Below are 144179 nucleotides of genomic sequence, written 5' to 3'. Positions count from 1 at the left end.
GCCATGTTGTTTCATTTAGGTTTAAAGAGTTAGCTGCTATAGCGCCTGTTATGATTTCCTATAGTGTAAATGGTAGTTTTACACATAGGAATGTAAGCACAAAAACTGAAGAAAAGGAGATAGCTGAAAAATCTCTGCACACAATGCTTAGTTCTCAGAAGTAAATCATATGTGCCATGTTGTTTCATTTAGGTTTAAAGAGCTAGCTGCTATACCGCCGGTTATGCTTTCCTATAGTGTAAATGCTAGTTTTACAGGTATAAATGTTAGCACAAAAACTGAAGAAAAGGAGATAGCTGAAAAATCTCTGCACACAATGCTTAGTTCTCAGAAGTAAATCATACGTGCCATGTTGTTTCATTTAGGTTTTAAGAGTTAGCTGCTATACCGCCGGCTTTGCTTTCCTATAGTGTAAATGCTAGTTTTACAGATAGGAATCTTAGCACAAAAACTGAAAGAAAGGAGATAGCCGCAAAATCTCTGCACAGAATTCTTAGGTGTCAGAAGTAAATCATATGTGCCATGTTGTTTCATTTAGTTTTAAAGAGTTAGCTCCTATACCGCCGCTTATTCTTTCCTATAGTGTAAATGCTAGTTTTACAGATAGGAATGTTAGCTCAAAAAATGCAGAAAAGGAGATGGGTGAAAAATCTCTGGACACAATGCTTAGTTCTCAGAAGTAAATCATATGTGCCATGTTGTTTCATTTAGGTTTAAAGAGTTAGCTGCTATACCGCCGGTTATGCTTTCCTATAGTGTAAATGGTAGTTTTACAGATAGGAATGTATGCACAAAAACTGAAGAAAAGGAGATAGCTGAAAAATCTCTGCAAACAATGCTTAGTTCTCAGAAGTAAATCATATGTGCCATGTTGTTTCATTTAGGTTTAAAGAGCCAACTGCTATACCGCCGGTTATGCTTTCCTATAGTGTAAATGCTAGTTTTACAGATAAGAATATTAGCACAAAAACTGAAAGAAAGGAGATAGCCGCAAAATCTCTGCACAGAATTCTTAGGTCACAGAAGTAAATCATATGTGCCATGTTGTTTCATTTAGGTTTAAAGAGTTACCTGCTATACCGCCGGCTTTGCTTTCCTATAGTGTAAATGGTAGTTTTACAGATAGGAATGTTAGCACAAAAACTGAGGAAAAGGAGATAGCTGAAAAATCTCTGCACACAATGCTTAGTTCTCAGAAGTAAATCATATGTGCCATGTTGTTTCATTTAGGTTTAAAGAGTTAGCTGCTATAGCGCCTGTTATGATTTCCTATAGTGTAAATGGTAGTTTTACACATAGGAATGTAAGCACAAAAACTGAAGAAAAGGAGATAGCTGAAAAATCTCTGCACACAATGCTTAGTTCTCAGAAGTAAATCATATGTGCCATGTTGTTTCATTTAGGTTTAAAGAGCTAGCTGCTATACCGCCGGTTATGCTTTCCTATAGTGTAAATGCTAGTTTTACAGATAAGAATGTTAGCACAAAAACTGAAAGAAAGGAGATAGCCGCAAAATCTCTGCACAGAATTCTTAGTTCTCAGAAGTAAATCATATGTGCCATGTTGTTTCATTTAGGTTTAAAGAGCTAGCTGCTATACCGCCGGTTATGCTTTCCTATAGTGTAAATGCTAGTTTTACAGATAAGAATGTTAGCACAAAAACTGAAAGAAAGGAGATAGCCGCAAAATCTCTGCACAGAATTCTTAGGTCACAGAAGTAAATCATATGTGCCATGTTGTTTCATTTAGGTTTAAAGAGCTAGGTGCTATACCGCCGTTTATGCTTTCCTATAGTGTAAATGCTAGTTTTACAGATAAGAATGTTAGCACAAAAACTGAAAGAAAGGAGATAGCCGCAAAATCTCTGCACAGAATTCTTAGTTCTCAGAAGTAAATCATATGTGCCATGTTGTTTCATTTAGGTTTAAAGAGTTAGCTGCTATACCGCCCGTTATGCTTTCCTATAGTGTAAATGGTATTTTTACAGGTATAAATGTTCGCACAAAAACTGAAGAAAAGGAGATAGCTGAAAAATCTCTGCACACAATGCTTAGTTCTCAGAAGTAAATCATATGTGCCATGTTGTTTCATTTAGGTTTTAAGAGTTAGCTGCTATACCGCCGGCTTTGCTTTCCTATAGTGTAAATGCTAGTTTTACAGATAGGAATGTTAGCACAAAAACGGAAAGAAAGGAGATAGCCGCAAAATCTCTGCACAGAATTCTTAGGTGTCAGAAGTAAATCATATGTGCCATGTTGTTTCATTTAGTTGTAAAGAGTTAGCTGCTATACCGCCGCTTATGCTTTCCTATAGTGTAAATGCTAGTATTACAGATAGGAATGTTAGCTCAAAAAATGCAGAAAAGGAGATGGGTGAAAAATCTCTGGACACAATGCTTAGTTCTCAGAAGTAAATCATATGTGCCATGTTGTTTCATTTAGGTTTAAAGAGTTAGCTGCTATACCGCCGGTTATGCTTTGCTATAGTGTAAATAGTAGTTTTACAGATAGGAATATTAGCACAAAAACTGAAGAAAAGGAGATAGCTGAAAAATCTCTTTACACAATGCTTGGTTCTCAGAAGTAAATCATATGTGCCATGTTGTTTCATTTAGGTTTAAAGGGTTAGCTGCTATACCGCCGGTTATGCTTTCCTATAATGTAAAAGTTAGTTTTACAGATAGGAATGTTAGCACAAAAACTGAAGAAAAGGAGATAGCCGCAAAATCTCTGCAAAGAATTCTTAGGTCACAGAAGTAAATCATATGTGCCATGTTGTTTCATTTAGGTTTAAAGAGCTAGCTTCTATACCGCCGGTTATGCTTTCCCATAGTGTAAATGCTAGTTTTACAGATAAGAATGTTAGCACAAAAACTGAAAGAAAGGAGATAGCCGCAAAATCTCTGCACACAATGCTAAGGTCTCAGAAGTAAATCATATGCGCCATGTTGTTTCATTTAGGTTTAAAGAGATAGCTGCTATACCGCCGGCTTTGCTTTCCTATAGTGTAAATGCTAGTTTTACAGATAGGAATGTAAGCACAAAAACTGAAGGAAAGGATATAGCCACAAAATCTCTGCACACAATTCTTAGTTCTCAAAAGTAAATCATATGTGCTATGTAGTTTCATTTAGGTTTAAAGAGTTAGCTGCTATCCCCTTAGTTATGCTTTCGTATATAGTAAATACTAGTATAAAGATTTGAATGTTAGCACAAAATCTGAAGTAAAGGAGATAGCTGCAAAATCTCTGCACACAATGCTTAGTTCCCAGAAGTAAATCATATGTGCCATGTTGTTTCATTTAGGTTTAAAAAGTTAGCTGCTATACCGCCAGTTATGCTTTCCTATAGTGTAAAAGGTAGTTTTACGGATAGGAATGTGAGCACAAAAACTGAAGAAAAGGAGATAGCTGAAAAATCTCTGCACACAATGCTTAGTTCTCAGAAGTAAATCATATGTGCCATGTTGTTTCATTTAGGTTTAAAGGGTTAGCTGCTATACCGCCGGTTATGCTTTCCTATAATGTAAAAGGCAGTTTTACAGATAGGAATGTTAGCACAAAAACTGAAGAAAAGGAGATAGCTGAAAAATCTCTGCACAAAATGCTTAGTTCTCAGAAGTAAATCATATGTGCCATGTTGTTTCATTTAGGTTTAAAGAGCTAGCTGCTATACCGCCGGTTATGCTTTCCTATAGTGTAAATGCTAGTTTTACAGATAAGAATGTTAGCACAAAAACTGAAGAAAGGAGATAGCCGCAAAATCTCTGCACAGAATTCTTAGGTCACAGAAGTAAATCATATGTGCCATGTTGTTTCATTTAGGTTTAAAGAGCTAGCTGCTATACCGCCCGTTATGCTTTCCTATAGTGTAAATGCTAGTTTTACAGATAAGAATGTTAGCACAAAAACTGAAAGAAAGGAGATAGCCGCAAAATCTCTGCACAGAATTCCTAGGTCACAGAAGTAAATCATATGTGCCATGTTGTTTCATTTAGGTTTAAAGAGTTAGCTGCTATACCGCCCGTTATGCTTTCCTATAGTGTAAATGGTATTTATACAGGTATAAATGTTAGCACAAAAACTGAAGAAAAGGAGATAGCTGAAAAATCTCTGCACACAATGCTTAGTTCTCAGAAGTAAATCATATGTGCCATGTTGTTTCATTTACGTTTTAAGAGTTAGCTGCTATACCACAGGCTTTGCTTTCCTATAGTGTAAATGCTAGTTTTACAGATAGGAATGTTATCACAAAAACTGAAAGAAAGGAGATAGCCGCAAAATCTCTGCACAGAATTCTTAGGTGTCAGAAGTAAATCATATGTGCCTTGTTGTTTCATTTAGTTTTAAAGAGTTAGCTGCTATACCGCCGCTTATGCTTTCCTATAGTGTAAATGCTAGTTTTACAGATAGGAATGTTAGCTCAAAAAATGCAGAAAAGGAGATGGGTGAAAAGTCTCTGGACACAATGCTTAGTTCTCAGAAGTAAATCATATGTGCCATGTTGTCTCATTTAGGTTTAAAGAGTTAGCTGGTATACCGCCGGTTATGCTTTCCTATAGTGTAAATGGTAGTTTTACAGATAGGAATGTTAGCACAAAAACTGAAGAAAAGGAGATAGCTGAAAAATCTCTGCACAGAATTCTTAGGTCACAGAAGTAAATGATATGTGCCATGTTGTTTCATTTAGGTTTAAAGAGCTATCTGCTATACCGCCGGTTATCCTTTCCTATAATGTAAAAGGCAGTTTTACAGATAGGAATGTTAGCACAAAAACTGAAGAAATGGAGATAGCTGAAAAATCTCTGCACACAATGCTTAGTTCTCAGAAGTAAATCATATGTGCCATGTTGTTTCATTTAGGTTTAAAGGGTTGGCTGCTATACCGCCGGTTATGCTTTCCTATAATGTAAAAGGTAGTTGTACAGATAGGAATCTTAGCACAAAAACTGAAGAAAAGGAGATAGCTGAAAAATCTCTGCACAAAATGCTTAGTTCTCAGAAGTAAATCATATGTGCCATGTTGTTTCATTTAGGTTTAAAGAGCTAGCTGCTATACCGTCGGTTATGCTTTCCTATAGTGTAAATGCTAGTTTTACAGATAAGAATGTTCACACAAAAACTGAAGAAAAGGAGATAGCCGCAAAATCTCTGCACAGAATTCTTAGGCCACAGAAGTAAATCATATGTGCCATGTTGTTTCATTTAGGTTTGAAGAGCTAGCTGCTATACCGCCGGTTATGCTTTCCTATAGGGTAAATGCTAGTTTTACAGATAAGAATGTTAGCACAAAAACTGAAAGAAAGGAGATAGCCGCAAAATCTCTGCAAAGATTTCTTAGGTCACAGAAGTAAATCATATGTGCCATGTTGTTTCATTTAGGTTTAAAGAGTTAGCTGCTATACCGCCGCCTTTGCTTTCCTATAGTGTAAATGGTAGTTTTACAGATAGGAATGTTAGCACAAAAACTGAAGAAAAGGAGATAGCTGAAAAATCTCTGCACACAATGCTTAGTTCTCAGAAGTAAATCATATTTGCCATGTTGTTTCATTTAGTTTTAAAGAGTTAGCTGCTATATCGCCTGTTATGATTTCCTATAGTGTAAATGGTAGTTTTACAGATAGGAATGTGAGCACAAAAACTGAAGAAAAGGAGATAGCTGAAAAATGTCTGCACACAATGCTTAGTTCTCAGAAGTAAATCATATGTGCCATGTTGTTTCATTTAGGTTTAAAGAGTTAGCTGCTATAGCGCCTGTTATGATTTCCTATAGTGTAAATGGTAGTTTTACAGATAGGAATGTAAGCACAAAAACTGAAGAAAAGGAGATAGCCGCAAAATCTCTGCACAGAATTCTTAGTTCTCAGGAGTAAATCATATGTGCCATGTTGTTTCATTTAGGTTTAAAGAGTTAGCTGCTATACCACCGTTTATGCTTTCCTATAGTGTAAATGGTATTTTTACAGGTAGGAATGTTAGCACAAAAACTGAAGAAAAGGAGATAGCTGAAAAGCCTCTGCACACAATGCTTGGTTCTCAGAAGTAAATCATATGTGCCATCTTGTTTCATTTAGGTTTAAATAGTTAGCTGTTATACTGCCGGTTATGCTTTCCTATAGTGTAAATGCTAGTTTTACAGATAAGAACCTTAGCACAAAACCTGAAAGAAAGGAGATAGCCGCAAAATCTCTGCACACAATGCTTAGGTCTCAGAAGTAAATCATATGTGCCATGTTGTTTCATTTAGGTTTAAAGAGTTAGCTCCTATACCGCCGGTTTTGCTTTCCTATAGTGTAAATGCTAGTTTTACAGATTGGAATGTTAGCACAAAAACTGAAAGAAAGGAGATAGCCGCAAAATCTCTGCACACAGTGCTTGGTTCTCAGAAGTAAATCATATGTGCCATGTAGTTTCATTTAGGTTTAAAGAGTTAGCTGCTATCCCCTTAGTTATGCTTTCGTATGTAGTAAATACTAGTATAAAGATATGAATGTTAGCACAAAATCTGCAGTAAAGGAGATAGCTGCAAAATCTCTGTACACAATGCTTAGTTCTCAGAATTAAATCATATGTGCCATGTAGTTTCATTTACGTTTAAAGAGTTAGCTGCTATACTGCCGGTTATGCTTTCCTATAGTGTTAATGGTAGTTTTACAGATAGGAATGTTAGCACAAAAACTGAAGAAAAGGAGATAGGTGAAAAATCTCTGCACACAATGCTTAGTTCTCAGAAGTAAATCATATGTGCCATGTAGTTTCATTTAGATTTAAAGAGTTAGCTGTAATCCCCTTAGTTATGCTTTCGTATATAGTAAATACTAGTATAAAGATATGAATGTTAGCACAAAATCTGAAGTAAAGAGGATAGCTGCAAAATCTCTGCACAGAATGCTTAGTTCTCAGAAGTAAATCATATGTGCCATGTTGTTTCATTTAGTTTTAAAGAGTTAGCTGCTATACCGCCGCTTATGCTTTCCTATAGTGTAAATGCTAGTTTTACAGATAGGAATGTTAGCTCAAAAAATGCAGAAAAGGAGAAAGGTGAAAAATCTCTGGACACAATGCTTAGTTCTCAGAAGTAAATCATATGTGCCATGTTGTTTCATTTAGGTTTAAAGAGTTAGCTGCTATACCGCCGGTTATGCTTTCCTATAGTGTAAATGGTAGTTTTACAGATAGGAATGTTAGCACAAAAACTGAAGAAAAGGAGATAGCCGCAAAATCTCTGCACACAATGCTTGGTTCTCAGAAGTAAATCATATGTGCCATGTTGTTTCATTTAGGTTTAAAGAGCTAGCTGCTATACCGCCGGTTATGCTTTCCTATAGTGTAAGTGCTAGTTTTACAGATAAGAATGTTATCACAAAACCTGAAAGAAAGGAGATAGCCGCAAAATCTCTGCACAGAATTCTTAGGTCACAGAAGTAAATCATATGTGCCATGTAGTTTCATTTAGGTTTAAAGAGTTAGCTGCTATCCCCTTAGTTATGCTTTCGTATATAGTAAATACTAGTATAAATATTTGAATGTTAGCACAAAATCTGAAGTAAAGGAGATAGCTGCAAAATCTCTGCACACTATGCTTAGTTTCCAGAAGTAAATCATATGTGCCATGTTGTTTCATTTAGGTTTAAAGAGTTAGCTGCTATACCGCCGGTTATGCTTTCCTATTGTGTAAATGGTAGTTTTACAGATAGGAATGTTAGCACAAAAACTGAAGAAAAGGAGATAGCTGAAAAATCTCTGCACACAATGCTTGGTTTTCAGAAGTAAATCATATGTGCCATGTTGTTTCATTTAGGTTTAAAGAGGTAGCTGCTATACCGCCGGTTATGCTTTCCTATAGTGTAAGTGCTAGTTTTACAGATAAGAATGTTATCACAAAACCTGAAAGAAAGGAGATAGCCCCAAAATCTCTGCACAGAATTCTTAGGTCTCAGAAGTAAATCATATGTGCCATGTTGTTTCATTTAGTTTTAAAGAGTTAGCTGCTATACCGCCGGTTATGCTTTCCTCTTGTGTAAATGCTAGTTTTACAGATAAGAACGTTAGCACAAAACCTGAAAGAAAGGAGATAGCCGCAAAATCTCTGCACACAATGCTAAGGTCTCAGAAGTAAATCATATGCGCCATGTTGTTTCATTTAGGATTAAAGAGATAGCTGCTATACCGCCGGCTTTGCTTTCCTATAGTGTAAATGCTAGTTTTACAGATAGGAATGTTAGCACAAAAACTGAAGGAAAGGATATAGCCTCAAAATCTCTGCACACAATGCTTAGTTCTCAGAAGTAAATCATATGTGCCATATAGTTTCATTTAGGTTTAAAGAGTTAGCTGCTATCCCCTTAGTTATGCTTTCGTATATAGTAAATACTAGTATAAAGATTTGAATGCTAGCACAAAATCTGAAGTAAAGGCGATAGCTGCAAAATCTCTGCACACTATGCTTAGTTCCCAGAAGTAAATCATATGTGCCATGTTGTTTCATTTAGGTTTAAAGAGTTAGCTGCTATACCGGCAGTTATGCTTTCCTATAGTGTAATTGGTAGTTTTACGGATAGGAATGTGAGCACAAAAACTGAAGAAAAGGAGATAGCTGAAAAATGTCTGCACACAATGCTTAGTTCTCAGAAGTAAATCATATGTGCCATGTTGTTTCATTTAGGTTTAAAGAGTTAGCTGTTATAACGCCGGTTATGCTTTCCTATAGTGTAAATGGTAGTTGTACAGATAAGAACGTTAGCACAAAACCTGAAAGAAAGGAGATAGCCGCAAAATCTCTGCACACAATGCTTAGTTCTCAGAAGTAAATCATATGTGCCATGTTGTTTCATTTAGGTTTAAAGAGTTAGCTGCTCTGCCGCCGGCATTGCTTTCCTATAGTGTAAATGCTAGTTTTACAGATAGGAATGTTAGCACAAAAACTGAAGGAAAGGATATAGCCGCAAAATCTCTGCACACAATTCTTAGTTCTCAGAAGTAAATCATATGTGCCATGTAGTTTCATTTAGGTTTAAAGAGTTAGCTGCTATCCCCTTAGTTATGCTTTCGTATATAGTAAATACTAGTATAAAGATTTGAATGTTAGCACAAAATCTGAAGTAAAGGAGATAGCTGCAAAATCTCTGCACACAATGCTTAGTTCCAAGAAGTAAATCATATGTGCCATGTTGTTTCATTTACGTTTAAAGAGTTAGCTGCTATACCGCCGGCTATGCTTTCCTATAGTGTAAATGGTAGTTTTACAGATAGGAATGTTAGCACAAAAACTGAAGAAAAGGAGATAGCTGAAAAATCTCTGCACACAATGCTTAGTTCTCAGAAGTAAATCATATGTGCCATGTTGTTTCATTTAGGTTTAAAGAGTTAGCTGCTATAGCGCCTGTTATGATTTCCTATTGTGTAAATGGTAGTTTTATAGATAGGAATGTTAGCACAAAAACTGAAGAAAAGGAGATAGCTGAAAAATCTCTGCACACAATGCTTAGTTCTCAGAAGTAAATCATATGTGCCATGTTGTTTCATTTAGGTTTAAAGAGTTAGCTGCTATAGCGCCTGTTATGATTTCCTATAGTGTAAATGGTAGTTTTACAGATAGGAATGTAAGCACAAAAACTGAAGAAAAGGAGATAGCTGAAAAATCTCTGCACACAATGCTTAGTTCTCAGAAGTAAATCATATGTGCCATGTTGTTTCATTTAGGTTTAAAGATCTAGCAGCTATACCGCCGGTTATGCTTTCCTATAGTGTAAATGCTAGTTTTACAGGTAAGAATGTTAGCACAAAAACTGAAAGAAAGGAGATAGCCGCAAAATCTCTGTACAGAATTCTTGGTCACAGAAGTAAATCATATGTGCCATGTTGTTTCATTTAGGTTTAAAGAGTTAGCTGCTATACCGCCGGTTATGCTTTCCTATAGTGTAAATGTTATTTTTACAGGTATAAATGTTAGCACAAAAACTGAAGAAAAGGAGATAGCTGAAAAATCTCTACAAACAATGCTTAGTTCTCAGAAATAAATCATATGTACCATGTTGTTTCATTTAGGTTTTAAGAGTTAGCTGCTATACCGCCGGCTTTGCTTTCCTATAGTGTAAAAGTTAGTTTTACAGATAGGAATGTTAGCACAAAAACTGAAAGAAAGGAGATAGCCGCAAAATCTCTGCACAGAATGCTTAGGTGTCAGAAGTAAATCATATGTGCCATGTTGTTTCACTTAGTTTTAAAGAGTTAGCTGCTATACCGCCGCTTATGCGTTCCTATAGTGTAAATGCTAGTTTTAACAGATAGGAATGTTAGCTCAAAAAATGCAGAAAAGGAGATAGGTGAAAAATCTCTGGACACAATGCTTAGTTCTCAGAAGTAAATCATATGTGCCATGTTGTTTCATTTAGGTTTAAAGAGTTAGCTGCTATACCGCCGGTTATGCTTTCCTATAGTGTAAACGGTAGTTTTACAGATAGGAATGTTAGCACAAAAACTGAAGAAAAGGAGATAGCTGAAAAATCTCTCTACACAATGCATAGTTCTCAGAAGTAAATCATATGTGCCATGTTGTTTCATTTCGGTTTAAAGTGTTTGCTGCTATACCGCCGGTTATGCTTTCCTATAGTGTAAATGGTAGTTTTACAGATAAGAATGTAAGCCCAAAAACTGAAAGAAAGGCGATAGCCACAAAATCTCTCCACAGAATTCTTAGGTCTCAGAAGTAAATCATATGTGCCATGTTGTTTCATTTAGTTTTAAAGAGTTAGCTGCTATACCGCCGTTTATGCTTTACTACAGTGTAAATGGTAGTTTTACAAATAGGAATGTTAGCAGAAAAACTGAAGAAAGGAGATAGCTGAAAAATGTCTGCACACAATGCTTAGTTCTCAGAAGTAAATCATATGTGCCATGTTGTTTCATTTAGGTTTAAAGAGTTAGCTGCTATACCGCCGGCTATGCTTTCCTATAGTGTAAATGGTAGTTTTACACATAGGAATGTAAGCACAAAAACTGAAGAAAAGGAGATAGCTGAAAAATCTCTGCACACAATGCTTAGTTCTCAGAAGTCATTCATATGTGCCATGTTGTTTCATTTAGGTTTAAAGGGTTAGCTGCTATACCGCCGGTTATGCTTTCCTATAATGTAAAAGGTTGTTTTACAGATAGGAATGTTAGCACAAAAACTGAAGAAAAGGAGATAGCTGAAAAATCTCTGCACAAAATGCTTAGTTCTCAAAAGTAAATCATATGTGCCATGTTGTTTCATTTAGGTTTAAAGAGCTAGCTGCTATACCGCCGGTTATGCTTTCCTATAGTGTAAATGCTAGTTTTACAGATAAGAATGTTAGCACAAAAACTGAAAGAAAGGAGATAGCTGCAAAATCTCTGCACAGAATTCTTAGGTCACAGAAGTAAATCATATGTGCCATGTTGTTTCATTTAGGTTTAAAGAGGTAGCTGCTATACCGCCGGTTATGCTTTCCTATAGTGTAAGTGCTAGTTTTACAGATAAGAATGTTAGCACAAAAACTGAAAGAAAGGAGATAGCCCCAAAATCTCTGCACAGAATTCTTAGGTCACAGAGGTAAATCATATGTGCCATGTTGTTTCATTTATGTTTAAAGAGTTAGCTGCTATACAGCCTATTATGCTTTCCTATAGTTTAAATGGTAGTTTTACAGTTAGGAATGTTAGGAGAAAAGCTGAAGAAAAGGAGATAGCTGAAAAATCTCTGCAAACAAAGCTTAGATCTCAGAAGTAAATCATGTGTGCCGTGTTGTTTCATTTAGGTTTAAAGAGTTAGCTGTTATACTACCGGTTATGCTTTCCTATAGTGTAAATGCTAGTTTTACAGATAATAACCTTAGCACAAAACCTGAAAGAAAGGAGATAGCCGCAAAATCTCTGCACACAATGCTTAGGTCTCAGAAGTAAATCATGTGTGCCATGTTGTTTCATTTAGCTTTAAAGAGTTAGCTGCTATACCGCCGGTTATGCTTTCCGATAGTGTAAATGCTAGTTTTGTTGTGGAATTTAAGAGAAGTTCAATTATTTAAGTATAGAGAGGCCAGGACTCAGGAATGATTTTGAGAAGGAAAAAATGGTTTATTGACGGCCGGCCGGACTCGGGCGCTTTCTGTTTGAATCCCGAGCCCGGAACAAGATTTTCAAACGTCTTTTATACAGAGAAGAAAGGCCAAATGGTCCCTTTGTTTCAGTTCTCAATAGGCTTCAATTAGCATATATCTCTTTCACATCTTAGGTAAGCTTTTAGCAAGGACTCCAGACATTTTAGATAAGCCTTGGTTTTTGCATTTCCCCTAAATACTTAAAGTTTATAGCCCTTGCTTTGTTAAACATTTCCTGGGACTGGAGCCTGCTGGTCCCTAAGAGCAGGACTGCAGCCTCTTACCTTTTCACACCCACAAGTCAAACAACTTAGTTATCTCTGAAGAGACAAAGAGCCTTCCACCCATAGCCCACATCATTCCCCCCCTTTGTCAAAGTTTACTTGCTAAGCTTTGGCATAATTATTGTTGTAGCTATGAGGTGGATGACTGTTTGTTGTCTTGACTGATTATTTATCAGTCTTTAGTACAGCATCAAGGACCGTTTTTAGAAGTTTAGAACTTTTCATTCTGGACAGCAGAATCTTGGGCAGGGGCCTCCCGCAGTTATTCTGCTGCCACTGGCACTCACGTGGATTTCCAGTCAGGTTCCAGATCCATCTATTACTTTTATTTTACTCTTAAAGAGTTTACACCTTTAATTTAAAAGGGGTGCTGAAGGGAGACGATCTCTTTTCTGTAACTGCTTCCTGCTGGCCATGGGCTGTAGTCATTGCCTAATAAGGTGTAAAACTCTTTAATTTATTCTAACTGGAGGAAGATGGATCTGGCATTCTGTACGAAGTTGGATGAAGTTTTCATATGGTTAATAAGATGTTCACTCTGAAAGAAACAAACTTAATTAAAATTTTGGAATACCTGTTTTTAAAAGAGGACACATTGGATTACAGAGGTAGACAAGGTTAGGTGCCTATAAAGATGGCATTCCTTAAAAGCTGGTGGGAACACCATATATGTTCTTTTTTAAGTTATCCATCTTTAGAGAGAAATTGCAACAGACACTTAGCTTTGTCTGAAGACACATTCCAAGCTGTTCAATGATTGACACTCATTCGCTTTGTCAGATGCTCCTGGTGAACTGGCACTCCTTGGGCAACCGGCTTCACTCAGGATTAGAACACTAATTTGGAAATATTCTTAGTTTTCACCTGTGGGAGTGATCAGAACTACAGAATAAAGATTTTTACACCTTGGTTTTCATTGTACAATTTCTAGCAATTTTGACTTGTTCAATAGGTGACTCACCATCAGCAAGCAAGCCTCACTTTTGCTAACTGAGACTGGCTGAGACTGCCACCTTATTCTATAGACATGTTATTAACTGTTTAGAAAATGATTTTACCAGGAATTTAACATGTCTAATATACTTCTGCACTTGATCCAAAATAGAAAAGATAACATTACAATTATTAGGCATATATTTAGTACAGGATAAAAGTACAGCACTTAATATTAACTAATGTATTACTTAATGCATAAGGATTCAGAGTTGCCATTATTAGTTTTGAGTTTCAGGTTTGTAATACTTTACATGTTATCTCTCCATGAGAGCAGGCCATAATGCCAATTGTGTTTAAGTTTTACTTACAGTCTCCTGGTATCATGGCTCCACTTAGCATGTTCTTCAACGCAGTGAGCAAGTTGCAGCATCCTTCCAGTATTCCAGAGATTTTCCAGTATTCTACTAGCCTGGTGCATAGCGCTCTCTGGCACCATGGAACAGTGCCAGTCTGGAAGCGATATCCATTGTACACTTGGCTGTACCGAGTCATTATTGGCTGCAGGAGCTTGAAACTGCAATATAGTTTCCATCAACTTCAGGAGCAGAACCAGAGACTGATATAGCACATATTTTTAATTGAGGGGTCAGTGACCAGCCTAGCCAATAACTCACATGGAGAGGCCACCTGTAATGTATACAAGGCCTGGTTCGAATGCACAAGAGTTTGACAATGTTAAAGTTTATTCCTTGTTTTATATATATTTTAAACAACTTAACGCAATACATATATCAAATGACTATTTACTTACACAATTTTACTATGAAGATAACAGTAGGTACTTTACTTTAGTAATAGAGGAAAAATATTATTTTTCATTGTTAGAATGAAAACAGAATATTTCCAATAGAATCAAGACAACTTTTTATTACCATTTACTTAAATGTGTATTTTGCAGTGGCCTTCAGACAGGTTTATTATCATGAAGTTATTTCTGCTACCAATACCAATCTAAGTTTCTTTAGTTAACAATGACTTCTACAACTAGAACTATTTAAACATTTTCAGTTTGGAAGATGTTTTACAAACTCTTTATAATTGACTATAACCGCATTGACTAGACACCTCATGTTTAAATAAACTTACTAAATTACAATTACCAATGAAAGAAATTTACTCTTTATTTAAGAGAGCATATCTACAATCTTTTCCCTTTAGCCTAATTTCACCAATGTGAACTTACAATTTTCACTTACAATTTTCATTACTGTAAAGATTTTGTACATATGTTAATTTAGTTTATAAATTAACTATGGGAGATTACACTCAAGTTAAATAAAATTGAAACCATAATAATTTATGCAAGGAATGTTCTCTTTTTCCCTTACAGGAAGCTAAAAACTTCTTTTCTTTAAGTTATGAAAATTATTAATTTAAAAGCATAACTGACTACCAGGTTTTAAAACACATGCATACTGACTTCCAGGTTTCAAAACACATTACACAATTACTTAATTTTTTTAAAATCATAACCCAGGAAAGATCTCTCCATAGTTTTTATGGACTTTCCTTTACTTACTGAAATTTGTTAATAGAGCCACTAATTACCTTATTTTGTTGGAAAGAAATCTTCTGGAAGAAAATAAGGCTCACCAGATTGTGGAGAAGAAAATACTTTATTCTCAATCTTGCAAGAAGGGGCGCAGAGCCAGATATGGCTGGTGCCCCGAACAAAGAAAAATGACACAATTTATACCCCTAAGCCTAGCATGCAAGCTCTTCCTGTTTTTCCATAGATTGGATACTTCAGAAGTTACAGCTTATCTGAGATTTAACTTTCCCACGCAAAAGTTTGATTTAACTGCTTCTTCTATCACATTCCAACCATTTTAGTTTTTACCTGCCCCCCCCCCCTTTGGTTTTGGAGATAATAAAACTCCAGTGGTCATTTAACCTTATTCTATCAGGCAGCAATTTATTTAGTTTACACTTGAATTCATGAGAGAAAGGGTTACTAATACCAGAAGAGGAGACAGTGATGTCCCAGCTCTTCTCAATTATGAAATAACCACAGGCAAAGGCAAAGGGCGAGGTTAGGCCTGAAGCAACCATAAACAAAGGAAAGGTTAGTGTAGAATTTACACTTAAATAATAGTTTCAGGCTAAATTCACCCAGCTATAATCTCAGTTATTGTCTTTCCACTGTTTTACAATATAAATGCATTTATAAATGATTTTAACTCTTAGTTACAGTTTTTATTAATTTTTAAAACCTATTAATTTTATAACACCTTTAAATACCTTTCATTCAACTTATAACATATTAAATGAACTTAACCATTACTTTAATTTTTCCTTTAAAGTGAAAGAATAAATCTCTTGCAGTTAGTTTGAAATAAAAGGCTACTTTTCAGGATTTGATTTCTAGAACATAAAATGTTCTTTTAAAAGAACTCTTCTTCAAACATTGAGGATATGATGAGGTTAAAGCACAAGAAGCTATTGATAAAATATTTTCTTTGTATATTGATCTTACTCAATTTAATCATAAAAATTTCCCTTCCACAAACCTTCTACACTTTCAGTATTCATTCAGGTTCTGTCCCACACTCTACTCTTTCCAATAATCAATCATTTTATCTTAGGACAAAATCATCTTCTGTTGCCTTAACAATAAAAACACACTCCATATATCCCACATACTAAGTTACCAGGCAAACTTCTTGCAACATATAATTGCCATTAATACTAAACAAGTTTGTTAAAATAATGAACTTTTCTTCACTTTAAATACTTAGTAGCATGTAATACCAGAAACAGTTTTTTTGGAAGCAAGTTGGCAGGGGAGATTGGCTGCCGAATAAGTTTGTTATAAAATTGCCTTTTATTATTATTATTATCAATTCAGTTTTGTTAAATAATGACTTTCTGCAATTAGCCACTTAAATACCTTAAACAATGCTTTGTAAAACTTTTATATTTATACCCTTAACACAAATTTTACCTTCACAGAACATTCTCTTACTTAAGGTTACTACAATACCTTCTAAGAACCTGAGCAGAATGCAAACGTATTTTGGCTTTGACACCCTAAGGAGGGAACTTTACTGCATTTATTCTGATTCTGCTTTTCACCTCCTTCACTTCCCCCCCTTCCAGGCAGTCGGGTGCACAACAAACAGGAATGCGGCTTATGAATAGAAGGGTGGACTCACTGGAAAGGGGCAAGCCGCTCCCCCCTTTCCAGCTTTCAGCCAAAATGGGCAGACAGAACCTACTCAAATTTGGCAACTCTCCCAGGAACCCAGCCGCCCTGACTGGGACATTCCCAACAGACTTGGGTGCTTGGCGCGGACACAGATGGCCTCCAAGCCCCGGCAAAGGGCCAGACCAGAGACAAGACAGCAGAGCATGCACAAACATCTAGACTCCACAAACATCCAGACTCCTCAGCTTTTGCCCCAGAATCATTTCACCCCCCTTGCCAATGGCAAGGGAGGGCTCCAGCTCAGCTGTAATTCTACTTCATGTAAGGACACAACTCCAACACTAACATTGAGCTGACACAGACAGAAGCACAAAGGTCACTAATCTGACTCACAAGTTTATATATTTATTTTCACCACGGCTGCCCCCACAGCCATCACAAACCTCAGAACACTTAACATTTGGTATAAAGCAAATTCATTCACAAATTAGCACCATAACAAAAGATTTCAGCTAGACTTTTCCACTGTTTAAACTTTACACCCAGACCAAGCTCCACCAGAAAAGCCGATCCATTTTCCTGTAACCAAGTTTTGTTTTCCTTAATCTAGACCAATTTTCCAGGATATTAGGACTCGAACCTATAAATACCCTTCCTATTAAAATCGAGACTCCACTCCTTTAGTGGATATAAGACCAGTACCAGATTCTAACATGCAGTTAGACAAACCCAAAACACCAGGGCTTTTCCCCGGTTTTCCTCCTTTTCCCAAGCCTAGAGAGAACGGCTTCCCCCCAGCCTTCTGGGGCTACTAGGGTTCTCTCGGGAGGTGATCAGCCTCCCCTTCCTAGCAATTAAAGCTAGGGCCTTCCAGACTCTGCTCACCCGGGGGGAGTCTTACCTTCTTCCCTGTTCGGAGCTCTTTTTCGTTCCCAGAATCTTTCTCTTCAGACCTTCCATTGCCCCTTGATTTTGTCGGGAAGATTCTGGTGGAGCCCACATCTTTTCTGGATTAAATTTAATCCAGGGGCGCCCAGATTTGGGGTTCACCTGAGTCCTCCCAGCTTCCTCGGGGATTTGGAAGGGGCAGCAAAATGCTACCGTCTCTGGCCTTCATTTATTGTCCCTTCGTGGTCGCCATTAATGTTGTGGAATTTAAGAGAAGTTCAATTATTTAAGTATAGAGAGGCCAGGACTCAGGAATGATTTTGAGAAGGAAAAATGGTTTATTGACGGCCGGCCGGACTCGGGCGCTTTCTGTTTGAATCCCGAGCCCGGAACAAGATTTTCAAACGTCTTTTATACAGAGAGGAAAGGCCAAATGGTCCCTTTGTTTCAGTTCTCAATAGGCTTCAATTAGCATATATCTCTTTCACATCTTAGGTAAGCTTTTAGCAAGGACTCCAGACATTTAGATAAGCCTTGGTTTTTGCATTTCCCCTAAATACTTAAAGTTTATAGCCCTTGCTTTGTTAAACATTTCCTGGGACTGGAGCCTGCTGGTCCCTAAGAGCAGGACTGCAGCCTCTTACCTTTTCACACCCACAAGTCAAACAACTTAGTTATCTCTGAAGAGACAAAGAGCCTTCCACCCATAGCCCACATCAGTTTTACAGATAAGAATGTTAGCACAAACACTGAAAGAAAGGAGATAGCCGCAAGATCTCTGCACAGAATTCTTAGGTCACAGAAGTAAATCATATGTGCCATGTTGTTTCATTTAGGTTTAAAGAGTTAGCTGTTATACCGCCGGTTATGCTTTCCTATAGTGTAAATGGTATTTTTACAGGTATAAATGTTAGCACAAAAACTGAAGAAAAGGAGATAGCTGAAAAATCTCTGCACACAATGCTTAGTTCTCAGAAGTAAATCATATGTGCCATGTTGTTTCATTTAGGTTTTAAGAGTTAGCTGCTATACCGCCGTCTTTGCTTTCCTATAGTGTAAATGCTAGTTTTACAGATAGGAATGTTAGCACAAAAACTGAAAGAAAGGAGATAGCCACAAAATCTCTGCACAGAATTCTTAGGTGTCAGAAGTAAATCATATGTGCCATGTTGTTTCATTTAGTTTTAAAGAGTTAGCTGTTATACCGCCGCTTATGCTTTCCTATAGTGTAAATGCTAGTTTTACAGATAGGAATGTAAGCAAAAAACTGAAAGAAAGGAGATAGCTGAAAAATCTCTGCACACAATGCTTAGTTCTCAGAAGTAAATCATATGTGCCATGTTGTTTCATTTAGGTTTAAAGAGTTAGCAGCTATACCGCCGGTTATGCTTTCCTATAGTGTAAATGGTAGTTTTAGAGATAGGAATGTTAGCACAAAAACTGAAGAAAAGGAGATAGCTGCAATATCTCTGCACACAATGCTTAGATCTCAGAAGTAAATCATATGTGCCATGTTGTTTCATTTAGGTTTAAAGAGTTAGCTGCTATACTGCCGGTTATGCTTTCCAATAGTGTAAATGCTAGTTTTACAGATAAGAACCTTAGCACAAAACCTGAAAGAAAGGAGATAGCCGCAAAATCTCTGCACACAATGCTTAGGTCTCAGAACTAAATCATATGTGCCATGTTGTTTCATTTAGGTTTAAAGAGTTAGCTGTTATACCGCCGGCTTTGCTTTCCTATAGTGTAAATGCTAGTTTTACAGATAGGAATGTTAGCACAAAAACTGAAAGAAAAGAAATAGCCGCAATATCTCTGCACACAATGCTTAGTTCTCAGAAGTAAATCATATGTGCCTTGTTGTTTCTTTTAGGTTTAAAGAGTTAGCTGATATTGTGCGGTTATGCTTTCCTATGTTGTAAGTGCTAGTTTTACAGATAGGAATGTTAGCACAAAAACTGAAAGAAAGGAGATAGCCGCAAAATCTCTGCACACAATGCTTAGTTCTCTGAAGTAAATCATATGTGCCATGTTGTTTCTTTTAGGTTTAAAGAGTTAGCTGCTATCCCGCCGGTTATGCTTTCCTATAGTGTAAATGCTAGTTTTACAGATAGGAATGTTAGCACAAAAACTGAAAGAAAGGAGATAGCCGCAAAATCTCTGCACACAATGCTTAGTTCTCAGAAGTAAATCATATGTGCCTTGTTCTTTCATTTAGGTTTAAATAGTTAGCTGCTATACCGCCGGTTACGCTTTCCTATAGTGTAAATGCTAGTTTTACAGATAGGAATGTTAGCACAAAAACTGAAAGAAAGGAGATAGCCGCAAAATCTCTGCACACAATGCTTAGTTCTCAGAAGTAAATCATATGTGCCTTGTTCTTTCATTTAGGTTTAAAGTGTTAGCTGATATTGTGCCGGTTATGCTTTCCTATATTGTAAGTGCTAGTTTTACAGATAGGAATGTGAGCACAAACTGGAAGAAAGGAGATAGCCACAAAATCTCTGCACACAATGATAAGTTCTCTGAAGTAAATCATATGTGCCATGTTGTTTCATTTAGGTTTAAAGAGTTAGCTGCTATATCGCCGGTTATGCTTTCCTATAGTGTAAATGCTAGATTTACAGATAAGAATGTTAGCACAAAAACTGAAAGAAAGGAGATAGCTGCAAAATCTCTGCACACAGTGCTTAGTTCGCTGAAGTAAATCATATGTGCCATGTTGTTTCATTTAGGTTTAAAGGGTTAGGTGCTATACCCTTAGTTATTCTTTCATATATAGTAAATGCAAGTATAAAGATATGAATGTTAGCAGAAAATCTGAAGTAAAGGAGATAGCTGCAAAATCCCTGCACACAAGCTTAGTTCTCAGAAGTAAATCATATGTGCCATGTTATTTCATTTAGGTTTAAAGTGTTAGCTGCTATACCGCCGGTTATGCTTTCCTATAGTGTAAATGGTAGTTTTACAGATAGTAAAGTTAGCACAAAAACTGAAGTAAAGGAGATAGCTGCAAAACCTCTGCACACAATGCTTAGTTCTCAGAAGTAAATCATATGTGCCATGTTGTTTCCATTAGCTTTTAAAGAGTTAGCTGCTATAGTGCCAGTTATGCTTTCCTATATTGTAAGTGCTAGTTTTACAGATAGGAATGTTAGCACAAAAACTGAAAGAAAGTTGATAGCCGCAAAATCTCTGCACACAATGCTTAGTTCTCAGACATAAATCATATGTGCCATATTTTCTCCATTAGATTTAAAGAGTTAGCTGCTATAATGCCGGTTATGCTTTCTATAATGTAAATGCTAGTTTTACAGTTAGGAATGTTAGCACAAAAACTGAAAGAAAGGAGATAGCCGCAAAATCTCTGCACACAATGCTTAATTCTCTGAAGTAAATCATATGTGCCATGTTGTTTCATTTAGGTTTCAAGAGTTAGCTGCTATACCCTCAGTTATGCTTTCGTATATAGTAAATGCTAGTATAAAGATATGAATGTTAGCACAAAATCTGAAGTAAAGGAGATAGCTGCAAAATCTCTGCACACAATGCTTAGTTCTCGGAAATAAATCATATGTGCCATGTTGTTTCATTTAGGTTTAAAGAGTTAGCTGCTATACCGCCGGTTATGCTTTCCTATAGTGTAAATGCTACTTTTACAGATAGGAATGTTAGCTCAAAAACTGAAGAAAATGAGAGAGCTGCAAAATCTCAGCACACAATGCTTAGTTCTCAGGAGTAAATCGTATGTGCCATGTTGTTTCATTTAGGTTTCAAGAGTTAGCTGCTATACCCTCAGTTATGCATTCGTATATAGTAAATGCTAGTATAAAGATATGAATGTTAGGAGAAAAATTAAGTAAAGGAGATAGCTGAAAAATCTCTGCACACAATGCTTAGCTCTCAGTAGTAAATCGTATGTTCCATGTTGTATCATTTAGGTTTAAAGAGTTAGCTGCTATACCGCTGGTTATGCTTTCCTATAGTGTAAATGCTACCTTTACAGATAGGAATGTTAGCACAAAAACTGAAGGAAAGGAGATAGCTGCAAAATCTGTGCACACAATGCTTAGTTCTCAGAAGTAAATCATATGTGCCATGTTGTTTCATTTAGGTTTAAAGAGTTAGCTCTTATACCGCCGGTTATGCTTTCCTATAGTGTAAATGCTATTTTTAAAGATCGGAATGTTAGCAAGAAAACTGAAAGAAAGGTGATAGCTGCAAAATCTGTGCACACAATGCTTAGTTCTCAGAAGTAAATCATATGTGCCATGTTGTTTCATTTAGGTTTAAAAAGTTAGCTGCTATACCACCGTTTATGTTTTCCTATAGTGTAAATGCTACTTTTACAGATAGGAATGTTAGCACAAAAACTGAAAGAAAGGAGTTTGCTGCAAAATCTCAGGACACAATGCTTAGTTCCCAGAAGTAAATCATATGTGCCATGTTGTTTCATTTAGGTTTAAAGAGTTAGCTGCTATACCGCCTGTTACGCTTTCCTATAGTGTAAATACTTGCTTTACAGATAGGGAATGTTAGCACAAAAACAGAAAGAAAGGAGATAGCCGCAAAATCTCTGCACACAATGCTTATTTCTCAGAAGTAAATCATATGTGCCATGTTGTTTCATTTAGGTTTAAAGAGTTAGCTGCTATACCGCCGGTTATGCTTTCCTATAGTGTAAAAGGTAGTTTTACAGATAGGAATGTTAGCACAAAAACTGAAAGAAAGGAGATAGCCACAAAATCTCTGCACACAATACTTAGTTCTCAGAAGTAAATCATATGTGCCATGTTGTTTCATTTAGGTTTCAAGAGTTAGCTGCTATACCCTTAGTTATGCTTTCCTATAGTGTAAATGCTAGTTTAAAGATATGAATGTTAGCACAAAATCTGAAGTAAGGGAGATAGCTGCAAAATCTCTGCACACAATGCTTAGTTGTCAGAAGTAAATCATATGTGCCATGTTGTTTCATTTAGGTTTAAAGAGTTAGCTGCTATACCGCCGGTTATGCTTTCCGATAGTGTGAATGCTAATTTTACAGATAGGAATGTTAGCAGAAAAACTGAAAGACAGGAGACAGCCACAAAATCTCTGCACACAAAGCTTACTTCTCAGAAGTAAATCATACGTGACATGTTGTTTCATTTAGGTTTAAAGAGTTAGCTGCTATACCGCCGGTTATGCTTTCCTATATTGTAAATGCTAATTTTACAAATAGGAATGTTTGCACAAAAAATGAAAGAAAGCAGATAGCTGCAAAATCACTGCACACAATGCTTAGGTCTCCGAAGTAAATCATATGTGCCATGTTGTTTCATTAGGTTTCAAGAGTTAGCAGCTATACCCTCAGTTATGCTTTCGTATATAGTAAATGCTAGTATAAAGATATGAATGATAGCGCAAAATCTGAAGTAAAGGAGATAGCTGCAAAATCTCTGCACTCAAAGCTTAGTACAGAAGTGAATCATATGTGCCATGTTGTTTCATTTAGGTTTAAGGGTTAGCTGCTATACCGCCGGTCATGCTTTCCTATAGTGTAAATGGTAGTTTTACAGATAGGAATGTTAGCACAAAAACTGAAGTAAAGGAAATAGCTGGAAAATCTCTGCACACAATGCTTAGTTCTCAGAAGTAAATCATATGTGCCATGTTGTTTCATTGAGGTTTAAAGAGTTAGCTGCTATACCGCTGGTTATGCTTTCGTATAGTGTAAATGCTAGTTTTACAGATAGAAATGTTAGCACAAAACTGAAAGAAAGGAGATAGCTGCAAAATCTTTGCACACAGTGCTTAGTTCTCAGAAGTAAATCATATGTGCCATGTTGTTTCATTTAGGTTTAAAGAGTTAGCTGCTATACTGCCGGTTATGCTTTCCTGTATTGTAAATGCTAATTTTACAGATAGGAATGTTAGCACAAAAACTGAAAGAAAGGAGATAGCTGCAAAATCTCTGCACACAATGCTTAGTTCTCTGAAGTAAATCGTATGTGCCATGTTTTTTCATTAGGTTTAAAGTGTTAGCTGCTATACCGCCTGTTATGCTTTCCTATAGTGTAAATGCTAGTTTTATAGATAGGAATGTTATCACAAAAACTGAATGAAAGGAGATAGCTGCAAAATCTCTGCACACAATGCTTAGTTCTCCGAAGTAAATCATATGTGCTATGTTGTTTCATTTAGGTTTCAAGAGTTAGCTGCTATACCCTCAGTTATGCTTTCGTATATAGTAAATGCTTGTATAAAGCTATGAATGTTAGCACAAAATCTGAAGTAAAGGAGATAGCTGCAAAATCTTGCACACAAAACTTAGTTCTCAGAAGAAAATCATATGTGCCATGTTGTTTCATTTAGGTTTAAAGAGTTAGCTGCTATACTGCCGGTTATGCTTTCCTATACTGTAAATGGTAGTTTTACAAATAGGAATGTTAGCACAAAAACTGAAGTAAAGGAGATAGCTGCAATATCTCTGCACACAATGCTTAGTTCTCAGAACTAAATCATATGTGCCATGTTGTTTCATTTAGGTTTCTAGAGTTAGCTGCTATACCCTGTTATGCTTTCGTATATAGTAAATGCTTGTATAAACATATGAATGTTAGCACAAAATCTGAAGTAAAGGAGATAGCTGCAAATTCTCTGCACACAAAGCTTAGTTCTCAGAAGTAAATCATATGTGCCATGTTGTTTCATTTAGGTTTAAAGAGTTAGCTGCTATACTGCCGGTTATGCTTTCCTATACTGTAAATGGTAGTTTTACAGATAGGAATGTTAGCACAAAAACTGAAGGAAAACAGATAGCAGGAAAATCTCTGCACACCCTCCTTAGTTCACAGAAGTAATGCCCATGCGCCTTGGTCATTCAAGTAGGTTTAAAGTATAAGCTGCTTCATCCCCAGTTCATTCTGCAATATAGAAAAAGGGTTTGTTTTAGGGATAGGCAAAACTGGCACAAAAACTGAAGGAAAGCAGATAGCAGGAAAAATCTGCACACCCTGCTTAGTTCACAGAAGTAAAGCACATTTGCCATGCTCATTCAAGTATGTTTGAAGAGTAAGCTGCTACAGGCCCATGTCATGCTTGCATATAGAGAATGGGTTAGTTCCAGGGATAGGCCAAGCAGGCACTAAAAGTGAATGAAAGCACATAGCAAGAAAATCTCTGCACATCTTGCTTATTTCCCAGAAGTAAAGCACATGTGCCATGGTCATTCAAGTAGGTTTAAAGAGTAAGCTGCTACAGCTCCAGGTCATTCTGCAATATAGAGAATGGGTTAGTTTTAGTGATAGGAAAGCTGGCACAAAAACTGAAGCAAAGCAGATAGCAGCAAAATCTCTGCACACACTGCTTAGTACACAGAAGTAAAGCATATGTGCCATGCTCATTCAAGTAGGTTTAAAGAGTAAAGCTGCGACAGCCCCAGGTCATGCTTGCATAAGAATAAAGGCGAATTTTAGAGATAGGCCAAGGTAGCACAAAAACTGAAGGAAGCCAGATAGCAGCAAAATCTCTGCACACCCTGCTTAGTTCACAGAAGTAAAGCACACGTGCCATGCTCATTCAAGTAGGTTTAAAGAAACAGCTGATTCTGCCCCAGGTCTTGGGTGCAGTTAGGGTGCACTTTGTATTGTCTCCCTGGGTGAGGAATACTGACTTTGGGGTTCTTTTTATGCTAGGTTTAGATAAGGTAGTGTGGAAGAGATATGGATAAGGCTATACTTGGGGATAGAGATAGGGGTAGTTTTAGGAATAGGCAAAGCTGGCACTAAATGTGAATGAAAGTAGATAGCACAGAAATCTCTTCACACCTTGCTTAATTTGCAGAAGTAAGTCTCATGTTCCATGATTGTACAACCAGGATTAAAGAGCAAGCTAACATTGTCCCAGGACTTGGGTGAGGCATATCCTCTAGAAATGGTTTTATCTCTTGGTGAAAACAGGCTTCTGTTTTGGTATCAGGGTAAGTCGTGGAAACCCTTTGCAGTTTACCACATGTGTACCTTGTTTAGTTCCCAAAACTAATGCACTAGCGATTCGGTCCAAGCACTCAGAGGGAATAGTGAGATCGATGTGACTGTAGTTAAGAGCCCACAGGGTGCAGGCAAAAAATCCCATGTGGTATGAAAGGACAGCATTAAAACACATTACATTTCAATGGGAATGAGGATCCAGGAGAGTGACTGCTTTGTATAGAAAACACCTTGCTGTCAAGGAGTACTGCATGCCTATGGAAAGTTAAATTCTTACACCTCATTCTGGTATCTCAGCCATATATACAGACATTGTGACAGAGATGGAAAGCCCATAGACAGCAAAGAGTTGCATTTCCTTAATAGTTATTAAAAGTAAAACACAAGGAACTCAATCATAGAACTCAGTTTAAAGAGTGGGCTAAGATTGACTTCGTGGTTCGGGTTATGCTAAGTTTAGACATGGTACAGCGAAAGGATATGTTATAGATATAATTGAGGATAAAGACAGGGTTAGTTTTAGAGACAGGCATAGCTGGCAATAAAAGTGAATGAAAGAATATAACAGGGAAATCTCTTCCAATGTTGCTTAGTTCACAGATGTAAAGTATATGTTCCATGGTCATACAATGAAGATTAATTAGCAAGCTAATATTCCTGCAGGTCTTCGGTGAGGCTCAGGTTCTATATACAGTTTCCTCTCTGGGTTAAGGCTTGGCTTCTGCTTAGGTCTCTGTGTAAATGTTGGAAAACCCTTATCAGTTTACCAAATGTGTACCTTGCTTTGACCCTTGCATTTTGGTTATATCATTATTTTAGAAGTGTGAGTTCAATATGATTGTAGGTAAGAGCTTACACATAGCAGGCAAAAGTCCCATGTACTACCTAAAGGGCAATGTTAGCACACATTACATTTCAATGTGGATGAGGTTTCAGTATTGTGCCTGGTTCCTTTATAGAAAAATCGCATTGCTGTTAATGAGACCTGTTTACTGCATTCTTATTGAAAGCCAGTCAATTATTTACTTCTCATTCTGGTATCTCAGTCATATATACACAAATTGTGTAAGTGAGGAAAATCCCATTGATTGCAAAGAATTGAGTACTGCATATTTCTGAAATGGAAACACAAGTTACTCGATCATTGAACTAAGTTTAAAGAGTATGGTAAGTGTGATTTTGAGTTCATGTCATGTTAGTGTCAGGAATATGGATATGAATATGCTTAGGAGTATAGATTGGCTTAGTCATAGGGCTAGGCTTAGCTGGCAGTATAATTGAAAGAAAGCACATAGAAGGGAAATCTCTGCATATGCTTCTTAACTCACAGAAATAAAGTATATGTGCCACTGTCATAGAACTAAGATAAAAGAGTGAGCTAATATTGTCCCAGGATGTGTGTTAGGCTTAGGTCTAAATCTAGCTAGGTTTCTTTCTAGGTGCAGATTTAGCTTCTGTTTAAGTGCCAGTGTAAGTGATAGAAAACCTTTAGCAGTTAACCAAATGTGTACATCCCTTCATTCCCAAACCTAATACCCTAGCAATCCGGTCCTAGCACTAAGTTTGAAGTGTGAGTTCAGTTTGATTGTAGCTAAGAGCCTACATGTAGCAGGCAAAAAATCTCATGTACTATGAAAAGGCAATGTGAAAATACATTTCAATGTGGTAGAGTTTCCAGTATATTGTCAGTTTCCTGCAAAGAGAAAACACACTGCTGTCAATCAGACATGTTTCCTGCATTCCTATTGAAAATAAATTAATTACATGCAACTCATTGTGATATCTCAGTTATATAAATGCAAGTTGTATAAGTGAGGAAAAGCCCATGGATGGCAAAGTGAATACTGCATAGTTCTCAAAAGTAAAGCACAGGGTACTTGAGCATAGAACTAAGTTTAAAGAGTGTGCTAAGCTTGACTTTAGAGTTCCTGTTATGGTAGGCTTAGTTATGGGTTAGGGGCAGGGATATGCACATGGATATGCTTAGGGATAGAGATAGTTAGTTATAGGCTTAGCTGGTACTATAAGTGAATGAAAGCACATAGCAGGGTCTCTGCATATGCTGCTTAGCTCACAGAAATAAAGCACATGTGCCATTGTCATTGAACTAAGATTAAAGAGTGAGGTCTATAGACCCAATTCTTGGATGAAGCCTACAGTCCAGATCTTGTTTTCTCTTTAGTTCAAGAATAGACTTCTCTTTAGGTGTCAGTGTCAGTGAGAGGAAACCCTTAGCAGTTAACCCAATGTGTACCCTGCTTAGTTCCCAAAACTATGGCCCTTGCAATTCAGTCCTTGCGTAAGTTTGAAGAGTGACTTCAGTATGATTGTAGTTTTTTTTAATTTTTTTATTATTGATTCTGTAAAAATATTACATTAAAAAAATATATGAGGACCCATTCAACCCCACCACCCCCACCCCACCACTCTCCCCCCAGCAACACTCATTCCCATCATCATGACACATCCATTGCATTTGGTAAGTACATCTCTGGGCACCTCTGCACCTCATGGTCAATGGTCCACATCATGGCCCATACTCTCCCCCATTCCATCCAGTGGGCCCTGTGAGGATTTACAATGTCCAATGATCGCCCCTGAAGCACCATCCAGGGCAGCTCCAAGTCCCAAAGACGCCTCTACATCTCGTCTCTTCCTGCCATTCCCCATACCCACTAGCCACCATGTCCACTTTTCCCACTCCAATGCCACCTTTTCTCTGTGGACATTGGATTGGTTGTGTCCATTGCACCTCTATGTCAAGAGGAGGCTCAGATTCCACATGGATACTGGATGCAATCCTCCCGCTTTCAGTTGTAGGCACTCTAGGATCCATGGTGTGGTGGTTGTCCATCTTCAACTCCATCTTAGCTGAGTGAGATGAGTCCAATAAATCAGATTGTAGGTGCTGGAGTCTGTTGAGGCTCAGTGCCTGGCTATCACATTGTCAGTCCAGAGATTCAGATCCCCTAAATATATCTTAAACCCCAACACCAACTACAACTCCAGCACAGTAAAGAGCCTACACACAGCAGGCAAAAAACAAAAACAAAAACAAAAAACCCATGTACTTCAAAAAGGGTAATTTTTTTTCCTCAAGTTTTTAGGTTTTATTCAAGTGTATTTTTAAATTCTTAATTATTCTTTATATTTTCAATTATTAAATGTACAAAATAAAGTTTAAAAAAAATAAAGTTTTCAGGATTTGACCATGTTGTCACATGTCAACATTTCATTCCCTCTTAAGGTTGAGTAAAACCATTGTATGGGAATACCACATTTCACATATCCATTCACATGTTGATGGCCACTTGGGTTGAGTCCAAGTTTTGGCAATAATGAATAATACCACTATGAACACTGGTGTGCATAAATGTGTTCCTGTCCCTACTTTTCTTCTTCTGGGCATATGCCAGAAGTGAGAATGCTGATCCTATGGCAACTGTACAGTTATCTTCCTTAGGAACTGCAACACCATCCTCCACAGAGGCTGCTCCATTTCTACAATCCCACCAGCAGATATGATGGTTACCTTTCCATCACATCCTCTCCAGTACATGTAGTTTTCTGATTTATTTTCTGTTTTTTAAATCATTGTACTTTGTTTTGGTTTTCTGTTTTTTGATAGTACAACACTAATAGGTATAAGATGGTATCTCACTGTACTCTTGATTAGCATTTCCCTAATAGCTAATGATGTAGAGCATCTTTTCATGTGCTTTTTAGCCATTTGTATGTATCTCCTCTTTGGAAAACTGTCTATTCAAATCTCTTGCCCATTTTTAAAAGACAGGTTGCCTTTTAATTCTTTTTTGTTGTTGTTGTTGTTGACACACATTACTTTTGAATGTGGATGAGGTTCCAGTATCATGCCTGGTTACTTTAGAGAGAAGGCATATTGCTGTCAATGAGACATGTTTACTGCATTCCTATTGAAAGTCTGTTAATTACATCTCATTCTGGTATCTCAGTCATATATACACAAGTTGTGTAAGTGAGAAAAAGCCCATAGGTGGCAAAGAAGTGTGTGTACTGCATAGTTATGAAAAGTAAAGCACAAATTACTCAAGCATAGAACTAAGATTAAAGAATGAAGTAAGACTGATTTTTGAGATCCTGTTATGCTAAGGTCAGGGATATGGATATGGATATGCTTAGGGGTATAGATTGAATTAGTGGTAGGGACAGGCTTAGCTGGCACTATAATTGAAAGAAAGCACATAGCAGGGAATTCTCTGCATATGCTACTTAGTTCACAGAAGTAAGGCATATGTACCATCATCATAGAACTAAGATTAAAGAGTGAGCTAATATTGCCCCTGGATGTGGGTTAGGCTTAGTGTCTAGATCCTGTTTGGTTTCTTTCTAGGTGCAGATTAAGCTTCTGTTTAAGTGTCAGTGTAAGTAATAGAAAACCCTTAGTAGTTAACCAAATGTGTACCTAACTTAGTTCCTGAACCTAATGCCCAGTGATTTGCTCCTAGCACTAAGTTGGGAGAGTGAGTTCAATAGGATTGTCAATTGTGAACCAATGTATATGAGGTGCAGAGGTGCCCAAAGATGTACTTACCAAATCCAATGGATGTGTCATGATGATGGGAATGAGTGTTGTTGGGGGGGGGAGAGGGGGGGGTGGGGGGATGGGGTTGAATGGGACCTCACATATATATTTTTAATGTAATATTATTACAAAGTCAATAAAAAATAAAAAAATTTTAAAAAAATAGGATTGTCATTAAGAACCCACACAGAGCAGGCAAAAAACCCATGTATTATGAAAAGTACCATGTGAAAACACATTATATTTCAATGGGGATGATGTTCAAGTATTGTGCCAGATTGCTTCAAAGAGAAAATGCATTGCTGTCAATGAGACATGTTTCTTGCATTATTATTGAAGGTAAGTTAGTCACTTACAACTCATTCTGGTACCTCAGTCATGCATATATATATATACACAAGCTGTGTAAGTGTGGAAAAGCCCACACAAGGCAAAGAAGTCTGTGTGCTGAATTTTTCACAAAAGTAAAGCACAAGTTACTCAAGGATTGAACCAAGTTTAAAGAGTGAGCTAAGATTGACTATTGAGTTCATGTTATGATAGGCTTAGTTATGGGTTAGTGGCAGGGATATGGATGTGGATATGCTTAGGGATAGTGATAGGGTCAATTTTAGGGATAGGTTTAGCTGGCACTATAATTGAAAGAAAGCACATAGCAGGGAAATTTCTGCATACTCTCCTTTGTTCAAAGAAGGAAAGCCTATGTACCACTGTCATACAACTAAGATAAAAGATCCAGCTAATATTGTCCCAGGACTTGGGTTGGGCTTAGCTTCCAGATCCTGTTGGGTTTCTCTCTAGGTGAAAAATAGTCTTCTGTTTAGGTGTTAGTGGAAGTGATAGAAAACCCTTAACAGGGAAGTGGACTTGGCCCAGTGGATAGGGCATCTGTCTACTACATGGGAGGTCCACAGTTCAAACCCTGGACCTCCTTGACCCATGTGGAGCTGGCCCACATGCAGTGTTGATGTGTGCAAAAAGTGTCATGCCATGCAAGGGTGCCCCCACATAGGGGAGCCCCATGCACAAGTAGTGAACCCCATAAGGAGAGCTGCCCAGCATGAAAGTTCAGCCTGCCCAGGAATGGCACTGCACACACTGAGAGCTGATGCAGCAAGATGATGCAACAACAACAAAAAAAGAGACACAAGATTCCCATGCTGCTGACAACAACAGAAGTGGACAAAAGAATAACATGCAGCAAATGGACACAGAGAACAGACAACTGGGGTTGTGGGGGAAGGGGAGAGAAATAAATTAAAAAAAAAACCTTAGCACTTAACCAAATGTGTACGGTGCTTGGTTCCCGAAACTAATGCCTTTGTGATTCAGCCCTAGCATGAAATTTGAAGAGTGCATTCAGTAGGGTTGCAGTTAAGAGCCTACACATAGCAGGCAAAAAAACCCCATGTATTGTGGAAAGGACATTGTGAAAACACATTACATTTCAATGTGGACCAGGTTCAAGTACCATGCCAGATTGCTTCAAAGTGTAAACGCATTGCTGTCAATGAGACATGTTTAGTGCATTCCTATTGAAAGTAAGTTCATTGCTTACAACTCATTCTGGTATCTCAATCATATATACACAAGTTGCATAAGTGAGGAAAAGCCCTTAGACAGCAAAGAAATCTGTGTGCTGCATAGTTCTCAAAAGTAAAGCACAAGTTACTCAAGCTTAGAACTAAGATAAATGAGTGAGGTGAGATTGACTTTTGAGTTCGTGGTATGCTAGGCTTTGGTATGGGTTAGAGGCAGTGATATGGATATGGATATGTTTAGGGATAGAGATAGGGTTAGTTTTAGAGATAGGCTTAGCTGGCACTATAAGTTTAAGAAAGCAGATAGCAGGGAAATCTCTGCATATGCTGCTTAGTTCACAGAAGTAAGCATATGTACTGTTGTCATATAACTAAGATTAAAGAGCCAGCTAATATTGCCACAGGACTTGTGTTAGGATTAGGGGCCTGATCCTGTTAGGATTCTCTCTGATTAGATTTCTCTGCAGGTGAAGTATAGGTTTCTATTTAGGTGTCAGTGTAAGTGATAGAAAACCCTTGGCAGTTAACCAAAGGTGTACCTTGATTAGTCCCTGAAACTAATGCCCTAGTCATTCAGTCCTAGCACTAAGTTTGAAGAGTGAATTCAATATGATTACAGTCAAGAGCCTATACATAGCAGACAAAAAATAAACCCATGTATTATGAAAAGGACAATGTGAAAACACATTACATTTCAATGTAGATGAATTTCAAGTATTCTGCCAGATTGCTTCAAAGAGAAAACACATTGCTGTCGATGAGACATGTTTCCTCCATTCCTATTGAAAGTAAGTTAATTACTTATAACTCATTCTGGTATTTCAGTCATATATACACAAGTTGTGTAATTGAGGAAAAGCCCATAGACAGCAAAGTAGTGTGTGTACTGCATAGTTGTCAAAAGTAAAGCACAAGTTACTTGAGCATAGAACTAAGTTTAAAGAGATTGCTACGATTGGCTTTTGAGTTTGTGTTATGCTAGGCTTTTGTATGGGTTAGGGGCAGTGATATGGATATGGATATGTTTAGGGATAGAGATAGGGTTAGTTTTAGAGATAGGCTTAACTGGCAGTATAAGTGAAAGAAAGCACATAGCAGGGAAATCTCTCCACATGCTGCTTTACAGAAGTAAAGCCTATGTACTATTCTCAAATAACTAAGATTAAAGAGCCAGCTAATATTGCCCCAGGATTTGGTTTAGGCTTAGGGTCCAGATTCGGTTAGGTTTCTCTCTAGATGAAGACTGGACTTCGTTTTAGGTGTCAGTGTGAGAGAAAATCCTTAGGAGTTAACCAAATGTGTACCATGCTTAGTTCCCAAAAGTAATGCCCTTGTGATTCAGTCCTAGAACTAAGTTTTAAGACTGAGTTCAATAGAATTTTAGTTAAGATCCTACACCTAACAGGCAAAAAACCCTGTGTATTACAAAAAGACAATGTGAAAACACATTACATTCAATGTGGATGATGTTCAAGTGTCATTCCAGATTACTTCAAAGAGAAAATGCATTGCTGTCAATGAGACATGTTTCCTGCATTCCTATTGAAAATAAATTAATTACTTACAACTCATTCTGGTATCTCAGTCATATATACACAAGTTTTGTAAGTGAGTAAATGCACATAGGTGGCAAAGAAGTGTGAGTACTGCATGGTTCTCAAAAGTAAGTCGTAAGTAACTTGAGCATAGAACTAAGCTTAATGAGTGAGCTATCTTTGACTTTTATCATTGACTTTTGAGCTCGTGTTATGCTGTGCTTAACACAGCACATATCTGTGCTTAACACAGATAGGGATATGGATATGTATATGCTTAGGGATAGTTTTATGGAGAGGGTTAGCTGGCACTGTAAGTGAAAGAAAGCACATAGCAGGCAAATCTGTGCATCTCCTGTTCGGTTCACAGAAGTAAAGCATTTGTACATTGTCATAGAACTAAGCTTAAAGTGTGAGATAATATTGACCACAAGGATTGTGTTAGGCTTAGGGTTTTTGTTCTGGTCAGGTTTCTCTCTATGTGAAGAATAGGCTTCTGTTTAAGTTTTAGTGTAAGTGATAGAAAGCCCTTATCTGTTAATGAAATGTGTATGTATCTTAGTTCACAAAACTAATGCACATGCTAGTTTGTCCTAGCACTAAATTTAAAGTGTGAGCTTTTTATGAGTGTAGTTAATAAGCCTACACATAGCTGGCAGTAAAACCCTTGTATTACAAACAGGACAATTTTATAACTCATTACTTTTTAATGTGGATGTGATGCAAGCTTCATGCTTCATTCCTTCTATTGGAAAACCTATTTATGTCAATTAAACATGTTTCTTGCATTCCTATTGAAAGTAAGTTAATTTCTTACATCTCATTGTGGTAACTCAGTCTTATATGCACAAGTTGTGTGAGAAAAAGTACATAGAAGGTATAGAATTGTGTGTAGTACATAGTTATCAAAACAAAAGTACAAGTGACTCTAGTATAGAACTAAATTTATAGAGTGAGCTTATATTGATGTTTTGGTTAGTGCTTTATTAGGGTTAGATTTTAGGTTAGGGATAAGGATAGTGTTAGGGTTATAGTTAGGGTTAGTGTTAGGGTATGTTTACCATTCAGTATAAGTAAAAGAAAGCACATAGCAGGCAATGAAGTGTCTATGCTGCTTAATTCACAATAGTAAAGTATATGTACCTGTGTATAGAACTAAGTATAAGAGTGAGCGAATAAGACTATTGGGTTAATGTTATGTTAGGTTTAGACCTAGGCTTAGGGACAGCATTAGGGATAGGGTTAGAGCTAGGTTTAGTTTTAAGGATAGCCTTGGCTTTCACTGTAAGTGAAAGAAAGCACATACAAGGTAAATAAGTGTATATGTTGCTTACTCCACAGTAGTAAATCACATGTACCTTTGTCTTAGAACTAAGTACAAAGAGAGTTCTAATATTGACTACAAGGATTGGGTTAGGCTTAGGGTTAGAAATCCAGTTAGGTTTCTCTCTAAGTGAAGAATAGGCCTCAGTTTAGATTTTAGTGAAAATGACAGAAAGCCCTTAGCAGTTAATGCAATGTGTACATTGCTTCGTTTGCAAAACTAATGCCCATGCTACTTTGTCCTAGGTCTAAGTTTAAAGAGTGAGCTCATTATGAGTATAGTTAAGAGCCTACACATAGCAGGCAATAAAACCTGTGTATAATGAAAAGGACAATGTTAAAACACATTACTTTTGAATGTGGATGAGATGCAAGCATTGTGCCTCATTGCCTAAGAGATAACCCATTGCTGTCAATGAGACATGTTTCCTAAATCCATATTGAAGTAAGGAAATTTTGTACATCATTGTGGCAGCTCAGACATATATACACAAGTTGTGTAAGTGAGAAAAAGCACATAGATGGCAAAGAAGTGTATAGTTCTCAAAAGTAATGCACAATTGACTCGAGCATAGAACTAAGTTTAAATAGTGAGCTAATATTGACTTTTGGGTTAGTGTTATGTTAGGGTTAGACTTAAGGTTAGGGACAGGGTTAAGGATAGGGCTAGGGTTTGGGTTAGAGTTAGGGTTAGTAGTAAGGATATTCTTACCTTTCACTATGAGTCAAAGAAAGCACATAGAGAGCAACAAAGTGTATATGTTGCTTAGTTCACAATAGTAAAGCCTATGTAACTCTGTCATAGAACTAAGTTTAAACTAAGCTAATATAGACAGTTGGGTTAATGTTATGTTAGGGTTAGAAATAGGGTTAGGGAGGGTTAGGGATTGGTATAGGGTTAGGGTGAGAGCTAGGGTTAGTTTTGGGGATAGGCTTAGCTTTCACTGTATGTGAAGGAAAGCACGTAGCATGCAAATAACTGTATATACCTCCTTGCTAACAGTAGTAAAGCATATGTACCATTGTCATAGAACTAAGCTTAAAGAGTGACATTATATTGACCACATGGATTGGGTTAGGCTCAGGCTTGAGGTCTGGTTCATTTTCTCTCTATGTGAAGCATAGGCTTCTGTTTAGGTTTTCCTCTAAGTGATAGAAAGCCCTTAGCATTTTATCAAATTTCTACATTGCTTAGTTCATAAAACTCGTGCACATGCTATTCTGTCCTAGCACTAATTTGAAAGAGTGAGTTCATTATGAGTGTAGGTAAGAGTCTAAACATAGCAGGCAAATAAAACCCATGTATTATGAAAAGGATAACATTAAAACACATTACTTTTGAATCATGGACAAGATGCAAGCATGGTACTTCATTGATTCTAAGAGAAGACACTCTGCTGTAAATAAGGTATGTTTCCTGCATTCCTATGGAAAGTAAATTGATTACTTATGTCTCACTGTGGTAGTTCAGTCATATATACACAAGTTGTGTAAGTGAGGAAAAGCACATAGATAGCAAAGAAGTGTGCATCCTGCATACTTCTCAAAAGTAAAGCCCAAGTTACTCGAGCATAGAACTAAGTTTAAAGAGTGAGCTAATATTGACTTTTGGGTTAGTGTTATGTTAGGGTTAGACTTCAGGTTAGGGACAGTATTAAGGATGGGATAGGGTTTGGGTTAGAGTTAGGGTTAATTTTAAGGATAGGCTTAGCTTTCAGTAATTGAAAAAAATGCACAAAGCCAGCCATGAAGTGTATATGCTACTTAGTTCACAATAGTAAAGCATATGTATCTTTGTCATAGAACTAAGTTTAATGAGTGAGCTAATATTGTCCTTTCAATTAATGTTATGTTAAGGTTAGACTTAGGGTTAGGGATAGGGTCAGTATAGGGATAGAGTTAGGGTGAGAGTGAGGTTTAGTGTTAGGTATAGGCTTAGCTTTCACTAAGTGAGAAAACACAAAGCAGACAACGAAGTGTATATGCTGCTTAGTTCACAATAGTAAAGCATATGTACCTCTGTCATAGAACCATGTTTAAAGAGTGAGCTAATATAGACTTTTGGGTTAGTGTTTTGTTATGGTTAAACTTAGGGCTAGGGACAGGTTTAGGGATAGGGATAGGGTTAATGTTAGGTTTAGGGTTAGAGTTAGGGTTAGTGTTAGGGATCAGCTTAGATTTCACTGTAAATGAAAGGAAGCACATAGCAGTGAAATAAATATATATGCTGTTTAGTTCACAGTAGTAAAGCATAGAACTCTGTTTAAAGAGTGAACTAATATACACTTTTGGGTTAGTGTTATGTTAGAGTTAGACAGGGTGAGGGATAGTGTTAGGGATAAGAATAGCATTAGGGTGAGAGGGTTAGTGTTAGGGATAGGATTAACTTTCACTAAGTGAAAAAATGCACACAGCAGGCAATGAAGTATATATGCTGCTTGATTCACATAGTAAAGCCTATGTACCTTTGTAATAGAACTAAATTTAAAGAATGAGCTAATATTGACCACAGGTATTGGGTTAGGCTTAGGGTTAGAGTTCTATTTAGTTTTCACTGTAAGTGAAGAATAGGGTTCTGTTTAGGTGTTGGTGTAAGTGATAGCACTGAACAGTTAATCAAACGTGTGCCCTTCTTAGTTCACAAAATGAATCCACATGCTATTCTGTTCCAGCACTAAGTTTAAAGAGTGAGTTCATTATAAGTGTAGTTAAGAGCCTACACATAGCAGACAAAAAAACTGTGTATTGTAAAATGGACAATGTGAAAACACATTACTTTTGAATGTGGGTGAGATGCAAGCATTGTGCCTCATTGATTCTAAGAGATAATCCATTGCTGTCAGTGAGATATGTTTACTGCAACCATATGGAATAAGTTAACTTTTTACATGTCATTGTAGTAGCTCAGGCATATATACACATGTTGTGTAAGTGAATAAAAGCACATAGATGGCAAAGAAGTGTGTGTACTGCATAGTACACATGTTATTCAAGCACAGAACTAAGTTTAAAGAGTGAGCTAATATAGACTTTTGGTTAGTGCTTAGGATTTGGGACAGGGTTAGGGATAAAGATAGGCTTAAGGTGAGTGTCAGGGTTAGTGCTAGGGATAGGCTTAGCTTTCACTGTAAGTGAAAGAAAGCATATAGCAGGCAACAAAGTGTATATGCTGCTTAGTTCAGAATAGTAAAGCATATGTACCTTTGTCATAGAACTAAGCTTAAAGACTTAGCGAATATTGAACACAGGGATTAGGTTAGGCTTAGGGTTAGAGATCTGCTCAGGTTTCCCTCTAAGTGAAAAATAGTGTTCTGTTTAGGTTTTAGTGTAAGTGATAGAAAGCACTTAGCAGTTAGTCAATTGTGTACCTTGCTTAGTTCGAAAAACTAATGCACATGCTATTCTGTCCTAACTTAATAATTAGAAATAAAAAGAGAAAGAAAGGATGTAGACACTGAGGAAGAAATGGAAGAAATTGCTTTGTCACTGTACATACACAGCATGAAAGGCAAAATGTCAAAACAAACCTTTTTCATTTTTTGATACCCCAATTTATTTTTACTTTTTTTATTTTCCTAAATTAGTATGTATTCTATATCTAACCTTTAAACCCATCACTATATTCCATTTTACTATTAATGGAAACTGGAAATATATTAGGCTTCATTTTTAGGAAGTTTTGGACCACAGAGAGTTTCATCTATGGCAGGGGAGGAACACTGGTGTGGAGTGTTATTGATAGAGGGCACATGGTTGGGAGTGAGTTCTTCAGGGCATGTATACAGGGTACATAAGTGTTTGGATATTTTCATAGTGGTTAGAGTTAAAAATGTAAACTGAGGGAGTGCTGAGTTCCTAGTCAGGGGAGCTGTATCACATTCCCCAATTGAACAGGAACAATCCCCCAAGTGCAATGGCAAAGACCAATAAAGAATGATGGTCCAACAATGAGCCCTTGATACTGATGGCTATGCTTATGAGCCTGTGCACCTGAAATATGAACATGGCCTAGAGCTGCAGGGTGCCTAAGAGTTACCTCCCAAGAGCCTCCATGTTGCTTCAATTTGGCCACTAAGTCAAACTCGACATGTAAATGTATTACCTTCCTCCCAGCATGGGACATGACTCCTGAGAATGAGCCTCCCTGGCATTGAGGAACTACTACCAAGTATCAGCTGATGATGCAACTAGAAAAAGACCTTGAATAAAAGGATCAACTCAGACCAGCAGAATATCTCAGCCTACATGTAATATCAGGTGTTAAAAACTGCTTCTTGACCTTGAATAAAAGGGAGAGATGGAAAGGACAAATGAGTTTACATGGTTATGAGTCTCCAAAAAAGAGTTGGGAGGTCATCAGAGGGGTCATGCTTATGCACACCTCAGCAGGATCCCTGAGACAGACAAAGTAGATACAACCCCAGGTACTCGTTCTCCTGAGGACTTCAGAGACCCACAGGTTCTATGGTCATGACAGATGGCTCTGGAGTTCAGTGCCATGTCAGTTGGCCCTACTTTGGAGTTTGTGTTCCTAAATGTGATGGAGTTTGACTCAAATGTGACCTTTCTACACATGCCTCTTCTGTTACTTTACCAGACATGTGGTTGGCATTGGGGTTGGTGTATACTCAGGAAACCTGAATCTCTGAACTGTCCATGTGACAACCTGACCCTGAGCTTCAAAAGACTTGCAACTCCTACCCTCTGGTTTATTAGACTTACCCCAGCCAGCTAACAGGGAGGCAAAGAAGGTTAACCATGGCACCAGGGAGCCAAGAATGCCTACAATTGCAAGCAGGAGAATTGCACCCATCATCCATGTGGAATCTAAGTCCCTTTCTATATAAAGGTGGAGTGCACCTAACCATCTCACGGTCCACAGGATGGAGGCATAGAGTATGGATTAGAGTGCACTTACTGATATTCTACTATGGAAATATTGTGATTAGTAATGGAAGAAATTGTAGCATTGATAAGGAGAAAGAGGTCATGGTAGCTGCTGAGGGTAGAGAGAGAGAAGAAGAGATGTGATGTGGGGTCATTTTTGGGACTTGGAGTTGTCCTAAATGATATTGCAGGGACAGATGTTGGACATTATATATCCTGCCATATCCCACTGAAGATATTGTGGGAGAGTGTAAACTACAATGTAAACTCTTATACATGAGGTGCAGCAGTGCTTCAAAATGAATTCACCAAATGAAATGAATGTGCCACAATGATGAAAAATGTCGCTGATGTGGGAGGGGGTGTGGGGTATGGGGTATATGGGAACCTCTTCTTTTTTTTAATTTAACATTTCCATGATCTGTGTATCTTCAAAAAGTACAATTAAATATTTAAATTTAAAAACTCAAATAAAAATGAAAAATAAAAATAGCTACAACTCTGAAAGCAAGAGCAAAAAGCCACCGCTAGGTGGTGGTGTTGGATAGGAATTCTTCCATTCTGAAATTTCCTGGAGGAACATGGAATTGGCTTTTTAATGTAGGAAGAGGGACTGGGACTCTTCAAGAAAGGGGCTGTGTGGGGCTCTGTAGGGTGGCTGTCCTGAGCCTTATTTGTGAATGTTGTGAGACCCTCTCTTGTGCAGATAGGTTACATGGACACACCATTGCTGGTGATCCAGGCTCCCAGGGAACTGCATCATGTCCCTCTTTTTAAGTAAAACCTGGCCTGGTGAATTGTTTGCCTGATGGCATCTGTCTTGGCTACCTGTCAGTTCTGGAGAGGCATCTCTCCTTACTTTTGTGTGTAAATACAAGAGGGGCTCAGAGAGTTTCATGTTAAATAACAAGTACCTCCCATTCTCTGCCTTTTTTTTTTTTTTCTGTGATGTGATGGGACATTCAGATCCATTATTATTTATTTTTTTAATTTATTTTATTTATTTATCTTCCCTTCCCCCTGACCCCAGTTGTCTTTTCTCTGTGTCCATTTGATGCGTGTTCTTCTTTTTGTCTGCTTCTGTTGTCAGCGGCATGGGATCTGTGTTTCTTTTTGTTGCATCACCTTGCTGCATCAGCTCTCCATGTGTGTGGCACCATTCTTGGGCAGGCTGCACTTTCTTTCACTCTGGGCAGCTCTCGTTACATGGCCCACTCCTTGTGCGTGAGGCTCCCCCACGTGGGGGGCACCCCTGCGCGACACGGCACTCCTTGTGTGCATCAGCACTGCGCATGGGCCAGCTCCACATGGATAAAGGAGGCCCGGGGTTTGAACCACAGACCTCCCATGTGGTAGATGAATGCCCTATCCACTGGGCCAAGTCTGCTTCCCCAGACCCATTATTATTTGTACTAAACTGTCTGGCTTTTCTCCTGTGCCCATCCATTATTTTCACGGATTAATGACCTTCTGTATAATTTCCAGTTCTTGGTGACCAAAACCAAAGCTGCTGAAATATTTGGGGACAGGACTTTTTGTGGAAATAATTTATGTTCACTTGAATAAATATGTACAAGTGGGGTTACAGGACCATTTGTTAAGTGTATGATTTACAGGGTATGAGGCTTCCATTATCTTCAAACTAGTTGTATTGCTTCATTTTGCATTGTCCTGGGTAATAAATTTGAATTACTAAAAAAAAAAACAAAAAACTAAACACACGTTGCTCAGTCATAGGACTAATTGTAATCAATTATTCTTATTGATTGTAGTGAAAATCTACCCCATAGCAGGCAATTCAGCATGTATATTGTCAAGATTTCAAAGCTAAACACTTTAGATTCTTTCCAGTCACCAACTGAGTAGGCACAACCTCAGGTACTGGTATTACTGAGGGCTACAGAGACACACAAGTTCTACAGTCATGGCAGATGGTTCTGCAGTTCAGGGCCCTCCCAATGGCTCCTACTCTGGAATTTGTGCTCCTAGGGGATATGGAGACCTAGATGAGACCTTTCTGCACTAGTCTCTTCTGTCACTTTACTGAACCTGCTGTTTCCACTGGGGTTGGTGTACATCTAGGAGACTTTAATCTCTGGACTGGCCACATGCCATCTAGACCCTTAGTCTCAACAGATTTGCAACTCCTAATCTCTGGTTCATTGAACTTACCAAGGTCTGCTAATAGGGTGGCAAAATTTATCCACCACCACATCAGAGTCGAGAGTGTCTGCATCTTCCGGTAGATGAATCACATCCATCAGCCTTATGGGATCTAAGTTACCTCTTGATTTAGAGGTGGCGTGGACATCACAATCCCTGTGTCATCAGGATGGAGGAATAAAATACATATTAGCATGGACTTACTATTATTCTACTGCAGTACTATTGTGACTCTAGCAATCAAGAAATTGTATCAGTGATGTGGAGACAACAGTCACAGGATTTGCTCTGTGCAGGAGAGGGAAAAAAAGCTGTGATGTGGGGTCATTTTTGGGACTTGGAGGTGTCCTGAATGATATTGCAGAGACAGATGCAGGACATTATATATCCTGCCATAACCATCTGTGTTGTGTAGCAGAGTTCCAAAATATATTCACCCAATGCATTGAATATGCCACAATGATGAAAGATGTTGTTGATGTTGGAGGATTTGGGATGTTGGGTTTGGGGTTATAGAGCAGGCTCATACTATTTAATGTAACATTTTTTTGTGATCTACATATCTTTAAAAGTAAAGACAATGAATTTCACTACTGATGGCTCCTGGAGACACACAGATTCTATGGTCATGTCATATGGTTCTGGATTCAGGCCCTTCCAATGGGCCCTTTGGAATTTCTGTTCCTGTGTGTGATGGAGTTGGACTCAGATATGACCTTTCTACACATGCCTCTTCTGTCACTTTTACTGAATCTGAGGTTGGTGCTGGATTGCTGTATACTCAGGAGACATGAATCTCTACACTGGCCAAATGGTTCCTGGGTTCTGAGCCTCAGCAGAGTTTCAACTTCTAATCTGTGGTTTGTTGGACTTACCCAGGTCAGTTAACAGGGAAGTGAAGATTGTCAAACACCATACCCTGCAGTCAGGAATGCTTACAGTTGCAAGTAGGAGAATTGCATCCAAACACCATGTGGGATATAAGCCTACTCTCAATTTAGAGGTGATGGGGACATCAACATCCCAGGGTCCACAGAATGGAGGAATAAAATATGTATTAGAATGGACTCACTGGTATTCTACTATAGAACAATTGTGTCTAGCAATGTAAGATATTGTAGCATTGAGGTGGAGAAAGTGACCACTGTAGTGGCTGAGGGCATGTAGAGGGAAAAAAAATGATGTGATGTGGAGGAATTTTCATGACTTAGAGTTGTCCTAAATGCTATTGCAGGGACAGATGTTGGACTTTATATATCTTGCCATAAGCCATTGAAAGTATTGTGGGAGAGTGTAAAGTATAATGTAAATCATTATCCATGAAGTTTAACTGTGCTCAAAAATGTATTCACCAATCCAATGAATGTGCCACAATTATGAAAGAGGTTGTTGAGTGGGAAGAATAGGGGGTGGGGTATATGTGAACCTCTTGTATTTTTAATGTAACATTTTTTGTGATCTATGTATCTTCAAAAAATACAATAAAATTTTTAAATAAAAAAGCAAAAATAAAAAAATAAAAATAAACTACAGCTCTGAAAATGAGAACAAAAAGTCACCGCTAGGTGATGCTGTTGGATAAGAATTCTTCCATACTCAAATTCCTGGAGGAGCAGGGATTGGGCTTTTGATGTTGGAGTTGGGGCAGGGACCTTTCAGGTATGTGGCTTTGTAGGGCTCCTGTAGGGTGACTGCCTGGGCCTTACTTGTGGCTGTTGTGAGATCCTCTCTCCTGGTGATAGGTAACCTGAACAAAAAGCATTGCTGGTAGTAAGAGTCTTAGTTGAGCCAGGGTGCCAGGGAATTAAGAGGGCTTTCTGAGTAAAAAAATTCCAGGACTGTGTCAAAGGGACCTAGGGCTGGAGATGCATTCCAGATCTCTTTGGCATTGCTCATGTCCATTGCATCATCTTCATCTTCCTAAGTAAAACCTAGCCTTATGAATTCTTTGTCTGATGGCATACGCCTTGGCTACCTGTCAGCTCTGGAGAGGCCTCTCTCCCTACTTCTTTGTTTAAGTAGATTAGGGGCTCAAAGACTTTCATTTTAATAATCAATTACCTCCCTTTCTCTGTCTTTTTATTCTGTGATGACATAGGCCACTCAGACCCCATATTATATTTTTTAATACATCAGCCTTTTCTCTTTCCACTCATTTTTTTCAACTGTTAATGTCCTTTTTTATTTTTTTTTCCAGTTTTTGGTGTCAAAACCCAAAGCTGCTTAAACATTTGGGGCAAGATTATTTGTGGGAATAATTTCTGTTCACTTGAGTAAATATGTACAAGTGGGGTTACAGGACCATTTGTTAAGCATGGGATTTACAAGACATGAAACTGCCATTATCTTCTAAACTGGTTGTATTTTGTTGTCCTGCATTGTCATGAGTAATAAATTTGAATGACTAAAAGAAACAAAACTAAACTAAACACATGTTGCTCAGTCATAGGACTAACTGGAATCATTTAATTCCTATTGGCTATAGTAAAAAGCTACCCCATAGCGGGCAATTCAACATGTATATTGTTAAGATTTCAAAACTAAACACTTTAGATTCTTTCCAATCACCAGGTGAGGAGATACAAGTCCAGGTACTGGTGCTCCTGAGGGCTACAGAGACACACAGGTTCTATAGTCATGGCAGATGACTCTGGAGTTCAGGGACTTGCCAGTGGGCCCTACTCTGGAATTGGTCTCCTGAGTGTGATGAAGTTGGACTTAGATGTTACCTTTCTGCACATTCCTCTTCTGTCACTTTTACTAACCTGTGGTTGGTGCTGGGATTGCTGTATACCAAGGAGACTTTATTCTTTGGACTGGCCATGTGCCATCTGGGCCCTTAGACTCAGCAAATTTGCAATACTAAAATCTGGTTCATTGGACTTACTGAGTGCTGCTAACAGAGAGGTTAAGATATTCCACCACAACACCAGGGAGACGGGAATGTCTACAACTTCTGGTAGATGAATCACACCCATTAAACATTTGGGATCTAAGCCCCCTCTTGAGTTAGAGGTGGAGTGGACATCACAATCCCTGTGTCTTCAGGATGGAAGAATAAAATATATATTAGTGTGGACTTACTGTTATTCTACTATAGTATTATTGTGACTCTAGCAACCAAGAAATTGTATCATTGATGTGGAGACAGCAGTCACAGGATTTGCTGAGGGCAAGAGAGGGAAAAAGAGGTGTGATGTGGGGACATTTTTGGGACTTGGGGTTGTCCTGAATGATATTACAGAGACAGATGCAGGACCTTATATATTCTGCCATAACCCATGAATGCACTGGGGGTGAGTGTAAACTACAATGTAGACTATAATCTGTGTGGTGTAGCAGATCTCCAAAATATGTCCACCGAATGCACTGAATGTGCCACAATGTTGAAAGAGGTTGTTGATGTGGGATGAGTGGGCTCATGGAGTGTGGTGTATAAGGCATTCTTGTATTTTTTAGTGTATCACTTTTTGTGATCTATATATCTTTAAAATAAGAGACAATTAACTTGTTCTCCCAAGGGATATGGAGACACACAGGTTCTATGGTCATGGCCGATGGTTCTGGAGTTCAGTTTCTGTCAGTGGGTCCTACTTTGGAATTTGTGTCCCTGAGTGTAATGGAGTCAGACTCAGGTGTGACCTCTCTACACATGTGTCTTCTGTCACTTTTACTGAACCTGTGGTTGGTTCTGGGTTTACTATATACTCAGGAGACATGAATCTCTAGACTGAATCTCTAGACCAACTGGGCCCTGAGCCTCAGCAGAGGTGCAAGTACTACTCTCCAGTTCACTGGACTTACCCAGGTCAGCTAACAGGGAGGGGAAGATGGTCAACACCACACTAGGGACCCAAGAGTGTGTACAACTGCAAGCAGGAGAATCACATCAAAACACCATGTGGGATCTAAGCCCCCTTTCAATATAGAGTTGGATTGGACATCATTGTCCTAGGGTCCACAGCATGGAAGAATAAAATATGGATAGAATGGACATATTGGTATTCTACTATAGAAGTATTGTGTTTAGTAATGGAAGAAATTGTAGCATTGACATGGAGAAAGTGGCTATGGTAGTTGCTGAAGGTAAGTAGAGGGAAGAAGTGATGTGACATGGGAAATTTTCAGGACTTGGAGTTTCCTAAATGATCTTGCAGGGACAGATGTTGGACATATCATATCCTGCCATAACCCACTGAATGTACTGTGGGGGAATGCAAACTACAATGTAAACTATTATCCATGTGGTACAGCAGTGCTCCAAAAAGTGTCATCAATTGCAATGAATGTGCCACAATGATGAAAGAGGTTGTTGATGTGGCAGGAGAGGGCATGGAGTGTGGGGTATATGGGAGCCTCTTCCATTTTTTAATTTAACATTTTTTGTGATCTATGTATCTTCAAAAGTACAAAACTAAAGCACATGTTGCTCTTTCAGAGCACTAATTGTAAACCAGTTTGTTCATATTGATTGTAGTGAATAGCCATGCCATAGCAGGCAATTAGCATGCATATTGTCAGGATTTCAGAACTAAAACATATAGGGCAGTGGACTTGGCCCAGTGGTTAGGGCGTCTGTCTACCACATGGGAGGTCCACGGTTCAAACCCTGGGCCTCCTTGACCTGCATGGAGCTGGCCCATGTGCAGTCCTGGTGTGCACAAGGAATGCCTTGCCATGCAGGGGTGTCCCCACATAGGAGAGCCCCACATGCAAGGAGTGCACCCCATAAGGAGAGCCACCCAGTGCAAAAGAAAGTGCAGCTTGCCCAGGAATGGTGCCGCACACATGGAGAGCTGACACAACAAGATGACACAACAAAAAGAAACACAGATTCCTGTGCCACTGGACAAAGAAGATGCAGCAAACAGACACAGAGAACAGACAACCAGAGTGGGGGGGGGGAGGGGAGAGATAAAAAATAAACTAAAACATATAAGCTTTTGGCTGAGCACCAGCTGAAAAAATGGTGGTCCCATTGCTTGTAAGAGAAAGTCCATTGCAGTCAATTAATCATGTGTGCATCCTTTTTACCAGCTATAGGACTGGCTTAAGGTGGTTTCCTTTGTTCCTGCTTAACTTTGGACTGGGAGACTGAGGCAGTAGTCTGCTGGGTTACATTAATTAATATTTTCTTCCTCCCTGCTTTTCAGTATCTTTATGTGAAAACTAAACTGATCCCTGTCTCTTACACAGTGTCACTCAATGGGAATCCCAGGGTTTACTGGTGGATAAGCCTCCAGAAATGTTTTAAAGTCCCACTCCATTGACCTGGACAAGATATAGCTTAGGAGAGAGGCCCATGGAGGTCTTTCCTGGCACCAAACCCTGAGAGATTTGAAGCCAGGAAAGTGTTGGATTACTCTATGTTCTTGGCTATGAATTTAATAACTTGCAGTTTAGTTTATGTAGTAAAAAGAATTTATTGGAAAATGGGGGAAAGGAACAGAACTTGCTGAGAAATGGAAGAGAAGGATGGAAATATACACTGTGATTTATTACAGGCTCCTCTAGGCAGAGAGAGCTTTGGCTTTTGTGGTCACCCTTTAATCTATTAATTATTCTTTCCCTTGTTAATGGTAAGGGGAGGGTTCCAGCTGTTATTGGTTACCCCTCCAATGGGGTATCCAGTTTTCCTTAGGGAAATGGCATAAGCACTTAGCAGGCAGGAGGCTTTTGCTGGTGTGTCTCCTAATCAGTAGCTGTGACCGCTAGAATCTAGTTGTGTTAGTGACCTTTCTGAGAAAAAAAAAAAACGTGCAAAGAGCTGCAATTGTCTTAGGGGATTGTGAGTTCAGGAGGGGTGAGCATTAGCGCTCAGTAGCCATGGGGGCTACCGGCTACAAGGGCCTACAGGGAGTGACAACAAAATGCCACCATGCTGCTCTTCTACCCGAGTGGAGCTGCCATGACTTCCTTGCAATACCTGTCCTACCTCCTCAGGGCAGCGCTTCTGACTGAGCTCCACAGGGGAGAGGGAGGGAGGAAGAGGGAGGGCGTACATACATGTATGCACAGGTGTGGCAGCTGCAGGGGAAAAAGGGAGTTTGAAGGGAGGCATGCAACGGCGCGCTGAGGCCATGATGACTGCTGGAAGGCGGGGCCACAGGTCCTGCCGGGGAGCCGCCGCCCTGTTGCTCTTCCGCCCTGTCTGAGGAACGGGCTGAGGAGGAGGGTTGGAGCGGCCACGCGTTGGCTACGAATCCTGCCACTGTCCAGGCTGGGAATGGTTCCCTCCACACCAACACACACCTGGAGGGATAAATCCAGAGCAGGTGGTCCTACACCTCCTTCCACCACCTTGGACGTGGTGCCCCTTCTTCAACCTCTTCTCACTACTTTCCTTTCAGCTCTAGTCTGGCTGGGACTCAGGGCAAGGGCAGTTGGCGGAAGATAGGCAGAGCATGTATGGGCGGGGTCACAGCCCGCTGGAGGGCCTGGGGCTTGAGGCGGAGGTGCAGACCAATGAGGAGCTTGGGCATCCTGCAGGTTATGACTGGCTGGGAGCTTGTAACCACAGTGTCTATTGGTGGATTGAAGGCTGGGTGCCTGCTGAGCCAATGTGAGGGGGAGGTGGAGTGATCTTTAGAGCCCAGTGGCTGCAGGGGCTGCTGGGTCCTGGGACTGCCGCAAATGATGAGAAGGGAAGTGACAGACATGCTGCCTTTCTGCCCTGACTGGAAAAAGGCTGAGGAGGGACAGAACTGCTGCCGCTCCTGCTGCAGTACCTTCCGTGATGGACATCAGCCCAAGGTGGGTCACCAGGTCTCTCACTTCACAGAGGGCACCCTCCCTGTCTCCTCTTGTCCTTAGCACCAGGCTGCTCCCTGACTTCCCCTCCTCGGGGCTGGCTTCAGCATCAGGTCCCTCAGGCAAGGCCTGTCTGAGGGAGAGAGGAAGAGGTTTATGTGCTTGGGGGCAGTTTTCGGTAACGATGGGAATTCTAGGCAGGCGGGCTGTGGGGCTGCAGCTTCTGTCAGGAAGCCACCGCCATGTTGTCCTTCCTTCCTGGCTGAGGGAATGGGCTGATGAGGACCAACACAGCTGCTCTTGTTACACTGGCAATTCCCGCCTCCCCATGCATACTCCAACATCCCAGAGTCAGCTCCTCTGCTCTTTCTGACACCCATTTCCATACCTACAAATATACTCAGAATCCAGATGTGTCTAACTGGCTCCAAGCCTCAGCTTGTATTAGGTTATCATATCACTTGTGCAGATAGTGCATAGTGCAGAGTATTCAATTTTCCTCATTTTCCCCCCATTTTTTATTATGGAAGTTTTGAGCTTACAAAACAGTCATGCATAACGTGCAGAATTCCCATATATCACCCCTCAACCAAAATCTTACATTGTTGTGGAATATTTGTTACAGATTATGAAAAAATATAGTATTACCACCATGGTCCATTGCATATATTTGGTGTATTTTTTCCATATGCCCCCCTATTAGTAATACTAAGTATGAGTATTGTACATCTGTGATACTTCATGAGAGAACACTCTTCTATTTGCACTGTTAGCCACAGTCCATCTTCCACCACATGGCTCACTGTGTTATAGAGTCCCATGCTTTTTACATTCTATTCAAAGTGTATACTCAGTGGCTCTCACTTTCTTCACAGAGTTGTGCAGTCCTTGTCAACTAAACCTTTGAATGTTTTCGTTAGTCCTTTGTCAATTTTTTAAAAATTTAAATTTTATTCTGTTAACATATGTACTGCATAAAATTCAAATGAAGAAACACCAGTTTTTATTTACAAAACTCAAAGCATAATAATAATGAGTGCAAAGTTTTGTGACAAAGTTTTCATAAGGAGAAGAATGAATAACACCATTTTGCTTCACTGAGCTTATGGGTGAGTGTTCCCTATCTTCAAAATTGATTGCTAATCTATATCTGTGAATACTGATTGTGTGCATGAGAGCAATAAAAGTTCATGTGGCACTATCATTCTTTAACACATGTGAGCTTCAAATATTTCCATCAAATACCAGCTGATGAATAATACATTTTTAAAAAGCTGTGGGTATTAAAGGGCTTATATTTCCACTAGCTACACGAATTTTCTACATAAGCCTTTTCCTGCTCCACACACATTTTTACCACCATAACCCAGGTAAAGAGATTCCACTTCAAGTTATACCAAGTTAGCTTTTTATCCATAACTTTGAAAATACTCTTACCTGTATTTAAGTAAATCTATGCAGAGTATGCATAGAGGGTGATTTTCCATCACTTCCAACTCAGCAATGAGACCCTGAATCCTTGCTTTAAAACCACAGCTGAACAGTCTGGGCTCCACAGGAGCCAAGGGAAATAAGTTACAATCCTTTGCCTTGTCTTTTTTCTCTTCTGTTTTAACCATTTGTAAGTGTATAACTCCTTGTTGTGCTGTTATCACCTCCCTCAATTACCAAGCTTTTTCATCACACAAAATAGAAACTCCTTACTTCCCATCATCCACCCCCAAGCCCCTGGTAACTTGTAATCTACTTTTTCCTCAGTGAACTTCATTATTCTACACATCTCATATAAGAGCAATTCTCTAATATTTTTGAATCTTGATTATTTCACTTAACATAATGGTTTTTTAATGCAAATGAAGAATTATTCTGTAACATTTTTCTCTATCCATATCATTTTAAAAATCAGTTATACAGGTGTATAATAATACAGTATATTTGTATTTATATTTTGTAAAAACTGTCTTATATAGGCAATGTCACTCATATTTGTGTTTGACATGAAGTTTTACTATCATGTGCAGTCCCATGTTACAGTTTCTAGCTTTCCTTTTAGTGATATCCATGACCTTAGACATTCCCTTTCCACCACTGTCCTAACCATACAATAGCACTACTAGTTTCAAACACCATGATATCCTTTCCCCATCTCTATTCATTACCAAAGATTTACAAAAAACTGTTTACCAATTATGCACAGGTTAAACCTCAGCTTTCCATTCTCTAACCTCAGTCTTTTTTATGGTGACTTATATTATAATTATTAACTACATGACTTTACAAAATATATTTAATTCTTAATACAATTAGCATAATGTTTCATGATTCACTCATGTTTCAGTTCTCATTGTAACTACTTTTTTTACAGCTGCATATTTTTCTATTATATCTATATGCCATTTTGTTTATTCATCAGGTTATGGGCATTTGAGTTGCTTCCACCTTTGGCTTGTGCTAACAGTGATGCTAAAAACATTCCTGGACAAGATTAGCTTCTCACTGTATAAGCACACTTATGGAAATGATTATGGAATACATGACACAGTTACGGTAGAGAGTACAAAAAACAAAATGGATGTCTATATATGCCCATTTTATTGCATATTAAGAATATGAGTTTGTCAGTCAAATATTTGGTCTCTACAACAGACCAATGTTCTAAATGGTGTTATCTGCAACATTAAATGGAAAAAATCACATAAAACACAAGATGTTTTAAGATAAATGAACATTTTGTATTTTAATGAGTAATTAATGCTGTTGTCCTAAAATAAACTGTCATGATATTTCCAGCAATTTTGTATGGTAGATAACTTTCTGTTGTATGATTTTGTCATTGTGATGTCATTGTGATAACAAAATCTCTAATACATCTGCTCACACCAGTTTTAGCAAATCTTTCAAATATTTCACACAGCATTAAAAATTATGGGACTATTAATGTCCTTGTTGGAGGGAGTTTAGAGTTTGTTTAGCCTTGTAGGAGAAATCTTGGGTCACTTCCTGTAACAGTTTTCAACCTTAATAATATGCTTGTGATAACATTTCTGAAATGTTTTCAGACATAAGCTTTATTAAATTAATAAATAAGCCATATATCACTAACAAAAAAGTTAGAGGATATTTACAAAAATAGTACAAAACCCATACAGAGAATCCTACATAGCCCTATCCAACTTTGCCACATTTTCCACATCATTATGTATCATCTATCTATCTATCTATCTATCTATCTATCTATCTATCTATCTATCTATCATCTATCTACCTACCTAACTACCTACCTACCTATCTTCTATTTACCCATTATATCCATCCATCCATTTTATGGTCACTTAACTGAAGGGTATATATACCATGCTCCTTGAGCACTCAATACTTCAATGTACATTTCCTAGGAAGAAGGATATTCACTTATGCAACCACCTTAAATAATAGCTAAGTTCATAAATTTAGCACTGATATAAAGTTCACAGTTTATGTTCTATTTTTTCTTATGTACCAATAATGTTCCTTTGATTCTTTTTCCTCCCTTGCTAGATACCCCATCCAACATCCAAGATCATGTATTATATTTAATTGTCATTGTCTCTTTATTTGTACTTTTTATTCTTTTAACTGTGAGAATATATCATAAACTTTCCATCCCAACCACTCCCAAGCATGCAATTCAATGGGATTAATCACATTCACAATATTTCAATATCCTTACTCAATTCCATTAGTAATCCTCCCCAAACAGAATCCCTACACTCTTGGTGCCCTGTTTTCTCTTAGGAGGTTTTATGGTGAGAGATTAACTCAGAAGTGATGATGCCTGAATAGTGGAAATGGGAGAGGGAGGGAAATGTAAATAAATCTATAAATGTAAATGTAAATCGAGGTGGAGTCTCCAGGTCCAGATGCCTGGGCAGGAAGTGAGGAATTAGGCAGAGTCATGGATGACTTTAGTTTCTTGTCCTCCCTAAGATAGAGAGCAGAGAAAGAGGAGGCTGTGTTGGAGACAGAATAGAGGCAGAGAAGGAGTCCTGTTTTGCTATATATTTTTTCTTTAGATTAAAATGAAAGGAAAGATCTTACTGGAAAGCAGAAAATGGAAAGTACATACTAGCTAAAATTCTATTAATCCTTATATGACTTTTTAAATTGATATAAATTCAAACATTTAGTTTGTGATTAAATGTGGGGCTTAATGTAGATGGAAATATTATTTTGTTCTTGATTCTGGTTCTCCTCTTGTATCTCCAACTACACAAAGTTTCAGTCTTCTTCTTGAGCTCATCTCTTCCCTTTCCTGCTACCACCACACATTATTTTTTTGTTTTCATTAAGTATTTTGTTTTAGAACAGTTTTAAAATTACAGAAAGTTGTAAGGATAATCCATAGAATTCCCCTACTTTAATAGATATTTAACATCTTACATTTAAACAGTACTATCGTGAACAAATATTGCCATGCTATTTTGAACCAAATTCCATACTTTATTTGCATTCCCTTCATCTTAATAAACTTTTCCTATCTCAGAATTCCATCCAAGGTACATTACTTTTTTGTTTGTTTTATTAGAGAGCTTGTGAGCTTATAAAACAATATGCATAATGTACAGAATTCCCATATGTCACCTCTCAACTGGCACCTTATATTTGTTACAGATTATGAAAGGACACGATCAGACTATGAAAACTAACTATAGTCCATAGTGTACACTTGGTATATTTTTCCATGCAGTCTCTATTAATGCTATGTATTAGTATTGTGCATTTGTTCTGGTACATGAGAGAACACTCTCCTATTTGTACTGTTAACCACATGGTTCACTGTGTTATACAGTTCCATGTACAACACATTCTATCCAAAGTGTACACTCAGTGACTCTCACTTTCATCACAGAATTGTACAGTCATTCCCTCAATAAAGCTAACATTTTCTTTAGTCCCAAAGAAAAAAATACCATATTTTGATCCTTAGCATTGATATAGTACCTTCTTTGACATTGATCCAAGAGTATCATAAAATTGCTTTTAACTATAGTCCATAAGTTACTGTGACTGAAAGGGGTGTCTAGTCATGGAAATGTTGATTGAAACAAAGCTAAAGAGTAATCTAGGGCCTGAATAACATAGTGAACCCAGAGGTTAATGAGAATAGTGGTTAATAATACAAATATAAGAATGCTCTTCTATGAACTACCACAAATAATGTCACTATTACATGATGCTAAGAATAGAGTGATGCATGTGAAAAATATAATTAATGTAATTTCTTACAGTTTTTAAGTTGGGATGTTTGGCTTTTTGTTGAGATTTAGTAATACCTTAAATGTTCTGTATATCATACTCTTAACAAAAATACATTCCAAATATTTTCTTCCATTCTGTACATTTTATTTTCATTTTATTGATAATGTCCTTTGACTCTCAGAAGTTGTGTTTCATGGGTCCCCAGCAGATGCACAGATGCTCTTGCATGAGGTGGCACCCTGCAGGCACACCAGAGGCCTGTGTACCCCCAGCAGCCTTCCACTCAGGTTCAGAGCCTCAATGCACATGTGACTTTGGGCTGCAGGTGGGGGAGAGGTAGTGCCAAGTATCCATGCATGTCCCAGCAGCACACAGGCACAGGGGCTACCAGGGTGCCACCCACCACTCACCCTGCTCCTGATGCAGTCCTGCAAGGCCATGGTGGGGGCCCCATGCATGGCATGGGTGGTGAAGATGAGGCAGAGTCACTGGCCATCTGGGCCCACTGGGCAGAGAGGGCATGGCCATCTTGGAGGAGCAGGAGGAGGAGCCAGCCCCAGCAGGAGGAGCAGGAGGCCCTGGTGGGTGTGGGGGTGGCAGCAGAGGTGGCATGGCCATCTTGGAGGAGCAGGAGGTCCCAGCAGGGGGAAGCAGTGGTGGCAGCAGTGTGGTACAGCAAGATGTGTACCTTTGAGGGCTGTGGCAAGACCAGAGCCAGGTGGCCAAGCAGCACAAGCTGTGGATGTCAAGAAGCACCATGACAAGATGCACAAGGACAGGTACAAGGGGAAGAGCAACTAGGCCCTGGGCAGTGGCAGTGTGGTGGCATCAGGCTGGAGATGTGGCTGGGGCAGGGAGGGAATCTCAGGCTGGGTGACAGCACACCTGCCATTTGAGAGCACGGGGGCAGGACTGGGAGGACAGGTAGGCAGTGAGGGCTGTGTGATCACACAACAGCAGTAGAGACACTTCCCCTTGGTGGAGCTAAGGTTTGGAGAAGGCCATCACTCCCTACTTTCAGCGTTCTGTCCTCAGTATCCCATTCTCAATACTTATTACCTACATCCTATTACCCTACTCTCAATACCCCCCTTTTTTTTTTGAGTACTCCTAGAGGGAAAAAATGGAATGGCTGTGGATTGTTTGGGATTGTTTAAGTTAAACTGTGATGAAGGGAAGGCAGTGTCTGGAGCTGGGCTTCAGCCTGTGGATCCCTGCCCTTCCCTTGCTGCCTTTTGCTCTTGCACAGATGGTCAGTCTGCTCTTCAACTTCATCTGTGACATAGACACACCTGCTAAATGACGTTGCAGTGAAAGAAGTGAGATATACCATTCTGAATGCTTATCAGTGTTCAGTAGGTAGTAAAATTCATTAAGCCTTTAAAAAAAGAAGGTATAGTTGATCAAGTCCAGTTTAGCTATTTTTTTCATTTTCTGTTTGTGTGCATTGTTGTAAAATACAAAATCAGTGCTTACTTCAAGGTGCTAAAGTTAGTTATCTCTTTTATTTTAAGAGTTGTATGGTATTAGCTCTTATATTTAGATCTTTGATCTATTTTGAATTAATTTTTCCATATAATGATAAGGGGGTATTCACATTCATTCTTTTCATATGGATTTCTTGTAGTCCCAGTACCATATTTTGAAGAGATTATTTATTGTTTCCCCATTGAACAAACTTGGGCATTTGTCAAAAATTAACTGCCCATAGATGTGTGGATTTTAGGCTGGACTTTAAATTCTAGTCCATTGGTATATTTGTTCATATGCCAGTACCACACAGTGTTTATTCCTGTAGCTTCATAGCAAGCTTTGTAATCAGCGAGTCTGATTCCTTTAGATTTTTCCTTATTTCAAGTTTGTTTTGCTTATGCAATACCTCTTAGAGTGCCTATGAATTTGACAATCATCTTTAGCATTTTTGCAAATGCTACTGGAATTTTGATAGGGATTGCATTGAACTTGTAGATTCTTTTGACAATATTGATATATTAATAGTGTTGTCTTTCAATTCATGAACACTGGATGTATACCCAGTTTGTTTAGGTCTTTAATAATTTCTTTCAGCAATGCTTTGTATTTCAGTATCTCAAGATATTTCATTAGTCCCTTGAGATTTCTTCTTCAACTCTTTAGATGTTTAGTAATATACTGTTTGATCTCTACATGTTTGTAAATTTTCCAGTTTTCCCCTGCTACTGATTTTTTAGAAGATCCTTTGTATGATTCCAATATTTTAAATATTAGTTTCATTTTATACATGGTCTAATATATGGCATACCCTGGAAAAATTTCCATATGTATTGTACACATGTACTCTGATGTTATTGGTTGTATATATGGCAGATTACTTATCACCATTATATCTTTGTTGATTGGGCCTTTTATTAATGTAAAAATTTTTATACCTGAAGACTCTATTTCTGAAAATAATATAGCCTCTGGGGCTTCTTGTGATTACCATTCTCATGGAAATAATTTTTCTCCTTATTTTTCATTTACATCTTTTTGAGATTGTACCTAAAGTAGACCACATTTAGCAGGATCAGGTTTTTCATCCAGTCTATCAATCTCTTTCTTTTAAAAGGGGAGTTTAATCCTTTGACAGTTAAGACAATAGAAGAAGGAAGAAAATATATTTTCAATTTTGCTATTTGATTTCTGCATGTCATGTATGTTTATTGTTCCTCAGTGATGGCTGTAATGCTGTTTTTTTTTTCCTTTTTGTGGCTTTCTGCTCTGTACTATTTGGATTTCCTTCCCTTTTCTTCTTTATATTTTTATGTTATTATTGGTTACCTTTGTATTTAACAATAACTGCTTAAAATAAAAAACCTAGTTAGACTAGTACCAACCTCATCTCAGTAATAAACAGTCTATCCCCACAATACTCCACCTCTTTTTTTGTGTTCTTACTGTCTTAGATTACATCTTTGTATGTTGCATGCCTGTTAACATAGACTTTAAACAATTTTTATATCTCTAAGTTATGTATTTTGGGGCACTATTTTTAAATGCATAAATGTTTATTTCATCCTGTTTTACTGTGCCTTTCATTAATAGGTAGCCTCCTGTTTTGTCTTGTAACTGATTTTGGTTTTTAATTGTTTTTTGGAGAAGTTGATGGTTTAGAGCATACTCATCCAAAAAATAAAGGATTCCCATGTACCTCTGTTATTATCACCTTGCATTAGTATGAAATATTTCTTACAATTGATGATATCATATTCGTATAATTGTACTATTAACTGTAGTCAATGGTTTAAGTTAGTATTAACAATGTAGTGTAGATCTATGTATGTGTGTACTCTGTTTTGTAAGACATTTGAATTAGTCAATTTTGTCCAATATTGTTATATCCACTTGTGTTCTCATTTGGCTAATAACTGTGTGGAAATATTTTTGCATCCTTTCACTACATTCTTTGCTTGAGTAAATTCAATTACTGTACTTTTGCAGCTCCAAATTTCTCTTCTTTTATAATTTCTATCTCTAGTTTATTCTGTGAGTTTTTTGTTTTCCTGCTTTCCTTTATTTCTTTCCATATGGATTCATTTAAGTTATGTATATTTTTAAGATAAGTCACTTAACATCTTAAACAAATTGCTCTATTTTATGAGCTTCCTCAGGAATGTTTTCTTGCAAACATTTTTTTTCTGTGAGTGGGTTATAGTTTCCCTTTTTGTTGGTCTTGTAACTTTTTGTTGATTCCTGGACATAAAAAGATAACAGGAATAAAAAGCCCTGTTTCAAGACATCTCTGCCAGTTTCACCTGAGGGGTGTGGAACAATGGCTGCCCTTAGTTCTGGTTCCTCAGTGGTCTCAAAAGCAGTGAGTAGCAATCAGACAATGTGCTAGCTTACTTAGAAAGAATTGTTTCTTAATGTGCATCCTGACACCAGTGAATTCAACCTCAAACCTGGGTCACAGTCTCATCTCTGTAAGAAATCTTACTAGGATTGTCTTAGTAATGGTATCATGCATTTTTTAGTAGATATTTTTAAAGTTATTTATCTCCCCTTCCTCCCCAACCCCCCCACATTGTCTGCTTTCTGTGTCCACTCACCGTGTGTTCTTCTGTGACTGCTTCTAGCCTTAGCAGCAGCACCGGGAATCTGTGTTTCTTTTTGTTGCATTATCTTGTTGTGTCAGCCCTCTGTGTGTGGTGACATTCCTGGGCAGGCTGTACTTCCTTTCACACTGGGCGGCTCTCCTTGCAGGGTGCACTCCTTGTGCATGGGGCTCCCCTACACAGGGGACACCCCTGCGTGGCACATCACTCCTTGCATGCATCCACACTGTGCATGGGCCAGCTCCACACGGGCCAAGGAGGCCTAGAGTTTGAACCGCAGACCTCCCATGTGGTAGGCAGATGCCCTATCCATTAGGCCAAGCCCACTTCCTGGTATCATGCATTATTATTGCTCTTCATTTGTGGTCAATGTTATTAAACACTGTTGAGTTTCTGTGTCTGTGACATTTTTACCCTTTATTAACAATGATGTCAGAGTTTCCTCCCCACACATACAGCCTTTTCATGGTCTCCCAAAGCCATGCTCAATGTCACTTCATGTCAGGAGCCTCCAGCCATCCCTGCAAGACCTTGCTCACACTTGTACCTGGCAGTTTATGCCTCCCCCAAAACTAAGTTAAGTCTCCATTTGGAGACCAGGAATTGCTGGTGATGGCCTGCAGGGCCATGAGGGGAGGCTTGTTGTCCCACCCAGTTTACCCTTTGATGCCTTTTTGGGTGAACATCAACCAAATTCTCCAAATTCACTGCAGGGGACAGATCAGAGCCAGCTTGCTTCAGGGCTCTGAGCAGTAGATTCACTTTACCTGACACAGGAGCCTCCTTTCTACCCTTTGCTGAGGCTTCAGACAGTGGTCCAAGGTGCACATCCACACCACCCAGCCAGCATCTGCCAGGACCAGCCATCTGTTTGGAGGCCTCATGAGGCAGCCCCCAGATGGTCTAAGTTTCTGGAAGATGGTCCGACAGCCAAAACCAAGTCAGCTTGCTAGGGAGTTCCCAGGGTCTTTGCCCTGAGCAGCAGCTGTCAGTGGTGGGACAGGGATTCCAAGGGTAACATGAAAAATTTCTCCCAGGCCCTCTTCAATGGCTGGAATGTTGTCCTGCTGGACCCTTCAGGCTGATATGGCCTGGGGAAAAACAGCTGTCTCTCTCTGCCCTGGCCAAGAAAAGTCTCATAGTTCATGTGCCCTTACAGCATTTCAGGCCAATTTTCCAGTTCCAACTGTCAGATTGCTTATTGTCTTGGAAGTCAATAGGACATTCTAAATGATGTTTTTCCATAGATGTCTGGGTGGCAGTAGCTGAGCGTTTATATTGTCAAGGTTGTGGACTACTCAGGAGATTCCAGTGTGCACCTTCAGCGTTAGATTGAGGGTTAAGTTTTGAGAGACATTGAAGTTTAAGTTTATAGTTAGAGAGGTAAGGACAAAGTTGTGGTTAGGGTGATGGTTAGAAATAGTTTTCCTCAAAATCTCCTCTGGAGGTACCTGTTCAGATATGAACCTGTGTCTTGAAATTGTTCCTGTGACACTGGTACAGGTCTGTGGGCTTTGGGCAAGGTCTATACAACATATCATTTCACTTGGAAATCCACAGTGGAGCAGCCAGGAATTTTCAGTCACACTTCTAATGCCATTTCCTTCCAGAGAGGTGGGATTTCTTGTGACAGGATAATCCAAAATCCTTTTCAGTGCTCTTTTGTTATCTGAGGGCATGTGATTGCTCATAACATTTCTAATATTCACATTTTATGATGGAAACAGCTGGACTCTGACTTCTGGGCTCAGAGATGGCACCGCAGGTCTGGCCTGGATATTGGTTGATGCTCCTTGGTTGTATGACAGTTCTGAAAAATGTTCAATCCTCTTATGGTGTCATTCTCATGCCAGCACTCATGGAATTCCAAGAGTGATCCAGTTTTGCTTGAGGGTAATCTGTGGCATAACTAGGTGGATTAACATCCTGAAAGTCCCACTCGAGTCACCTAGACAAAGCACAGGTAATGGAAGAGGCTGGTGGAGGTCTTTTCTGCAGCCTTCCTCTCTAAGATTGTCAAAAAACCCTTAGGGAGCTGGCAACAGCCCTTGCTGGGCAGGGAGGCCTTTGCTGGGAGTGTCTCATGATCATTAGCTGTTCCTGACAGAAATTAGTGGCTTTAGTGCCCTTCTGAAAAAATATTCAAAGTCTCCCTTCAGCTCCTGGGGTCTCAATGAACTTGTCCTAGAGGAACACACCTAAACTTTGTGTGTAAGGGGTTTTCAGGTTGGAGATATTGTCCCAAGTTACCTTCCTCAGGCCACTGGGCTGCAGTGGTCTCTTCTGCACCAGCTGTGGAGGCCATACACCCTGACTGTCCAGAATGGGAACTGTCCCCTATACACCTGCACACACCTGGATGGGTAAATTCAGGGCAGGTGGTCATGTACAACCTTGGCAAGGTCCTCCTGGGATACATCCACTGCCTCAGAGGCAGCATCTCCTCTTTGTCCTCTTGTCAGCCCTGCTTTTCCATCCTATAGGTCTGCCCATCAGTCTTCCAGGCTCCTGTGGCCACTTTCTCCAGATAAATGCTATAGTTTCTTCCATTAATAGTCACAATTGTTCTTAGTAGAATACCAGTAAGTTCACTCTAATCCATATTTTATTCATCCATCCTGTGTACCCTGGGTTGGTGATGTCCACTCAACCTCTATGTTGAGAGAGGGTTTAGATCCCACATGGTTGATGGATGTGAATCTCCTGCTTATAGTTGTAGGCACTCTTGGTTCCCTGGTATGGTGGTTGACAATCTTCATTTCCCTGTTAGCTGACCTGTGTAAGTCCCACAAAATGAAGAGTAGGAATTGCAACTCTGCTGAGGCTCAGGGCCCAGCTGGCATATGGCAAGTCCAGAGATTCAAGTCTCCTGGGTATACACCAACCCCAGTGCCAACTACAGGCTCAGTAAAAGTGACAGAAGTGGCAAGTGTAGAAAGGTCTCACCTAAGTCCAACTCCACACTCAGGAACACAAATTCCAAAGTAGGGCCCACTGGCAAGGCACTGAACTCCAGAGCCAACTGCCTAAACCATAGAACCTGTGTGTCTCCATAACCCTCAGGAGAACCAGTACCTGGGGTTTTATCTGCTTTGGCTATCTCTGGGATCCTGCTAAGTCATGCATAAGCACAACCCCTCTGATGACCTTCTGACTTTTTTGAAGGCTCTTTACCATCTAAACTCATTTGTCTTTACCATTTCCCCCTTTTATTCAAGGTCTTTTTCTAGTTGCATCACCAGTTAGTGACTGGTAATAATCCTTCAGGGCAAGGTATGCTCATCACTGCGAGTCATGTCCCATGGGGGGGGGGGGGGTAAGGTAATATGTTTACATGCTGAATTTGGCTTAGACAGTGGTCAAATTTCAGCAACATGGAGGTTCTCAGGAGGTAACTCTTAGGCACCCTGCAGCTCTGGGCCTGGTTCAAATTTCAGGTGCACAGGTTCATAAGCATAGTCTTCAGTATCAAGGGCTCATCATTGGAGCATTCTTCTTCACTGGTCTTTGCCCTTGCACATGGAGGTTGTTGCTGTTTCATTGGGGAATGTGACACATTTCCCTGGCTAGGAACTCAGCACTCCCTCAGTTGTCATTTGTAACAGTAACTACTATGAATATACCCAAAATATATCCAAACATTTTATGTACCCTATATACATGCCCTGGAGAACTCCCTCCCAACCTTGTGTCCCCCATCAATAACACCCCACACCAGAGTTCCTCCTCTGCCATAGCTGGACCCCTCTGTGGTCCAAAACATCTTCAAAAATGAACCCTAATATATTGCCAAATTCAATTAATATGAAAATGAAGTAGTAGTGATAGGTTTAAAGATTAGTAGTAGATTGCATACTATTTTAGAAATACTAAAATAGAGTAAAAATAAATTGGGGTATTAAAAAGTGCAAAATATCATAAAACTTTGTTTTGACATTTTGCCTTTCATCACTCTAATAGGTGTTGCCATGTATGTACAGTGGCAAGGCCGTTTCTTTCACTTCTTCCTCAGTGTCTACATCCTTTCTTTTTTTCCCTAATTTTTAATTTTGTCTTCAAAAATGTTTTAGATCATGTTAAAGTCCCATAAAATATAGGGGACTCCCATATATCCAATATCAAACCCTTTTCACCCATAAAATCCCATAAAATATGGGGGACTCCCATATATCCAACATCAAACCCTTTTCACCCTTCCCCAGCAATGATCTTTTTACATGTTCATGTTATAGTTGCTGCAGCTGATGTAAAGGTATTGAAACATAGCTATCAAACACGGTTTCATTTTGGATTACATTATGGTTTATATTTTAGACAGTACAATTTTTCTAATCTTTTATTTTTTATTTTCATTTTTTCAAGATTTTTATTTCTCCACCCCTCTCCCCCAGTTGTCTGCTCTGTGTCCATTTGCTGTGTGTTCTTCTGTGTCTGCTTGTATTCTTGTCACCAGCACTGGGAATCTGTGTTTCTTTATGTTGCATCATCTTGCTGCATCAGCTCTCCATGTGTGCTGTGCCACTCATGGGCAAGCTGCACTTTGTTTCATGAGGGACAGCTCTTCTTGCAGGGTGCATTCATTGTGCATGGGTCTTCCCTACATGGGGGACACCCCTGTGTGGCATGGCACTCCTTGTGTGCATCAGTGCTGCATGTGGGCCATCTCACCACATGGGTCAGAAGGTGCAGGATTCGAACCCTGGACATCCCATGTGGTAGACAGATGCTCTATCAGGTGAGCCAAATCCACTTCCCAAATTTTCTAAAATTTTAGTTACCTTATGTTTTACATTATGATTTACATTTTAGCCTATAGACTTTTATACATTTTTGGTGTAATTTAACATGTCTTATATCCGTCATTGCATGAGCTTATGGAACACTTCCATTGACCCCCAGTTACCCTGCTTCCATCTACTCTAGTCCTCTCTCTCCCTCCCCTCAGGACGCATACTCACTGTTTGAAGGACCAGATTCATGGATACTTACCATAATGCTGAGGGCTTGATATACTAGACTGTCCTCCCCCATTGGGAGCCACCAATTCTCTTGAGAGACACAATTCCATCTATTTCAGAAGATCAGGCCTCCCCAGGATGTGGGCACACCTTCCCACTTATTGTATGAGTTTCCATCCAATGATATAACACACTATAACACTATGAGAAGATGAGCATTCACACACTCCCTAGAAGCCTGCCCCTGTACCAGATGCCCCACCTTAAGGAACTTAACCAGATAATTCTTCTTTATTAAATTTTCTAAAGAGTTTTCTCAACATTATAGTTTAAACCACATACCCAACAATCTCCCATGTTCAATTGTTCCCCCAGCCCTCCTCCTGATTCCTTAGGCCATCTGACCCATCCTCCCACCCGAGACCCCCTCAGACCTGCAAAGACCCACCCAATATTTTCCCTATGCCCCATCTTATCCCTTCCTTGTACAACTGCTTAACCTCCACTTTATCATAGATTTCACTCATGTAGACTTCAGTGCACAACCTTCCTCCCCCTGCAATTTCCTGTAAGCCTATCATCCAGTTTCTAGCTCTCTGAGACAGCTTGGTTTGATTATTTCATATCAGAAAGGTCATGTAGTATTTGTACTTCAATGCATGGCTTGCTTCACTATACATAAGGGCCTCAAGATTCATCCATGTTTTCCCATTTGTTTGTACTGTATTTCTTCTTATAGCTGAGTAGTATTCCATTGTATGTATAGACAACAGTTTGTTTATCCATTCATCTGTCGATGGGTTTTGGGTTGATTCCAAATTTTAGCAATAATGAAAAATGGCACTATGAACATTGGTGTGCATAGGTTTGTGTCCTTGTTTTCAGTTCTTCTGCATATATACCCAGTAGAGTGATTGCTGGGTCATATGGCAAATCTACAGGTAGTTTTTTGAGAAACTGCCAAACTGTTCTCCAGAATGGCCGGATTCTACTGCATTCCCAATAGCACTGGATGAGTGTTCCCATTCCTCCTCATCCCCTCAAACACGTGTAGTCTTCTATTTTTTGATAGCTGCCAGTCTGATGGGAGTAACATGGTATCTCCTAGAAATTTTGATTTACATTTCCCTAATATCTAGTGATTTTGAGGATCTTTTCATGTGCTTTTTGGCCATTTGAATTTCTTCTTTGAGAAAGTGCCAGTTCAAATTTCTTGACCATTTTTTAAGTGGGTTGTGTGACTTTTATTTTATTTTGAACCCATAATTTCCAAGGGCTACATTTTTCACATCCTCAAAACCATTTTTTTCCCTAAAACCAGCATTAAAGCATGTGTGTAGTAGCACCTCATTTTTATTTTTGGTATCTTATGTGCATTTCTCTAATGGCTAATGATGTTGAGCATCTGTTTACATGCTTTTTGGGCATTTGTATATATTCTTGGCAGATATGTCTATTCAAGCCATTTTCCCATTTTTAAATGGGGCTGTTTGTCCTTTTGTTGAGTTATAGTAATTCTCTTTATGTTTTGTATATTACGCTATTAGCAGAAACAGAGTTTCCAAATATTTTCTGTCCCTTTTTAGGTTTACTTTTTTTAGGTTTTGGAAAAGTAGTATTGTAGTAAAGTAGTTAAGTAGAGCTCAGGGTTCAGATTTTGGGATTAGGTCCTCTTTCTGACTTCTGGAGACTCATACAATAAGTGGGCTTATATTTAAGTTTAGAGCCACTGCGGTCACCCCTCGGGCTGAAGTGTGGTTTGCTGGCCGACCAAGCGAACCGTCACAAGCCACCTTCTTGCTCTGTGATCCCCATGAGCTTGCCTAAGAGGGTCAAGAGTGCAAGGGGAGCAGAAAATGAACATGTGGTTGGGCTGTTGGGGAAGAGCAGGGTTGCAGACTTCTTCATGTCCTGTTGCTGGGCAGAGCTTGGATGCCTTGCTCAGGAGGGTGTGCTCCCACGCAGTGCTTTTCATCAGAGAGCTCTTCCCATCCTGGGAACACTGGACCCTTTTTTTTTTTTTTTAATACAAAAGGATTTATTAAAAAACCAGTAAGACACTACTACATCATGACACTGTCACACTGGGCTTTTAACACAAGACTTGCTCTACAATACTGGGGAAGGGGCATAAAATAAATTGATTCTGAAGCATAGCAATTAAGAAATAAATCAATGAAAGCAAATTTCTTTTAATAGTACTCAGAGTTAAACTTCAGAGGGACCCAAGGTCATACTTCCATTTGGGGACTTGATAGAAAAATTTTAGTTTGAATTGCTATTAGCAAGGTGGCAGGAGCCACCCTCACATGAATCTTCAAATTGGAAAATACTGCTTCACCACCTGTTGGGGATAAGTTGCAAATGGAATAATTTAGTGTGGTTTGTAGCTATTTTGATGACCGCCTCACCTGGATACTTTCCCATAACCACTCTGCTGATCACCACCTCTTTCACGAGCTCTTCCTGCAAATCCTCCTCTAGATCCCTACTGTTGCTGTTGCTGATACTGTTCCTTTGACATGGCTACTTTTATTTCACATTTACTGAGACCAACATTATGGTATTTCTTTTCCATTATCTTCTCCACTGGTTCCTCTTCTTGAAAGGTAATAAAGCAGAATCCATGCCTCTTATTGGTCTTGTCCACGGGGGGCTCTATGATTTCCACCTTATGAAAAACCACCAAAGTACTTCCTTATTTTCTCTTCAGGTGTATCTGGAGAAAGGCCACCAACAAAATTTTTTTTAACAGGCTCTTTTGTTTTCATGGCTTTGGCCCTTTTAGGATCAATCACCTTCCCATTCAATTTATGTTCTTTCTGACTCTTTAAATAGCACAAAGCCAAAACCCCTTCATCACCCTGTGATAGGATCTAACTTCAGAGTACAGTCTACAACTTCCCCAAATTTGGGGAAGTAGTCCTTCAGATCTTTCTTTGTAGTGTCCCAGCTAAGGCCTCCTGTAAACATTTTCCCTTTATCCTCCTTGTTCTTACTGGCATCGATCTTTGCCCCCTCCGACTCGGCGCTGCCCCCTTCGGTGCCTCTGGCCACGGTTCGGCCCCCCCCCCCCCCCCCCCGTCCCAGCTTCGCTTCCTGCCAACGCTGCTGCCTCCTGCTCCACCACCACCATGGCTCCCTCCTGCTCACCTGCCGAGGCGCCTACCGCTGCCGTTACCACCGCCACTGCCCTGTCCCCGCCGAACTGCTCCTCCGACATCGTGCTACTGCCTGCACCGCCGCCACCGAGACTACACCCGCCACTGCCCTGAACTGAAACTAGCAGCAAAGTAATCCCCGCTGCTGCCGTGCACCCGCTCTACCTCGCGAGACACACAAGACAGAGAGGGAGCACGCGTGGCTGCAAAAGCTCCTGCGCCTCTCCCTGGCCTGTCCCCTCACCTCCCACTCTCGTGTGGCATGCACTCCTGCTTTTTTTGGCTGCACTTAAAAAGAAAAAGAAGTAGTGGCAGCCCCTCTTGCTGCCTCCTCACTTTAATGGCGCCACTGTGGACCACCTAAAATGGCCAACTGAACCACTAGACCCTTTTGATGGAAGGTCTGGCCTTTTGGGAAGTTCTCTATGACTCATATCAATTCAACTGGCAATCTGCAGATGAGGTTCCAGGAAAATTCTGTCACAATTCTAAAGTCATGACCTTCCAGTCAGGTGGAATTTCCTATTAGAGTGCAACCCAAACCCCTTTTCTGTGGCACTCACCTGAGGGCATATGATGCCACCAAACATTTTCTAATGTTCATGTAGACTGATGGAAAATGCTTGAGTCTGGCTTTTTCTTCCCTGAGATGGACCATAGATCTTGTATGGATACTGGTTGTTGCTCCTTGGTTTTATGAACACCTTGGAAATTTTTCAAATCCTCTCGGTGTGTCATTCTCATGCTAACACACCGGGAGCCCAGGGCAAGTCATCCAGGTTTGCTTATGGGGACTTCTTGGGATTGCTAGGTGGATTAATTTTTGAAAGCTGTTCAATTCCTGATCCAGTCACCTGGACAAGACACAGGGAGGAGGCAATGCAGGTGGAGGCCTTTTCTGACACTAGCCTGCAGTAGATTTTCAATGTGCCCTCAGGAACTGTCACCAACCCTTGGCAGGTGGGGAGGATTAGCTAGGAATGTATCCTGATTATTAGCTGTTCCTGAAAGAAAGTTGTGGTCTCAGGGCCCTTCTAGAAGTACATGAAATGACTCACTTCATCTCTGTGGAGCTCGATGAAACTTCTGTGAATGGGGATTGGGCCAGGTGCACATAAACTCTGCATGTAGGAGGTTGTCAGCATGGTGACAGTGCTCAGTGCACCTTTTTCAGGTCTCTGGGCTGCAAGTAGACCCTGTAGAAACTGGTGAGGAGGCCATGCTGCCCTGGGTATCCAGGACTGGAGGAGATTCCTCCTCACCAGCACACACCTGGATGGGTAAATTGAGGGAAGGTGGTCCTACACAATGTTGGCAAGGCCCTCCTGGGCTGCATCTACCACTTCAGAGGCAATGACTCTCCTTCAACCTCTTCCCACAACTTCCCATCCATCTGCCCAGGCCTCCCTTGTTCTGGGGTCATTGGGAAGGATAGCCAGGGTGAAGTAGTCAAAGCATGAATGGGCATGGATGGAGCCCATTAGAAGGCCTGAGTCTTGGAGCAGAAAGTGTGAGCAGTGAGGAGCACAAGTCATTCTGCCACTGACCTACTGGGAGTTCATAACCACGGTGTCTATTGGTGGTCTGGGGGACAGGGAAGACTGCTGTGCCAACATGAGAGAGGTTTAGTGCCCAGTGCCTGCAGGTGCTGGTGGGTCTTCTGGCCACAGGGAATTATGGGAAGCCACTGTCATGCTGCCCTACTGCCCCTGAGTGCTAAAGGGCTGATTGGGACAGAGCTGCCCCAATGGCTGCTCCAGTATCTGCTCTGATGCGAGGTCAGCCCAAGGTGTGTCCCGAGGCCTCTTGCCTCATGGGGTGGGTCCTCCATACCTCTCCTTGTCCTATTGTATTCTTAGCCCCAGGCTGCTCCAGCCAGTCTGAGGGAGAGAGTTGGAAGTGTGATGCCCTGAGGAGGCAGGTTCCAGGAACATGGGACTTGGAGGCAGGTGGGCAGTGGTGACAAGTGAACAATGTGGATGTTGGGAAGGTAGGGCTGCAGCACCACCCTGGCAGGCACCCACGAAGGCTGAGGGACTTGACTGATGGGGAGGGATGGAGCTCCCCTTGTTTCACTGGCAATGGCCACCTGAGCATGCATATTTAATGCAAGGTGGGTCCCTCCAGCCTCCCTGCTTTGTCAATCAGAGCTCCATCCCTGACACCTCGCATTCATCACCTCTGTGCATTCTCTCTGGCTACTTTCCTATCTTCCAATATACTCAGAATCCTGCTGCATCAAACTGGGTTCAAGCCTCAGCTCTTTTTAGGTTATCCCATCATTTGAATAGGTCATATATGGTGCCAAGTATTCAAATTTCTGCATTTTCAAAAAATATTATTTTGCCAGTATGTTCTACATAAAATTAAAACATGAATCACAACTTTTTATTGACAGAAACTCAAATCTAAAAACAATAGCTGAGTATAATCCTTTGTATGACAGGTCTTATCATGACAGGAATAAATACTCGCATTTCACTTAAGCCAGCTTCCGAGTCAGTGTTCTTTTTATTTTTTTTTAAGATTTTATTTATTTATTTATTTATTTCTCTCCCCTTACCGCTCCCCACCCTGGTTGTCTGTTCTCTGTGTCTATTTGCTGCATCTTCTTTGTCTGCTTCTGTTGTTGTCAGTGGCATGGGAATCTGTGTTTCTTTTGGCTGCATCATCTTGCTGTATCAGCTCTCCGTGTGTGTGGCACCATTCCTGGGCAGACTGCACTTTCTTTCATGCTGGGCAGCTCTCCTTATGGGGCACACTCCTTGCGCGTGGGGCTCCCCTATGCGGAGGGCACCCCTTCGTGGCACAGCACTCCTTGCACATGCATTAGCACTGTGCATGGGCCTGGTCCACACGGGTCAAGGAGGCCCGGGATTTGAACCGCAGACCTCCCATGTGGTAGACGGATGCCCTAACCACCAGGCCAAGCCTGCCGCCCCAGTCAGTGTTCTTTATCTGAAAATTGCTTGCAAATGTGCATCTAGTAATGCTGGCTGTGTGCCTCAGAGCAGAGTAAGGTGCCTGGGACCCTACCCTTCTTTAATACATGAGAGGTTTAAAAAGTTCCCTCAAATACCGGCTGGTGAATGATAGAATAAAAAAGCTGTAGGTGTTAAATGACTTATATTTCCAGCAGCCACCTGCATTGTCTGACTCTCCTGTTCCTGCCTGTCACATACTTTTCCACAATCAGTGGTGTCCCATGTTAGCAGATTCCACTTCAGGTTATCCCAAGTTAGTGTTTTATCTGTATCTTTGAACATATTCTTCCCTGTCTTGCAGTAATCTTTTGTAATACATTCTGTATGATCTAGGCATAGAGGGTGATTTTCTGCCAGCTTGACCTTGGCAGGAAACACCGAGCTCTTCTTTGATAAGCTCAACTGAGCAGTCTGTTCTCAACAGGACCAAGGCCCTTATAATCCTTTGCCTTCATTTCCCTCCATTTGAATCAATTTTCAGTATATGTAGCAGTTTGCTATGGTTATGAATTCCAAAAAATTGTTATTGGAATTTGTTTGTCATCTGATCTGTACCTGGGAAAGACTAAGCTATGAGGAGGGCTTGGATTGGGCCACCTCACTGGGTAGGCCATTGAGTCTCCATCACATGGGCAGTGGTGACTGGCAGAGAAAAGGCATGGTGAAGGAAACAGTTGAGGATTCTTGAAGTTGGAGTTTGATGCTGAAGCCTTAGCTGGAATCCCAGGAAGTAAGCTCAGAGAGGAAACAGAAGCAAGCCTCAGGAAGACAGGACATGAGGCAGGGGAAGAACACAGAGGAATAGAAACAGCTCCTTCAATGGGGCAGAATCCCCGGGGTAAGTGAGAGACAGAGCCCTTCACCTGATTGTCTCCAGCTGACCTTGTGGAGAGAGGCAAAGCCTTAGAGAGCCTCATAGTCTACAGCTGCCCTTATGGAACAATCAGAGGAGCTTAGCCCAGAAAGAAGCAAGACTTGGGAAGAGAGGAAGCCAGGAAGCCTGAACCCTGGCTGATGTTGCCAGTCATCTTGCTCCAAGATGTTCAAATAGATTTGTCAAGGGAAGTAACTTAGGCATTATGGCCTGGTATCTGTAAGCTCCTACCAGAAAGAAATAGCTTCAGTGGAGACTAGCAGGCTTGTGGAATTGTGCCTCAGCACCCCTTTGGCTGACCAGTCCAGCACACATCTTGTTATCTTGTTAACAGTAACAATACTGTGCTATTTTCCCCTTCCACTATTACCAGACATTTTCCATCATGCAAAACTGAAATCCTTTACTCCTGATACCTGCCTCAAGTCCATGTGGTCATCGATATTTTGTCTCTGTGCAGTTCATTATTTACCCAGCTGATTTCAGTGCAGTTCTGTGGTGCTTTTCCTTGTGTTGACTTCAGTTAGCACAGTGCTTTCATGGTTCATCCATATTTCAGCTCTTTCCAGAACAGTATGCCTTTTCATAGCTGTACAGTTCTCTGTTGCTTATATGTACTATTTAGTTTATGCATTCATTGATGGACATTGTAGTTGCTTCCACATTTGGCTGTTGCAAATAAAGACACTGAAATCATTCCTGGGTAACGTTTTGTTTGAACCCCTATTTTGACCTTTCAGTAGGAAAGTAGGTGTGCAACTGCTAAGTCATATGGAAATTCTATGGTTAACTGAGGCATCACCAAACTGGAATCTAAAGTGTCTTCACCCTTTGAACTTTCTCTCTGCAAGGTGTGAGGGTTTTGGTTATGCAACATCTACTTTAGTAGTTATCCAACATTTTTAAAGAAGTGGTAGCACTTCCTTTGTTATTTGTATTACCCTAATGTCTCAGGATGTTTAGCACCTTCTCATGTGCTTATTTCTCATTAGTATATCTTATTTGGAAAAGGTCCAGGCAACTGCCCATATTTTAAGTGCAGTATTTCTCCTTTTATTCTTGACTTTCAGTAGCCTATAGGCTGGGCATATTAAGCTCCCATCACACAGACGATGTTCAAGTGTTTTGTCCCTACTTCAGGACATTTTCTTTTTCCTTTCTTGAGAATGGACTTTCATGCAGAAAAGTTTTTAATTCTGATGAGTCTGTTCTTGTGATCTTAGGGAATGATCTTTCCTTCTTGAGCAGGTATTTTCATCTTAGCTGGTTTTTCATCAATATCCTTTATCATATGGAGGAAGTTGCTGTCTCCTGCTACCTTTCTGAATGATTCCTTAACATGAACAGGTGTGGGAATTTTTCAAAAGCATTTTCTAAGTCAACTGAGGGGATCATAATGGCCTGTATCTTTCACTCTATAAACGTGGTCATTACCATACTTGATTTTTTCCTTTAATTGTGGAAAAATATTCAAAGCGTAAAAATCATTTTAATCATTTTAAGTGGAACACGTGGTGACATTGATTGAGTTCATTGATAATATTGGATAGCTTTGACCACTGTATTCAGACTCTTTCCATCATCCCACCCAGACCTCATTCCCCTTTAGCAATAACTCCCAACTCCCTCCTTTCACAACTCCTCTTTTGAATGACGCTGTCATGAATATTGCCATAGATCTATCTGGTTGAGTCCCTGCTTTCAGTCCTCTGGTATGTTTTCTTGGAGTGGAATTGCCAGCTCCCATGGTAATTCTGTGTTTAGCTTTCTGGCTGCAGCATTTTAGTTTCCCACCCATATTATCTAAGGGGTCCATTTTTCCACATCTTCTCAACCATTTGTTTCCATAACAACAGCTTTCAAGTGTGTGTGTAGTAAGTAGTGCCTCATTTTTATCTTTGGTATCTTATTTGTATTTCTCTAATGGCTAATGATGTTGAGCATCTGTTTATGTACTTTTCAGTCATTTATATGTATTCTTGGCAGATATGCCTATTCAAGCCCTTTTCCCATTTATTGCTGTGGCTCTTTGTGGTTTGGTGGAGTTACAGTAATTCTCTTTATTTACATTACACTATTAGCAGAAATAGGGTTTCCAAATATATTCTTTCCTTTTTTGGCAGTTTTTTTTTTTTTTCACTTTATTGGAAAAGCAGTGTAGTAGTAACATGCAGTTAAGTAGGGATAAGGGTTCCCAATTCGGGAATAGGTACATTTTCTGGGCCAGGGCCTACGTTTCAGGTTAGAGCCACCTTCTCACTCTGTGGTCCCCACAAGCTTGCCTAAGAGGTTCAAGGTTGTGAGAGGAGCTGAAAATGAAGGGTTGGCAGGGCTGCTGGAGAAGAGCAGGGTTGCAGACTTCTCCATGTCCTGTTGCTGGGCAGAGCTTGTATGCCTTGCTCAGGATGGAGTGGTCCCATACAGTGGTTTCAATCAGATGGCTCTTCCCCTCCTGGGAACACTGGACCCTTCTGGTAGAAGGCCTGGCATTTTGGAAAGTTCTCTAGGACTTACATTGCTTCAGCTGACAATCTGCAGATGAGGCTCCAGGAAACTTCTGTCACACTTTGAAAGCAGTGACCTTCCAGCCAGGTGGAATTTCCTATACAATGTAGCCCAATCCCCTTTTCTTGGACCTCAGCTGAGGGCATATGATGCCACCTAACATTCTCTAACATTCATGTTGACTGATGGAAAATGCTCGAGTCTGGTGTGTTCTTCCCTGAGATGTACCGCAGGTCTTGTACGGATTCTGGTTGCTACTCCTTGGTTTTATGAACATCTTGGAAAAATCTCAAATCCTCTCAGTGCATCAGGCTCCTACCAATATGCCCAGAGTCTGAGGAAAGTCATCCAGGTTTGCTTATGGGGAGTTCCTGGGATTGCTAGGTGGATTGCCTTTTGAAAGTTGTTAAAGTCCCAATCCCGTCACCTGGATGAAGTGCAGGGATCAGAAGAGGCAGGTGGAGGCCTTTCCTGGCACCAGCCTGTGCTAGATTTTCAATGTGCCCTCAGGAACTGGCACCAGTCCTTGGCAGGCAGGGAGGCTTAGCTAGGAGGGTCTTCTTGTCATCAGGTGCTCCTGACACAGAAAATGATGGCCTCACAGTTTGCCTTCTGCAGGTAGATGAAATGGCTCACTTCAGCGCCCAGCATCTCGGTGAAGCTACTGTCAAAGGGGAATGGGCTGGGTGCACATACACGCTGCATGTAGGTGGTTGTCAGCAGGGTGACAGTGCTCAGTGGACCTTTATAAGGCCTCTGGGCTACAGCAGACAATGCAGAAACTGGTGAGGAGGCCTTGCCCCTTTGGCTGTCCAGGCTTGGAGGAGGTTCCTCCTCACCAGTACACCCCTGGATGGGTAAATCTAGGGCAGATGGTCCTGCATTGTGTTGGCAAGGCCCTCCTGAGCTGCTTCCAACACTTTGCAGGCAGCGACTCTTCCTCGACCTTTCCTCACTACTTCCCCTTCATCTGTCCAGGCCTCCCCTGTTCTAGGGCTGTTGGAAAGTATAGCCAGCCTGAAGTAGTCACAGCTTGCATGGGATTGGATGGAGCCCATCAGAAGTCCTGGGACTTGGGGCAGAAGGGCTGAACAGTGAGGAGCACAGGTCATCCAGCCACTGACCTGCTGGGAGTTTCTAATCACGGAATCTGTTGGTGGGCTGAGGGATGGGGATGACTGCTGTGCCAATGTGAGTGAGAACTTTAGTGCCCAGTGGCTGCAGGTGCTAGTGGTTCTTGTGGCTGCAGGAAACTACGGGAAGCCCCTGTCATGCTCCCTTACCACCCTGAGTGCTGAAGGGCTGATTGGGACAGAACTGCCCCCATTTCTCCTGCAGTATCTGCCCTGAGGTGCAGGTGAGCCCAAGGTGTGTCCCCAGGCCTCCTGCCTCACAGGGTGGATCCTCCACACCTCTCCTAGTCCTTAATGTACTTCTAAGCCCAGCTGCTATTGCCCATCTGAGGGATGGGGTTGGAGTTTTAGTGCTCTGAGGAGGCAGGTGCCAGGAACACTGGGACTTGGAGGCAGGTGGGCAGTGGTGCCAATTGAACTTGGTGGCTATTAGGAAGGGGGGGCTGAAGCACCACGCTGGCAGCTACCAACATGTGACAGGCTCATCCACCAAAGCTGAGGGACCTGGCTGATGGGGAGAGACAGAGCTCCCCTTCTTGCACTGGCCGTGGCCACCTGAGCATGCATAACTTAATGCAAGGTGGGTACTTCTGGCCTCCCTGCTTTGTCAATCAGAGCTCCATCCCTGACACCTCATCTTCAGCCCCTGTATGCTTTCTCTCTGGCTACTTTTCCTACCTTTGAATATAATCAGGATCCTGCCGTGTCCAACTGGGTTCAAGCCTCAGCTCTTTTTAGGTTATCCCATCATTTGAATAGGTCGTATATAGTGCTGAGTATTCAAATTTCTGCATTTTCAAAAAATATTATATTGCCAGCATGTACTATATAAAATTAAAACATGAACCACAACTTTTTATTGACAAAAACTCAAATCTAAAAATAATAGCTGAGTATATTCCTTTGTATGACAGGTCTATAATGAGAGGAAGGGATACCCACATTTTGCTTAAGCCAGCTTCCGAGTCAGTGTTCTTTACCTGAAAATTGCTTGCAAATGTGCATCTCCTAATGCTGGCTGTGTGCCTCTGAGCAGAGGAAAGTTGATGGGACCCTACCCTTCTTTCATACATGAGAGGTTTAAAGAGTCCCCTCAAATACCGGCTGGTGAATGACAGAATAAAAAAGCTGTAAGTGTTAAATGACATATTTCCAGCAGCCACCTGCAGTTGTTGACTCTCTTATTGCTGCCTGTCACATACTTTTCCACCATCAGTGGTGTCCCATGTGAGCAGATTCCACTTCAGGTTATCCCAAGTGAGTATTTTATCCATATCTTTGAATATATTTTTACCTGTCTTGCAGTAATCTTTTGTAATACATTCTGTATGATCTAGGCATAGAGGGTGATTTTCCACCAGCTTGACCTTGGCAGGAAACACCAAGCTCATCTTTTAGAAGTTCAACTGAGCAGTCTGTTCTCAACAGGAGCAAGCCCCTTATAATCTTTGCCTTCATTTCCCTCCATTTGAAACAATTTTCAGTATATGTAGCAGTTTGCTATGGTTATGAATTCCAAAAACTGTTATTGGAGTGTGCTCATCATTGGGTCTGTACTGGGGATAGACTAAGCAATGAGGGGGGCTTTGATTAGGCCATGTCACTAGGACATGGAGCCCCATCCCATGGGCAGTGGTGACTGGCAGAGAAAAGGCATGGCAAAGGACAGAGTTGAGGAATCTTGAAGTTGGAGCTTGATGCTGAAGCCTTAGCTGAAACTAAGCTCAGAGAGGAAAGAGAAGCAAACCCATCAAGATGTTACTTGAGGCAAGGGAAGAACACAGAGGAATAGAAACTGCTCCTTAGACATGGCAGAATACCCGGGGTGAGTGAGAAACACAGTCCTTCACCTGATTGTCTCCAGCTGACCTTGTGGAGAGAGGCAAAGCCTAGAGAGCATCATAGTCTACAGCTGCCCTTGTGGAGCAAACAGAGGAGCTTAGCCCATAAAGAAGCAAGACTTGGGAAGAGAGGAAGCCAGGATGCCTGCACCCTGGCTGATGATGCCAGTCATTTTGTTCCAAGACTTTGTCAAGGGAAGTAACTTAGGCATTACAGCCTGGTATCTGTAAGCTCCTATGAGAAAGAAATACCTTCAGTGGAGCCTAGCAGGCTTGTGGAATTGTGCATCAGCACCCCTTTGGATGATTAGTACAGCACACAACTCTGTCATCTTGTTGACATTCACAATCCTGTGCTATTTTCATTTCCCACCATTTCCAGGCATGTTCCATCAGGCAAAACTGAAATTTTTTACTGTTGATGCCTACCCCGAGTCCGTGTGCTAATAGATATTTTGTCCCTGTGGAGTTCACCATTTACCCAGCTGATTTCAGTGCACTTCTGCAGTGCTATTCCTTGTGCTGACTTCAGTTAGCACAGTGCTTTCATGGTTTGTCCATATTTCAGCTCTTTGGAGAACTGCATTCCTTTTTATAGCTGTACAGTTCTCTGTTGCCTATATATACCATTTAGTTTATTCATTCATTGATGGACATTGGAGTTACTTTCACTTTTGGATATGGCAAATAAAGACACTAAAATCATTCCTGGATAACGTTTTGTTTGAATACCTATTTTGACCTTTCAGTATAAAAGTAGGAGTGTAACTGCTAGGTCGTATGGAAATTCTGTGGCTAACTAATTGAGGCATCAACAAACTGGAATCCAAGGTGGCTTCACCGTTTTAACTTTCTCTCTGCAATGTGTGACAGTTTTGATTACACTACATCTACTTCAGTAGTTATCCAACATTTTTTTAAAGATTTTATTTATTTATTTATTTCTCTCCCCTTCCCCCCCACCCCAGTTGTCTGTTCTTTGTGTCTATTTGCTGCCTCTTCTTTGTCCATGTCATCTTGTGTCATTTCTCCGTGTGGACTGTGCCATTCCTGGGCAGGCTGCACTTTCTTTCACGCTGGGTGGCTCTCCTTAGGGGGTGCACTCCTTGTGCGTGGGGCTCCCCTACACAGGGGACACCCCTGAGTGGCAGGGCACTCCTTGTGTGCATCAGCACTGCACATGGGTCAGCTGTACACGGATCAAGGAGGCCCGGGGTTTGAACCGTGGACCTCCCATGTGGTAGACGAATGCCCTAACCACTGGGCCAAGTCCGCCACCCTATCCAACATTTTTAAAGAAGGGGTAGCACTTCCTTTGTTATTTGTAGTTTCCTGTTGTCTCAGGATGTTTAGTACCTTCTCATATGCTTATTTCTCATTAGTATATCTTCTTTGGAAAAGGTCCAGTCACCTGCCCCTATTTTAATGGTGGTATTTCTCCTTTTATTCTTGACTTTCAGTAGCTTATAGGCTTGGCATATTAAACTCCCATCACACAGATGATGTTCAAGTGTTTTGGCCCTACTTCAGGAAATTTTCTTTTTCCTTTCTTAATAATGGACTTTCATGCAGAAAAGTTTTTAAATCTGATGAGTCTTTTCTTCTGATTTAGGGAAAAGTCTTTCCTTCTTGAGCAGGTCTTTTCATCTTAACAGCTGGTTTTTTGTCAATACCCTTTATCATATGGATGAAGATGCCATCTCCTCCTACCTTTCTGAATGTTTCCTTAACATGAACGGGTGTGGGAATTTTTCAAAAGCATTTTCTGAGTCAATTGAGGGGATCATGTGGCTTGTATCTTTCATCTATAAATGTGGTCAGTGCCATACTTGATTTTTTCCTTTTAATTGTGGAAAAACATTCATAGCATAAAAATCATTTTAATCATTGTAAGTGGGACACATGGTGACATTGATTGAGTTCATTGATAATATTTTGTAGCTTTCACCACTATATTCAGACCCTTTCCATCATCCCAACCAGACTTCATGCCCCTTTAGCAATAACTCCCAACTCCCTTCCTTTACAACTCCTCTTCTGAATGAGGCTGTTATGAATAATAGCATAGATGTATTTGGTTGAGACCCTACTTTCATTCCTTTGGTGTGTATACTTAGGAGTGGAATTGCCAACTGCTATGGTAATTCTGTGTTTAACTTTTAGGCATCAGCATTTTAAATTCCTATTCATAGTGTTTAAGGGTTCCATTTTCCACATCTTTTCAACCATTTTTTTCCCTAACAACAGCTTTCAAGAGTGTGTGTAGAAAGTAGTGCCTCATTTTTATCTTTGGTATCTTATTTGTATTTCTCTAATGGCTAATGATGTTGAGCATCTGTTTATGTACTTTTCAGTCATTTGTATGTATTCTAGGCATATATGTCTATTCAGGCCCTTTTCCCATTTATTGCTGTGGCTCTTTGTGCTTTGGTAGAGTTACAGTAATTCTCCTTGTTCTCCTTGTGTTCTATACATTATGCTATTAGCAGAAATAGGGATTCCAAATATTTTCTTTCTGTTTTTGGTTTTCTTTTTTACTTTATTTGAAAAGTAGTATAGTAGTAATATGTCACTAAGTAGAGATGAGGGTTCATGATTCAGGATTAGGTCCTTTTTCTGGTCCAGTGCTTACATTTCAGGTTCAAGCCACCTTCTCCCTCTGTGGTCCCCAGGAGCTTGCCTAAGAGGGTCAAGGTTGTGAGAGGAGCTGAAAATGAAAGAGTGGCAGGGCTGCTGGGGAAAAGCAGGGTTGCAGACTTGTCCAATGTCCTGTTGCTGGGGAGAGCTTGTATGCCTTGCTCAGGATGAAGTGCTCCCCCAAAGTGCTCTCACTCATAGAGCTCTTCCCCCCCTGGGAACACTGGACCCTTCTGGCAGAAGGCCTGGCCTTTTGGGAAGTTCTCTATGACCTACATCACTTCAGGTGGCAATTTGCAGACTAATTTTCAGCCAAAGTGCAAGAAGAGGCATGTGTAGGGAGGTCCCATCTGAATCCAACTCCATCACCTTCAGGAGCACATATTCCAAAGTAGGGCCCACTGGCAGGGCACTGAAGCTCAGAACCACCTGCCATCAATGTAGACCTGTGTGTCCCCACAGCCTTCAGGAGCACCTGTACCTGGGGCTTTATCTACTCAGCCACTCCTCGGCGAGAAGGTAGTCTGCTTTAGTTTGGAAATCTTGGCAATATACATGTTGAATCGCCTGCTATGGTGGCTTTGAACAACAAGCAGTAGGAAAATCACCTGGTTGCATTGCGTGCTCTGGCCAAGAAAAATGTGCTTCCGGTTTTTATTTTATTTTATTTTTTCAGAAACTGATCATTATTACTCAAGTCAATGCCAAAGCAACCCATACAACCACTTTTGACGGTCATGATGGCTTCTTATAATGTACCTTGTACACGGAACACAAGGACCTGTAATCCCACTTGACCGTAGTGACTCAAGAGAGCAGAAATTATTTCCACTGAAAAGTCTCACAACCAGATGTAAACAGCTTCGTTTTGGGCCCCCCAAACCTGGAGAAAAGAAAAATGTTCATTAATACTGTACCAAAAAGCAGGGTGAGAAGAGAAAAGGCAGGCTCATTTCTAAGAGTCAGATAGGTCCTCAGGGGCCCCTCTCATCCCAGGAAAGAAACACAGAGAAAGAGAGGTAATTGACAAGGAACAGGAAAGTCTCTGAGCCTCTCCTCTCTGGGGGACAGGCCTCTGGGGGTGGGGGTCAGGGTGGGGGGGAGGGGCTGGCTGGCAGGGAGCCAAGGCAGGAGCCCTCAGGCAACCAGTGGAAAAGGCCAGGTTTTCAGTTAAAAAAGATGGAGGTGATACAATTGGAGACAGCATGTCTGTGACCATTGCCATGGGAGAGACCTGCAGGGCAATGCCAGCCCTAGGTAGGCCCATTTGACCAGGCCTTGGAACTTTGGTTGGCAAGGAATCCCCCTCTGAAAAGTGACCTGGCAGCCTGGCCCAACCCAGACTCTTAGCTTGGACCAGGTGAGCTATCTGATGGAGAGAGGTTCTCACATCAGTCACAGATCTGGCTCAGGGGTCCCCTACTGCCCCTTCTTCAAGGGTCCTTGCCCCTCTTCCTGCCTTCAAATCCAGCCCCTGCCCTCCAGGAAGTGTGAGGAAGGAACATTTCTTATCCAACGTGGCACCTAGTGGTGGCATTTGGCTCTGGCTTTCTGCAATGGAGTAGCTTTCTTGTTCATGTTTCTTCTTCTGTCTCTTTTGTTTCCATGATACATAGATTAGAAAACAACAGTACAAGACACAATAGAAGAGGTTCTCTTCAACCCCAGGCTCCACTCAACAGACTCCTTCCACGTCAGTGATCTCTTTTATCACTGTGGGGCCTACTCATGGCATGTGGTGAGTACATTTTGGAACACTGCTCCCCTGCAATGCATTAGTTTCCATGGCACTTGACACATTCCCCAGTCCATTCAGTGGGTTTCAGCAGGATGTATAATGGCCACATCTGTCCTGGAACTATCATGGGGGACAAGTCCAAGTCGAGAAAATGCCCCCACATCGCAACTCTCTTGGCACTCCCTGCTGTAGGCAATGCCTGTGGCCAATGTTTCCAAAGCAAGGAGGTGGGATAGGGGTGGGGCAACTCTGATGTGTGCAGGGGCATGGAGGCCTACATGCCAGGGAGGAGGTGGGTACAGCCACCCCAGCTTGTGGGGCACTGGTGGCTTAGTCTGGGCTTGGCAGGCACCAGAGTGAAGGATAGCAGGAATGAGAGGAATTAATAGAACCGGTTCCTTTAAGTGAGTTCCAAGTCAGTGTCCTTTATCTGTGATTTGCTTGCAAATGTGCATTTCCAAATGCTGGCTTGGAGACTCAGATAAGAGGAATGTTCATGGGACCCTATCCTTTAATACATGAGAGGTTTAAAGAGTTCGCTCCAATACCATCTTGTGAATAATGGGATAAAAAAGCTGTAGGTGTTAAATGACTTACATTTACAGGAGCCACCTGCTTTGTCTGAATCTCTTTTGGCTGCCTGTCACAACTTTTCCACAATCAGAGCTGTCCCATATGAGCAGATTCCACTTCAGGTATTCCCAAGTTAGTGTTTTATCCATATCTTTCAATATATTCTTACCTGTCTTGCAGTAATCTTTGTAATACCTTCTGTGCAATCTATGCATAGAGGGTGATTTTCCACCTGTTTGACCTTGGCAGGAAGCCCCGAGCTCTTCTTTGATAAGCTCAACTGAGCAGTCTGTCCTTAACAGGAGCAAGCCCCTTATAATCTGTTGCCTTCATTTCCCTCCACTTGAACCAATTTTCATTATATGTAGAAGTTCGTTATTGTGATGAATTCCAAAAACCGATATCAGAATGTGTTTGCCATCTGATCTGAACCTGGGAAAGACTAAGGTATGAGGAGGGCTTTGATTGGGCCACATCACTAGGACATGGAGGCCCCATCCTGTGGGCAGTGGTGACTGGCAGAGAAAAGGCATGGCAAAGGACAGAGTTAAAGTTAGAGTTTGATGCTGAAGCCTTAGCTGGAATCCCAGGAAGTCAGCTCAGAGAGGAAAGAGAAGCAAGCCTCAGGAAGACAGGACTTGAGGCAGGGGAAGAACACAGAGGAATAGAAACAGCTCCTTCGACGTGCCAGAATCCCCACGGTGAGCAAGAAGCAGAACCCTTCACCTGATTGTTTTCAGCTGACCTTGTGCAGCCAGGCAACGCCTAGAGAACCTCATAGCCTACAGCTGCCCTTGTGGAGCAAACAGGTGCTTAGCCCAGAGAGAAGCAAGACCTGGGAAGAGAGGAAGCCAGGAAGCCTGCACCCTGGCTGATGTTGCCAGTCCTCTTGCTCCAACACGTGGGAGAAGACTTTGTCAAGGGAAGTATCTTAGGCATTACGGCCTGGTATCTGTAACCTCCTACTGGATATCAATACCCCTTGTGGGAACTAGCAGGCTTGTGGAATTGTGCATCAGCACCCCTTTGGCTGACTAGTACAGCACACAACACTGTCATCTTGTTAACCTTCACAATGCTGTGCTCTTTTCCCCTTCCACCATTACCAGACATGTCCCATCATGCAAAACGGAAATCCTTTACTGCCTGTCGCCTGCCCCAAGTCCGTGTGGTCATCGATATTTGTCTCTGTGGAGTTCACCATTTACCCAGCTGCTTTCAGTGCAGTTCTGCAGTGCTTTTCCTTGTGCTTACTTCAGTTCGCACAGCGCTTTCACGGTTCATCCATATTTCAGCTCTTTACAGAACTGCCTTCCTTTTTACAGCTCTAGAGTTCTCTGTTGCCTCTGTATACCATTTAGTTGATTCATTCGTTGATGGACATTTGAGTTGCTTCCATGTTTGACTATTGTGAGTAAAGACACTGACATCATTCTTGGGTAATATTTGGTTTGAATACCTCTTTTGATCTTTCCGTGTAAAAGTCGGAGTGCAACTGCTAAGTCCTGTGGAAATTCTATGTTTAACTAATTGAGGCATCACCAACTTGGAGTCCACGGTGGCTTCACTGTTGTTTCATCTTTCTCTCTGCAATGTGTGAGGGTTTTGATGACTCTATATCCACTTCAGTGGTTATCCAACATGTTTTAAGGAAGCGGTAGCACTTCCTTTGTTATTTGTATTTCCCTGATGTCTCGGGATGTTTAGCACCTTCTCGGGTGCTTCTTTCTCAGTAGTGTATCTCCTTTGGAAAAGGTCCAGTCACCTGCCCCTATTTTTAATGGCAGCATTTCTCCTTTTATTTGTGACTTTCAGTAGCCTACAGGCTTGCCCTATTAAACTCTTACCACACACCTGATGATCAGGTATTTTGTCCCTTCTTCAGGAAATTCCCTCTCTCCTTTCTTGATAATGGACTTTCCTGCAGAAAAGCTGTTAGGTCTGCTGAGCCTGTTCTTGTGATCTTAGGGAAAAGTCTTTCCTTCTTGAGCAGGTCTTTTCATCTTGACAGCTGGGGATCATGTGGCTTGTATCTTTCATTCTATAAATGTGGTCATGACCATACTTGATTTTTTCCTTCCAATTGTGGAAAAACATTCCTAGCATAAAAATCATTTTAATCCTTGTGAGTGGGACACGTGGTGACATCAATTGAGTTCTATGAAAATATTGGGTAGCTTTGACTGCTCTATTCGGACTCCTTTCATCGTCCCACCCAGACCTCATCCCCCTTTAGCAATAACTCCCAGTTTCTTCCCTTTGCAACTCCTCTCCTGAATGATGCTGTCATGAATATTGGCATACAGATAGCTGGTTGAGGACCTGCCTTCAGTCTTTGGTGTGTATACCTAGGGGTGGAATTGCCAGCTCCCATGGTAATTCTGTGTGTAACTTTCTGGCTGCAGCATTTTAATTTCCCCACCTGTAGTGGCCAAGGGGCCCGTTTTTCCACACCTTCTCAGCCATTTTCCCCCTGACAACAGCATTCAAGCATGTGGGTAGTAAGTAGCACCTCATCTTTATCTTTGGTATCTTATTTGCATTTCTCTCATGGCTAATGATGGTGGGCATCTGTGTAAGTGCTTTTCAGTCATTTGTATGTGTTCTTGGCAGCTTTGTCTATTCAAGCTCTTTTCCCATTTATGGCTGCGGCTGTTTGTGCTTTCGTGGAGTTACAGTCATTCTCTTCATGGCCTGTACATTACGCTCTTAGCAGAAATAGGGTCTCCAAATACCTTCTTTTCCTCTTCAGTTTTCTTTTTCTACTTTATTGGAAAAGTAGTGTAGAAGTAACTTGTCATTAGGTAGAGATGAGGGTTCACGATTGGGGCTTAGGTCCTTTTTCTGGGCTAGGGCTTTCGTTTCAGAATAGAGCCACCTTCTGGCTCTGTGGTCACCATGAGCTTGCCTAAGAGGGTCCAGGTTGTGGGAGGAGCTGACAGTGAAGGGGTGGCGGGGTGTTGGGGAAGAGCGGGGTTGCAGACTTCTCCATGTCCTCTTGCTGGGCAGAGCATGGATGCCGTGCTCAGGATGGAGTGCTCCCACACAGTGCTTTTCATTGGAGAGCTCTTCCCCTCCTGGCAGAAGGCGTGGCCTTTTGGGAAGTGCTCTAGGCCTTTGCGTGGCTTCAGCTGGCAATCTGCCAATGAGGCCCTGGGAAACTTCTGTCACACTTCGAAAGCCATGATCTTCCAACCAGGTGGACTTTCCCATGCGATGTAGCCCAGTCCCCTTTTCTGTGGCCCTCAGCTGAGGGCATATGATACTGCCTGACATTTTCTAATGTTCATGTTGACTGATGGAAAATGCTCCAGTCTGGCCTGTTCTTCCCCCAGCTGGGTGGCAGGCCTTGTAGGGATTCTGGTTGCTGCTCCTTGGTTTTATGAACACCTCAGAACAAGGTCAAATCTTCTCAGTGCCTCAGGCTCTTAGCAACACGCCCAGAGCCTGGGGCAAGACATCCAGGTTTGCTTATGGGGAATTCCTGGGGTTGCTGGGTAGATTGCCTTTTGCAAGTTGTTAAAGTCCTGATCCAGTCACCTGGACCAGGCCCAGGGAACAGAAGGGGCAGGTGGAGGCCTTTCCAGGCACAGGCCTATGCTCCCTTTTCAGTGTGCCTTTGGGAAATGGCAGCAGCCCTTGGCAGGCAGGGAGGTGTAGCTAGGAGGGTCTTCTGGTCGCCAGCTGCTCCTGACCCAGAAAACGGTGTCCTCACAGTTTCCCTCCTGCAGGTAGATGAAATGGCTCACTTCAGCGCCCGGCATCTCGGTGAAGCTGCCGTGAGAGGGGAATGGGCTGGGGGTCACGTAGACTCTGCATGTAGGAGGTTGTCGGCAGGGTGACAGTGCTCAGTGGACCTTTCCCAGGCCTCTGGGCTGCAGCAGACCCTGCAGAAGCTGGTGAGGAGGCCTTGCCCCCTTAGCTGTCCAGGCTTGGAGGAGATTCCTCCTCAGCAGCACACCCCTGGCTGGGTCAGTCTAGGGCAGGTGGTCCTGCACCATGTTGGTGAGGCCCTCCTGGGCTGCTCCCACCTCTTTGCAGGCAGCAACTCTTCTTCAGCCTCTTCTCACTACTTCCCCTCCATCTGAGCAGGCCTCCCTTGTTCTAAGGGCTGTTGGCAAGGACAGCCAGCCTGAAGCAGTCACAGCACGTATGGGCTTAGTTGGAGCCCATCAGAAGGCCTGGCACTTGGGGCCGAAGGGCTGAGCAGTGAGGAGCACAGGTCATCCAGCCGCTGACCTGCTGGGAGTTGGTAACCACGGAGTCTGTTGGTGGGCTGAGGGACGGGGGTGACTGCTGTGCCAAAGGGAGAGAGAGGTTTAGTGCCCAGTGGCTGCAGGTGCTGGTGGTGCTTGCAGCCTCAGGGAATTATGGGAAGCCACTGTCATGCTGCCCTGCTGCCCTGAGTGCTGAAGGGCTGACTGGGACAGAGCTGCCCCCATTTCTCTGGCAGTATCTGCCCTGAGGCCCAGGTCAGCCCAAGGTGTGCCCCGAGGCCTCCCACCTCACAGGGTAGAGCCTCCACACCTCTCCTCATCCTCATTGTTCTCCTTAGCCCCAGGCTGCTCCAGCCTGTCTGAGGGAGAGGGTTGGAGGTTTGGTGCCCTGAAGAGGCAGGTTCCAGGAACACTGGGACATGGAGGCAGGTGGGCAGCAGTGGTGCCAAGTGAACAGTTGGGAAGGTGGCAGTCACCACCGTGTGGCTCACCCACCAGGCTGAGGGACTCGGCTGATGGGGAGAGACAGAGCTCCCCTGGTTTCCCTGTCCATGGCCACCTGAGCATGCATAACTTAATGCAAGGCAGGGCCCTCCAGCCTCCCTGCTTTATCAGTCAGATCTCCACCCCTGACATCTCACATTCAGCATCTCTGTGCTTTCTCTCTGGCTGCTTTCCTACCTTCGAATATACTCAGGATTCTGCCGCGTCCACCTGGGTCCAAGCCTCAGCTCTTTTTAGGTTATACCATCCTTTGAGTAGATGGCACACGGTGCCGAGTATTCAAATGTCAGCATTTTCAAAAAATATGATTTTGCCAGCAGGTACTACGTGAAATTAAAACATGAACCACAACATTTTTATTGACAAAAACTCAGATCTAATCATGAGAGCTGAGTATAATCCTTTGTATGACTGGGCTTATAATGGCAGGAGTGGATACCCCCCATTGCGCCCAAGCAAGCTTCTGAGTCAGTGTTATTTATCTGCAAATTGCTTGCAAATATGCATCACCTAATGCTGGTTTGTTGCCTCAGAGGGCCAAATGGTCCTTTGTTTTAGTACTCAATAAGTTTGTATTAATATATATCTTCCACATCTTAGATAAGCTTAGATAAGACAGAGATTATATGTGAAGACATGAATAGACCCCCCCATCCATAGCCTACATCAGTATGAGTAAAAAGTTCATGTAAATACTTAAAGAGTGTATAGAATTCCTGCAAATTTAATAGTGTTTTACCATATTAGATAAAATTATAATGTGGTTATCATTTTAATTATTATTAAAAATAGTATGTGTCACCAAACAACCTCTTATCATAAATTAAATAATACCACTGCTGTATGCCACAGCCCCAAATATTGTTAGTTTGTTTGAAGAAATTAATATTCACTTATATTATTATTTACTTTTTAAAAAAACTTACTAATATCTTCTTAGGGAAATCAAGTCAGCCCACATTCTCCTATCTGCAGAAAAGTCAACAATGGTCTTTTGCAGTTCCTCCCCAAGGCTGTGTGCATAGCTCAACCATCTGTCCTGGCCTGGTAACAAAAAAACCTGAGAAGAGGCAAAGTGGTTCCACCAAAAAAGTGAACATCATGAGTACCAAACCTTCTGGTGCCTAGCCCAGCAGTTCCTGTTGCCTGTTTCCTACCAACAACTCATAAACATCATCCATGAGTGTTCTTCATGCTCACTTCAGTGACTATGACATTGGTTCCCTCCTGGTCTTGAAAGGGATGAGCCCTCAGCAGCATGCTACAAACCCTCTGGGGAATAATACAACAAGAAACCACCCAAGCTATATTCAGTACTTTGCAAAACCAAAGAGGGGGAAATATGTAGTTATGGTTGGAGGTTAAAATACTTCATTGAGAACTGTGGCAATTGGTAGCTGCCACACATCATATTATTCTCATTACAGATCCTGGAACTGCAAACTAGCAGTTTGAGCCTACTTACAGACTTCAGGCCTGTGTGCCTCCTTATGTTATTATAGAAGGAACTGTTAATATTACTGTTGGAGAAAAATGGCATTCACTGGGACATGGAGACTGATTGACCACAGGCAGAAAAATAATTTATTGAGAAGCTCTCCCAATGGAGGGGGTCTGAAAAACAGACTTCAGCCCCCCCCCCCGACCAACATGGTGGGGGTCTGAAGAGAGGCTTCAGTGCAATTCTGGAAGGGGGGGGGGACTTGAATTTATACAGAACTTTCCTAGGAGGGGAATCGATAGTTCATGGGAGGGGGATTGAGGGTCTAAGTGCGGTAGTGGGAAAGGGTTGAGGGAGTTTACGGCTTTTTGGAATGCTGCAGGAGCAGATTTTTTTTTTCATCTGTAGGTATTAAAAGATATGTAAATATTGAAGACTTCCATCTCCCTCTCCCTCTGATATGCAGGTAGAGATAGTAAAGATCTCCATCTACCTCTGATTTGCAGATGGTGAAGATCTCTATCTCCCTTTATTCCTGTCTCTATGAGATTTCTTTAACCTGTGGGAAAGTGCCATGCTATGCCCTCAGACCCAGGGGAGGGGGTTTGCCTTTTCCCAATGCATATCAGGGGAAATTGAGCTACAGTGTGTTAATTATTGCAAATCTCTAACATTCCTAATTCTTTGTTTATATATATATATGTTGTTTATATATATATATATATGGGAAGGATCAGAGGGTGAGGGGATTTGGGGTGTTGGTTCTGTCTGGCTACTTCCTGCTGTCAAGGGGCAGAGAAAAGAAGTTCTCATCCATCCTGTATAGTAGGCTGTGGTTTTAGGTCCCATAGGCATTGACATTGTTGTTCATGTAGCAGAGAGACACCATTTACATATTCCTGGGTTATTGACTGTATGATTTGGTGTATGAATTGGACAAGAAGCTGTAAGAGACAAGGATCAAAAAGAAGCAGCAGGGAAACAGACTTGGCCCAGTGGTTAGGGCGTCTGTCTACCACATGGGAGGTCCACGGTTCAAACCCCGGGCCTCCTTGACTCATGTGGAGCTGGCCCATGTGCAGTGCTGATGCACGCAAGAAGTGCCGCACCATGCAGGGGTGTACCCCGCATAGGGGAGCCCCACGCACAAGGAGTGCACCGGTAAGGAGAGCTGCCCAGCGTGAAAGAAAGTGCAGCCTGTTCAGGAATGGCACCGCCCACACTTCCTGTGCCGCACACAACAACAGAAGTGGACAAAGAAACAAGACGCAGCAAATAGACACAGAGAACAGACAACTGGGGGAGGGGGGTGGAATTAAATAAAGAAAATAAATAAATTTTTTAAAAAAAGCAGCAGCAGCAATACTGTTAATAATGATGTTATAAGGGTAAAAGGGGTGATTTTATGAATGAAGAAAAATAAAAAAGGAATGAGGATAGCCGTGATTGATTTTCATAGTTATTATTTTGGATTTTCTGAATGATTTCTATATTTTTCTTAGGATTTTAAGATTTTCTTTTACCTGACCAGTTCTGTTAATGTAAAAACAACAAGTTTCATTTATGATTGCACAGGTACTAGTATATCCTGTTGAATCAAGGGCAGGGTGGGTGTTTGTTGTCATCTGTTATCTGTTTGGTATTGGGGCAGGGGAGGCCTGAAAATTACAAAAGTAGAAGGGTATTTTTATGTATACTGTTTGCATTGTAATTTAACTAATGTGTTATTACTGGTAATAAGGATGATGATCTTTTGATAGCTCATCAGCCTACTTTTGTTATGCCTCCTGCACACTTAATCAACCCTTGACTAAATGCTTTAGAGGAAACTGTTATCTCCCTGGATGGGAGGAGGTCATGGTCATTTGATCCTGAAGGCTGTTGCAAGCTCTAGACACTCCAGCTTGTAAAATTCTTCTTTAGTCTATTCTGAATCGTTCCTTTAATATATCATGTGTCAATTTAGTAACATTTATCTGGAATTTCAAGGGGAAATAAACTATGTCTTTATGAAAAACAAAAAAAGGAAAGCAATGAAAAGCACAAAGCAGTAAACATCCTTTAAAACACCAAAAACTGAAAACCAGAAACTTCCATCGCTAGAGTCACAGTAGTTCTATAGTAGAATACCAGTAAGTCCACTCTAACGTATAATTTATTCCTCCATCCTGTGGACCCTGGGTTGATTATGTCCACTCCAACTCTCAGTGAAGAGGGGGCTTTGGCCCCACATGGTTGGGGGGTGTCATTCTCCTGCTTGCAGGTATAGATACTCTCACTTCCCTGGTGTGGTGGGTGACCATCTTCATCTTCCTCTTAGCTCACCTGAGTAAGTCCAATGAACTGGAGAGTAGGTTTTGTAACTCTGCTGAGGCTCAGGACCCAGCTGGCACATGGGCAGTCCAGAGATTCAAGACTCCTGAGTATACACAAACCCCAGTGCCAAACACAGCTTCAGTCAAAGTGACAGAAGAGGTATGTGTAGAAAGTCACATCTGAGTCCAACTCCATCACACTCAGGAGCACAAATTCCAAAGTAGGACCCACTGGCAGGGCACTGAAATCTGGAGTCATCAGATGTGAACATAGACTGTGTGTCTCCTTAGCACTCAGGAGTACCAGTACCTGTGGTTGTACCTACTCAGCTGGTCCTTGGCAAGAAGGTGTAGTAGCAGAGAAGTCAGGTGTATGCAGTATCAAAGGCCAGGACATGAGAACTCTGGGAAGCAAGGTGGTTTATTTCAACCAGCTGGACTTGGCAGACTCCTGTGCTAATAAAAACTGAATGCCTAGTAGAATTTTTGGGTTCCTTTTATACAGAAGAAATAAGAGTGGGGGTCTAATGGTGGTTGTATGCAAAAGGACTTTTTGTTAGTTTCTTCAAGTGTTTTACATGAGTATTAGATAGGTTATTTCTTCCAGGTAAGCTTGATTTAACTCATATCCCCCACAATCAGGTAGGCTTGCCACATTTGGCTTGCATCCTTTCTGAATATCCAAAGCTTATAGAATTTATACTTCTCAATTGGTTTTCTAGACATATTTGGATATGAAATAAGTTTGAATCTATGCACAGGCAATATTATTTCCCTCTTTTGATGCCTGCTTAAGGTTATTAAGCTTTGGCATCACTATTGTCAGAGTCTCTCTGGACTGACTGGTATGTATATACTGCCATGAGATGGGCAGCTGTCTGCCTGTTTACTATATCATTTATTAGGGTGCACATTCTGTTTATGATGAAAGGGAGGAGGCAAGGAAGTATGGTGCATCCTCCTATGATGAAGGCAATTATTCCCAGTAGAAACTTGAAATTGTTTACTATTGGCTTCCAGCTTCCAATGGGATTACTTAAATTCCACCCATTCCAGCTCTGGACTGGAACATGAACAATTTTTACCATTTTGCTTGTAATTTCATCAATAACCTTTCCAGTGCTGTCTAGTTCAATGTAGCAGTTAGAGAGATTGAATTTTCCACAAACTCCCCCTTTAGCTGCCAGGAGATAGTCTAGGGTGAAATGGTTTTCACAGATAGCATTTCTGAATTTAGTTTGCTGTTGGGCTAGTAGGTTTAGAGCATGGGCAGTTTCATTAGTTATTATTTCCACCATGGCTTGCAAGTGGATGTTTCAGTTTAGCATATAGATAAGGGTTCAATAAATTCACATGTCATCCTCTGCCTGAGATGCTGGCCCACATAGTACCGGATTACACATTCATGGGGCCATTCTTCACCTCTCCAGGTAACGACAGCCCTTTCTTATATTTTGATACACTGGCTGGCTTAGCTCTTTCCCTTCCATTAAGGGAATGAGGAAGAAGGAGGGTTTTATTGTACTGAGCATACAAGTACCACACCAGTTTTGGGGAAGTTCTCAGAATGCAACTTTCCCACAAATCCAGTACAGACCATTTGGGGCATTAAAGGGGCCTTTTGCAGTGGAGTTCCACACTGATTAATTTGGGCAAAGTACAATTTATGAGAGTGAGGTCAGATTCATTCCACGTTCCCCAAGGCTCTGTTATATTGGTGGTATAATTTTGGAATTCTCCCCCTGTACATGTTAGGTTTCTAACAGATAAAGAAGAGTTTAGGCAGGCCCTTGAAGCACAATATTTTCCTATGACAGAAGTTTACAAGGGCCACATGCTATCTCAGGGGACAGCTGAGAGGCCAGTTTCATTATATGTTTGGCTGTAATTGTGTTCTCTAGTTTCCCAGGGCCGTTGGTCTTCCATATTAGTACCTCCACATACTTAGCACAAGGAGACATTTAAGCTGCCCCTACTACTTCAGCTAGGCTTATGAAGAGGTTTCTCACTCCTTGTAGAATGGAAAAGGGCTTTTCCATTTCTTCATAGAAGGAGTGGAACACAGAATGGTCTTTACTTGTGAGTGGGTATTCCCAATACGCAACCCAGATGTAGTCTTCTGGGTCTATTCCTCTACCATCAATGCAGAGACTCGTTTGGACTCCCTGAGTCTGTCGGGATTCAGGTTTAAGGATGGTGAGGTTTAAGTGGTTACAATGACAGCATAAATGGCCAGGGCCATTCCTTTGGTGAGGATGGCTGTTTAGTTGCATCTGTATTCCATGTGGCCCAGGTGACACAGGACCAGTAGGGGCAGTAGTATGCACCTATGCATTTACACCAGAAGGCCCCCCTTGGACTGCACTTTTCACTTCTGGACCACACATATACTTATTGTTATGAGTATATTTTTGCTCCCTGCTAAGCCCTCCACAATTGGTGTTCCATGGTATCCCAGAGTCTATAACTTGGCAAGCATTAAATAGGAGGGACACTCATTGGTTCTGGCTAGTGGCTGGGGTAGAGCTAAGTAGCTCCCCATTTTGATTAAGCACCCTTATTTCCCATTTACAGGAGACTGTTGGAGGTTTGGGGTCATAGCAGATTATTTGACCATATATGTTACAGACACTATAGGAGATTCCTTGAAACTGGCAGGAAGCTATATGGCCCTTGCAGGTGTAATGGTTATGATATATTAATGTGGTATTGACATGGGCCCCCATTCACACCTTTTGGATAATGGCTCACACTCTGTGATGCCAACCTGGGACCAGGGGCGGGTGAGGGCTAGGAGTAGGGAGAATAATCAAAGGGGTATTGTAACTGGGATTAAACTATTCTTTATCTGTACATAGACCTATCAGTTTCTGGGGTGTGATTGGAGCAGAGCTCGGTGTCCCATCCTCAACCTTCAGCCATGCACGGACCAGTCAGATTCTGGGGTGTGACTGGAGCAGGGCTTGGTGTTTTGTTCTTTTGCAAGATGAGTTTGGTTGAGTTGTGGGCATCTGGAATACAGGTCCAGGACTCTGGGGCAGCTTGCTTGACCCGGCTATGGTGTATCCATGGGGTACTTTCAGCTACTTTAATTGCACTGGGGGTGGATAAAATGACAAGATAGCGTCCCCACCCTAGAGGGATTAGTGGAGCTGATTTCCAGTCTTTGACACAGACTGCATCACCTGGCTTCTCCAGGTGTATATAGTTGCTTAAGCTAATGGGGGCCCTTTCTTGGACCTAGTGTTGCAGATTTTGTAAGGTTTTTCATAAGCTTATCATTTGCTGAGCTATTGGTAAGTTTCCTCTTTCTCCGAGATCCCCTTCTATATTTTGGATTAAGGGGGTGGTTTCTGAAAGAGGATTTCAAAAGAGGTTAGGCTTGGCTTTCAGCTTGGGCTTGCCCAAACTTGGAGAAGAGGACTCAGAAGTACTTGCACCCATTTTGGCCCAGTTTCTTGGCAAATCTTGGCAATATAAGTCTTTATTGTATGGTTCATTCACTCTACTTTCCTGAGCTTTGAGGATGGGAAGAGGTGTGCAGTTTCCATCAGATGCTCAGTGCTTTGGCAATTTTTGAGTGATTTCAGAGACGAAGGTGGGTCCATTGTCAGAGCCAATTGAGAGGGGTAGCCCATATCTAGGAATGATTTCCCTGAGAACTTTGGTTACTTCTTCAGCTCTTTATGTTCAAGTGGGAAAGGCTTCCACCCAGCCAGAAAAGGTGCAAACAAGGACTAGGAGATATTTATAACTTCCAGAGTGTGGCATTTCAGTGAAATCAACTACTAGATCTTCAAGAGGCATATTGTCAATTCTTTGGACTCCTGGGACTCCCATAGGCCCCCTGCCAAAGGTTTTATTTTTGCACTTGTGATGCACCACTGGAATATGGCATGGGTGATAGCAGCCAGACTTGGGATGTAGAAGAATCTTTCTTTTTTTAAAAAAAAATTATTATTTATTTATTTCCCCTCCCCCATCCCACCCCGGTTGTCTGTTCTCTGTGTCTATTTGCTGCATCTTCTTTGTCCGCTTCTGTTGTTGTCAGCAGCACAGGAATCTGTGTTTCTTTTGGTTGCATCATCTTGTTGTGTCAGCTCTCCGTGTGGGCAGCACCATTCTTAGGCAGGCTGCACTTTCTTTCACACTGGGTGGCTCTCCTTACTGGTTGCATTCCTTGTGCGTGGGGCTCCCTTATGCGGGGGACACCCCTGCATGGTAGGGCACTCCTTGCGCGCATCAGCACTGTGCATCGGCCAACTGCACACGGGTCAAGGAGGCCCGGGGTTTGAACCGCAGACCTCCCATGTGGTAGACGGATGCCCTTACCACTGGGCCAAGTCTGCCACCTGAAGAATCTTTCTAAAACTTCTTTAAGATGGGTTTTTCCCAAGTGTGTCTTCTCATGGTAGTGTTGAACTAATGTTGTGGCTAATATTTGTGGCACAACTATTGTGTGATCGGGCAATGTCCACCATCCATTTTCTCCTTATATCCCACCCTCAGAGAGTATCCACTCTCTCGGCTTGAGTGTATTGCAGCTCTTGTTGATTCAGAGGCTGTGGCAGGCAGTGTATACTGGAGTTTCAGATAATTAAAAAGGTTGAGGAATGAGAGCAGTGGCCAGGTTTTTAGATAGGGATCCTTCCCATGCCACTCTTTTTGCTTCAGCATCTGCCCTCTGATTTCCCTGGGTGACAGGGCTGTGGCTTGTCTGGTGTCCCTTGCAGTGCATTACAGCCACTTTGGTAGGTTTCCAAACTGCTTCTAGTAGTTCCAGAATCCTGTGCCATATTTAATGCTCTTTCCTCCTGAGTTGATGAGTTCTTTTTGTTTGTATAAGGCTCAGTGCATATGCTGGGTAAAGAAGGCATATTTGGAGCCTGTGTAGATATTAACCTTTGCTCCAGCTGCAAGTTGTAGGGCTTGGGTGAGGGCAATGAGTTTGACTTTCTGTGCTGATTTGCTATCCAGGAGGCTCTGGGCCTCCTGATACCATAGCATATCCCACTCACTGATTGCTGTCCTGCATAAAGCTACTCCCATCCATAAAGAACTCCATGTCAGAATTTGCCAGTGGCTGGTCTTGGAGGTCTGGCCTGCTGGAATATACTTCTTGTGATGTTTTCAGGCAGTTATGGGCTAGAATCCCCAGCTCCACGGGTAGTAGAGTGGCAGGATTTAGGGTTTTTACAAGTTCCAGTTGAAGGGAAACCACATAATGGGGTTCGATATTTAACCAGGCAGCTGTTAGTTAGCCGGTGTGTTCCTTTGGCTTTGAAGACTATGATTACTGCATGCAGAACCAATTTTATAGCTTCCAGTGTAAAAATGACTACAGCTGCTACAGCTTGCAGACATGAGAGCCTGTCTTTGGGCTAGTGTCCAGTTGCTTGAACAGATAGCTATGGGTCTTTGCCAGGAACCGAGGTATTGAGTGAGTGCCCCTACTGTGATCCTTTGGCAGTTGTGAACATAGAGGTAGAATGGTTTAGTGAGATCTGGAAGCCTGAGGCTCAGTGCTTCCATTAGAGCTTGTTTGAGAGCAATGAAAGCATTTTTCTGTGGGCTTTCCCAGAGCAGGGAATCATAATCTTTCCCCTTTGTGACTTCATATAAAGGGCACATGAGGACCCCAAAATTGGGGCTCCAATTGTGGCAGAATCCTGCTGCACTGAGGAACTGGCAGCTTCTGGTGGCTGTTGGGCTCAGGGAGACTACAGATTACTTTCTTTCTTTCAAGTCCCAATTCATGGGGCCCCTGCATTATTTTTATAATCTAGATATTTGACCTGAGACAGGCATATTTTGGCTTTTTTCTTAGACACTCGATAGCCTTTTTGCTGTAGATGCTTTAAAAGACCATGGGTTCCACCAGCACAGTCTTGGTAGGTGGGACTTCTGAGAATGAGGTCATCTACATAATGGAGGAGAAAACAGTTATGGCTTTCTGGTTTAAAGGATTTGAGATCACTAGCCAGACCTTGTCCAAAAATAGTGGGGGCATTTTTAAACCCCTGAGGCAGTTGCATCCATGTTAGCTTCTGCTTTTCATCTGGGTTCAGATTGTCCCACCTAAAAGTGGAAATTGGCTGGCTGCAGGGCACTACCCAAATGCAGAAGAAGGCATCCTTAAGATCTAGGCATGAAAAGTAGATTGCCAATGAGGGTATTAAGCTGAGAAAAGTATATGGATTAGAAACTGCAGAATGAAGGGTTATTACTGCCGAATTAACTGCTAGTAAGTCCTGGACTGGGCGGTAATCCCCATCAGCTTTTTTAACTGGAAAGAGTGCAGTGTTCCATGGAGACTGGCATGGCTCAATATGCTTTCATTCAGTAATCTCTGAATAAGTAGCTGGACATTTGCTTGTGCTTCACGTGGTACTGGATATTGCTTTATTCTTATTGGACTGTCTGTGGCCTTTATTTCAATAATAATTGGAGGAATGTCATGTGCCATCCCTATTGGGTTACCCTCTGCCCATACTTCAGGTGCATCTTCAAAAGGGAGCTGCATGGGCATGGACTGGCCAGTTTCACTGAGGCAAAACAGTCTCCATTCCTCCTGCAGAGGAAGGGTTAGCACTATTCTCAGAGGGTCCTGTGGCCCCAGTGTCAGTGTGGATTGCCCCATGACATCAAAGGTAATTTGAGCTGCAGTTTAGACAGCAGTTCGCAACCCAGGAAGGAGACTGGGCACTCTGAAGATAAAGGAATTTGTGAGTGACCTCTTTTCTCCCAATGTTGCAGGTCCTGGCTTGCAGGAAGGGCCATTGGGTACTTTTGCCAGTTGCACCTATGACAGTGGCCTGTCTTTTTGAGAGAGGCCCAATTGGCTTGGTCATTACAGAATGTTGAGCCCCAGCATCAACCATCATATGTATGGTGTGGCCCCCAATTTGGACTCTGACCATAGGCTCTGCAGGGCCGGGAGAATAGGAACCCAGTCTGTCCTAATAATCTCCATCAGAGCCCTCTATTCCTGCCAGCCCAATTATCTGATTTGCAGGGGTTTTTTCCTGAACTTTTTTGGACCCAGGTTTTTGTTTGTGATGCCCCACTAGCTTTCCTGGTTAATGTTTTAACAGCAGTGGCAGGGTTGAGTGGCCAGCTGGGACACTCTTGCTTCCAATGCCCATCTTCTTTGCAGTACACACACTAATTTTGCCCTAGCATAGGCCCTTCCCTCTCCTTGGGGCAGGGGATTCCCAATTTACTCTCCTTGACACAGGAATGGATTTTTCCATGATTGCCACTGTCAGAAGATATGCCTTCTTCTTCATCTTCTGACTTTCTTCCCTCCTTGTTTCTACATCATGGTTGGCATAGACTTTAGTAGCTACTTCCATGAGCTGAGAGATATTCATTCCAGCAAACCCATCCAACTTCTGCAGTTTTCTTTGGGTGTCAGCTTGTGATTGGGAAACGAATGCTGCGTTGACCATTGTTTGGCGCTCAGGAGCATCTGGGTTTGAAGGGTGTGCATACACAAAACATGCTGCACAGCCTCTCATAGAATTGAGCTGGACTCTCATCCAGAGCCTGTAGAATTTGAGTAGTTTTTGCCATATTTACTGTCTTGTGGCTCCCCACCATGAATCATTCAACTAAGGCCCTAAGGAAAGTTTCTAGTCAGTTGAGCCAGGTTGTGCTCTTTGGATCCCACAGGGGGTCCTCCTCTGGGGACTGCAAGTGGGCATATTGGTCACTGTCCAAACTTTCCTCAGGTGGGTGCTAAGCCAGGTTAGAGCTCCCTGCATGACACACATTCTTTCTTCAAAGTTTAATAAAGTCATTATAAATTGTTTACAATCAACCCAAGTGGGTTTGTGGGTCTGTATGATGGACTGGAAAATGTCCATCATGGCTTGAGGCTTCTCTGAGAATGGTGAGGTATGGCTTTTCCAGTTAAAATGGTCCGTTGTGGTAAAGGGCTGATAGATGAATGTCCAGGTCCCCCCCGAACCTAGCCATGTGCATCATAAAAAATTGGGGTCCAGCCTTCATGGAAAGGTAGCTGGTAGGCAGGCTTTTTCTGTGCTTCCTCTGCCCCTAGGGGTTCCTGTGGTTTAAGTTGCTACCTCTCAGCATCTCCACCCTGACTGATTGGCAGCACTGCAGCAGCATTGCCAGGGGCAATGGGCTGTAAAAGCTGCAGATCTGTATTTTCCATTGCAGAAGGTATCAAAGACCACTGAGGAGATGGTAAAAGCTGCTACAGGGATGGCATAGGGCTCTCTGGTTTGATAAAGGCAACTGCAGGGATGGTATAGGTGCCCTCTCAGATGGTGATAAAATCAGTGGTGGGGGTGGTATGGGTGTCTCTTCCCTGTGTGGATGATGATAATGGGGCACTGCTTAGAGAGACTAGCTCATTTTCATTCCTTAGTATTTCTGGGGCAGGAGTCATTGCATACGGTGGCAGAAATTCATGTTTGTATGGCCCTTCTAAAATGGGCATATTGGCACTGGACTCAGGGTACACTTTCTCTGGGCCCTTTGCATGGTGATTGTTTGGTATGGTCCCTGGGACAGCACTCCTTGGTTTCTGTATTAGGCAAATTCTAGCTTCCATATTCATACTCTACCCTAACCAAGGTGGATTTTGGCTTACAGCATTTTCCCAAGGATCAATGTAGGGGAATTGGGTGTCCTGGGTTTCCAGTTACTGCATCATGGACTTTATGGATGATCCAGGGATCTAAAATGCCATACTGGGGCCAGCCCATGCCAAAAGTTGGTCATTCTAATTCACAAAGCATCCTAAGCTTTCCTGGTTGGAACCTTATGCTGTATACATCTTCATGGAATGCATGGGGGAAGTTTTTCAGCATACAACTGAAGAGGGTCCTACTTTGTGTGTTTCCCATGTTTCCACCCTGTGCTGATGGTACACAACAGTCACTCAAGCCATAAACTTAGTCCATCTCTGGTCGCAACCCTCACGGAAACTTTCGGCACCTCTTAACCTTAGCAGGTCTGTATAAGCCCCTGACTTGGAAGAGGGTCCCTTTGCAGGGACCCCCCAGACTGCCCTTGATCATATGAGGTCACCACAGAACCACAGATCAGGACTCTGCACTTGCCACACAGAAGTGACTTTCTGCATCTCACCCAGTTTCCACAATCACATGCACACAACCACCCCCCTTTCCTTTTCTTGAACCTGGAGAGGAGGTACCTTCCTCCTGTATTCTCAGGTGTACTGGGGCCTCCCCTTTTAGAGAGCTGATCAGTCTCCCTCCTTATTTTAGAATTAGGCTTTTCCTGCACTATGCCCCTGGGGGTCTTACCCATCTGATGTGTAGTGCTCCTTGCTTCATTCTCATTGTCTCTCAAATGCACTGGTGCTCTGGTTCTTCCAGGAGGTCTCTGGTGAAGACCACAACCTCTTTCTGGACTAAAAGGGGAGTCCAGGGGCACCCAGGGCTGGGTTTCACCTGAGCCCTCCCAGCCTCCTCAGAGACATCTGAAAGGGGCAAACAATTGTTGCCACCTCTGATCTTCTCAGTGCAATCCTGGACAAGCCCCCAGAATTGTAGTAGCAGAGAAGTCAGGTGTATGTGGTGTTGAAGGCCAGGACACGAGAACTCTGAGAAGGAATTTGACTTATTATTTTTTTTAAAGATTTATTTATTTATTTATTTCTCTCCCCTCCCCCCCACCCCAGTTGTCTGTTCTCTATTTGTTGCATCTTCTTTGTCCACTTCTGTTGTTGTCAGTGGCATAGGAATCTGTGTTTCTTTTTATTGCATCATCTTGTTGTGTCAGATCTCTGTGTGGCACCATTCCTGGGCAGGCTGCATTTCCTTTTGTGCTGGGTGGCTCTTCTTACAGGGTGTGCTCCTTTGTGTGGGGCTCCCCTATGTGGGGGACACCCCTGCATTGCACGGCACTCCTTGTGCACATCAGCACTGCACATGGGCCAGCTCCACATGGTCAAGGAGGCCCTGGGTTTGAACTGCAGACCTCCTATGTGGTAGGTGGACACCCTAACCACTGGGCCAAGTCTACCACCTGGAAGTTGATTTATTTAGACCAGCCAGAATTGGTGGACTCCTGTCATAATAAAAACTGAGCCCCAAATAGAATTTTTTGGGTCCCTTTTGTACAGAGGAAATAAGAGTGGGAAGAAAAATTGTGCTTGTATGTATGCAAAAATATTTTTGTTAGTTTCTTCAAGTGTTTTGTCTGAGTATTGGATTGGTTATTTCCCCCAGGTAAGCTTGAATTAATGCATATCCCCCAAATTCCAAGTCAGCATTTAGCACTACCCCCCCCCCCCACATTCCAGCTTATATCCTCCCTGAATATCCAAAGCCTACAGAGTTTATACTTCTCAATTGGCTTTCTAGGCATATTTGGAAATAAGTTTGGATTTGTGCACAGGCTATATTACATCTGCTGCTTTCAGCCCTCCATTTATAAAGGACTCCAGCAAGAGGACCGATACCCACCCTAGACTCACTGAAGCAATCCAATCAAAGACCCCAAATTGAATCCAATTCAAGTTCTCAAGCCCACAGGAATGAATTAGCTCCAAGAATATGTGATCTTTCCTGGGCTCCACATAAAGTTTCAAAGTGCCCCAACATGAAGGTCAGTTTCTTTCTCTTGCCTAGTATTTTTTGTTGATTGGCTTTATAGTAAAACTCTTCTCTGACACTTAGAATTGGCTGTATTTAATTGATCAAATTTTCCCAGTTCTTCATCTCATTCTAGCCCTGGATATTTGGTATAATTTTTAAGATTGTACTATGTGTATAATTGTTTTACCCTAAGAAAAAAGATTCTTTCCTAGTTCTCTGACAATATTGATCTGTTCTGTTTGGTTTTTTTTTTCACACACTCCTTTCATTGCCTCTAGCTGTTTTACATGATATGCAAAATCTTGGAGGATGGTCACCTCAGAAAGGACTTTCTGAAGTCAGTATTTCCAGTCAAATGAGGACCAGAGACTCACAAAAAGGGCTCAGACCAGCCCCAATGAGCCCTGGAGAAAGGTACAGGTAAGACACCAGAAGCCTTTTTCACAACTCGGTGAAGCTTGAATTCCTGTCCTGCCAAAAATAGGCACCCTTTAGAAAACTGTTCCCTGCAACCCTAAGGGGGTATTGTGCCTTTAAGCTTTAACTGCCTTCCTCCATGTCAGCAGTGGGGTTGAGTCAATGGCAGTGGCTGTCCTTGTCTGGGTTAGCTAAAACAGCGGTTCAGAACTGGAACTCAGTAATCAAAACGCTGATCAAAAGATATGCTCAATCCCACCATTGTCGGGGTAGACTTCCATGTTCCTCTACACCCACAACAGCCAGCCAGGGACTAGATCCTAAGATAGCCCATATCATGAATGGGGGATGGGTGCCCGCTGTAAGTATAGAGTGAGCTACTCAGTATTTTTTAAACTTGATAAAAATTGTAATTAGACTGTGTAGTGTTCTTTTTTTAACAAATCAATTTTATTTATACATATTAATAAAGCTTACAATTCACACAAAGTAAAAAAACAGTGGAATTTGGTATGATCACATAGTTGTGCATTCTTCACTTCAATCATTATTGGAGTATTTCTATTATTTCAGTAATAATAAAAAACAAACAGGAAAATTCCTCACCTCTCAACCTCTCTATGATTCCCCTGCTGTACATAGTTGCTATTTCTGGCTACTCTTGCAAAATTATTTATTAGTTCATTAAGTTGTTTTTTTGAGATGTGTTCACATACACTATGATCTATCCAAAGTGTATAATCAATGGCTTTTATTGTAATCATAATGTTGTACACACAGTTTTTAGCACAATTTCTCAGCCTTTTCTTTACACCATTCTCTGGATGCTGTATAACGCTCCTTTGGCTTCCTGAGCTCCAGAACAGCTGTTACAGACAGTTTCTGACTCTTCACTAGCTCTTTTGGAAGAGAAGTGAGTCCTGAACTCCCTGCTCTGCCATCTTCCTGGAAATTCCCTTGCTAGTGTAAATATCTTTGGTATACATGGAACAAGATAACCTAGTACACATCTTCCTGATCAAACATGGAGAAAAGTTTTATATATTTTCCCACATGGAAAATAAGCAATCCAATATGATCTAAAGTTAGGTTAAGATTAGATCCAGAAAACCATCTTGAGTGTCTCTCTATTTGTATTTTTTTACCCTTTAAGGAGGTCATATAAGCATCAGCACATTGCCATTTTACAAGAGTCCATTAGTCTGAGAAAGAAGAAAGCATTCCTATTTAAATGATGTAACAAATCATGTATATTACTCCCAATTAAGTATGTTGAGTTTCCATTTTAAATATAACCTGAATATTGACTAAATCATGTTATATAAGTTTATCGTATTGGGGAAAGAGATAATGCAGGCATTACACATGCAAGTGGGATACTTGTCATTGAATGAATATCTAATTTAGTGATTTTCTTTGTTACATCAGTAAAAGTATCATTATTGGAGTCACTTTTAAGCTCTCAGTCTTTGACTATGGGAGTCCCAAATCTATTGTCTGAATCTAACCTGATTGATTGGTTATATACAACCAATATATACAACCAGTCTTGTATATATCCAATTTTGGCCCTGTCTTATTACAGTTTTCTTGCATAAAGAAGAGTTTATAGTCACCAAATTATAAGTTGTGAAAATGTAGTTAAAGCTTCAAATAAAGTGTCCCAATGCCAAATACATTTAACTTACTAATCTGTAACAAGGGCTGACTAATTTTTAACAGGATACCAAATCTTTTTATTAAACATTTACCTCTTTTTTTGGCCAGTGATCACTTTTGCCTGAATGGAACACTATTTTAGGCCCATCTTTTTTTTTTTTTTAATGAATATAAGCTTTATTACATCAAGTAATAAATATATACAAAGACGCAAATAGTTTCAGTCATTTTTTCCCAGACATTTTGATCAACTTACAGGAAACACAAAACTGAAAGCTACACAGTCTCAGTATGAAAATTTTGGGGGATCCTTGTTCGGTATGATAGATTGCTCTTCTGTAATTATAACTTGTGCACTTTTTATTTGACTTCAAAGCACTAATAGTCATGCAAATGCTTAAGCAAAAAGTTATATTAAGCAGAATCTACACTGTATTGCCAAACTGGGACTGGCTACTAAGAAAAGCATGCTGTCAGTATTTGCTAAAAACAGAATTCTTAGAGTTGTATTAGCTTATGAAAATAACAACTTAGGTAACATAAATATATTCAAGAGAAGATTAAAGTGAGATACTGGTATCTTGGAGGCAAACTATAGTTTGATGTAAGATAGGTAACTTTTCCATGTATTATTTTTTTAATCAATGCTTAAAAAAATACCCGGGTACTTCCTAACTACTTAAAACACAAATCCTAATCAACTGCAAAATTTTTTCTCAATCTTAGTCGGTAGGTTCAGAGCCTAATGAACCATGAAAACAAACTGTTAACATTTTGAAAACAAAAGAGTTAACATCTGAACAGGTAGATGAACTGTAACTTCTCATCTTGTAAAGATGGAAAGCCTTCAAAGCTAACGAGGTGGCTAGGATCTGGCATTCTGTTCTGTTTTGGCCAAGCACTCCCGAACCAGTCCTCTAGCATGAATGATGCCTCGTTTCAATCTCTTCATGGTGCTCTTGCTCCCTGCGTAGGTGGGTCTGATCTCTTTCCCCAGCTCTTTGATGATGGCCAGCAGCTCAGCATATTTGCTTTGGGGCACCTGGCTCTTCCCAGTTCCCTGGGTGTAGCCAAGGGATGGCCGCCATAGTCACTCAGCAGCTGGTGGTACTGCGAGGATGTCGCCATGTTGGTAGAAGGAGAGTGGACACTTCCAGCCGCGTTGAGGGAGGCGGCGGGCATGTGTGCATTCAAGTTCAGTTTGTAAGGCATCCCCGCGGGTGGCGGGGCGCAGGGTGTGCGGGGCCGGGCCCGTGGTGGTGGCTGTGGCGGCAGTGAGGCGGCGAGGGGGCGCTGCGCCCGTGGCGCCTGCACCCGTTCGTGCGCCCGCCGGTCTCCCGCGCACTTTTTGTTGGCGGCGGCTCGGGCCGCACAGGCAAATATCTAGGTCTGTCTTTATCATCTAGATTTTGGCAAACCCAGCAATCAGTTAAATTTATAATGCTAGAAACCCTATAAATAACTGGAGTTGAGCTAGATCTAACCTTAGAGAAGTAGCAGTGATTAATAGTGATATAGCCTGTGCATAAATTCAAAATTGTTTCCCAGTGTACCTGGTCCCCAAAATAGCCAAATAAGTAATATAGGCCCTACAGTCTCTGAATGATCAGATACGATGTGAGACTAAATGTGTATTTAGGGTTGCCTCCAGATGAGATATGGAAGATATGCTAATCCAAGCTGCCTTGGATGTGGAGAATATGTAACTCGCCTGGAGGAAATAACCTATCTGATACTAAGATCAAACACTGAAGAACCTAACCAGAGGTCTGTTTGCCATCACTGTTAGTCTCCCTAATCCTATATCCTCTGTATAAAAGGGTCTGAAAAAAGCTATTCGGGCCTCGGTTTTTATTAGGACAAGAGTCCACTGAGCCCAGCCGGTTGAAATAAACCAACTTCCTTCTCGGTACTCTCGTGTCCTGGTCTTCGATACCTCACACACCTGATTTCTCTACAACAATAGCATTGCTTTTTAAATTTTTAAAATCACTTAATAAGTTGTTTCTTTGTAAATCAATCAATAATATTTTACACCATGCTTTAAAATTTAGGTAATCAAGACCACATTAATAATCCATAGGCATTTAGAATGAGATTCCATTTGCTCAGTTTTGCATTGTAAGCAGCATAATCACTGCAAAGATATACTCTGAATGTATATTTAATTATCTCATTTATACTAACTCTTCTAAGAAAGGATGTATTCTGTTTAGCTCTAGCTGGAGGTATCAAATTAAAAATTAATTAAGCTTTACTGTATTTGAGAATAGCTTTGGCTTAATTACCAATACCTTCAGCCATTTGTTTTATATTTACATACGTATACATGGGTAAGTCATATGTGGATGTGTTTATTGTTTTTATGAAGTCTATCTATAACAATCTACTGCTAATAACAGACACACTATTGACCCGACCCGCGGATCAGTAGAACCAAGACCTGAGGGAGGGATTGGGAATGAAAAGGGACAAGAGACACAAAGAATGGAGACAAGACAGGATTCTGATCAAGTCTTATTTATTGAGGGTCAATCAGGGGTATTTATAGCCAGGGATGAATGAGGTGGTACATACTGATGACAACACATGTGTCAGTAAATGATTGATTAACTAGATTTTGATTCTCATGCCACACGCATGTGCAGATGGTTATTTGGCAACGTCAGCGGAAAGACTTTCCTGCTCTTTAGGGAGTGCCCAATTGGAGCCTGGGGCGAGTGGTGTAAGAATAGAAACTTAATTGCTTCAGCGAGGGTGGGGAAATGGAAACTTAACCGGGTTAGTATCTAAAAATAGCGCTTAGCAACAAGATGGCCAATACAACACCTGTGCCAGAGGCAGCTTCCCCCACACTATGTTGCTGTTTAAAATTGGCCCTCAGTTCTGTTCTAAACTCATAGTTCAGTTTATTTTATTGCCCTCAACTTGTCATAACCAGAAGCAAAACACTGGAACTTTAAATTAAAACTCAACTCCACTTATCTAAAGGTTTGTTTATTCATACTATTTTGCTGAAGGACTCATACATATATATAAATCAATAAGTTAATCTGTGCAGTTTGACAGCAATATTAGAATCCCATGACCCTGTAATTAATTCTTGAAGGAAGTGATGGTATATTTTCTGGATAATTTAGAGAAATGTTGACCTTTCCAGCTATTTTTAAAAAAATGAACAGTTCTTCCTTTTAACTAATTTATGAATTAATCCTTCTGAATTCACTTGTTTCTGAAACTGGTCTTAAGTAAAGTTCTGATGTCTAGGCAATTAATAGAGACTGTGTAATCCTGTCTAAGAAGACACTTCAAAGTGAATTAAACTGTTTTTCACTTGAGAGAAACAAACAATTCCCACCAAATCCTGAAAATGTATGTCACATTGGACCTCCCAGGACAACTCCGCATTTTACTGCAGAGCTTTAAAAAAGTTGTATTGGCTCTTCTGAAAGACTCTCAATGGACAATATCATCACCACCTATACCTGGAGAACAAGTGGTACATTTTTTACTTCAGTGGCAGAGAATATAACTACCAATTTCTATTTATCTGTAAAAAATATCTTTTAAAGATTTTTTTCTCTGCCCTTCCTGCCCCCCGCCCCCAGTCATTTGTTCTCTGTGTCCATTTGCTGTGTTCTTGTTTTTGTCTGCTTCTGTTGTCAGCGGCTTGGGAATCTGTGTCTCTTTTTGTTGCATCATCTTGCTGCATCAGCTCTCCATGTGTGTGGTGCCATCCCTGGGCAGGCTGCACGTCTTTCATGCTGGGCAGCTCTCCTTATGGGGCACACTCCTTGCACATGGGGCTCCCCTACACAGGGGACACTCCTGTGTGGCACGGCACTCCTTGTGCACATCAGCACTGCACGTGGGCCAGCTCCACACAGGTCAAGGAGGTCCGGGGTTTGAACTGTGGACCTTCCATGTGGTAGACAGACACCCTAGCCACTGGGCCAAGTCTGCTTCCCTGTAAAGAATATTTTAAGAGACTCCGAAAGAGCAGAGTAAGGATGAGAAGATTTAAGAGTATCTAAAATTTAAATAATAAATCTCTCTCACAAAATTTATCTCCTTAAAAGAAATGTACTAAATAATGTATATGTGAATACCCTACTTATATTTTGAAAAATCAGTTATTTTTATTTAAGTGAAGGTAGAAATGAATTAAAATATGAAGGATAGAGTTAAAAAACCAACTATATAACCAATTCAAATTACATTAAAACCCAAACATGAACTATAAACAGAAGTGAAATTTTCTTAAAATTAAGTGAATATTCACTAAACCCATCCCCTCCCCTAGTAGGTAAATTATATTAAGGAGAAGAATTCTACATGAACTGAGATACTTTTAAGCTTCAATATGTATGAAAACATAAAAATAAATTTAATGTTGCCAAAATAACCAGCTATATAGCCAATTCAAATTACATTAAAACCCAAATATGAACTATAAAGAGAAGTGAAATTTTCCTAAAATGAAATGAATATTCACTAAACCATATCCCCTCCCCAAGTAGGTAAATTACATTAAGGAGAAGAATTCTACATGGACTGAGATACTTTTACACTTCAATATGTATAAAAACATAAAAATAAATTTAATGTTGCTAAAATAACTATCTGAGTTTTTAGAGTTACATAGTTAGAAATATATAATTCTACTCTTACAAACAAGTCAATTAGGAGAAATAAGTTAGCATAATCATTTGAACTAGCTGCCTACATATTGGGCAGGCCTTATTTTGTTTTTTGTGGGGTTTTTTTTAGCTTTTTTGAACATGTAAAACAAGCCATAAGATGTCCTTTTTTGTCATGGATGATACAGTCAATTTTAGGTCACAAGGTTCAATGGCACAAAGATGGAAACTAGATTCCATGCATTTTTCTTTATCTTGTGTTTCGTTCCTCTCAAACTCTCAGACAGCTTTAATTTTTTTTTTTAATTTTTAAAGAAGCTTTAGATTATATAAGCGTTTAATAAAAAATATAGGGGATTCCCATATTCCCCAACTCCTCACCCTAACCCTCCCACACTTTTCACATTAACATCTTTCATTAGTGTGGTAAATTTGCTACAATTGATAAACACATATTGAAGCATTGTTATTAACAATGTACTATAGTTTCTATTATAGCTTACACTCTGCCTTACCCAATTTTATAGGTTATGACCAAATGTAATGGCCTATACCTGTCATTGCAGTGTCATGCAGGACAATTCCAATGCCCCAAATGTCCCCATATTATATCTATTCTTCCTTCTCCCTCACCTCAGAACCTCTGGTGGCCACTACCTTTACATCAATGATAAAAGTTCTTCCATTGCTAGAATAATATTAAATCTATAATAGAATAATACTAAGTCTACTTTAGTCCATTGTTCACTCCCCAGTCTTGAGAATTTCAGGATGGTGATCCCACTGCTTCTACTTGAGAGGGGGCTTAAATCCCAATGGGCAGATGGCTGACATCTTCTTACTGGTATAAATGTTGCTACTAGAAATTGATGGCTGAGAATAGCCCTCATTTTCTTGGGATTGGGAGGCTTGTGTGATTTTATTCTTTTCCTCTATGTCACTTTTCTGAAATCAGGAACATTAAAGTCCTCTTCTACATGTGTTGAGTTTTCTAGTATGGCTTTCCCAGGTATTTTCCCTTTATCATTTCCTTTATCTTCAGGAAGCCAATTCTCACATCTGTTGTAATGCATTTCCACAAGGGGAGGATACATTTCATTGCATGAAGTACATTTCCCACAGAGAGCTAAGGAAATTTCAGGATCTTCTTCAGATGAGTCTGTATCACTCTCCCCTGCTTGATATACAGTAACTTGATAAACCTGATCATCTTCATATGAGAGTTCTTGTCCTTATTCACTAATCTTCTGAATCAAGAGATTCAACTTCAAATTATACACTGAATTGATCTGAAACTGAATCCTGATTCAACCAATCACCAGAATGTTCACTTAAACCAGTATCAACATCCAGATTTGATAGTCTCCATTGATTTACTCCTACAGAATCTTTTACACCATATCTTCCTTATTATAGAGCAAGACTTTCATCAGAGGAAAGGTAAATGCTAGCAGATTTGTGGTGCTTTCTCTGTTGTCCACCAGCTAAGTCTTCTGAATTTTCTGTCTCACTAATTACTCTCCTTTTAGATGAAGGTCTAAAAATCAAATTTGAGGATGAAGGTTTCTCCTCCTACACCTCTTGCACAGGGTCCCTTTGATGGCTGCCATCTTTTTTTTTAAGATTTATTTTATTTATTTCTCTCCCCTTCCCCCTCCCCTGCCCCAGTTGTCTGTTCTCTGTGTCCATTTGCTGTGTGTTCTTTGTCTGCATCTGTTGTTTTCAGCGGCATGGGAATCTGTGTCTCTTTTTTGTTGCATCATCTTGTTGTGTCAGCTCTCCGTGCATGTGGCACCATTACTGGGCAGGCTGAACTTTCACACTGGTCGGCTCTCCTTATGGGGTGCTCTCCTTGTGATGGGGCTCCCCTATGCAGGGGCACCCCTGCGTGAGGCAGCACTCCTTGTGTGCATCAGTGCTGCACACGGGCCAGCTCCACATGGGTCAAGGAGGCCCAGGGTTTGAACCGCAGACCTCCCATGTGGTAGACGGACACCCTATCCACTGGACCAAGTCTGCTTCCTGATGGTTGCCATCTTGAAGGTGACGCCTGTTTTCACTTAGAGATGCACCTGAATCTGATGGTTCCTGCTGGTTGACTACTACCAACTTTCTGTAGACATTTTCCTGTGTTCTTTCACAGAGGAGCTTTGCACTACAAACAACTCCCCTAGAAGATAATTTAAACAATATATAATATATTATTGTTTCTCACCACTTGGTCATAATATAGTGGCCAAGATAAAATATAATGTCTTTCATTGTGTGTGTTTTTGTGCACCAACAGACTTTAGCAACTTCAGTAATGATTGTTTTATTCTAACCAGGGTCTCTGGTTCTGAAACAGGAATCTGTGAGGTGCTCATAGCATATCAGTAGATAGATAATTGTTGATATTGCACATTTGCCATGCAGGGTTTTTCATGCCTACAGTGGGATCTTTTGAGGCTCCCCAGTTCTGTTCATGGGGCACATGGAAGCCTGCGTGTCAATTTCACACCACTATTGTATTCCAACACATTAGGTTGGGAATAGGAGATCCCTTGAGGCAAAAGCATCAGAACCTGAGTCAGAGGCTCTGACCAGAAAAAGGCTCAGCTTCTTGCTCCATCCCCCTTCCAGTCACACAGGGTAACACAAGCCCCAAACAAAAGGAACAAAGGTTGCTAATAGCCATGCTCCCCCCTCTTCCCATCTGTCCTCTTGATAGTGGGAGGCCACTGGGGCTGGGAAGCTAAGTATGGAGGCCCCCCCAACCTCCTGAGAACCCATATGGATCAGAGCATTCTGCTTTGATGCCTTGAGAGACATGCTTGTTGTCTCTGCTAACTAAAAGGGAAGAAGATTAGAGCTCTTCTGTTTTACTTAAGCTCTTAGATGCTCTTATCTTTTTAAACAAAAGAAGCAGCATTTGGAAATGTACACACACATCTTGTCTATTCTCCTGTATGTAGCCAGAAATGAAGCAGTTGCTTACAGATAATAAAATGCTTCTCAGTTTTACTACTGTGTGGCTAGACTGGTAAGAGGATGTGTCTGTCCCCTTGAAGCTGGCACATGGTCTGTATGAATGCCCAGAGCCTGGAGAAGCCCTGGGCTCCCATCCAGCTCTTCAGGATGACAGTGGCCCTCCATCCTGCCATCCTCCCCAGCCCAAGGCTGTGCTACTTATATGTCACCAGGTCCTTGTCTGGTCAGCACCAATGTGAAACACCCTTCTCCATTCTAAAAGATTCTAAAAAGGAATCTTGTGGCTCTTTTAATACTATTACTATGTAGCAAAAGTTTTCTCTTCCTTTCTAGCATGGTATTTTTTGTTTGGGTTTTGTTTTTGTGCTGAAATGACAGTTCTCTTTCTTGCTCAGTCAGTCTCACATCTATTCTGTATAATATACCATGGCCAGACTCGGTACAGGCTCAGCACACCAGTGTCTTCCCAACTCATGTCCATGATAAAACAGCCCACTTCCCTAATTGGCTGACCAACCTTGTGGGTTTAAATTATGTGACATGGACAATTTTTCCAAATTGAGTACATTCAGTTGTTCATATGACCCTCATGGTATTCACGATATATGTAGGTTCACAACAGAAGATGATACATTATCAATATGATACCTAAATCATAGACTGCATATGTCATCATTTATAACAATGTAACTTCATCAAGAACTTCCCTCTGAAAGTTCTTTTTTTTCAGATTTGTGCTAACATGGGGGTCGGGGACTGATTCCACAGGCATCATGTAGACATCAGACAAGGTTGTTTTCAAGTACCATTTTTTAAAAGAAAATATTTATTTTGCCCCATAATGATAGCAATGTATGTAATCTCAGCCCAAGTTTAAATATTTTTAAGGTACTATGAACTTAGGGCAGCACTGGGCAGTTTAGCACTTGCTGAAATGTGTTCAGTGTTCAATTATATTTGTGCACATTTCTTTACTGTACAATAAGGAAAACAACATTTAATTTTCTAATTATCCAGAGAAAGTAATGTAAAACAACGTTTTACTGAGAAATAAGACATTTTTCTTGTTGTTTTTCAGGGGGTTAGGATTGTTTTCTTTGCTCTATTTATTTTTAAAGTTCTTTTGCATTCTCCTTTTCATATATTTCCTTCATTTTACTGAAAGTTGTCCTTTATTCTTCAACCTTGATCTTTTTGTCTTCTAAAAATGCCATATTTGCTTAATGAAACCTCAGGGAAATGATAATGCCTCATACACACTGGATGTGTCACTTGTCTTTATTTTATTTGGTCATTAAATTTTTGTTTGGGGGAAGAGACATGCATGACAACTGCATGGCATATTCCACTTACTAGCTGCCTTCTCCACAAGTATGTATGAACATTTCTATAATTGTACAGAAGATGCAAGGAATACATAGCTTCATTTATATCACAAAATCAAAGATTGGGTTATTTTTCTTTTAATGTTTACAACCTATTTTCTCCATTTAAGTAGTGCTGTTTCAAGAACTATGTGGTATTACAGAAAAAGTTGGAGATTAGTTTGAGGACTGTTTATTGTTATACTCCTTGTCAATCCCCCACTGATTGAAAGAAAAATTTTTCCAGATAGCTTATCTTATCTTAGGATGTGGTCTTAGTTGGTATTTAAGAAAACCAGTCCATTCTTAGCTTTAAGCTTTCAATTTTAAGAATAAATGCATACAGCAGGAATTTAGAAACTTAAATATGTGCTTAACTTATTGCAGTCATAGTTTCCTCATAAATTCTTTATCAGCTATTTCATGTGCATTAGAAATAACAAGCTGGGCTCCAGTCTTGTGAAGCTGCTGCTGGTTAAAGAAGGATGTGCAGATGCTACCAAGTGTGGCATCTGGACCTCACACTGTCATGAAGCCCGAGTCAGGGGAAAGGAACTGAAATAAAATCATTGCCTTTGTAAACATGGGAACCTTTACTCAGCCTTATAAGGTGGGAAGGGAAAGCTAATATTAAAAATCAGCCTTGAAGGGTGGGTGCAACACCATGTGCTTTGTTAGGTGGTTTGGTGAACGTTTTTGCATGTGGGTCTTTCTCTTTTTACAGAGTAGATCGAGGTCCAGCCAAGTTGACTATAAAGGAAGTCAGATATCCCATTAAATTGCTATGAATTAGGAATGTCCCATTGGAGATCGCATCCACCCTACATTATTCAGAGCAGCAGCAGCTGTTTGCTGAGGGAGAAGGTTCTGTGGTGTCCTCATCACCTGCCACCTTGAAAGGCTGCTGCCTGCTCCTCTTTCGACAAAACTACCACATCCAGCCCTTCCATTCCTCCCCAGTGTGCTTTGCTTTTAGAGTAGAAATTCACAGAATGAATACCAGCTCTTCATTTGCATGGTTGTGGCATTGACTGAGCCTCAACTTCAGGGTCACAGTGGTCAGGAGGCACTGGTGGCTGTCCTGAGTGCAGTGGCCCTCACTGAGCACCTGCCATCCAGTCTTCAGTCCATAAGTGTTGCTGCTGGTGAACCAGAGCTGAGTCTAAGCACTTCACTCATCACACTGCATAGGACAGACACAGGATTTGAGTCCACATCTGGGAGCCCAGTGTCTGGAATTTCCCTTCCTGGGTGTTTCTCAGTCAGCTAATTAAAGTATTTAGAGCAAGCATGCCTATTTTAAATAAGCAGCATTTCTAGTATTCATTGTGCTGTTCTAGTATACATAGTATTAACTATAGTCCTTTGAGAAACATGTATCTGCTGTTCACATCTTATTACGGCTACTTAAAAAGATAATCAGCTGTGCCAAAAATAGGGTGTTTTTGCTTTCACTTATTTTCTTAGAAGTTTAGGTATTGTTTGTTTAGTTTTTTAGTCAACAGTGTATTCAAATTAAGTTCTGGAAATATAAAATTACTGCCTTATATTACCTAATATAAAGGCATTCCATGAAGTTTGAAACAAGCTAAAAGTACACTGAAGTTCTTCTTCCTTATAAAACTTCAATAATTTTCCTGATGAAATTAAAGAGTGTGGTTGAAGACAGTTGTTCATCCAACTTTTTCTTTCTGGGGAAATGTGGTCTCTTCCCTTTACACGTTTAGAAAAAGGGTCATATTTAAGTAGGTTGGTAAAGTTGTGGCTGTGGTTAGGAGACACCAGTGCATGAGCCTGCCTGTCAGCCTGCAATAAACATAGCCTTGTTCCTTTCTGAGTGATTTAAACTACACAGAAGTCCATTAGAAGGCTCTCTGCAGCCACTGGGCTTCTGTCTTCTCTTCTAAAACTGCATGACCCTGTATAAATAGCCCTTATTTTGTTTGTCACTGACATAAGGGAGGTTGAATGGGAGGCTGGGTCATGACAAGACTGGGAATCTTTTTTTTTTTTTTTTAATATTTATTTATTATTATTATTTTTAATTACATTAAAAAATATATATGAGGTCCCATTCAACCCCACCGCCCCCGCCCCCCACTCCCCCCACAGCAACACTCTCTCCCATCATCGTGATACATCCATTGCACCTGGTAAGTTCATCTCTGAGCATCACTGCACCCCATAGTCAATGGTCCACATCATAGCCCAGACTCTCTCACGTTCCATCCAGTGGGCCCTGGGGGGATCTACAGTGTCCCGTAATTGTCCGTGAAGCACTATCCAGGACAACTCCACATCCCGAAAACGCCTCCACATCTCATCTCTTCCTCCCGTTCCCCACACCCAGCAGCCCCCATGGCTACCGTTCCCACACCCATTCCACATTTTCTCTGTGGACATTGGATTGGTTGTGTCCATTGCACACCTATGTCAAGTGAGGGCTTAGATTCCACATGGGTACTGGATGCACTCTTCCCGCTTCTAGTTGTAGACACTCTAGGCTCCATGTTGTGGTGGTTGACCTTCTTCAACTCCATGTTAGCTGAGTGGAGTAAGTCCAATAAGTCAAAGTGTAGGAGCTGAAGTCTGTTGAGGCTCTGGGCCTGGGTGTCATATTATCAGTCCAGAGATTCAAATCCCCTACATATATCTTAAACCCAGCACCAACTACAATTCCAATAAAGTAGCATGCAAGTCTTGTGAAAAGAGATCCCCTCTGAGTCCATTTCCATCACGCAGAAACACCAGCTAAGACTGGGAATCTTAGGGCACAGAATATGCAGAGAGCTTTGTGGTGATTATGGTGTTTGTATGTCAGGGGCACTGTGGACCTCTGTTTAGGCAAGAAGTTCCTGGGAACCTGAGTCCTGCACCCTCTCCCCCATCACTTCCACCTGCCCACACATCTGTGGCTCAGTGACACCCCGCAAGTGGGGTCTGGGGTTGGTGTGCTGCTCTGCCAGCTACTTCAGGGGTAACTCCTCTCCTGTCTGCCTCTCCTTCACACAGAGAACCTGCAGTTTTGGAGGATTTGACCTGACAAACCATTCTCTGCACATGGGCAGTAGTAATGCCTCCCTAGTGGTGAGTGCAGTCAGAAAGAGACCATTGGTTTATACCGGAGGGATGTGGTTCGCAAGGGCTTGAGCTTGGTGCTTAGAGAATAGAGGCCTTGTGAGCAGGTGGTCCTTTATGGCCCTCAGGCTCTTCCCTGCTCCATGGGGGTAAATGAGAGCTCCCCCAGCCTGGTCTTCTCCCTGGAGGCAGCCACTTCCCCAGGTGCTTTTATCACTCTCCTTACACAGTGGATCCAGGTGCCTTTGGTTTGTGCAGAGAACACCAAATGGAGCATGGCTGAATGGAGACTGAGATTTCCCACCAAGTCTCTGGGCTCCTGTGGCCTCTCTGCTGCCTTTATGGTCCAGTCCCCACTCACAGGGGGTTCTGCTTCTGGACCTCAGCCCCAGAGGCTGCTGGGTGCCCAGCTTGCTCCCTAAAGGCCACTCTCTCAGGGCCCAAGTGTTTAGGTGAGCTTTCTGTGCAGCTTTGGAAAAACATGCATTTTGTCACAAAACTGAAATTTAGATTACCTGCTTTATATTTGTTAGCATCATATATGATGCAAGAAGAGTTTGAGAAATTCCTGGGAGAAAAACTATTTTATTTGGATGTCAAATTTTATTACTTTGTAAACCCATAATTTTATGTAGTGATGCTTTTAAAAAATGAAAGTATGATTTTTTGTTCCTTTCTCAGGAGAAAGTTTTTTTTTTAAAGCAAAACAAAATGAGTGCTGAACACAGTCTGCCTTTTCAGACTAGGAAATTCAAACCTAGAAGAGCCAATACCCTTGGTCACCTGATGCTGGCTTTGCTGACTTGCCTTTTGTTCTCCTGGGAAGGGTTACCTGGATATTAGTCCATATAAACCACTGTTGGACTGATGAAGTGCAGTCTCCTTGGGATTTTTGTTGTTGTTTTTGTTGTCTGTTTGAGGTACCAAGGCCAGGGTTTGAACCAGAGACCTCATATGTGGGAAGCTGGAGCTCAAACATTGAGCCACATAGGCTTCACTGAATTGATTTTTTCTTTTGTTTTTCTTGTTTGTTTTTCTTAATTTTTTAGGAGGCATGAGGCAACTGAATCCAGGATCTCCAATGTGAGAAGTGGACACTCAACCACTTGAGCCACATCTGCTCCTAATAGTGTTATTTAAACTAAGGGTTTTATCTTGATGTCTAGAGAAAGTATGGAAAATAGGCTTTTGAGGAAGATAACAAAAGCATAAAAACAAAATTGTAAATATAGATAAAAGCACAAGGGTGTCAATTAAACAAGGGAATTTTGGTGTAATGAAATAAATTATTTTGACACATCTTCACCTTGTCCTGACTTAGTCATTTCGAGCAACCACCTGAGTTAACACTTCCCTGGGTATAACCACAACTAGCAACACCTGCACCTTCACAGGTATGGATGATAAGAGCTAACCTCAGCTTCTATGATCAGCCTCTGCCACTTCTTTTCAATTGCCCCCTTGCCACTGCAGTTCTTTCCTGCTGCATAATTTATTTGCAAGACATCAATTTCCATATGGCTTGGATGATAAGAAGCTGCTCCCAGCTTCTCCACATGGCCTTAGTTGTTGTGGAATTTAAGAGAAGTTCAATTATTTGAGTATAGAGAGGCCAGGACTCAGGAATGATTTTGAGAAGGAAAAATGGTTTATTGATGGCCGGCCGGACTCGGGAGCTTTCAGTTTGAATCCCGAACCCGGAACAAGATTTTCAAACGTCTTTTATACAGAGAGGAAAGGCCAAATGGTCCCTTTGTTTCAGTTCTCAATAGGCTTCAATTAGCATATATCTTCCACATCTTAGGTAAGCTTTTAGCATGGACTCCAGACATTCTAGATAAGCCTTTCGCATATTTGGTTTTTGCATTTCCCCTAAATACTTAAAGTTTATAGCCCTTGCATTGTTAAACATTTCCTGGGACTGGAGCCGCTGCTGGTCCCTAAGGGCAGGACTGCAGCCTCTTACTGTTCCACACCCACAAGTCAAACAACTTAGTTATCTCTGAAGAGACAAAGAGCCTTCCACCCATAGCCCACATCATTCCCCCCCTTTGTCAAAGTTTACTTGCTAAGCTTTGGCATAATTATTGTTGGAGCTATGAGGTGGATGGCTGTTTGTTGTCTTGACTGATTATTTATCAGTCTTTAGTACAGCATCCAGGACCATTTTTAGAAGTTTAGAACTTTTCATTCTGGACAGCAGAATCTTGGGCAGGGGCCTCCCGCAGTTATTCTGCTGCCACTGGCACTCACGTGGATTTCCAGTCAGGTTCCAGATCCATCTATTACTTTTATTTTACTCTTAAAGAGTTTACACCTTTAATTTAAAAGGGGTGCTGAAGGGAGACGATCTCTTTTCTGTAACTGCTTCCTGCTGGCCATGGGCTGTAGTCATTGCCTAATAAGGTGTAAAACTCTTTAATTTATTCTAACTGGAGGAAGATGGATCTGGCATTCTGTACGAAGTTGGATGAAGTTTTCATATGGTTAATAAGATGTTCACTCTGAAAGAAACAAACTTAATTAAAATTTTGGAATACCTGTTTTTAAAAGAGGACACATTGGATTACAGAGGTAGACAAGGTTAGGTGCCTATAAAGATGGCATTCCTTAAAAGCTGGTGGGAACAGCATATATATTCTTTTTTAAGTTATCCATCTTTAGAGAGAAATTGCAACAGACACTTAGCTTTGTCTGAAGACACATTCCAAGCTGTTCAATGATTGACACTCATTCGCTCTGTCAGATGCTCCTGGTGAACTGGTACTCCTTGGGCAACTGGCTTCACTCAGGATTAGAACACTAATTTGGAAATACTCTTAGTTTTCACCTGTGGGAGTGATCAGAACTACAGAATAAAGATTTTTACACCTTGGTTTTCATTGTACAATTTCTAGCAATTTTGACTTGTTCAATAGGTGACTCACCATCAGCAAGCAAGCCTCACTTTTGCTAACTGAGACTGGCTGAGACTGCCACCTTATTCTATAGACATGTTATTAACTGTTTAGAAAATGATTTTACCAGGAATTTAACATGTCTAATATACTTCTGCACTTGATCCAAAATAGAAAAGATAACATTACAATTATTAGGCATATATTTAGTACAGGATAAAAGTGCAGCACTTAATATTAACTAATGTATTACTTAATGCATAAGGATTCAGAGTTGCAATTATTAGTTTTGAGTTTCAGGTTTGTAATACTTTACATGTTATCTCTCCATGAGAGCAGGCCATAATGCCAATTGTGTTTAAGTTTTACTTACAGTATCCTGGTATCATGGCTCCACTTAGCATGTTCTTCAACGCAGTGAGCAAGTTGCAGCATCCTTCATCTTAGAGAGATTTTCCAGTATTCTACTAGCCTGGTGCATAGTGCTCTCTGGCACCATGGAACAGTGCCAGTCTGGAAGCGATATCCATTGTACACTTGGCTGTACCGAGTCATTATTGGCTGCAGGAGCTTGAAACTGCAATATAGTTTCCATCGACTTCAGGAGCAGAACCAGAGACTGATATAGCACATATTTTTAATTGAGGGGTCAGTGACCAGCCTAGCCAATAACTCACATGGAGAGGCCACCTGTAATGTATACAAGGCCTGGTTCGAATGCACAAGAGTTTGACAATGTTAAAGTTTATTCCTTGTTTTATATATATTTTAAACAACTTAACGCAATACATATATCAAATGACTATTTACTTACACAATTTTACTATGAAGATAACAGTAGGTACTTTACTTTAGTAATAGAGGAAAAATATTATTTTTCATTGTTAGAATGAAAACAGAATATTTCCAATAGAATCAAGACAACTTTTTATTACCATTTACTTAAATGTGTATTTTGCAGTGGCCTTCAGACAGGTTTATAACAATGACTTCTACAACTAGAACTATTTAAACATTTTCAGTTTGGAAGATGTTTTACAAACTCTTTATAATTGACTATAACCACATTGACTAGCCACCTCATGTTTAAATAAACTTACTAAATTACAATTACCAATGAAAGAAATTTACTCTTTATTTAAGAGAGCATATCTACAATCTTTTTCCTTTAGCCTAATTTCACCAATGTGAACTTACAATTTTCATTACTGTAAAGATTTTGTACATATAATGTTAATTTAGTTTATAAATTAACTATGGGAGATTACACTCAAGTTAAATAAAATTGAAACCATAATAGTTTATGCAAGGAATGTTCTCTTTTTCCCTTACAGGAAGCTAAAAACTTCTTTTCTTTAAGTTATGAAAATTATTAAATTAAAAGCATACTGACTACCAGGTTTTAAAACACATTATACAATTACTTAATTTTTTTTTTTTTTAAATCATAACCCAGGAAAGATCTCTCCATAGTTTTTATGGACTTTCCTTTACTTACTGAAATTTGTTAATAGAGCCACTAATTACCTTTATTTCATTGGAAAGAAATCTTCTGGAAGAAATTAAGGTTCACCAGATTGTGGAGAAGAAAATAATTTATTCTCAATCTTGCAAGAAGGGGTGCAGAGCCAGATATGGCTGGTGCCACGAACAAAGAAAAATGACACAATTTATACCCCTAAGCCTAGCATGCAAGCTCTTCCTGTTTTTCCATAGATTGGATACTTCAGAAGTTACAGCTTATCTGAGATTTAAGTTTCCCACGCAAAAGTTTGATTTAACTGCTTCTTCTATCACATTCCAACCATTTTAGTTTTTTTATCTGCTCCCCCCTTTGTCAAATAAGGAATAGAATTTAGTGCTGAAATGGCACCGACTTAGTTAGCTCCTTCTTGGGCATCCTTCCACTGCCCATAGGACTGGCCTAAACTGGTCTCCTCCTCCACTGCTGTCCAACCCGGGAGTGGGAGACTGAGGCAGCAGGCCGCCGGGTTACATCAACATTTTTCTTATGTGAAAATTAACCTAATCTTTGTTTTTTTTTTTTTCAATTTATGGCTGACAAAGGTTTAAACTGGGAAATTACCAGGCAAACTGATTCTTAATTCCCTAACCTAGTAGATAGGTTTAATCTGCCACACCTAGTCTTGCCTTAAAAGCTCTTGCAAAGAGGAGGCCCTTTTCCAATTGTTTCCATAATCAGATTTCTATGACTTTTTCATCCTGCTTAGTTTAATTTGGGCTTTAAGAATATTTATAAATATAACTGCATATTTAATTTTTAACAATTTGAATAGACCTCTTTTAAGAATTTTTGTTAATTTGATATTATCCTGATGTATGAAGACATACATTGAGCTTTTTTTTTTAAATGGGCAGACACAAAGAGTTAGACACAAACACAACTCATTGATATTACTTATAATTTGCATTTTATATACTGTTTAGCTTAAATAATTAGGGGTCCAGAAATACATATTACTTATATAACTGCATATTTAACCTCAACAATTTGAGCAAATAGGCAGACATGAATAGTTTGACACAACAACATGACTTTAGTTACTTTAAACTTTTCAAAGACTTTTGAAACTCTTCTTAATTTGTACTATGACCATGCAGTTTACCACAAGAATTTTCTTTCTTACTTAATGGATTGTAATAACCAAAATATTCTCAATGCCTTAGCACCATTTTGTTTTAGAACTTTATATTTTACTTTGAAATTAGCAGAATTTTGGATAAGCAACAAGATTAATTTTATATATATTTACTGAGGCTATTTGAAGCCTCAGGGAGACAGACTGCTTTCTCTCATGAATTGCCACTCTTAGGAACACTGACCGTCAAGGCAGGAGACTTCTCCCCCTCCACCCCCCTTTTTGATTTTGGAGATAATAAAACTCCAGTGGCCATTTAACCTTATTCTATCAGGCAGCAATTTATTTAGTTTACACTTGAATTCATGAGAGAAAGGGTTACTAATACCAGGAGAGGAGACAGTGATGTCCCAGCTCTTCTCAATTATGAAATAACCATAGGCAAAGGCAAAGGGTGAGGTTAGGCTTGAAGTAACCATAAACAAAGGAAAGGTTAGTGTAGAATTTACACTTAAATAATAGTTTCAGGCTAAATTCACCCAGCTATAATCTCAGTTATTGTCTTTCCACTGTTTTATAATATAAATGCATTTATAAATGATTTTAACTCTTAGTTACAGTTTTTATTAATTTTTTTAAAAACCTATTAATTTTATAACACCTTTAAATACCTTTCATTCAACTTATAACATATTAAATGAACTTAACCATTACTTTAATTTTTCCTTTAAAGTAAAAGAATAAATCTCTTGCAGTTAGTTTGAAATAAAAGGCTACTTTTCAGGATTTGATTTCTAGAACATAAAATGTTCTTTTAAAAGAGGTAAGACTCTTCTTCAAACATTGAGGATATGATGAGGTTAAAGCACAAGAAGCTATTGATAAAAGACTTTCTTTGTATATTGATCTTACTCAATTTAATCATAAAAATTTCCTTCCACAAACCTTCTACACTTTCAGTATTCATTCAGGTTCTGTCCCACACTCTACTCTTTCCAATAATCAATCACTTTATCTTAGGACAAAATCATCTTCTGTTTCCTTAACAATAAAAACACACTCCATATATCCCACATACTAAGTTACCAGGCAAACTTCTTACAACATATAATTGCCATTAATACTAAACAAGTTTGTTAAAATAATGAACTTTTCTTCACTTTAAATACTTAGTAGCATGTAATACCAGAAACAGTTTTTTTGGAAGCAAGTTGGCAGCGGAGATTGGCTGCCAAATAAGTTTGTTATAAAATTGCCTTTTATTATTATTATTATCAATTCAGTTTTGTTAAATAATGACTTTCTGCAATTAGCCACTTAAATACCTTAAACAATGCTTTGTAAAACTTTTATATTTATACCCTTAAGACAAATTTTACCTTCACAGAACACATTCTCTTACTTAAGGTTACTACAATACCTTCTAAGAACCTGAGCAGAATGCAAACGTATTTTGGCTTTGACACCCTAAGGAGGGAACTTTACTGCATTTATTCTGATTCTGCTTTTCACCCTCTTCACTTCCCCCCCTTCCAGGCAGTCAGGCGCACAACAAACAGGAATGCGGCTTATGAATAGAAGGGTGGACTCACTGGAAAGGGGCAAGCCGCTCCCCCCTTTCCAGCTTTCAGCCAAAATGGGCAGACAGAACCTACTCAAATTTGGCAACTCTCCCAGGGACCCAGCCACCCTGACTGGGACATCCCCAACAAACTTGGGTGCATGGCGGGGACACAGATGGCCTCCAAGCCCTGGCAAAGGGCCAGACCAGAGACAAGACAGCAGAGCATGCACAAACATCTAGACTCCGCAAACATCCAGACTCCTCAGCTTTTGCCCCAGAATCATTTCACTCCCTTGCCAATGGCAAGGGAGGGCTCCATCTCAGCTGTAATTCCACTTTACATAAGGACAACTCCAACACTGGCCTTGAGCTGACACAGACAGAAGCACAAAGGTCACTAATCTGACCCACAAGTTTATATATTTATTTTCACCATGGCTGCCCCCCACAGCCATCACAAACCTCAGAACACTTAACATTTGGTATAAAGCGAATTCATTCACAAATTAGCACCATAACAAAAGATTTCAGCTAGACTTTTCCACTGTTTAAACTTTACACCCAGACCAAGCTCCACCAGAAAAGCTGATCCATTTTCCTGTAACCAAGTTTTGTTTCCCTTAATCTAGACCAATTTCCAGGACATTAGGACTTGAACCTATAAATAGCCCTTCCTATTAAAATCGAGACTCCACTCCTTTAGTGGATATAAGACCAGTACCAGATTCTAACATGCAGTTAGACAAACCCAAAACACCAGGGCTTTTCCCCGGTTTTCCTCCTTTTCCCAAGCCTAGAGAGAACGGCTTCCCCCCAGCCTTCTGGGGCTACTAGGGTTCTCTCGGGAGGTGATCAGCCTCCCCTTCCTAGCAATTAAAGCTAGGGCCTTCCAGACTCTGCTCACCCGGGGAGTCTTACCTTCTTCCATGTTCGGAGTTCTTTTTCATTCCCAGAATCTTTCTCTTCAGACCTTCCATTGCCCTCGATTTTTGTCGGGAAGATTCTGGTGGAGCCCACATCTTTTCTGGATTAAATTTAACCCAGGGGCGCCCAGATTTGGGGTTCACCTGAGTCCTCCCAGCTTCCTCGGGGATTTGGAAGGGGCAGCAAAATGCTACCGTCTCTGGCCTTCATTTGTAGTCCTGGCGGAGTTGCCAAAAATGTTGTGGAATTTAAGAGAAGTTCAATTATTTGAGTATAGAGAGGCCAGGACTCAGGAATGATTTTGAGAAGGAAAAATGGTTTATTGACGGCCGGCCAGACTCGGGAGCTTTCAGTTTGAATCCCGAGCCCCGAACAAGATTTTCAAACATCTTTTATACAGAGAGGAAAGGCCAAATGGTCCCTTTGTTCAAGTCTCAATAGGCTTCAATTAGCATATATCTTCCACATCTTAGGTAAGCTTTTAGCATGGACTCCAGACATTCTAGATAAGCCTTTTGCATATTTGGTTTTTGCATTTCCCCTAAATACTTAAAGTTTATAGCCCTTGCATTGTTAAACATTTCCTGGGACTGGAGCCGCTGCTGGTCCCTAAGGGCAGGACTGCAGCCTCTTACCGTTCCACACCCACAAGTCAAACAACTTAGTTATCTCTGAAGAGACAAAGAGCCTTCCACCCATAGCCCACATTATAGTCACATCTGCTTTTTGTACCATATATTGTGAAACTGCCAGACCCCGGATCCATTGGATCCTTCCCATCTGGGTCACAGTAAAGACAAGCGCCTGGAATAAACATGTGCTCCAACCTGCCTTACCATGAACCCTCACAGGAACCTAGGCTAGGTAAGCTGGGACCTGCCATGCCAAGATTTTCCATTCTCCCCCTCCAGATTCTTTGATGTTATGAACCTCTCATTTCATGCAATCTTGCTGGGTATCTGTGTTTGTACCTCATCACTGAAAAAAATTCCCCATAATCTACAAAACACTTGGCTGAATGGGTTCTTGTTCCATGATCTTGGCAGTACCTGTCCACATCAGATACACACACAGTGTCAAGTGCTTCTGGATTATTTTGGTTAATTTTAATTTTGAATCATGTACCATTTCATATACCCACCTTGGAAGTGACATCAGTTTTAGCTGCATGTGTTGTACTCAAGTCTCATTTCCTTCTAATTTGACAGCTATATGTGAAGTTATTAACACCTGATAAGTTTATTTCAAGTAGGTCAGAGATTGGTTTTTCATTGTTTTCTTTTCCAGAATATAATGTCATCAGTTTGCAGGTGGTGGGATGTTGTCTTTAGGTGGTAGAGGGTCAGTAAATCTTCAGTAACTTAAAAAAAAAAAATCCCTGAGGATATTCCACTGATTTCCTACAATACTGAAAAAAACTCAATTCACTATCATTGGATCCTGTTTTAGTTAACCGAGGCTGATGAAAACAGTATTTCCCCAAATGAGTTGGCTTTTCCAAAGGGAGTTTATTGACTTGCAAGCTTACAGTTGTGAAGCTGAGAAAAGAGTCCAAATCAAGACATCTTCTGGCAATGCTCTCTCCTCAAAGATCAGCTGTGGGTGATCCTGGACTCTTCTGTCATATGGGAAGGTACATGGTGTCATCTGTCAGTCTCTGCTTTCTCCTCTGAACTCTGTTGCTTTCAGTTTCTGGTTTCTCTCTCAGCTTCTGAGCATTTCACTCTGAGCACCTGTGTCTGTCTCTTTCCATATGGACTCTAGTAAGAGGATTAAGTCCCACCCTGAGGCATGCCTTACAGAAGTAATCTAATCAAAGAGTCCCATTTACAATAGGTCCACTCCCACAGGAATGGATTGGCTCTAAGGACATGATTCTCTGGGATCCATCCAACATCAAACTGTTACAGATCCTCTCTAGTGAACTGTTCCCCATACATGGGCTGCCCTATAATTACCTCTTGTGGGATCAGTGGTGTTGCCTGATGGCATAGACCTCAGGGCCATGAGGACCAAAGGGAATGTTTTGGCCAAGACAGAACCAGTGAGTCAATATTTAAGCTTTAATTTGTTATCTCATGGATTTATTCTACCTTACCATAGGTGTTGGATGGTATGGGCAGTGGGTGATTTGCTGGATAGGAACCACTTGACACAAACTTTAAATATATATATATACATTTTTAAAAAGATACTTAGATTACATAAATGTTTATTGACACACTTTTTTATAACCTTTCCAGTGAAGTGAGTTTGAAGCTTGCTTGAGAGTTCAAAGGGTACTCCCTGCTTTGGAAAACCATTTTCTTTTTTTCCCCTACAGTTAAAGCATTCTTATTTTGACAAGAGAATGCCTCAACCCATTCTTAATACCTGTAAGCCATAAACTATATATAATTAAAATCCATTGAAAGAACTGGCTGGTAAAGCCCTTCAGCTGATGTTCAAATAGTCCAGGTGTGGGGGTTAAGGTTATGGAGATACATACATTAATAAATTTTGCCTAGTTTACAAGCCTGTCATGTATGAATCTGGTTACAGATTTTTTAAAGTACCTTATCAAAGACTGCCCACCAATATATTTCCTTATCCTTTTTCATTTTTTGCATTCTGTAATGGGTAATTTCATGGAGTGCTCACATGTAGTTTCTTCTAGGGACTCTAGGGCAAACAGGGCACCATCCAGCACTTCCTAGATTCTATCCCCAGAATTTAATTGGTGACCCTACTGACTCTATTTTTCTTTTTCAAATACAAAAACACTTTCCTAACTGTGAGCTAACTCATTTGGAGAGGGCTTATGAGGGACATTGTATAAGGAAACTGTTTTGTTGTCTCCACATATTGTTGAGCTGCTAGGTTGGCATTTTTCTTCTAAGTTTTGTGAGTGTGAGCTTCCACTTTTATCACAGCATTTTTTCTTTGTTTTACCTTTTCCTTAGGTGATAGAAATACATCTATTGTTTCAGATAGTTACCATTTTTTTAATTTGTTTCCTAATGACTTCAGGGAGTCCATTTGTTTTCATAAACTTCCCAAATCATGAATTACTCCAAACACATACCTACGGTCAGTATAAATATTGTGATTTCCTTTTAGCTAAATGACTGCCTCTATTTAAAAGTTTTACCACAGCTCACTAGGGCATGGTGAGGCTAGGGGCTTGTTGACCAGTAATTGCTTCTACTGTAGTGGTTACTTCATAGTCTGCCTCATAATTATCTGTTTCTGTTTTATGGTAAGACACATCTTAAAATTTGATCTAACCCAGGTTTAGCAAGGATTTTTATGTTGTTGTTTGTTTTGTTTTGTGTGTGTGTGTTTTGCTTTGTTTTGCCTTATTTTTGGTAAATCTGGTCCTGGGGATAATAATTGAGAAACAGGAACCTCACAATCTGGAGAATCATCTTTTTCAGGCATGGACAACAGAGTACTGGATTTAAAGTATCACAGTAGAGGATTTGGATATTTTAAGGAGTGAGCAGTATGATTTCAAAAAGGTCAGTCTGTGAGTTGACATATGCTAGGCTTTTCTTGAGAATAGCAACCAGCAAATCATGAGCTCTATTAACTAAAAAGTACGCCCCCTGCCCAAGTCAGCTGACACCTCATGTAATGTTGCAACCGCAGCTACTATCCTTTCATGGCTGAGTATGGTATAACTTCTGCATCCAGTTACAGACTGGAATATTTTATAGCTTTTTCCCTTTGGAAACTGTGGCACGGAGGTCTCACAAGGAGAGACATACTCTTTCCATGGCTATGCTTGCAACCGAAGGAATGTGGTAATAAAGAGTTCCCCAGTAAACAGGAGGAAGCTGTTAAAGACTAAAAGAAAAGATGAGCACATACGTTTTGTAGTAAATTGAACACTTAGACTTTGTACCTTGAGATAAGATTTTTTTAAGTTCCTTAGACTATGAGTAATGCTGATAGTTAACTGCTTGTTCTCATGTAGACAGGTATATATAGAGTGCCTTGTAAACAAAAAGTTGTCTGATAAGTCTCTACTCACAGACCGCCTGATCCCAGCTCTCTCTCTCTTTCTTTCATTCTTCTTTTTCTCTTTCTTTCATTCCCAATAACATTCAGGCCCAAATCTCCAACAAATGGTGCCCAATGCAGAGCCCAAAGAAGTGAGTCTTCCAAAACAGTATTGGGACCCACGGAAAGGACTCCTATGAGGGTTGTAAATGACGTCCAAAGCAGTGTGACTCAAGTCTCCTTTTAGGTAAGTAACATTTCCACGAAGTCATCAGGGTAATGGGTATTCAAATGGGAAGTGTGGAAGAATATTTGCAAGTGTTAAAAACTTTGTTGAAAGCTAGTGGGGTGCCTGTAAAAAGTTGTGAGTTAACTGAATTGTTTGCTTTAATACAAAAGCATTGTGGTTGGTTTCAGCCTCAGGGGCATAATGTTTTAAATTTGAAACAGTGGAGATGTGTAATGAAAGCTTTACAGAGAGCATATCAAAGAGGGGAATCCATTCCTTTTATCTGTGTGAGCTTTGTGCCAGCAAATTACTGCCACCTTAGATCCTTTACAATCAGAGGAAGATGACAAAGAAGAAATTACTATATTTTCAAAACCCATAGACAAACAGAAAGTGGAGGGCCATTTGAAAGAAAGAAATTCTGAGCCAAAAGGCAGAGGAGAGTCTCCTGGCTTTATGCCTAGTCCTAGAACTAACCCTTTTATAATTAAGAAAATACCTGTCTACTCTAATAAAATATGCAGTCTCCATATATCATCCAGGTCTTTATCCTAGCTTATATCCAGTTCAACCTAATGCACCTGTTGAGCCAGCAATTATGGCTGCCCCAGCATCAACACCTGGAATCTTTTCCGATATGGCAGATGCTTTACCCTATGTTAAAAAGATAGTTGTGGGTAGGAGACAAGATGGCGTCTGAGTGAGTGCACCTTATAATCTCTCCTGCAAAGAAGCGGCTGAGTAGGGTTGGAGTCCTGCTAGACCAGGCTGTTTTGGGTGTTTGAAGGGAAGGAGGTGTCTGGATGTTGATTTGGTGGGATGGTGACAGAGGAGATTCTTGGAAGAGGTAGAATTTTGGGTCTCATTCACAGAGGTTGCGGTTGTGAGTGGGACCCTTCCCCCTGGGACTGGCTGCCCGGTGGTGGTGATTCCTGGAGGCTTTGCTTTGCTGGGGAGTTCCCAATCCCTGAGCAGGCTGTTTTGGAGACTTGCAGGGTGGGAGGTGTCTGGAAGTTGATTTGGTGAGACAGTGACGGAGGAGATTCTTGCAAGAGGTGGAATTTTGGGTTTCTGATTCAGAGGTCAGATGTTCTGGCTGGAGCCCCTCCCCCTAGGGCTGGCGGCTGGGCCATGGTGATCCCTGGGATCTTTGTTGTGTGGGGTGTTCGTAAACCTGAGCAGGCTGTTTTGGGGGCTTGCAGGGCAGGAGGTGACTGGATGTCAATTTGGTGAGACAGTGACAGAAGAGATTCTTGCAAGAGTTGGAACTTGCAGTTTCTGACATGGAGGTCAGAAGTTTTAGGAGGAACCCTTCCACCTAGGGCTGGCAGCCTGTCTGGGGTGGTCCCTGAACTCTTTGTAGTGCAGCAGCACACCCAGCAGGCTGTTTCAGGGGCTTGCAGGGCAGGAGGTGTCTGGATGTCTATTTGGTGAGACAGTAACAGAAGAGATTCTTGTAAGAGGTGGAATTTTGGGTTTCTGACACAGAGGTCAGAGTTTGCAGGTGGGGCCCCTCTCCCTAGGGCTGTGCCCAGCTGCAGGGATCCCTGAAGGCTGTGTTGCACTGCAGTGCTCCCAGGCCCCCTGTTAACTGGATGCATGGTTCCCAGGTCTGTGTCCCCTAAACCCTGGTGGCCCACACTCCAGAGACTCACACACCTTAAGTCTGCAATATCACAGCCTTCCCATCCCTGAATCCACCGTGCAATGAAGTCCACTGAGGTCTTTGATTATCCTAGCCCTCAGCATTTCTGTTTTTTTTTCTTTTTCTTTTTTCTTCTTTTTTTTTTGTCTTGGTTGCTAATATTGCATTATCTCCTGGTCTTTTCTCCCATTTTATCCCCCAAGGTCCTTTTTTGTTTATTTAGTTTTTTTTCTCCTTTTCTTTTTCTTGCTTGTTTCCCTCCCTTTTCTTTGCCCATGCTCTTTTTTCTTCTCTTTTTTTTCTTTTCTCTCTTTTTCTTCTTATTTTATTATATTTAATTTATATAATAGGAGCTGCAGGGAGCACTTCACATTTGCTGTGTTTCCTCATCCTCCATTTCCTCTTTTCTGTGTGAATTGATTTTGGCCACCCTACATCTTGTTATCCTCCATCATCTACTGTCTCCCTTACATTCCACCTCCCTTTCTTTGGCCCCCAAATTGTCTGACTTTTAATTTCTAATACCTTTGTTCTGTTTTTTGTCTTTTATCCACTCTTGATATTATTGTCTTTCTTTTCTCTTTCCCTCTCTCATTAAAACACTGCTTTTTAATTCATACTCTATTTCTCCAATATTCAGTTGACTGTCTCATTATAGGTACTCTATTTACTGCTATAACTCAACACAACTTACATGAGTCTAATATCCATTCTCCCAGATCTCACATTTTTGCTCTGTTAACAGTTATTACCAATACTACATTACACACTTTCTTTTCTTACTCGTTTTGCTTTCCCTGGCCCTAATATTTTCCTTCAAAGTGAACTTAGCCAGCAACAAGAACATAGAATAAGAAGAACAAAGTGACAAAGAGAAGACATAACATTTATGCAAGAACAACTAATTAATCCCCAAGAATAGACAAAGAAGCTAAGGAACTGATTAAACCCATCAAGATAAAATGATGACCAGACAGCAACAAAAAACTACAAACCAAATCAATAATCAGGAAAACATGGCTGAATCCAATGAACAAACTAAAAGCTGGGAAGGGGAGCAGAACATTGGACAAGTAATTAAAGATCTCAAAACATATATTAGAGATTAACAATATGAAGAAAACACTTGGAGAGGAAATTGCAGACCTATGCAAAAAGATAACAGATATGATGGGGATGAACAGCACAGTTCAAGAAATGAAAAATACACTTGCTGCAAATAGCAGCAGATTAGAAGAGTCAGAGGAGAGAATTAGCGACATGGAAGACATTACATCTGAAATCAAACAGATAATAGAACTGATTGATAAAAAGATAGAAAAAATCCAACTAGGACTTAGGGACCTGAATGACAATGCAGAATGCACAAACATATGTATTATAGGCATCCCAGAAGGAGAAGAGAAGGGAAAGGGGACAGAAGGACTGTTGGAGGAAATAATGACTGAAAACTTCCCAAATCTACTGAGAGAGATGGATGTACATGTCTAGGAAGCACAACACACCCCAAACATCATAAATCCCAACAGGCCCACCCCAAGACATATATGTGTCAAATTATCCAATGCTCAAGACAAAGAAAAAATTCTAAAAGCAAGAGAAAAGAAAACCATCACATACAAGGGAGGCTCCATAAGATTAAGTGCTGCTTTCTCATCTGAAACCATGGAGGCAAGAAGGCAGTGGTATGATATAGTCAAGGTACTAAAAGAAAAAAAAATCCAACCAAGAATACTCTACCCAGCTAAACTAGCATTAAAAAAGATGGAGAGTTAAAAATATTCACATATAAACAGAAATTGAAAGAGAATGCCAACAAGAACCCTGCCCTTCAAGAAATACTAAAAGGAGTTCTTCAGGAAGAAAGGAAAAAACAGGAGAGGCAGAGTTGGAGGAGAGTGTAAGAGCAACAAAAAAGACAAAAAGAGAAGGAAAAAAACAAACAAAATATGACAAACACAAGTCCAATCAAAATATGGCTAACATAAAAAATTCCTTGAAAGTAATAACACTGAAAGTCAGTGGATTAAACTCACTTATCAAAAGATTCAGACTTGGAGATTGGAAAAGGAAATATGACCCATCTATATGCTGTCTACAAGAAACACATCTTAGACCCAGGGATTCATGGAGGTTGAAAGTGAATGGTTGGAAAACAATCTTACAAGCAAACAATAACCAAAAAAGACAGGAGTAGCTATATTAATATCAGACAAAATAGACTTTAAATGTGAAAAAATTGTGAGAGACAAAGAAGGCTACTACATATTAGTGAAAGGGACAATCTCTCAAGAAGAATGAATAATCATAAATATTTATGCTCCTAACAAGGGTGCCTCCAAATACATGAGGCAAACACTGGAAAAACTAAGTGAAAGAGTAGATGACTCTACAATTATAGTGGGAGATTTTAATACACCACTATCAACTTTGGATAGAACATCTCAAAAGAGAAACACTAAAGAAATAAAAACTTTAAACAGTATATTAGAGGAGTTGGATCTAATAGACATTTACAGATCATTACACCCGAATACAGCAGGATATACATTTTTCTCAAGTGCACATGGATCATTCTCCAAGATGGACCATATGCTAGCCACAAAGAAAGGCTCAGTGAATTCAGAAAGATCAAAATCATAAAAAATAATATCTCTGACCACAGTGGAGTGAAGCCAGATTTCACACCAAGATATGGAAATTAAACAGCATGCTCTTAGAAAACAGTGGGTCAAAGAGGAAATCTCAAAAGAAATTAATAACTACCTTGAAACTCATGAAAATGATAACACAACATACAAAACTTATAGGATGCAGCAAAAGCAGTACTGAGAGGGAAATTTATAGCCATAAATTCATACATCCAAAAAGAAGAAAGAGCAAAAATTGAAGAACTACCTGCACATTTGGAGGAATTAGTAAAAAAACAACAAAGTAACCCCACAGGAAGAAGAAAGAAAGAAAGAACAAAGATAAGAGCAGAACTAAATGAAATAGAAAATAGGAAAGCACTTGAAAAGATAAACAAAACCAAGAAGCTGGTTCTTTGGGAAGATCAATAAAATTGACAAACCCTTAGCTAGACTAACAAAGAAAAAGAGCGATAAGATGCAAATACACAAAATAAGAAACAAGAAGGGAGATGTCATCACTGACCCCACAGAAATAAAGATTATCATGAGAGGATACTTTGAAAAACTATATTCCAACAAAACTGACAATTCAGAGGAAATGGACAAATTCCTAGAAACACATAAGCAGCCTATATTGATGAAAGAAGAAATCGATGATCTCAACAAGCCAATCACAAGTAAAGAGATAGAATCAGTCATTAAAAACCTCCCAACAAAGAAGAACCCAGGGCCAGACGGCTTCACTGGTGAATTCTACAAAACATTCCAGAAAGAACTAACACCAATCCTGCTGAAACTCTTCCAAAAAATCGAAGCAGAAAGAACATTACCTAACTCCTTCTATGATGCCAACATTATCCTAGTACCAAAGCCAAACAAAGACACCACAAAAAGGAAAATTACAGATCAATTTCTCTAATGAACCTAGATGCAAAAATCCTCAACAAAATAGTTGCTAACTGTATTCAACAATACATTAAGCAAATTATATACCATAACCAAGTGGGATTCATTCCGGGTATGCAAGGATGGTTCAACATAAGCAAATTAATCAATGTTATACACCATGTAAGCAGATTAAAGGGAAAAAATCATGATTATATCTATAGATGCAGAAAAAGAATTGGACAAAATACAGCACCCTTTCTTGATAAAAACACTGCAAAAGATCAGAATACAAGGAAATTTTTTTAACATAATAAAGAGTATATATGAAAAACCCACAGCCAACATCTTTTACAATGGTGAAATCCTAAAATCCTTCCCTCTAAGATCAGGAACAAGACAAGGATGCCTACTCTCACCCCTTCTATTTAACATTGTCTTAGAAGTACTTGCTCGAGCACTGAGGCAAGAAGCAGATACAAAAAGCATTCAAATTGGACAGGAAGAAGTCAAAATTTCATTATTTGCAGATCACATGATCCTATACATAGAAAACCCTAAGAGGTCTACAACAAGGCTTCTAGAACTTAAATGAGTTTAGTGAAGTTGCAGGTTATAAGATGAATGGACAAAAATCAGTAGCATTTCTATATACAAATAATGAGGAAGCTCAGGAGGAAATCAAGAAACAAATATCATTTACAATAGTAAATTAAAATTTCAAATACCTGGGAATAAATTTAACTAAAGATGTGAAAAACTTATACACAGAGAAATACACAAGACTGTTCAAGGAAATCAAAGAAGTCCTAAATAAATGGAAGAATATTCCCTGTTCATGGATAGGAAGACTAAATATTATCAAGATGTCTATCCTACCAAAACTGATCTACACATTCAATGCAATCCCAATAAAAATCAACACAGCATTCTTTAAGGAATTAGAAAAACTCACTATGAAATTTATTTGGAAAGGAAAGAGGCCCCGAATAGGTAAAGACATATTGAAAAAGAAAAATAAGTCAGGCCTCTGCAGCTCTGCCACCAACCACCCTCTGGCAGCAGTTCTGGTGCCTCCTTGGGCCAGCAGTCCTCCAGCGGGAGGGAGCGAGGTGGGCAGCAGTGGTGGCAGCATTGCGGGCTGCAGGACCTCCTCGGGGTGTGGCCCCAGCGCCCAAGTGCTAGGAGAACATTTCTACTGCTGCATCAAGGGCACAAGTCTTATAATTCAGCAAGATTTGGAATTCCTGGAGAATTGCCTTCCTGAAAAGTTGAAAGAAATCTCTTTAAATTCTGTCTCTTAGTTTTCCATTTTGTTGTGTTTCAGTGGAACATCAAGAAACCATGAACAACTTCAGTAATGAGGAGTTTGACTGCCATTTCCTGATGAAGGTTTTACTGCCAAGGACATTCTGGGCCAAAAAATTAATGAAGTTTCTTCTGATGATGATAAAGATGCCTTCTATGTTGCGGACCTTGGAGACATTCTAAAGAAACATCTGAGATGGTTAAAAGTTCTTCCTCATGTCACCCCCTTCTTTGCAGTCAAATGTAATGACAGTAAAGCCATAGTGAAGACCCTGGCTTCCATAGGGACAGGATTTGATTGTGCTAGCAAGACTGAAATCCAGTTGGTGCAGAGTCTCGGGGTGCCGCCAGAGAGGATAATCTATGCAAACCCTTGTAAACAAGTGTCTCAAATTAACTATGCCGCCAATAATGGAGTTGAGATGATGACTTTTGACAGCGAGGTTGAGTTGATGAAAGTGGCCAGGGCATATCCAAAGGCAAAAGTTGGTTTTGTGGATTGCCACCGATGACTCCAAAGCAGTCTGCCACCTCAGTGTTAAATTTGGAGCCACACAGAAAACCAGCAAGCTTCTTTTGGAATGGACTAAAGAGCTCAATATTGATGTCATTGATGTCAGCTTCCATGTGGGAAGTGGCTATACTGATCCTGAAACTTTTGTGCAGGCCATCTATGATGCCCGCTGTGTCTTTGACATGGGAGCTGAGGTTGGTTTCAGCATGTATCTACTTGATATTGGTGGTGGCTTTCCCAGATCTGATGACGTGAAGCTTAAATTTGAAGAGATAACCAGTGTCATTAATCCAGCATTAGACAAGTATTTCCCATTAGATTCTGGAGTGAGAATCATAGCTGAACCAGGCTGATATTATGTTGCTTCAGCTTTCACACTTGCAGTGAATATCATTGCCAAAATAAATTGTGTTTAAGGAACAGACAGGCTCTGATGATGAAGATGAATTGAGTGAACAAACCTTTATGCATTATGTGAATGATGGAGTGTATGGATCATTTAATTGTATCCTTTATGATCATGAGCATGTAAAGCTTCTTATGCAGAAGAGATGCAAACCAGATGAGAAGTATTACTCATCTAGCATATGGGGACCCACGTGTGATGGCCTTGATCGGATCATTGAGCACTGTGGCCTGCCGGAAATGCACGTGGGCGACTGGATGCTGTTTGACTGGATGCTGGGGGCTTACACTGTGGCTACTGCTTCCACTTTCAATGGGTTCCAGAGGCCAACCATCTACTATGTGATGTCAGAGCCTGCATGGCAAGTCATGCAACAAATTGAGAGCCGGGGGTTTCCACCTGAAGTAGAGGAGCAAGATGCCAGTGCTCTGCCTTTTTCCTGTGCTTGGGAAAGTGGGATGAAGTGCCACCCGGCCACTTGTGCTCCAGCTAGTATTAATGTGTAAATACCATTTTTGTAGCTGCTGTGAGTTTATCTTGAATGGAGGGATTTGGGGGGGGGATCATTTAACTTAATTACTGCTAGTTTTGAAATGTCCTTCTAAGAGTAGAGTTGGCACAGACACAGCGATAAGGAAGACTAGGAGATGGGGTTACACTTATCTGTGTTCCTATGGAAACTACTTGATTATTTTGTTTTATATGGATTTTTATTCACTTTCAAACATACTTCTAAGGGATGCCTCTCACCTGCTGAACAAGCATTTGTAGCTTGTATGACCGCAGAATGGGCCAAAAGCTTAATGTTGTGACCTGTTTTAAAAATAAAAGTATCTTGAAATTAAAAAAAAAGAAAAAAGAAAAACAAAATTGGAGGAATCACACTACAAAGCTACAGTAGAGAAAAAAGCATGGTATTGGCACAAGGAGAGACACACAGACTAATGGAACTGAACTGAGAGCTGATAGAGATCCTCATATATATAGTCATATAAAATTCAATAAAGCCACCAAACCCTCTCAACTGGGAAAGAATGGCCTATTCAAAAACTGGTGCCTAGAGAACTGGATATCCATATGTAAAAGAATTATTGTAACTTTGGGTAAGGGAATGTGTCCTGTGAAGGTAAAATTTGTCTTAAAATAATATAATTATAGTCTATATGGTTACAAATAATTATGAGAATTTTAGCAAAGCATTGTTTAAATTAAGGTACTTAAATGGATAATTGCAAAAAGTCATTATTAAACAAAACCTGAATTGATAATAATAATAATAAAAGGTAATTTTATAACAAGAAAACTTGTTGGCAGCCAGCCTCCCCTGCAAACCTGCTTCTAAAAGACTATTTCTGGTATTACATGCTACTAAGTATTTAAAATGAAGAAAAGTTCATTATTTTAATAAGTTTGTTTAGTGTTGATAGTAATTATATTTTGGAAAAAGGTTGCCTGAAAAGTTTCCAAAATTGTTTTGGTAACTTATGTATGTGGAATATATGGAATGTGTTTTTATTGTTAAGGAAACAGGAGATGATTTTGTCCTAAGAAAAATGATTATTAAGAAAGAAAAAATGTGTGACAAAATCTGATTGAATACTGAAAGTGTAGAAGGTTAATGGAAAAGAAATTTTTATGGTTAAAGTTAAGCAAGATTTGATGGGTCTGTCTATAAAGTTTTAAATAGTTTAGTATCAAGAAGTATACTAATGCAAAGTTAAAATTTTCTTCTTTCTCAAAGTCTCTCAAATCATTAGCCTGTTTTGGTACAAGTTTATAAAAAGTTTTCATCTTGAATAATCAGTATACAAAGAAAGTCTGTTTTATCAAAATAACTTCTTGTGCTTTAACCTCATCATTTCCTCAGTGTTCAAAGAAAAAAAGCTCTCATCTCTTTTAAAGGAAATTAATTTTCAAACCTGCTTTCTCAAAATCAAATCCTGAAAAGTAGCTTTTTATTCCAAACTAATTACCTTGAAAGAAAAATTAAATAGTTGAGTTCATTTAATATGTTATAAATTGAATGGAAGGTCTTTAAAAGTGTTATAAAATTAACCAGATTTTTAAACCCTGTTAACTAAAGTTGTATGAGTAAAAGGTTCATATGAATGCTTAAGAGTGTATAAATTTACCAATATTTCAACATAATACTAAACAAAAGTACAATATGATTATGGATTTAATTAATATAAAAAGGTGTGTGTCATAGAAACAACTTCTTATCATAAATTGCAGTAATACCATTGTAGTATGGAGCTGTACCAAATATTGCTAGCTTGTTGCAAAAAATTAATATCCAACTATGCCACTATCATTTTGTTTTAAAATGTGCTAAGACTTTCTTTAGTATTTCCTTAGGCAAGTCAAGCCAGCCTGCATTCTCCTACCTGTAGAAAAGTCAACAATAGACTTTTGCAGTGCCTCCCCAAGGCTGTGTATATAGCCCAACCATCTGCCCTGGCCTTGTGGCAAAGAATCTGGCTGTGCAGAAGAAATCTGTGGCTAAAAAAATGCTACTGATGACATTATGTTAATAAGTAATCCTTTTTTCAAAATTAAAAGAAACAGCAGAAACAGTGGTATCTTATCTTGAGAGCCTGGGGTGGGCAGACAGTTGGGGTGGACTGTGAGGTCCCTCCTCCTCTAATGAATTCTTCAATATTGTTTAGTTGGGCAAAACAAAACTATAACCTCTGCTGTGATTGATAAAGTACAATGTTTTCTCATGTTAATGTAGTTTGTAATATGGTTGGAATACTGAAAATCTTTCATCCCTCACTTAGCTCAAATATTACAACCATTGTATGTATTAATAGGGAAAAGTCCTTCATGGAAGTAGGAAAACCTCCAGCAAGCTGCTTTAAATAATAAGAAAAGGAAAGTAAACTGTGGACATTAACTTAGCCTATGAATTGGACATGGCAAGCACTAATATTGGCTTTGGGTGGAGTTTGTGGCAAAAGCAAAATTCTAAACAAGTATCCCTTGGATTTTAATCACAATTCTGGAAAGAGACCAAAAGTGCAATATAAAAAAGCAATTGTGTGCAGCATGGGAGGTCCTGCTAAAAGTGAAAGATTTAAATCAATAGGGTCTGGTCACTCTAAAGACTGCCATCCCTATCCGGGGGTGGATTGCAAATACTAAAAGCAAGACAGAAATGATGGACTGTTGTAAATCACCCTCAGATTATGAAAAAGCACCTGGGATACCTGCTAGTAGTAACAGGTGGCTGTCATGTCCCTGCCCACTCCACTAACACCCCTTTTAGGACTGTTGACACAGATGCCTTTGTAAAGGTCCAGGGCCCTACCACTGAAACCTGAGAAAAGGAAAAATTGGCTCCACTGTAAAGGTGAATATCAATGAAGAAACTATAGTGATGGCCAGAAGAAGAAAAGGCATCTGGATACCTGTGAGAATGATGTGGAATTTGGCAGTCATTTCCTGAAAGTCAGTTATTGCTACATATGGCACAAGAATTCTTGAAATGGACTAGATGCTTTCTTTGACTGCTTATTATAAGCATTTTGGGGATGATTGGTATCATTACAGTTGCTGCTATTGCTGTAATAACTTTACATGAAAGTATGAACAGAACAATATGTACATAACTGGCATAAAAATGCTAGTGATTTGTGCCATAGTCAAGAGCATATAGATTCTGGGCAGTTAAATAATTGAGTTAATGATTTGAAATCAGCTATGTTACATATTAGAAATCAATTGTATAATTTGAATTTGTTAAGGGGGTTGAGATGTGGTTGGAATGAAAGTAATTTCTGTTTAACTCTGCTTGCATATAATACATCAAATATAGTATGGAAAAAGTAAGAATCATTTATTAGGCCATAAAAGTAATATCTCTCTGGAAATAATTGAATTACAAAGGAAAATATTAGAGATGTCTCAATCAAATTCATGTAGCAAATGATAAGGATATTTTCTCAGATATGATTTCACATATTACACAATTTAACCCAGTTAATTGGTGGAAAGCACAGCATTTCCTGTCAGCTTTAGGAATAGGGCTAAACATATTTGTTCTATTGCTCATGATTCTTGCCTGTGCCGGACAGTGCTTTCAAAGAAAATTGCAAAGTGTAACAGCCATGGGACATGCAAATAATCTGGTGCTAGCCAAAGCACTTCAATAATCTCCCCAAGTCAAAGAGCTTGGCGGGTAGTCAATGATGAGTAAGACTTTTGAGAGGAGGGCAACCTAAGACAGGCATGGTCACCTCAAGTAAAACAAAAGGGGGGGGAGGTGGACTTGGTCCACTGGTTAGGGTGTCTGTCTACTACATGGGAGGTCTGCAGTTCAAGTCCCGGGCCTCCTTGACCCATGTGGAGCTGGCCCATGTGCAGTGCTGATGTGTGCAAGGAGTGCCATGCCTTGCAGGGGTATCCCCCACATAGGGCAGCCCCATGTGCAAGGAGTGCACCCCATAAGGAGAGCCGCCCAGTGTGAAAGAAAGTACAGCCTGCCCAGAAATGGTGCCACACACATGGAAAGCTGACACAACAAGATAACACAACAAAAAGAAACACAGATTCCTGATGCCACTGACAACAACAGAAGTGGACAAAGAAGATGCAGCAAATAGACACTGAGAACAGACAACTGGGTGGGAGAAGGGGAGAGAAATAAATAACTAAACAAACAAACAAAACAAAAAGGGAAAGTTTGGAAACTGAGACACAGAGGTCTCACAAGGAGAGACATGCTGTTTCCATGGCTATGCTTGCAACCTAAGGAATTCAGTAATAAATAGTTCCCAGCAAACAGGAGGAAGCTGTTAAAGGCTGAAAGATGAGCACATACCTTTTGTAGTAAATTGAACACTTAGACTTTGTACCTTGAGATAAGATTTTTTGAATTCCTTAGACTATGAGTAATGCTGATAGTTAACTGCATGTTGCTGCTTGTTCTCATGTAGACTGAGGTATATATAGAGCTCCTTGTAAACAATAAAGTTGTCTGATGAGTCTCTACTCATGGACCCCCTGATCCCAGCTTTCTCACTTTCTTCCTCTTTCTTTCATTCTTCTTTTTCTTCCATTCCTGATACCCTTTGGGCCCAAATCTCCACCACTCCCCATGTCTCCAGTGATGGCTTTTAATAGTTTTATTTTGATTTTCATAAACTTGAAATGATAAGTTTAATTGTAATTGGGTATAAGGTTAAAGTTGGAGGTGGTAGAGATTGTATAAAATCCATTTAAAGATGTTTAAAGGGTCCTTTTTGCAAGGTATTTGACACCTCTTGAACTTTCAGTTTTACAAGTGTTGTGAAGTTGACAGATGGAGCAAGGTAAATATGCTAACCTTCTCATTTAAAGTTTGTTTATTTATTTATTTGTTGTTGTTGAAGTTAAAAAAAGCACCAGAAGAATACAATGTAAATGACCAGACAACTTGTTTATTTTGTGGAATGGAGCATTTTATAAAGAATAACTTGACTGACTAATAAGACCTCACTCTTGTACAATACCTTACAAATCTGCACTAGTGCCTGTCATGAGCAGTAAAGATCTTGACAACTCTCTAAGTAACTTCATATAATTTCTGAAATGTTTATATGAATAACTTTTTTGCACACTCAAATTTAACCAACAGAAAATTAGATAATTCTTTTTAATTTGACAACACATCCCATGCAAGTCCCAACATATCAAATAATCCTAACAACTTTTAAAATTTCTCTTCTATTAAGGTAAAAAATTAACAATTTTTTTCAGAGTCATGGACCCAAAGGGTATCGGGAATGAAAGAAAAAGAGAGATTGGGATCAGGGGATGTGAGAGCATTGAAGCCTCAAGTTCATCAGACAAGTTTATTAATCTCAGGGGCTTCTTTATATACCCCAAGCAATCGTGAGAACTAGCAACTATTCTTGCTAACTATTCCCATTACTTCAACCTGTGTAACACAATGGATCAAAATCTATGATTATAAATCAAAGTTCAAAATTTCAATGTTCTATTATATTGTTGAGAAAACATAGCCATAAATCTTGTTGCCCAGGTTGTTCCATTCTACCTAGTCCTCATTCCACCTGAATGTACACATCTCCTGCTAGATTTATGACCTGCATGTATAGCTATGGAGACAGCATGACTCAGTGGTCAAGGAAGTAACTTGCTTCCATGGAAACAACATACCTTTGTTTCCCACAATTTTTTATTTTCTGGGACCCCTGTAGAAATCTTTGATCAAGGAGACATACTTAGGATTTGTTTGAGGAAATGCAAGATGTCAAAATTGCCAGGAGGTTTGTAATGTATATGAAATAAGATCATAGGTCACCATGAACAAGACTCAGCTCCTTATTTAACCAAAGTGACAATGAAAAATTAAAACAATATTCTGGCAGTAGTATGATCCTTTACAAAAATAGATATATTAAAAGGGAGATGAGGGGAAGCAGATGTGCCTCAAGTCATAGGGCTTCCACCTACCATATAGGAGGGCCTGGGTTTGATCCCTGGGACCTCCTGGTGAAAAATAAGAAGAGGAAGCATGCCCCACATGATGAGCCAGTGACATAGTGAGTCAGTGCCTGTAGAGTGAGCCAGTACCCATGGAAGTGAGTACCACAGCAAGATGATGATGCAACAAAAGAATGATGAAGGGGAGAGTCAAAGTGAAGCACAGTGGAGACCAGGAACTGAGGTGGCACAATTGACATCAAACCTCTCTCCACATCAGTGGTCCCCAGGAACAAATACTGTTGAGTCCTAGAGGAGAAAAACATGAGAAGAGAAAACCAAAAGAGAAATAGCTGCAGAAGATCACACAGTAAATGTACATACACAGCAAAAATAGCAGAGTGGTGGGAGAGGAAGATGATTAAATAAATAAATGTTTTTTTAAAAAAGGAAGATGACTTGATTCTCTTAAAAAATGCATTCATATTAAAGACTACATGCAGGGCAGTGAATTGTTGTGATAAGAAACATAATAAATGCCTTCTAGGCCAATTACTCATAAGGCAAATAAAACTTCTTTCAATCACCTACTGAAAGCAGAACAATAATCCCAGAAAATGCTGTCATTTTAATGGGAAAAACCAAATTTCAAATTTGCATGCATATGCTGTTTATAAAAATCTTATTGGAAAACCCATTATGTCTTATCCAGCAATAACCATGAAAAACAAAATTCTTTTTCTGCAAATCTTTGCAACTTTCCTATTCTTTCAGGTTTTATCCTGTATTTTTTCTCTTTAAAATTTTTCAATAGCCAATGATTTTGCTTTAAGAAAGAACTATTCTCTTATTTTTCTCTACAAAACCATATCCTGCATACCATGTGTATTAGTCAGCCAAAGGGGTGCTGATGCAAAATACCAGAAACTGGTTGGCTTTTATAAAAGGTATTTATTTGGGGTAGGAGCTTGCAGATACCAGGCCATAAGCATAAGTTAATTCCATCACCAAAGTGTATTTGGAGCAAGATGGCTGCTGATGGCTGCAAGGGTTCAGGCTTCCTAGGTTCCTCCCTTTCAGAGTCTTGCTTCTCTCTGGGTTCAAGGCTCCTTTCTTCCAAGGGCTTGCTTCTTCCTGGGCTCAGCATTCCTCTCTTCCATGTGCTGGCTTCTCTTTTCTCTGTGAGTTTACTTCCCAGGGCTCCTGCTTAAGGCTTCAGCATCAAACTCCAACATAAAAACCCTCATGAGGGAAACAAAGGCATGTTGTTTCCATGGAAGCAAGCTACTTCCTTGACCACTGAGTCATGCTGTCTCCATAGCTATACATGCAGGTCATAAATCTAGCAAGGAGATGTGTACATTCAGGTGGAATGAGGACTAGGTAGAATGGAACAACCTGGGCAACAAGATTTATGGCTATGTTTTCTCAACAATATAACAGAACATTGAAATTTTGTACTTTGAATTATAATCATAGCATTTGTGTTACACAAGTTAAGGTAATGTGTTACACAAGTTAAGGTAATGGGAATAGTTAGCAAGAATAGTTGCTGGTTCTCATGATTGCTTGGGGTAGATAAAGAAATCCCTGAGATTAATAAACTTGTCTGGGGAAACGGACTTTGGCCCAGTGGTTAGGGCGTCCGTCTACCATATGGGAGGTCCGTGGTTCTAACCCTGGGCCTCCTTGACCCGTGTGAAGCTGGCCCATGCACAGTGCTGATGTGCACAAGGAGTGCCGTGCCACGCAAGGGTGTCCCCCGTGTGGGGGAGCCCCACACACAAGGAGTGCGCCCGTGAGGAGAGCCGCCCAGCGTGAAAAGAAAGAGCGGCCTGCCCAGGAATGGCACCACCCACACTTCCCGTGCCACTGACGACAACAGAAGCGGACAAAGAAACAAGACGCAGCAAATAGACACCAAGAACAGACAACCAGGGGAGGGGGGGAGGGAAATTAAATAAAATAAATAAATCTTTTAAAAATAAAAATAAAAAATAAAAATAAAAATAAACTTGTCTGATGAGCTTGAGGCTTCAATGCTCTCACATCCCCTGATCCCAATCTCTCTTTGTCTTTCACTCCCAATACCCTTCGGGTCCATGACTCTGACATCTGGCACCCAATGTGGGGCCCAAAGCAGTGACTGCAGCAGAGATTCTTCCATGGCAGTATTGGGAACATGGAAACTGAAAACCTTCCTGAAAGGTTGAGGTGTCCATTGAAAGGTGACTCAAGTCTGACAATACAGTGGTGAGAATCTTAAATTAATTTTGTTTTCTGCTAGCATCAGGGTATGGGGAATCAATGAGGATGTCTGGAAGAATATTCACAGGACAAAAATCTCTTTTAAATACTGTTGGAGTCTCAGTGAAAACTGCTGATTTACTTGAATTTTTGCTCTAGTACAAAAACACTGTTATTGGTTTCAGGCACAAGGAAAAAATCTTTTAAATCTTAAACAGTGGAAACAGGTAATGAAGGTGCTACATAGGGCATACCAAAAAGGAGAGACTATATCACTGTTGGTGTGGGCTTTAGCGCAACAGATTGCAGCAGCCTTAGATCCGCTGCAGTCTGAAGCAGAGGAGGAAGAAATTACCATCTTTTCCAGGGAGTCCCATGACACAGGCCATCAGAGTGAGGACAGGGAGGAAATAGAGGACAAGGACAAGGATGAGCCCCCCAATGAGAAAGAAACTAAGCCCTTTCTGCCTAAGCAGGTGTCTAAATTGAATATTTCTAAAGCCAGCATTTACCCTAATTTGTGTAATGTAGCCCCTACAGTCTCACCGGTTACAATGCCGACAGCCCCGGGAATATTTACTGATGCCATTGACACCAGGCCCTACACTAACAACGTGTTTGTATCAAATCCAGTTCCAACTACTCCCTTAATGCATTGTTTGCTGCAAGGATCTTGACAGGGGGTCCTGAAGGAATGCAATTACTAACAGCTTTCCCGGTAAATATTCAACAAGTTTCCCCAGAGGCAAACAACCCTCAAGGAGGATATAATTTTCATCATGAACCCCTGCCACTTTAAATTCTGCAAGAACTTAAACAAGCCTGTGCACAATTTGGAACTAATAGTCCTTACGCTTTTGGCTTAGTGCAGGGGCTGACTCAAGCTGACCAACTTATCCCCTGGGATTGGGACATGCTGGCTAGAACTGTTTTAAGCTCGGCTGAGTTTTTGCAATTTAAACCTGGTGGACAGATGAAGCCAATATGATTGCGCACTGTAACGCAGTACAGAATCCTCCCATTCTTACTGCTGCTGAACAATTATTGGGTATTGGTGATTGGTCTGGAATTCAAAGACAGCTCCAATACAATGATCAGGCCATAACACAAGTGCACAATTCATTTTTGGCAGCTTGGAAACGGATTTGTATACCTGGAAAACCTACTCAATCTTTTGCCAAAGTGATCCAGGGAATTAACCATATGTGGAATTTGTAGCCCAATTAACTGACATTTTGATTCAAAGAATTGAGATACCAGAAGCAAGAGAGTTAATTTTGTTAACGTTTGCTTTGGCAGGCTAACAGTGAATGTAAAAAGGTGGTCATGGCCGTAGCCTTTAAAGGTAGCTTGAAGGAGGACAGAAAGAAAGGAAATTGTTTTGAATGTGGGAAGCCTAGTCACTATCAGAAAGAATGTAGATCTTTCTAGCCCTATAACATTGTCTGTAGAGGCTGAAAAAGAACTGGCATTGATAGAGGATCAAATTTCTCAAGGGCAATTAACACAAATAGAACCTGACAAATCTGTTGATTTATTTTCTCAACCCCTTAATCTCCAACAGCTTTATTTTGGCAAGAAGGTATACTGGAATGGGTTTTTGTGTTTTTTTTTAACCTAATAATAAACAAAAAAGATTGCAGACATATCTCCAAAAAATAATTTCCATCCTAGCAAAAGGCTGTGTTAGATCGTTACAATTAAAGTGGTCTGATCCAGACAGGATTATTTGTGATCTTTCTCATGAAGAAATTCAACACTTATATAACTAATCCTCAATGGCAAATAGCTATTAGTAATTTTCAAGGCATTATTGATAATCATTATTCTACTTCTAAATTGTTAACGTTCTTATGAAGAACCACTTGGATTTTACCAAAAAATGTGAAAACCGTTCCTATTGAAAATGCATGTACAGTATTTACTGATGATAGTAGTATTGGAAAAGCATCATATGTTACCTCTTAAAAGGAACAGGTTTGGCAGACTCCTTATTCATCTGCTCAACTCACAGAGCTTTCAGTCATCATTAAGGTTTTACAAACGTTTCAGGAGCCCTTGAATATTGTCTCTGATTCTGAATATGTGTGTTTAACTGTAGCTCTTATTGAAAGAGCTCATATTTTTATTACCGATGAATTGTCTCAACTCTTTGCTGACCTTACCAAGCCCTCATTCGACAAAGAAGCCAGTCCATATATATTTCTCATATCTGGTGTCCTTCTTCCCTTCCTGGTCCTCTAGCTACCCCAAATGCCCAAGATGATCTGTTAGTGGGATGTTTGCAGGATGCAACTAAATATCATGCATTAATTCATATTAATACTAAGGGACTTAGACATAAATTTCCTCAATCGACAAAACATCAAGGTCAAGAGATTATTCACATCCATCCCACCTGTGGACCTTTGGCCACAGTGCCTTTTCAGGCTGAAACTAATCCCAGAGGCCTGGCTCCTAATCAACTGTGGCAGATGGATGTTACTCACATACCATCATTTGGTAAATTACAATATGTCCATGTCTGTACTGACACTCTCATTTTTTCTGGGCTACTGCACAAAGTGGTGAATGTTTTCATCATGTTCATTCCCATTTGTGATCTGCTTTTGCTGTGATGGGATGCCCCTTGAAAACTAAAACTGATAATGGCCCGTCTTACACTAGTAAGCCTTTTGCTTCCTTTTGTTCTATGTATGCTGTTGAACATGTTACTAGTATTCCTTACAATCCTACAGGTCAAGCCATAGTTGAACACAGCCATCATACCCTAAAAACTATGCTTTTAAAACAAAAAGGGGGAGATGATGGTATTATAACACCAAAAGATCAATTA

General features: G+C 40.5%; 1 long non-coding RNA gene and 3 pseudogenes across 1 annotated transcript; 2 read left to right on the top strand and 2 right to left on the bottom strand.

Moving 5' to 3' along the window:
* The first annotated feature begins 48091 nt into the window (after positions 1 to 48091).
* LOC131277590 (uncharacterized) lies at positions 48092 to 125263 on the top strand. Its single transcript, XR_009184731.2, has 5 exons — positions 48092 to 48163; positions 79181 to 79302; positions 98773 to 98957; positions 99226 to 99367; positions 125153 to 125263. It is a non-coding gene; the product is annotated as an uncharacterized lncRNA (long non-coding RNA).
* On the bottom strand, positions 64719 to 65652 carry LOC131277588 (heterogeneous nuclear ribonucleoprotein D0 pseudogene; annotated as a pseudogene).
* Positions 101881 to 102235, bottom strand: LOC131277589 (cyclin-dependent kinase 2-associated protein 1 pseudogene; annotated as a pseudogene).
* Positions 125264 to 131603: 6340 nt separating the features above from the next.
* LOC131277587 (ornithine decarboxylase pseudogene) lies at positions 131604 to 133170 on the top strand (annotated as a pseudogene).
* The last annotated feature ends 11009 nt before the right edge of the window (positions 133171 to 144179 follow it).

Source organism: Dasypus novemcinctus, unplaced genomic scaffold, assembly GCF_030445035.2.
Source record: "Dasypus novemcinctus isolate mDasNov1 unplaced genomic scaffold, mDasNov1.1.hap2 scaffold_167, whole genome shotgun sequence".
Classification (NCBI taxonomy): domain Eukaryota; kingdom Metazoa; phylum Chordata; class Mammalia; order Cingulata; family Dasypodidae; genus Dasypus; species Dasypus novemcinctus.
This window is presented reverse-complemented; position numbering and strand designations above follow the sequence as displayed.